Here is a 121,896-nt window from a genome sequence, read left to right on the forward strand (position 1 = left end):
TCCAAATTGAGCTCCTTTGACGTCACATGCAAGGGGTCTTTTTGGACCAGTTTACTTGATCACGTGATTTACGTGAAAGCAATGGGAATCGAGGAATCCTAAATATTTTTTTATCTCCCTGAAGGTTTGTTATTTTTCACATTATTTAAGCAGTTTTCGTATAACTGGGAAAAAACTCATCGTAGAAAAGGTGCCGTGTCCGAGCATTTTGATTGGATGGAGAGTATCCTCACGCGCTATGATTGGTTAAATCTATATCGTCAGTTCCGTTTCCATTTTCAATTTCCTGACATGGTAAAATGTTTTCCAGGTTGTGGTCAACTCCCTTCTATTCGCAATTCCTGGTATTGGTAACGTGTTACTGGTGTGCATGGTGTTCTGGCTGATATTCAGTATCATGGGTGTCCAGTTCTTTGGTGGTCGCTTCTACAGATGTGTAGGAATCAGTGGAAGCTTGATCTCTCATGACGTCGTCAACAACAAGAGTGATTGCATAGCCAAAGGGTTTCGATGGGTCAATTCCAAGATTAACTTCGATACGTCATTTAATGGATTTATGGCTTTGTTCCAAGTGGTAAGCGACTGCAAACATTATTATTATTTATTAGAAAATATCAATTGTAAATTCAATCGTAATAGCTGATATTTTTTCTGATATTTTTTAGTCCTGTCTTCCCCCGACTTTCGGCTTTCCTCCATCCGCAAAAGCAATAAGCTAAATTTTAATCCGTTCTTTGAGGAGGCTTGCCCTGGCTTTGAACACCCTAGAGGTGCGTGCCCTGACTTAGATCACCTCAGAGGTTGTTTCAGGGTTAAATCTATGAGTTAGCCAAGCCCTGACTTAGATCAGCCCAGAGGTTGTTTCAGGGTTATACAAAATTATTGTGTCGATTTTTCAGGCAACTTTTGAAGGGTGGATGGAAATCATGCGAGATGCTGTGGACGCCAGAGGGGTAAGCATGGCAAATTTACTATGTCCCTTGCAGTTGTTCACTTCCTCCCATTCATTTCATCACTAATATTTAATACATCATCAATTAATTTTTGTTGGTGGTGTTTTCATTTTCAGGTGGATCTTCAACCAGCAGAGGGACACAACTTCTCAGCTTACGCATACTTCGTCATCTTCATCATCTTCGGTTCATTCTTTACCCTCAATCTCTTCATCGGTGTCATCATCGACAACTTCAACCGCCTCAAGAAACAAGTAAGCTTGATCGATCAAAAAAAATTGTTGAGTGGCGCAAGCCAAGAGAAAATGAACTAAGAGAAGGAATCTCTGTTACTTATTTCATGTTTGTGACCATCATGGGTTTTTTCGAAAAAAGAAAAGCAAACATGAGCAAACAGAGTAGAGCGCGTGCAGAAAAACAATCCGCAATCAAATAAATGATTCTAAAAATAGCATCAAAGATTCTAATAATAGCGTCAAAGAGTGTTCATGATGGGGCGCGGGGATTCCTTCTCTTAGTTCATATTCTCTTGTACAACCCTATTAAGCTTGGATGTGCTCATAAGAGTGTGTCCATACTTAGTTCCTGAGGACGGTCCTTGAGAGTAAATTTACTGTTGGGCACAAATGTGAACACAGCTAATATTGAAACACTTCACCCACGACAAAGGAGGGGTACTGGGCACCAGTACAAGGTTGGGACAAGGTGTCCGAGAACTGTAAGTATGTACATGCTCTAAATATCTGGCGCCCATAATACAGATTGGGCTGCCTGTGGTTAGATGGCAGAAAAATAAAATCCCTTTGCTCTCGGGAATTTAATTCTTTCTCATGTAAAACGATCGTATTGTTCCTGCCATCTAACATGGCTGCCGTCACGTGGTGGTGCAAAATCTCTATAGCATGAAAAAATATTTTCTTCTTGTAGTACGAAGATTTTGGCGCCCTTGATGTCTTTCTTACTCCATCACAAAGAGCGTGGTTCTGCACGTTGAGAAAAGCAGCCAATAAAAAGCCAAAGAAAATGATCAGTCGACCAAAGGTAACAAAGCCATCTATACTTTTCCCCAGTCTCCCTCAATTTACTCTTCTCCTCCCCAGGCTTATTGCTTTTGTTTTTTTCTTGTCCCATCCTACTTCCTCAATTCTGAAGAACCTCAAGCCTCATCACCAAAACGAGGCTGTTAATGACAAGTGGGTTTTAGATTCTAAGGGTTTTAACATGTGAATAATGTTATTTCAGGGCAAGTTAATGGCCAAGTTGTTTGATGTTGTGCACGGTTCTCGTTTCGAGACGATCATTATGGTTCTTATTTGTCTTAACATCTTTGTCATGATGATACAACACTACGGACAGAACGACGACTTCAAGCTTGCTTTGAATATCCTTTGATACGATGTTTGTGACCGTCCTTGCATCCAATTATCCATCTATTAATCCCAACCTTTTTGTCAACCCATCCGTCAATCCTATAACTTCCATTTATTCATCCAATCCAGGTCGATAATAAATCCATTCATTCAATAATATTATCCATTCATCCATCCATCTATCCATCCATCCATCCATCCATCCATCCATCCATCCATCCATCCATCCATCCATCCATCCATCCATCCATCCAGTGCATATCCTATCATGTTGTTAACCTTAACAGATCTTACTGATCATCAACCTGTTTTTTACTGGTGTCTTTACACTAGAGGCCATCTTACGTATCATCGTGCTTAGACTCCATTACTTCAGGCAGCCATGGAACATCTTTGACTTCGTGATCGTCGTGTTATCTATCTTGGGTAAGTTCCCGATTGTTCACTTGAGTGTTTGTTGCTTCATCCTTTTCTTCCTTTCATCCTTTTATTCGTTTTCATTCTCTGTTGCGCTTTTTTTATTCCCAATCCTTCTTCCCTTCTTTTTTTCAAATTTCCTCCTTATCTTCTTTTCCTCTTTCTTTTTTCTTCCCTTCCTTCTTTTCTTCAATAAATCAGCTAATAACTTTGTTAAAGTGTTAAGCTAGTCTTCTAGCAAGCCACAATATTGTGAACAACAAGTAAAAAGAAGTCGTAGAAATATCTTCCCATTTTTCTTTTCTTCATCATTTACTTCTTACTTTTTCCCAGTTAGTTTTTACTACATCTATAATTAAGTATGCTAAACTTGTATTACCCTCACCTTGGATTCGATTCCTGAACTCGGCATCACATATGAGTAAAGATTGTTAGCTCTCTTCCTTGATTCGGAAGTTTTTTCTGGAGTTCTCCGCTTTTTCTCCCTCCGCAAAACCTATAACACGCTTAATTCCAGTTGAACCTGTGACTTAGCCATGCCATAACTTAGTTTAACCCCAAGGTTTTTTCAGGGTTTGATCTGTGAGTTAGCTGTGTCCTGACTTTGATCATGAGTGCAGTGGCTGTTTCAGAGTATCGATAAAAGTTGTTTGAAAGTTTGCACTTCCCTGGCCATTCTCATCACGCTGACACCAAACTAACCTCTTCACTTTTCCATTATTAACCAGGCATTATTCTCGAGTATCTCAAGTACGAGTTTTTCGTAACACCAAGCTTGTTCCGCGTCGCAAGAGTATTCAGAATCGGTCGTCTTCTTCGCTTCTACAAAGGAGCTCGAGGAATACGTCGTTTACTCTTCGCTCTCATCATCTCTCTTCCCGCGCTTTTCAACATTGGTGCGTTACTGTTCTTGATCATGTTCATCTACTCTATCATTGGCATGTCATCGTTTGGTTATGTCAAGCGGACCGGCGCACTCGACAGCGTCGTTAATTTTGAAACCTTCAGTAATAGCATGCTTTTGTTATTCCGACTATCGACGTCTGCTGGTTGGAACGACGTGCTGAAACCTCTGCTCATCCAACCACCTGATTGCGACCCGTACCTTAATGGAATGCCTAATGGAAACTGCGGGACTCCTTGGTTAGCAGTCTTGTTTTTCACTACCTTTATCCTCTTAACCTTCTTAATTATCATCAATATGTACATCGCTATCATCTTGGAGAACTTAAGTCAAGCGCACCAAGAGGAAGAAGTAGGCATCACTGATGATGACTTAGACATGTTTTATTTCCACTGGGAGCGATTTGATCCAGGTGCTACTCAATATATACCACATTCAGCTTTGTCCGACTTTGTGGATGGCTTAGAACCGCCTCTAAGGATACCCCAGCCAAATAAGTACGCCTGTATAAATCTGAATATTCCGATCAAACAAGGTGATCGCGTTCACTGCTTCGATGTCATGCAGTCTTTAGTTCGTCGAGTTTTAGGTGACATCGAAGAAGAGGGTCAAGGAGGTTCGTCCGTTGCGTACACTCTCATGAAATCTAAAATGGAACAACATTTCATCAATTCATTCCCAAAAAGATCCAAGACACGAACTGAGAGTACAACATTGCGCAGAATTCAAGAGGTTCGCGCAGCTTCTGTCATCCAGAAAGCCTTCAGACAGTACTTATTTAACAAGGAGCTACAGAGGTATCGCCTTGCAAGGAGCTTGGAATCTGTTGCTATGATTGAACGCAGAAGAAGCTCAACGGCTCGCGTATTGCCTCGTGTGATTGAGGTTAAAGTAGAGGCAGTCCCAAACGAAGAAACAGTTTGATTTACCTGCAACGATTCTATCACATTTTTCTTCACCGCACTTTATAAACAGAAAAAGCAACGCTCTTCCTCACTACTCCTGTAAATAAAAGGACAAATTATTTCTGTGGTAAACATTTCCCATTGACTTAAAAGACTCTCAGAAATAGCGCGCCATTCCTATGGATATACCATACGACTATGTCCTTGTCCTTGTTGCCATAGCAACGTAACCACAGATGTAAATACTACAAAATCTGTAAATACCATATACACACCAAAAACTGTTAAACTTGTCAAAGCAGAAAAAATCCAGAGAATTGTACGATTATTTTTTACTGTAGAGTGTCGAAACACACGAAAGGAAAGCAGATATTTTCTAATTTTGTAATAGCGTCAAGGCGCACATTAAAGAGCGGCTTTTTCTACTTTGGTGTCTGGTGGAATTAAATTTTAAGCCTTTGGACGATGCGAAAATGCGCGGGAAAACAGTGCAAGAAATCTCCTAAATCGATTTTTTTAATTGCTGGGTTACCTGTGGAGAGGTACAGGGGTGAATACCATTTACCCGAAAAAACCGAAAATCCCGGTTGAAAAACAAATGATGTGCCTCATTCCAATCGGAAAGTTCAGGAAAACTTTGTCTTCCGATTGTGGTATTTTATTTTTCCCACTCTTCTTGGGTCTTCCGGTAGACGCGTGTTCCATTCGTTGAAAGTCAAATTTTCCCGCGCTTTTCTTAACAATAGCAAACAAATTCCCTAACCATTGGTTAAATTGGTGAGCACCCCAGATTTACGAGATTGCCTTCTCCGCCATATTGCAAAATTTCGAGCATTTTCATTGGTTAAAGTTGTCACGCGACAGTTGAGAAAACTACTGGCTTTCTCCTAAATATATTTATCAAATATTCCCGGTACTCCTTTGCGCACTCGCGAAACTACTACAACAGGGAGCCCAACTACATCCTGTCAGTCATCAAATATTAAAATTTGCTATATATAGGCTAAAATTAAACAACTAGTTGTTCACGTACCAATGTTTACAAATAACAGTATATTGGCGCTTTCCCATATTATTGAAATTTTCAGCTGAAGACATTCCGATGACGTCCAAAGATTTGATGAGATAAACATTGAATTTTCAAGTGATTTCTTAGACTAGATTATGTTCGGCCAAGTTATTTATGTATGCAATAGCCATCTAAAATTGTCATATTAAAAATGCGCAGTAAGCAAAAAAGGGGAAATGGCGGTTAGTGGGGAAGTGCAACGAAACTGAAAAGGTCCAAGAAATGATCCTTGAGGAACGCCAAACCCTTAAGGCAAGGGTAATTGACTATTTTTATCTATAGCTAAGCGTCGCAAATAAGAAAGATCACCCAGGGGGTCAGTATTAAAAAATTCAAAGGTCCTAATACCAATCCTTGGGGAATGCCACATAAACATTATTGAACTATGGATGATCTGTTTTCCTTAAACTAAGGCGCTAAACACAACTTTCATCTAAAGTCGAGAGGACGAGCTGCTCCGAATGAAAAAACCGATACAATAGAATGGACAACACTGCAGAGTTAGTGAAAACTATATGAATCACTAAAGGCAAGGTCAGTTTAAATTTAATTAATTATAAAGTTAAATACATTGATTATTTCATCACAGAAGGGTTATCGGACACTCGATCACTGGAAGTCATTGAGCACCGGAAACGTATTTAAGCAATCATTAATTTTAGCGTTTTGAATGAATATTAAGTCTCGGAAACAATCTTTACATATTTAGCACATTTCAACAAAACGTTTCTTTATCAATCCAGCTTTCACCACTTCGGGTTAGTCTCGTGCTTTTTGACTCAACTGTACAAGCAAAAAGCTGTTATTCGAGTTTCGATTTGTATCTGCAGTCCATACTTGGGCTAAAGCTTCGGCTACGACCTCGGTTTTTGCGATACGTGACGGTAACCTGATTGTAATCTCGAGTATCGGAAGTCTTTGCTATCTTAACAGAGCAGACCAGATCAATTATCCTTCAGAAAATTCCTCACTCTTTAAGCCATTCTTGTCCTCTTTTTAAAAAAATCTGTTTTGCAACCTCTGTTTTCCTAACTCTTTTTGGTCGTTTGCATTGTTCTTGGCGTTCCAACCTGCGTTATGAGTTGAGTGTATCTCACTCCAAACTGCACAATATATACAAAGTACATGTCACGTCCAGCGCAAGAATTAGCCCATAGCAAGATTTCTCTCAGAGCACATGCTTACAATTAAGCCGTTCCTTCAGCCTTATCATATCTAGTCATTTCGTTAACACGCACTGGTATACTGACAAGACTTGAATAATTGTCTTGCGTATTTCTGCTGATGGGTGCCCGCCAAGTGCTTTGAATACCTATCAGCATGCATGGCTCAGCTCGTCTGCTTTGTTATCAGATAATATTCTATAAGAATGTAAGTCGGTAAAACAATAGTCGAAAAGAAGTAATAATTGGATAAACAGCCTAGTGTTACTGAAGCTGGATCGGTTCATTACTGCCTTCATCGTGCGCTGAGATATAGAGAGCAAAATCATAAATCATACTCGAGGTATGTTTGCTTTTTATTCTGTCTTCTTGCTGCTATCAGTCCTCCTTCCTTTCTTTCTTTCTATAGCCTTGCATACACCTTCACCTTCACCTGTCTAGGTATGCATGCATATTCATCCACATCGATCCGTCCGTCCTCACGTCCATCCATCCATCCATCCTTGCCTCCCTCCCTCCCTCTCTCTCTCCCTCCCTCTCTCCCTCCCTCCCTCCCTCCATCCATCCATCTACCCATCCATCCATCCATCCATCTATCCATCCATCCATCTACATCCATCCATCCCATCCCGTCCCAACCCATCCCATCCCATCCATCCATCCCATCCATCCATCCCAATCCATCCATCTATCTATCTATCCATCCATCCATCCATCCATCTACTTTTCTTCATCCATTTTCTTGTCCACCATTTTGTCCCTAATTGTCCCACTTCTCCACATCGCTGTATCACACACTCTTGCAGATATTTCAAATCCTTTGTGAGTGTGTATTGCATGCCACCTCAATAAAACCAGTCTCTAAAGATAACACCTGATAACCTTTTAAAGTAAAGACAAACAGGCAAGTTCCGTCCGTGGCGTGGGACGATGTTATTTAGCCTTAAGCTTCATTGTTAGTCAAGAACCATTACTTGATAAACAAATCAAAACAGCTCAATGCTAGGCTATTGCACGTAAATCGCAATTCCTCAAGGGACAATGGCCATTGTTTTTTCTAATCATTATCCTTATCCTTAGCTAGATTGCAATCGTTCTTTCTCTTTATTGGAGTATACTGGATCGAGAGAAAAAAATCCGAACAATGAGTAATGATATATCAATAAAGTTAGGTATTTCATTGTTATTAAGAACGTCCATTTCTATTGTTCTCGAAAAGGCCTTCAGAACATTCTTTACAACAAGCTGTCAACTTAGTGGCAAACAATCCATTACCTTCTAACGCGGGCGTGCTTAAAGTTTGATCAAGAAAAAATACTTTCAAAAATTGGTAAATATGGGGAAAAACTCTGCTAAAAAAAGGAATTCTTTAGATGATTGTCAGTATTTTTTAGTCCAAATTTCGCTTTGTAATTGTGTTATCTATGGAATATTCTACGCAGGTTTTTGTCGTCATGATTGATCTTCAAACATAGTTTATCGTCTGACTGGTTCCTGTGGCTGAAAGAAGATGCGTCGGAGAGCGGCTCATTCAGACACAGTGACTATTTTTGGCACATATGTCTAGTCTTGGGAATTCATTAAATCTCTGTGTTTTTCTGTTCTGACCTTCATATCTGATAAACAATTTCAGGTACGAGAGTAGTACAGTTCGAGAGAAGAGCTGATAGAGGTGTATAGCACGAAGCTTGAAGAACAGCCTTGGAAAGAGAGTAAAGTGTCTTCCTTAACAGTGAGGTATTGTATGTTTCTATTTATGTAAAACTATTCCGATTCAAACCTTTAAAATGGTGGAACGGTTCCTTTTTTGCTCAGTTTTAAAACAAGCTAGTGGCTTGGCCATTTTAAATCAAAAATTCCTTAGTTTCAAGCTGTTTTGGTTCTTTGGTTCTGCAATCACGAGACAAGAGCGTGACTCATTCAAAAGGTTTTTATCGGCTATTTTACGATGTGTAGTCAATTGCAACAAGTATCAATAGCTTCAAGGCCACGGGTTGGAACTCATACGAGTGATAGTAATGGTAGTCGTATTGATGATGGAGTAATTGTGTGTGTGTGTAGTGCGTGGGTGGCGGATGGGAATACTGAAAACGTCTCCTCAAAGGTACGCACAAACCTTGCGTAATATTGATCGCTTATGAACAGCACATAAGGTTAGAACATTGGTTTGATTCATAACGAAAAATGTACCTAAGACAACAATGGCTGCTCATTAAGAAAATAGCACGTCGTACTGAAGAAGTCAAGAAATAATTTCCACGTGACAATGATGACATGAAACGCATCCCCTTTCCTCCACACATCTTTCTCTCTCCTTTGTTCCAATTGCAAATAAGGTACATCCTATGCTGTAGTCAAAAAGCTGAAGTTATGACTCGAGGCCTTCATCAGGATCTTTTTACGAGTTGCAGCAAAACTGATGATGAAACTACCGAGACGGATCAACGCCCCTCCCTCCCCACCCCCCTTGCTCCAAATATGCTTAATATAAGTCTCACAGCTCATTCAGGACAATTGAGACTGTGCTATCTGTAGTCAAAACACCATTAGTGAATGTCTCCCAAGTAATATCAAGTGCTTACTTATACCCTTGTCGCATTCTCATATCTATATTGTTAATTGATGGCGGTTTATGGAACATTCTAGATTTGTTAAAAAGACAAAACAAAACCAGGTTACACCTAGTTAAAAAATGATGGTCTTTATTGAATACCACACATTTAAAAAGCGCTGGATAGAAGATTAACTCTATTTTTAACTCAAATATTAATTTAGTACCTTATAAACCCAAGGTGTTACGAAAGGCATTAACAGGACGACCTCAGGTTGTAAATTTTTTTAAAAGCTTTTACTTTTGATCTACATTAGACCTTGGAACATTGGTGTTTGACACTAAGCCCCAAGGACCCAACACGAACTTCATAGCTGTTAACTGCCGTGCAATGGGATCGAGTTCTAGTTCCAAGCTGTGAATAGTCTGAATATAATTCCGAAGTAAACAGTTAAGTCTAAAGAATCAAGGGAACATAGTTTGTACCCTAGTGCGCTTGATTCCTTGATAACTTTTTAAGTACTGAATATGGAACATGTTTTGATTTCTCACTACCCCCCTCCCACATACACACACACACACACACACACACACACACACACACACACACACACGCAACAACTCCATTAAATCGAAATAAAATAATAGAATCAATGAGCAATATTAAAGAAAGCCTGGTCCAAATTTAAGAGCAGAATATGCGAGACAAAGAAACAAATACAAGGGAGATAACAAGACACATCGTCTCGTGTCTTCATCACGGTCATTCTTCTAGTGTCATAGCCAAGGATGTGCTCTGGGTGTCTAGTTGTTCTTATAACTATGCGAGTCATAGTAAGCCTACAGTTCTACTGGAAGCTTATAGGATGATGAGTCTTCCCACTTATTTTGTTCGCTTAATAAAACATCCTAGAGTGCTATAATATAGAAAGTAGGCATGCTCTCCTGAACGTTTAGTAACTTGTCAACAGACAGCGAAACAGTCTAGTTAAACAAAAGGTGAAAAACGAATCCAAAATAAGTGTCGCTTTGCGCCTCTTGTGGGAGTTGGTAGAACTTTTCATGTTTACTAAGCAATCAAGTTAGTCTCGGGCTATAATTGAGCTACCACAAGCTTTTAAAAAAGCCTGTGTTTGTACTAATCAGCCGTCTGACACCACAACAATACGCATATTTGCATAGTCTAGACTTTTATTACCCAAGAAAAGCCCATACATGACACGGAAAGCAGAAATAACTAAGGGTTAGAAAGCCATGTAAGTGTTGGAATTTTTATCGCAAATATTTGGTCATCAGGCGGCTATTCTTGGCGCCTAGTACTACTTGTGCAGGTCTTGCTTAATTTAAGGTAAACTTATTAATCTGAACCTTGCGCCCGCCATGATCCCACGAAAACCTAATCCAATCGGACCAAATGCATGGGGCGGAAGTGGACTTGTGGCTCGAACGTAAACGCAACAACTCGATTATCAGCACATTATCTAGACAATACCACATTCCTTGCTCAAAGATAAATCTAATGACCTGAAACAAAAAGAGAGAGATAGAGAGATAGAGAGAAAAGAGGCTATTTTTGGAATGCAATTGTCAAACGACTGCCACTGTGGAATGCTCCAAATGACGTAAACCAGTTGCGATGACGTCAACAGACTACACAAATGACTTCATCCAGAGGGAGTTCTATCTATGCCACATTAAGAATAAATAGTGAAAATAGATCGATATTATTATTTTTAAATATCCAAAACGAATCTTTATTTTAGTGCAAGCATTTGGCTTCCTGTAAAATGAGTCTAATGCATTCTGTGAAGGAGCGGAGGTCGCACCGTTCGCTTGACAATCAAGTTCGTGTCTGTAGCGACGTCAGTGCTGAGCAGCGAGTGACCCTCTGTCATTCGCGTGTCTTAATTAACGGCCGTGAACACCAGTCCGCATTCAAAATTACGAGACATGCACAATGTTTTATGGTTTTCTTGTTATTTTACTCGTAAATTTAGCATATCATTTTAGATGCGTCAGGCCATGTCATGCATTTTCTGCACAGCATTACCGGTAACTCATAACAACTTGAACGCAAGTTCTAAAATAACTCATTTCAAAGCTATGCATTTACAGCGCTTCTCAATCACCAGAATAGAGTTTTGGTGGACGCCAATCACAGTGTTTTCCAGCATTGTCGGAAAACACAAAGCTTTTAAGGGCACGTGCCTATGGAATGCCATGGAAACGCATTGATTGACGTCCACCAAAACTTACTTCATCACAATGGCAAATTGTACGATTTCACGCGTGTGATTGCCAAGCGCTGTAAAAGCTTAACGGCGCTGGTGACGTAATGTGAATTCCAAAATGTTCCTTTTTTGAATATTTATTTTTTTCCTTTTCTAGTAGGTTCAGAAATGTTTTTTTCTTACATCGGCACCGTGTTTGGGATTACAGTCCTTCAACTGTTATCACAAAGCTCCGTCCATGGTAAGTATATTATCCAATAATCGATAATAGTCTTAAACAGCGGCCGCCGAGGCAAGGCTGGCTTTATTGGATTCGATTCCGGAAAGTGAAGCTTGCGACATTAGCCACACAAATATATTCTTCAAAAATTTAAAAACATATATTATGAGAAAGGAGAAATATGACTGCGCAAATGAAAAAGAAAGAACAACAAAAAAAGAAAAGAAAAAAAAAGGGGAAAAAAAAAAAAAAAAAAAAAGAAAGAAAGAAGGTAAATAAGAGAAAATAATGCAAAAGCTCTTCCAGTGTTTGCATGGGGTGTCTTGAGGGGAATCGTGCAGACCGGACCGATCCATTATCGGTGAAAACACGAACAAGTGTTATAATTCTCTTCCTCTAGAGGTTGTTTGTTCCTCTGTAAATGTTCTCATTGACTTCAACATTTCCTGCTCAACCGTCTGACCCTTTAAATACTCATAATCCTTACACAGGTTGGAGGGTATGGTCGGCGGGAGGCCTTGTCTTATTCTTCTACGCAACAAATTGAACTAGGAATGCTAAGATAATTGGGTTTAATAAACGATATCATTAGCAAATCACGCGCGGTAGATAGAGAACAAAGGTCTCTTTACTCGACAAACGTCGCGCAGAATCGACTGAGAGTGTATATCAGTATGTTTAGGAGAGGCCAGCGGTAGTCACGTGAGCGGTTCGTATGTTGCGAGCTGGTTCGATTACGTCTCCAGCTGTCCCCGACTGAATCGGTAAACAAGAGTCTCCAGTGTCCTAATAATCTATAAAAAGACTGTCTGCGCTATAATCGTCCTTGTTGACTCCGGTCCTTCGTGTCTTGGTTGGTAGTTTGAGAGTTGACCAAGCAGGGACACGGAAATACTCCCTTACAAGTGAATCAAGTTGCTGGGCTAAAGTAGTGAATAAATCCTCATTGCGCGCTTGATTTCCCGGGCTGGGCGGTCTTGGAAGCAATCAAGAAATTACTTTCCGTGTTGATTGAGCATTCGTTTGTCATCGCTTGTCAGCGCCTTGACGACATGCGTTCGTGAGCAAGTGCGACTTAGTTCTCATTCTTCCTGTATTACTATCCCACAACATTGCTTTGCTATTGAGGAAGTTCTGTCCTATGGCGTTATATTCCCGACAAAATTCAACATCAGGCTTTCAACATTCTTATAAAGAATTTAGTGTTTCACTTGCAATGCAATATTGTTAGTTGCTTTTCCGACATTGAAGATTTCGATTTCAACTTAGCCGTAATCTCGTCCAACATTCGAATTCAACGATTGAACATTCGTTAATAGCTTTCCGTGTCTGGACAAAATTCAACATTGCTCTTTTGACATACACCAATTTCAACATTCAACTTTGAGAACGTTATTTTCTAAACCGTATATTAAAATGAACCATTCGGAGTTTCTCGTTCAAGGACCAAGGTTTTAAAGTTTTTAGATACAAACGCATAGTCTTTCCGTCATTGATGGGTTACAATCCAACATTCAAGTTCTACCATTGAACTTCACGCACGAGTGCGTTTGACCTATGCCATAGTAAGCCGCTGTACAGTGATGACGTGGGCTCATCACAGGCAACCCATGCAGTGTGAAATATTGATTCCAATATGGCGAACTCTTATCTCGAAGCTCGTCGTATCATTCTACAGACAATTTCCGATTTAGATAACCGAGACAACACGCAAGAAAATGATGGAATTGTAATGAGACTCGATTATCTTTGCCGATCTCTCACAAACATCGATACAACCTCTGCATCTCAAACAGATGCCATCGTTCATTCGATCGAAGAAGCCAGGAGTTGTTTAAAATCTGGTTGTCATGAAGGCAGCGAATCCACTGTCAATCGCGCTCGTGGCCGGCCTGCGATTGATATCAAATGCGATCAGCTAAGTTTCATGGTGGAAAATGGATTCAAGGTACCAGAAATGGCCCAACTCTTTATGGTTTCAACTCGCACAATAGAGAGGAAAATGTCGAAGTATGGTCTTTCCATTTCAGGTAAAGCTTTCGTACAGTTTATTTATTTTTATTTAATTTTTTTTGTTCTCTTTTAATTCACAAAAAAAATAGAAGGGGTTCAGCTTAAACCTTTTTATTCTTTTAATTTATTCCTTTCCCACTGAACTACAAGAACATTTGTACAAATGTTATTGCTTTCGTTATGATGATTTGTTCTTGAAAGTAGGTGTAAGCTTACATAAGTTATCTTCAAGGGGGATCCAGGGGGGTGAACTGGGTGGCTAGCCATCCCCCTTGGATATAGAAAATAGCAGGATTGAAGGACAAAGACATTATGTAATACCTTTCTGGGTACCAGTCACCCCCCCATGTAATAGTCCAGGATCTGCCACTGATCTTACTGTTATTGTATTCTAACCGTAGTTTACTGAAGTTGGATACCTAAGCAAAGAGCTATTAAAACAAGAGAATTCTATTTTCTTGGCACTAATTTCTGAGATTATCCAAGAAATACTAGTACAGAAGCATAGATACAGGAAATTTGAATGCAATAATAAAATATTAAAATATCTAAGGAATCTTCATTTTGACCATATTACAAATAAGGAATTTGATCTGCAAATTTTTATCAGATTAAATATCTGCTCTTTGGCTTAATTGAGGTTAGAGTAGAACCATTGTAAAGAAGCATAATGTATGACATAAAGCTTATTATTATTATTATTTTTTATTTCATCTTCTATTACATTAATATTAATAAAATGATTACACATTTAAGGCAAGGAGGTCTCTTGAAGCCTAAGGCTTATGAGGGGAGAGATCCTCCTTTAGAACTAAATTAAAATAATAATCAATTTTGTTGTATATTTGGCGAAAAGCTTTGTTCTTACTAGTGATATGCAAGTTCAAGGTTGACTGAAAAAGGAGGTAAACTAGCTGTGAAGAGCTCTCTGCTCCGTGTATGTCCTATGGCTTATGCTTTTGCTTGCACCGCTAGTGAGAACCAGGCTGACGACTCTGGTGTACCTATGGGATCTTTGTCCATCACTACTTTTGTTTATAACCAGGTACATATACTAATATGAGTGACCAAGATTTAGATGATATTGTGAGAGAAGCACAAAGTAAGCACATTGGAATTGGATTAAGGATGCTGATGGGTTACATGCGAGGAAAAGGTTTCCGTATACAGTGGGAAAGACTGAGACAATCACTGCTGAGAACTGATCCCAGTGGTGTCCATCAACGTTGGAGAGATTCTATTCGCCATAGAAAATATTATGTTCCAGGTCCACTAGCACTCTGGCACATTGATGGAAACCACAAACTTATAAGGTATACTTTTGACCTAAAAGGCAGCAAATACAAAAATCTTTTCCAACTTTTATGATTAGTATGGCTGATTTTATGCCGACTTAATCTAGCCTGCATATAGACAGTTATTTTCCTGAAATAACTGTCTGCACACAGCCTGGCTAACTTAATTGGATTGACTTATAAATTTGGTCTGGCTATAAACCGATACCTCAGTTCTGAAAGCTCTAGGTCTTCTTTTTGAGGGTTCTATTCATGATTGACCAGCACACAGTGATATAACAGCCAAAACTAGTACATCTAGATTTAGGATGAAAAATTAAATCAAAATGCTCTCTGCTGGATTCGACAATAGTGGACTCTCATTATGGTAACTAGGTAACTGAACATTCACTTGTTTTCACTTTCAGATGGAGGATTGTTGTGCATGGTGGCATAGATGGCTACTCACGAATTCCAGTATATTTACATGCTTCAGCTGATAATAAAGCTGTAACAGTACTAAATCAATTCACTTCAGCAGTTGAAGAATATGGATTACCGTCACGTGTGCAGTGCGATAAAGGGGAGAAAACTATGAAGTTGGATGGTACATGCTAAACCAGAGAGGACCAGGGCGTGGAAGTATTATTGCAGGTATTATTACTAGATGTTGGCAGGGAGGGCCCAGAGATGAAATATTAATTTTTCAACTTTTTAATTTTAGGAAAAAGCACTCACAATCAAAGAATAGAGCGCCTTTGGAGGGATGTTTTCCAGGGTTGCCTCTCTTTGTTTTACCAGATATTCCAATTTCTTGAACATCAAGGCTTTCTTGATGTAGATGATGATATTCACATTTGGTGTTTGCACCATGTGTATCTTCCCATGCTAAATGGCCATTTACAAACCTGGAAAAATGCCTGGGTTTATCATCCACTTCGCACTGCTGGAAACAAAACACCAATGCAGCTCTGGATAAGTGGACTTCACAGGAGTCACTTTGGTCATGATGAGAGAAATGCCCATGTACCAAGTACAATGGTAACAACAAACTTCATAAAATTCATTTGTGCAATACTGAAAAAAAAAAAAAAAAAACGGAAAACATACCCATTCCTAAACTAAAATATCAATGCTTCTTTTGTGGTCACAGAATCAAACTTGCACTGTCCATTTGTTGGAGCACACAATTCATCTCAGTTTACATGTGGCAGAAACATAAAACCACTTTGAACTCTATCAACAAAACCACCCATTCTTTTCTTCCAGGCTTTATTTTTATGTTAGTTATACCTTGCCAGAATTGAATGAATTTGTCAATTGCTTTATATTTTAAATTTACCTTATTCCTGTTTACTTTTAGGATCAAATAAATCAATATGGAATTGATTGGGATAGGCCAGTGGCAGCCAGTGAAAATGTTGTGGAAGTCCCGGATACCCTATGCCCCCTCAGCCAAAATAACATTTCAGACCTCAATGAAATGATTGACGTAAACTCGGATGATGGCAACTATGGAATAACACTGTTTAATAACACTTTGGATGCAGTCACTAGAATGCTGCAACAAGACGTATGTCCTAGTTAACAACAATATTTTTTCATCTTTTATGTCTATACATGCATGTATATTTATCGCTGTGGCTAAATGCCCGCAGCCGGTCATGGTCTCAAATAGACTAAATGCCCGGCATTCCAGACTTTAGCAATGAATTGATAAAATGACCACCGATAATGAAATCAAATTAATCTAAGCTTATTGATAAAAATTTTCCAAGTGACAGGAACCAAGTGCTCTGTACACTATGCTGAGCAAAGACAGAAAGTCCTCCTTCAAAACAGTCCAGATTAAAAGTGTGCTTTATATTTCGTAAAAAACTTAGACTAGGTTGATATCCCTTAGCAAACTTAGATTAGTTTGATTTAATTATCGGTAGTCATTTTATCAGTTTATTGCTAAAGTGTGGACTGCCAGGCATGTAGTCTATGCGAGGCCACGACCCACGACCGGCTGCCGGACATTTAGCCACAGTGTATATTTCTTGCTTCACTTCCTTCAATATAGAAGCAAAACATGCAGATCCATATAACTTTGTAAAGTAACAAACAACTTTTTAGAGTTTATACCCTTCACCCAAGAACCCCTGGTAATTTATATTGAAAAAAAGCAATTATTAAGAACTTAAACTGGAGACAGTGGATGCCTTTTGTCTGAACAATTTGAATAAAACTTAATTCTGGTCTTTTTTCTGGGATTAGATAGAATCATAATAATTATATATCATAGATATTTTAAAATGAATCTAATCACACATTGGTAAATGATTTGGCAACAGTGTTAAGCACTGAATCCATTACTGTGCGAAAGGTAGCTTGATCTGGAAACTGCTTGGGGAAGGTCACGTGTTGCAAACATGTTGAAGCAAAGATTGATTCAGTACTCTCAAACTTTACTTCTATTGTTCCAAGCCCAAAGTTGGGTAAACATGGAGCTCCTGTTGCAAAAGTTAAGAAGTTACTCAGAGTTTCATTACTAGCCTTCTGAAGAAACTCCTTTAAGAAGTTATGTGTAGAAGTTTCATCTTCATCCATTAGAGAAGGGAAGCAGAGACATTGCACTAACTCATCATAAGTAATACTGGCATCATCTCGTACAAATAATTGCCTGAATATGTCTGGGTGTTTCTTTAGTTGATCGGAAAAACCCAGTGTATTAAGACCCTCTCGAAATTGATCTAGTAGTATCTTTGGCCTGCTAATGGCATCATGAACCATAACACTATGGATGACATTGATTTTGTTGTCATTCTGTAGAAACACAAAGACAGCAGTATAAGTCAAGTGTAGTATACAAAATAACATCAACATGTGAAATAAATATGAAAGAATTAAGACAGAGAAAAATATTCCATAAATGACTCAGCAGATTAAAACATTATGGAAATTGACCCTATACAAAAAAAAAAAGAGGGAGGGACTATGAACAAACCTCACATACAATCATTAGCGGTTCCAAAAAAAAAAATTTCTTGTGTAAATTATAAATTTGGGAGAGTTGTGTTGCCATAAATAAATTCATGCAGAGTTCTAAGCATTTGAAATGTGAAAAATAAAGCAACCAATGATTATGATTATGAAAATGAAGGTAAAAGGCCTTGACTCTTGATTTCCCTGATCGCCTGAACTCGAAAACTAGTGTACATGTATCCTTCAGTACTTACTGTCAAACACTTTGTAATTCCACATTCTGATAACATCTGAATTACTGAATCATTATCTACTGCAGCAACATCTCTGGCACTTGCAACCTTAAAAAGGAATGAGAAAAACAGATCTTTTTAGAATTCCTTCTAAAAAGAATAAGCTTACATAAAATACAAATACAAACATACACAATATATCCTATTTACTATTTACAAACACAGAGTGCTATTATTTTTTTGTACAGCATTTCTTGTATTTGATTGCAAAAAGAGTGCGTGCCTCGTCTGTGACTGTCTTCTAAATTCAGGTTGGCCATGCCATGCTTTGTTGTACGTAACTGCAGTCATGCTGCATGGCTTTTCACTTTTGTATACAATCTTCTCTAAAGCATTTCATAGACGTTATGAATAAAGCTATAGAAGTCATAAAGTCATTGTAGCAAGTATTTGAAAAAAATTGCTCCTAGTAGTAAATCTGCAAAAATTCAGAGCTCAAGCACAAATGCGTGAAAAGTTTCTGAATTTTGTAATTAGGGATTTGTATGAAAAAGAGAACCAAGGCCTGACCAGCCTCGTTTTTATGTTTTTGGACATTTCAAATGCAGTGATTTGACATATGTAAACTTAAGTCTAACAAATTACTAATCCAGTCATGTTCTTTATTGTAATGGAAAAGGTTTTCAAAAACAATGATTGTAAGCAGTGCTCATTCCCAGTCTCTTGCTGTTTTTGCATAGGGTCAATTGAACATAAGGTAGGAACATGGCTCAACACTTTCCACTTTCTCTGGGGACTGAAATCAATAAATGATAGATAAAGAAATCAGCTACTTACCATATTAACGAAAGACTTTACACCAAGAGAGCAGTCCTCAATGGTCACCTTCTCTACAGCTGCATCTATGTCACCAGTAGCCAGGTAATGATAGACTCCTGGACTAAAGATAGGAAATCCAGGGCCACCAAGGAGAATACTATGGACAACAATTGTTCCACAAAGCTTCATAATACCACATGCTACCATGTTAGCATTATAAACTGGTTGTTTGTACTCATCGCCTTGGAAGAACTCAGTTGAGATCATATTAAGTAGCTGGGTAAAAAACTGACGGGTAACACCACCTGTATCTGCAGCTGGCTGCTTATTAAAAATAACTCTCAATCTCTGTCGGGGGTTGAAATCAGGATCTTTATAAAAGGCCATTGCATCATTTATCAAATCTTCTTGGTCTACCTTTAGCTTCACTTTTTCATTACTTAGGTTGCCTCTTAGCTCACGAAGTAATGATTTAAGTGTTACAGGAGGATCAGCAAAGGCTGATTTCATCAATTCAGTATCATCTGGTTCAAGAATGTCAGATGGTTCTTGTGTTGCAGTTTCTTGTGGTTTGTTCAGAGTTGATATCAAAAGGGCCACTGCATCTGGAGTTCCATGAGTGCTTAATAATCTTTCCAAAGTTGCCTCCTCCCACTCTGGAAACAGTTCTTTAAAATTATTGACTTCCTGTCTTGCAGAGCATGTTTTTCTTTGTTTTCCTTCATCTCTTAGAAATTTGTAAAAGAAAGGGCTAATTAGTTTGCTATATTATTGTGTTTCACTCCTCACAGTCCTTACTTTGTTTCATTCAACCAGATCACTTTTCATACTTCCAGTTTCAAAAAATATTATATCACAATTTCTTTTTGCACCAAAAATTTAAGGAAATCACAAAAAAAGTTAATATTTCATCATAGGCGCCCTCTTCAATTTATAAAGTACTGTATTTTCAGTTGACCTTTTTCCCTTGAACTTCCAATATTTGATGACCCGACCCTCTCCCTGCCGACAATAAATGAACAGTCCAGAATGATAATGTTACTTGACTGTTTTGAAGAGAGTTTTTAGGGATTGAATATTCAAAGATTTTTTTAACTGCTATGTTGACTTACTGTGCATAATATTTAATAATATTTGGTATGTTAAGGCGAATTTTGTCACCTAAGACTGTTCTTCATCTTGATAACTTGATTTAAAGCCAAATTGTCAAGTTGAGAGCTGTGATTTGAACTCTGATTTTTCAGCAGGGATGGGATGCCATACATCTCAGAAGTAGGGGGAACTTTTAATGATAAACTGGAATTGCTGCATATGCATATAATTGGAACTTACCTCTCAATAAATTCATCAAGTATAACAAGGCTGCTTGATCTCTGTAACACACATTTGATAACAATTATTGGGACTTGTCATAAATTTATCAGGGGGAGGGGAGGTGAAGATCTTGAATTGAGCATTGAATATGTGACCTCCTGCAACAGGAATGAAAATTTGTGACCCTACCCTTTTAACTGTCTGTTTTTTTCACAGCCCACCCTTTTTAATGGCTCAAAAAGTCATGACCCTCCCCACTTTCCATCCCCATTTCCCACTGTTAATTCCTGAGTGATCCCTTAGTTTAAGTAGTTACTGCAAATATTATATGATCACCAATAGACCTTTTACAAACGGAGCTGGTAATGGGCACTGGAGGTTTGAGAGACGTTATTTCAGAAAAGAAAGCCTCTCTTATCTGTCTTTTTTTCCTTAAAAATGCTTCTAACCACTTAAAAGCTACTAAAAAGCATTTATCAAGGAAAAAAAGACAGATTTGAGAGGCTTTGTTCAATTTTTTTTATGTCATACCTTTCTAGCCTTGTGCATTTCTTCAGCATGGCTTCGGAATTCATGCATTGGAATGTCCTTCTCGCACTGCATGCACTTCACTACAGGTCCAGAAATCTGGTTTTTATTGAAAAGAATGTTAGCCATCTAGTCTGAAATTACATCTGTGAATAATGTATTTCCTATAAATAAATGCCAAAATAAGGTGAAGAAGTGATAGTACAGTAATCCTGTACCACAGAGCCATAATCATGATAATAATAGTAAAGACCATAATAAAGATAACAATAATAAAAATTAACAGTGGATTCCACAGAGTGGCTCTTCTTCCACTGTATTCCAATTTTAATAATTACGATTATCATCACTTATCCATTGGGAAAAACAAATGACACAAGGTCTAAACACTTGTTTCACAGTACCTGTTACTGTACTTTTATCACTTTATTCTTATTGAAACTAAGAAATCTCCAAATTAGGCCTATAAGAATAAATGATATACCTTTTCTGTTGTGCTGTAGTCTTGTATTCCCTGGTCTAAGTTGTCAAGGTCCCTCTGAAGAGGTCTAACATAGACCTGAGCTTGTCCAGCAAGTTCCTTGATCTTAGCAGGGGTATAAGGTGGTGGAATGCTGTGGAAGCCTTGTTCAAGACCACCCCTTTGATAGAGTAGCAACTCATATCCACCTCCTACTTCAAGGAGAGGATATCTTTCCACAAGGCTATCATGAATATTGGGACTATTGATGTCCAGGCAAATAGAACCTGGTCCCAACCCAAGGTTTGATAATGAAGTCTTCTCATAGATGGCACTTGGGGGCTTATCTGCATCTTTTTTAGCCAAGCACATCAATTTTATGGTGCAAGACTGCGTTTTGCCTTTCCCTTTTTTAGATTGTCGAACATTTGATGGCTGGAATGAAACCCTGGGTTGATAGTTAAACACTCTACGGTGTTCTTGTGGAATGCTAGTAGTTGCATTTGAAGGACTAGAGTCATTCTTTGCGTTATCTGAAAAGAAAGATGATGCTAAGCTAAATTCCATATTTCATCTTGATAGGAATTGCGAAACAAGGTTGTCCAAGTCCAACTGTAATGATCCGAATTACCTAAATATATTCCATTAGGGTTGAAAAGATAAATACACGAATAACTTTTATTTACACTCTTCTCGTTGATACTCATGGAAAAGTTAACAACTTCTCTGCAAGCTACAGTATGTGTAGTTCGTGCAGCACTAGAGCACGTGTGATGAGCCCACGTCATCACTGTACAGCGGCTTACTATGGCATAGGTCAAACGCACTCGTGCGTGAAGTTCAATGGTAGAACATGAATGTTGGATTGTAACCCATCAATGACGGAAAGACTATGCGTTTGTATCTAAAAACTTTAAAACCTTGGTCCTTGAACGAGAAACTCCGAATGGTTCATTTTAATATACGGTTTAGAAAATAACGTTCTCAAAGTTGAATGTTGAAATTGGTGTATGTCAAAAGAGCAATGTTGAATTTTGTCCAGGCACGGAAAGCTATTAACGAATGTTCAATCGTTGAACTCGAATGTTGGACGAGATTACGGCTAAGTTGAAATCGAAATCTTCAATGTCGGAAAAGCAACTAACAATATTGCATTGCAAGTGAAACACTAAATTCTTCATAAGAATGTTGAAAGCCTGATGTTGAATTTTGTCGGGAATATAACGCCATACTGTCCGACTTCCCCTGAAGGTGGTCAACATTTTCTCCATGTCCTGTTTCGGTTCAGTCCTTTGATTTTAACAAGGGGCAGAACTATTTTCAAAGGTTATGACAGCTCAGTGCTAGCCGGAAATGTATTCACCTACTCGATTTCCTGTTGCGTCTGTCAACGTCGTCTCGCACTTTAAACACAGAGCGTGATAGCAAATAAATTCGGCGCACCGATCTCAAGTAACCATTGAACAGAAAGATCTTGGACAGCACGGAAAGAGGTAGAGCCCCTCTTGTTGTGGACTTGGATAGCTTTACGCCCTCAACGTGTCATTTAATCGAAAAAAGTTAGGAGTTTGCAGTTCATAATCTTGAACAATGCTGCAAAGTATAGTTGTGATCTTGGCTTACATCTTGTTTTCATTGCATCGTGCAGAAGGTAAGAGAACCCTAAAGCAACGATAAGTGCTTATATTATCGCGTCACTACCGTGTTCCCATTTCATTCATCATTTATCTAGGCCTGATTCTCAAGTTAATATTCGAGTACTCTTGAACCGTGGCTTGTACGAGTCCAATCCTGAATAACAAAATTCCTTTATTTTCAGCCAATTTTTCAGCATCTTAAGGCACAATATCACGAAATAAAAGATTTGTAAAGGCTCTTCTAAACAACAAAAAGATCGTGTGTTTAATAGGTAGATTTGCGCAATTACACTCCAATGTCGGAAGGGGTGTAAAGCAGTAAGGCTTTCAATTTGATACAGTAATACTCAATACTGCGACATTGGAGAGCTAAAAAGTCTCGTACATCAAGCTAGCCTTTCGCGATGTGTCGACTAATAAATAACCCAATCATTGCTCTTTGACCAACATTTACCATGATTGTGTCACGTTCGAAACCTTCAGATTCATGCGTTCTTATCTAAGACCCTAGTTATGTGGATCTGGCGACATCACCGTACGTCATCCTTCATGTCCTTCATGATAGCATCAAAAATAATATCAGTTCTCATGATAAGTACTGTCTGGATTACTAAGATGCCTAACAAGAAAACCCTTGTGTCCATTACATTAAGCGAGCAAAAGTACGTTTATCATAGTGCATGTTTTTTCCTGTTTTGTTCAGGGACTTTGTCTTAGCCGAGCTTTACCCGAGTCTTACCCGAGCTTTACCCGAGTATTACGAGATCTGCACGATGCAAAACCTTACTACTAGGTTTACTAGGTTTAATAGGCGATGATGGAATAGATTGTCTGGGACATGGAAAATAAAAAAGGCCTCTCAACCTTTACCCTTAACATTGAGATCGTGTATGTTGTTCACAGCGCTGTATATCTAGCAGCACAGTAGCATGCAGCAGCAATCTCAAGTATGTTAATGGTTGGTAATAGTATTGGGAGTGGTGGTGGGAGTGTGGGAGTGGTGGTGGTGGTAGTGCTGGTAGTGCTGGTTTGGTAGTGCTGGTGATGATAGTAGCAGAGGCAGTAACATCAGCAACATCAGCAGCAGCAACAGTAGTTTTAGCAGTAGTAACAGTGCGTAGATATAGTAGTAATGGTGGTGGTGCGGTGGTGGTACTCAGAAGAAGTAGAAGTAGTTGTTGTTACTGCATAAATGATTCTATCTTAACATGCACCAGATCATCAGCATCATTATCAATTAACGCATACTACCTCCTTACTCATATTCTGTCAGACATCTCAAGAGTTCCACAAACATTCTTTGGCTAATGAGACTTACATTCCAAAAATAATCGTCAAGTCAACAAGCTTTTGACTGGCTGTGTGCCTGTTGACAGTGTGCCAAGAAACAAGACAAATGGCGGTGACATCTCTTTCTTGCAATAATTCTCTATTGTTTTCACCTAAAACAAAGATGTAAAGCAACCATGAAGGACTTGAGATTTTAGACTTGTTTTGCAAACTCGTATTTGTGTTGGTAAGAAGTATTTTGAACTGATTTACTTTTCTGTCACGCAACAGTATCCAGATTACAAGTCACGCCATTTCCTGTTAAAATGTAGTTGTGAATCGCAATGAATGAGGGCCGAAGGATGCGAGAGATTGCTTGAATAGCCAGTCTGCTGCTGTTGCTGCTGCTGCTGCTGCTGCTGCTGCTGGTGGTGGTGGTATTGATATTTTATAAGCAAATTTTATAGATCGAAACCTTTATAATCCATTGCTTTCCATTTCAGCTGGGATGTGTTTAGAATCGCAGCAACCAAACGGCAACTGTATCGGCCTGTATTACCCCAACAAGACGGCAGCCGAGTGCTGTAATCATTATGGCAACTATTACATCATCGAGAACTACTCTTTCGAGGAACGTTTTCGTATTCGCATTTCCGGAAGTGGTTTTCCAAACTGTATGTCGTGCGCTGTTTGGAAACAACGACTGACCCAAATTTCGAGCTCGTCGACTATTGAAGGTTAGTAATGAGTTCGGCTAAAAATAACTTTTCTGCACTGCACCCTCTACGAATGTAAAGGTAACAGAGCTCTCGGCAGTTGTCGATTCTGCTGCGCACTAAGCATTTGAAGATAACAAAATCTCCAATTTCATTTCTAGAGCCTGCGTTCCTCTTGGTCAGCACCGAGGAACGAGTTTTGGGTCATGCGCATATTGCTGCTATTTGGCGTCGCGCCTTTTTTTCAAGGAATAATATATACTTAGCATGGGTGAATAGTGTGCGTGCGTTCTGGTTATTGGCGTAAGACTTCTCTATTTACATATAAATAAAGTTTAACATGATGCATATGGCTATGTTGTTGGTGGACTCTTCTTTTCTTTCTTTTCTAAACTGTTTTTCTTTCATCCATTTTGCTTTGATTAACGCAGACAAGTGTAAAGACGTCAACTGTGGCCCTAACAAAGTATGCAGGCTTCGTCACAACACATTAACTTGTGTGTGCCAGCGTCCAAAGTGCAAAAAGCTCCCACCAAATCCCGTGTGCAGTAACTTTAACAAGACGTACCGTACCGAATGCTCACTAAACAGACATGCGTGTATTAACAATAAACAAGAACAGGTCGCGTATGATGGTCCCTGTAGAGGTATGTAACCAGCTATACTAGGCCTTTTATATGTTCATATATTTGATCAACGGGATGCATTCTGGTCTAGTTTGGGTACAAGGAGCACCTTATAACGCTTGATGAACAAAAGATGTTTGTACCCCAGCTAGACCAGAGTGCACCATGTTATCCCAAAATAGATCTATGTAGTCTTTCCGTTACGTTTATTAAACAGGCAGGACGTATTCGGGGGGTCTTCGAGTGTTGTGTAGCTCCTTATTGCTATGAGTGTTTGTGCTTTGTGGGGACCGAAGGGACAAGGGATGATTTGTTTGGTTTAGTATAGAGAGTCTCATCCCCATTGCAAATGAAGGAATGCCTCTGAAGTTATCAATTATCGTTTTAGATTCTTGTAAAGGTGTTCGCTGTCGAGACGGCATGCAGTGCATTGAATTCAAAGACAAAACCAAGATGCCGTATTGCGTCAAGTGTAACGGTAGACTGTGCACTCAATCGTCCACCAATAGTCCTGTGTGTGGGGCTAATAACGTTACTTACTCGAGTTATTGTAAATTAAGGATGGCCACTTGTAGACGAGGGAAAACTATTGGTATTGCATATATTGGACCATGTAAAGGTAAACATACCTCAGAGTGCAAACCATAGCTATACTAGAAACATCAGGGAAAAAAGCTTAAACGTCATATGATTTAAGTTTCTGCCAGTTCAATAGACATCTTTACCTTAGGAATTATGTCTTGCCATTTTTTGTGTTATTCTCATTTCTTTGTTTAACGGTCATGCACATGAGAAGACACATGAACATGGATATGACTCAAAGATTCTTATTCTCAAGGGATTGACACGTGGTCTGAAATGGGAAATCGTTAGACTAAAGACTATTGCCTGATGTTCAAACAGATAGTTTTTCGTCTCGCAGAAAATATAGCTTACTTTGCCACTCCTAAAGAGAGATAGTAAAAAGACAAAGCTCTTGTATCAGGGTAACGTGCTACTTAGTGCATAATTAGAACAGCTCGTAATTTCGAATTGCGCGCGAATATTTTTTACACGTCATTTTGGATCGCAACTTTTAAAAAAGTTGATCTAAAAAGTAAAACAGAAAAGGAAAATATGAAAGGGGTTTTGACACAACCCTTATAATTAGAAAAAAAATTGATGATCAAAGAGATGTCACAAACTAGAATGTTCTCACAGTTTTAAGCTGTCTCTATGAAGATAATCTCGATCCCCTGGAGAAGTACTGGAGTCAAAAAAACAATGATTTGATTTGCTTTAATGCTGCGCGGCAAATTGCGCAAAAAATCTGAAACAGCAGAAATTTAACGAGAAACATTTTGTAATCTTTTTTTTTTGTTCTTCATCAGCCAAAGCAAACTGTTCCAATGTTGTATGCCCAAAGGACATGATATGCTTAAAAGACAACAACGGTCCGCGATGTGTGCGATGCAGTAGAGATTGTACTGACATAGGCGATGATCTGTCAAGAAAACCCGCGCATTTACTCCGAGGACAGGTGTGCGGAACAGATCGCCAGACTTATCCTAACCTTTGCGCGATGAGGAAGAACTCTTGTAAAACTCGGAAGTTCATTGGTGTTCTACATCACGGAGTTTGTAAACGTAAGAAGGTTAAAACGTTATTTTTAACCGCTCATGGTTGTTTTGGGTTTCTATCAAAATCTATTAAGCTTTAGCTGTTGTATCACAGCGTGGGACAATCGCAACAGAGCTATGCTCCAAAGCCCAAATATCGAATTAGAATTTAGAATTTGAGTTTGAGGAGGGAGGAAAACCGGAGAACCCGGAGAAAAACCCTCAAAGCACAGGAGAGAACCAACAAACAACTCAACTTACATACGACACCGAGACCGGCATGGTACAGGACCCGAGTTGCATTGGTGAGAGGCGACGCATTAGCAGCGCACTCCACCCGTGCCTCAAATCAATCCTCACTATTGAATTTGTCCTAAGAAGAAAAATCGTCCCTGATCTACGAGGGTAACACTTAACAGAATTAGCCAGTGGCTAATAAACCTAATAAGTAAGAGGAAAACTGAAGAATTGTGAGAAAAATTGTCAGGATAAAACTAACAAGCAGCTTTACTCAGATATGACAGGGAGTGTTGGTATCAAACCAATGACATGCAGCAGTACAAAAGAGAGCATTAGAAGCACACACCACCTATGCTACCTACCATGAGGAAAACATCCTTTGGTTATATACAGTCAATGTCATTAACGTTGTCCACCGAAAAAAGACATTTAGATATTTACACATTTAGACATTTAGACTAAAAGAAATACCACGTGTTTCCTTAATAGTTCTGGCATAAGACAAACGCTGAAATACCATTCTCCTCTTAAATCCTCACAAAATATGGTCGGGGCATTCTGGATTTTCAATTCACTAGTTGAATTTTACATTTAAAGTTCAGGCTGACGCACACGAGGCAAAGAATACATAATGAAACACGTGATATTTCTGTTAGTCTAAATGTGTAAATATGTAAATGTCTTTTTTCGGTGGACAACGTTAATGACACTGACTGTATATTGAAAAGCGTTTTCTTTCTTTCTTCAGCGGGAAACTGTTCATCAATAGTGTGCAAAGTTGGTGAAACCTGCCTGATGGATAAGACCAAGCCCCGCTGTGCAGTATGCAGTATGGCGCACTGTATGACCACTGTAAAACTGGCACTTAAAAGGGATCCACAGCACTACTATGGCAAACAAATGTGTGGCACCGATGACAATACCTACCCCAATCTGTGTGCGTTGAGGAAACAAGCATGTAAATCTGGGAAGTATATCAATGTGCAACACATAGGGGCATGTCAAGGTAAGATCTCTTCTAAACCATACACTGTTCTCCACTAAGCCATGTCAATCAAATTCATCAAGCTTCGGATTGGAGAATCAACGTGGTGTGGCCATACTGTACTAACTTCTGGGGACTTGGGTTCAATAGAACCATTTAGCTTATATGCGTAATATTTTCCCATTTCAGACCACGTCATTCTTTGAGTTGTGTCAATATTCATGTGTCTTCTCATGTGAAACCACTAAAAAAAGAAATAATACTCTAGGGAATGACACATGGTTTGAAATGAGAAAACATTCCCAAGCTGAAAAAAGTCTATATCTGGACTAGCTGCATCACATGAAAAGAGTTTGTTAGGTCTCTCCCATGATACGAGTGTTTACGATCCTCCAAGGCACGTTTTCTGGTTCTACCTCAGCAAAACCCAACACTCAAAATTTCGAATCTATCTGTGAGTTTGGGAAAATAAAAATATTCTCTTTCGATTTAAACAGGATCAAGTGGTGCCATCTTCAATAAAACTGAAGGACCAAATGACCAGTCCTACAAACCAATGACAAACCAATACATTGAGTCACTCAAAAACAAGACAGTTTCTATGCAACAGTTGATGTCAGTGCTACAAACATTTGGACTCAAAGTTCACTTAGACAACTCTAGTAAACAACAGACCAAGACTGTAGATGCTTATCCGTTCTTCTGTCATATGTTGAGATCATTTACCAAAGCAAATATCTGGTGTTCATAGTGAGGTTTGCTGATGGTCTTGCAGTTAAAGGACATGAAGCGTACCCCCAAGACTGCATTATTCAAGTCATTATTAGATTTTTAGTTGTTTCAGTCTTCCATTTTTCCATAAATTTCAACAAGCTGTGACAAACATGTATGACTCCATGTTTATCAGTTGGACACGACATGCTAGAATGTAGTCGAACTTATTGTTGATTGGCTTATTTTGCTCTGGTTTGAAAGTTAATTATTTTTTATCGTCTCAAACATGCCATAGCATCAATAATGAACTGAATAATGTAGTCTAGGGAGGATCACTCTATTTCCTTTGACTGTAAGCAGAATGGTTGGTAAATCACATAAACTAAAGCTACCCTCAACTTAACTATATTTACAATCAAAGAGGATTTTTCTCATTTTCGTGAGTTTATGATGATTGATGCAGCCCTACATAACCATTTCTGAAATGTTTGCAATATTATTTCAGGCATTTTATGAAGCATTCTCATTCCGCAGCCATGCAGGTTGCAACAATAGATTTTCCTTCCCTTGCATTTTTTTATTCTCATGGGAATAGCCATTGCCATTTCATAATCCAATATTCACTTATTAATGTTTATTTAGTAACATGTAATATAAAGATTATATATAGCCAAACTTAAGAATAGATAATATTTATGCATATATGTCACTATTTCTTTATTTTATTATCTTATTACCGGTAAACGTTTTCAATTTTGATTCAATATTTTTCCAGATGGTTTCCATGTTTATCATTGTCTAAATGGATACATTTCTTTGCTTAATGTATATTCTTTAGAATAAGAGACTAAGTCATGCTCATTCATATACATTACATGCTCACTGTGCATGGTGCAGTAGACCTAATTAGTTTTCTATGCTTAAGCTCAGGGCCCTACACAGAATACGGCAGTCTTCGTTTATGCCACTAGGTTCAGCTCCTTTGAAGTTCAAAGTTTGTGTTCATCGTGACTGTAACCATGCTCTAGGTATTTCACTGATGTAAAATTTACTCTATAAGCGTAATGATCGATTAATATTTAGGTGTAGTTGCCAAAAGTTTTGTTGCACTAAGTATCATTATACAAACTAAATAATGGTGACTATATCTACTTGTATAATATTAAGATATAACTTAAGATTTCATTATTTCAGTATTTATGCAAGCTATAACCACATTTAAGATCCTCTATAAAGATATATTATGAACATATATACTTTATATATAAGTACCAGATACTATGTAATTGTGGTCCATTTTTAGTTGATATAAAAGATATAGTCATGAAACTGTTCATTGCTGGTTTTTTCCCCCCAAGGTTTAATACTGAGGTTAAGATAGGTTTTGGTTGGGAGTCCCTGGATTTTCATCCTCTGAAACCCAGGGGTAAGATTCCTTCACTCGTTTCTAACAACCAGGAGAAATATTTCTTCTGGTAGCGAGAAACAAGTGAAAGAATTTTACTCCTGGGTTCCGAGGGTGTTGGTTGTTATGAAATAGCAATTTATTTCACGGCATCATATACTTCTATCCACCTAACTCCTAAACTCCAAAACCAACCATCTATCCCATTTCATCCATCCATCCACTTACCAAGCCACCCAACAATCTATTCCACTGTATTCCATCCATCTATACATACACCTAACCACAAAATCAACCACGTTTACCGTCTCCATCCACCAACCGGTACTATCGTCGTGTATGGATTAACGAAGTACGTCATAGGTTTCTGAACACACGAGTGGGACTTAGAAATTTTGGTTCTCCTCACTTAGAAAAAAAATTAAGTGAAGACACCAAGAATTGAACTCGGTACCTTCAGCACCAAAGAACTACTAATGCCAACCCCAACCCTAACCCTAACCCTTAACCTAACCCCTAGACCACGAAGCGAATTCGGTTGGGTGGTCTCATTTTTTAGTCATATTTAAACGATGTATCATCAGCATGTGCACATAAATATTTATTATAGTTTAATTCATGCTATCGTAGGGTACGACTACTAGCCGATTACTTGAAATTTGAATTTGAAAAGAATTCCCCTGACAATTCCTGTACACGACGATACAACCCACCAACCCACCAAACACTCTATTCCACTGTATCCCATCCTTCCATCCATCCACCTAACCACCAAACCACCCACCCATCTATTCCATCCCATCCATCAATCCATTCACCCATATTCATCCATTCAATATGAAATGGACATTGTTTTACTACAGTTTTTAGTGCATTTTATTATTACATGTATTTACAAATTCTTACCAAAGGTATTTACAGAATTGATGGGGGTAAACTTTATGAATCTTCTACAACCATCATTGCAACAAAATCTTTATAAAACACGACTCCCTTTTCAGGATCAACTGCTGCCGACAACATTTCCTCCATCTCTTCTTGAGTAAAAGGTTCACCTATGATGAAACACTCAGTGATATTAAATTATGGACATTTCATGAATTACCTTATAAGGTTCATTGTGACCTCTGCTGTGGTAGAGGGATTGAAATTGAAAGAAAGGGAGACTCCTCTTTTCCCTCCTCTCTCTATTCCCAGTGGCGGTAAGTGAAGGTTGGGTGGGGTGTGTTGATTGTTGAGGCCCCTTTTCCTCCAACACACACACATCCCAACTTCCACATGTTGACATCAAAAGTGACAGTTTACCTTCTTCTGTCATGTACTTGGTGAGCTCCTCAGTCGTCAAATAGCTTTTCTTTTCTTGATCAAGAACTTCAAAAGCTTTGTTAAGTTGATCTTCTGGAGATGGCTTGTATCTAAACAACAATGTATAACATTATTCCAGCTGTAGTATTAAAGTACAAACACTAAATATGTGCAATAGTTATCACTATTTAGCAGTAAATAGCACTACTTAAACAAATGAAAACAATATAATTAGCAAAAAATAACACTATTTAGTGATATGTATGTTGCACACTTTTAGTGTTTGTACTCTACTGTTATTCTATTAATTAATAATATTGACAAACGAGAATATAAACGTACTTTCTTTCTAAAAGAACTTTCAACATTACTGGTTGAAACTTTTCAAATCGAATATATCCAGTAGGCTCTTCTTCTTCTACCTAAAGTTGTTCAAGAAAGACAAGCAAAATTTGAATTTTGAAACACTCGAGTTTGTAGATAAAAAAGCATCTGTGTTTTGCTATAAAACAGCTGATCTGAATCTACATTACATCTGCAAGAATATCATGAAGTTCTCCCTCTGTTGGACAGCACAGCAAAGACCTAACAATCGTTCCAACTTCCCTGTTAATAAAAAGAAGATAAACAGTTAAAATTTTAAAAGAATGTTAACCAAACAGCAAAACATTTCGGCCTATTTTCTCACCTCACATCGACAGTTTTGTTCGATTCATGGTCAAATATTTCAAATGCTTCAGCTATCTTCTTCTGAAGCTCTGCAGCAGACGAATCACCGCCATCAGTAGGGGTTTTTTCAGCATTATTTGTTGGCTCTGTGCTTTCAGCTCCGACTGCACTTGTGGTGTCCGCCATCTTGTTTAAGACTCAAGTTGCTATAGAAACGTACAGGAAGCCCAATATAACATCCTCTAACTTCCCATAAAAATATCAAGCTTATTACACATTATTATTACTTTCTTTACAGTAATATGAATTTCTTGCATGTTGAATAATTCTATAAATCTTCCCAATTTAGTTTTTTAGATATTTTTATCATTACTAGCAATTTAAATGCATAACTATTCAAAATGTAACCTAGGTAGACAAAACAAATTAAGAATATTATCCTTTGAGTTCCGTTTAAAACAATACGTTTATTAAAGATTTTTCTTCCGTGACGACAGCGTAAAAAAAAAATATTTTGAAAGTGAAAGAAAAATTAGAAATTTTCAGGGGTAATCCCACTAGTGCCCAGACCCTCATGGTATTGAGTGATAGGGGGAGTCTGGGTTAATACTTTACTGTACATTCGCCATGGCAAGTAATTCTGTGGTAAGCAAGCATCTTTTTTCTCCATTTTCTACCCTTTTTTTCAACCTCAATAACTAAAAATCTCTTCCTATACTTACAGAGGGAACTGCTGAAGGAGCTACCGTCGTTTAATCAATCAAATTTTTCCAGATATCACAGAGATTCAACGTGTAAATCCTCGGTGAGTCCAACACGATGTTTAAAATAGGTTGAAGTAATTATCAAAAGGTTTCGAGAAATATTCATTTTTTGTTTTCTTTTTTTCTTTAGAATCGTCGACCTGCAGTTTATTTACCGACAAAAGATGTTATATCAGAGGAACAAAGTAAGAAACGTAATATTTGACCTTAGATTTAATGCTGAAAGATACTTTTCTCTTTTTCACGAGATATTCTTGTATAAGTCAAGCTAATGGTTTTACTTTAAAATATTTCACTGTACAAGTATATATTATATACCTACATGCATTAGTTATTATCCTAATTATTTAGATAGCCAAATATTTTTCCTCAAGGAATGGAATTTTAAATTTATGATAAACATTCCAAAAATGTTAATTTATTATTTGTGCTTACTCACTATTGCAAGCTGTTTAGCTAAGAATCCAATCTAGGTTTCTCTTTTGTGGAAACATTTCTGGATTTATCCATAGTTTTAATAGCCACACAAAAGACCTCTGCCCTTAATTATACACTTAATTTACAGACAAAATTACATGTGAAGAACTTGATATTTTCACCTGCTTGAAAATCGTTTTTCTCAAACTGACTGAACCAAGCCAGACAAAACAATCAAAAAATGCTGCAATGGGGAAATTGGAATCCGTATTTTTATCATGAGCACTCGTTAAGATGCAAGGGATATAGCTGCCTAAGCCTATAGACCTAGAGCTCTATGTTCTTAGGTATAATGCTACCCCATTTCCGACCATGTGTCATACCCTAGAGTATCATTTCATTATTTAAAGGTTGCTCATGAGAATACACATGAATATATGTGATCAGTTAAATGACAATGATCTCTCTTGTGTCTTTGCTAAAAAAACAATCATGTCATGATACAATCATGTTATTTTCAAAACACACTAGCAAGCGCTCAACTATAGAATACGACAGAAAAATGTTTGCTCAAGTTCACTTGGCTATATGTAGATACAACTCAAATGAAGAATCCTATTCTCGAGAGAGTAGCATCTGGTCTGACCATGGGAGAATAGATTATTTCTGATGTTTTCTTGTTTCTTTTAACAGCAATAGTAACAGACAGACACTTCGCTATATATAGATACCACTCAAATGAAGAATCCTATTCTTGAGAGAGTAGCATGTGGTCTGACATGGGAGAATAGATTATTTCTGATGTTTTCTTGTTTCTTTTAACAGCAATAGTAACAGACAAAACAAATATTCTACTAAGATACTTGCATCATCAATGGGAAGCAAAGGTAATCCATCATTCACTCCCTATTTTATATGACATCACAGCTTGTTTACATAAGTTTGCAAGAAAAGTAGAAATTTAAGCTAAATCTTCTATCATTCTGGAGTTATTTATTGCAAGATTTAGCTGTTCTCATTTTTCACTGTCTCTTATAAGGTGGCTGCCTACTTTTGAACGTTCGATTTGAGCCCACGATGTGCGCGCGCTCAAAAACTGCTTAAAAATCTACAAGATTTTATTGAAGAACCATACGCGTTTTGAGCTTCAACAGGGCAAAACCCTCGAATTTTGCAGGGGACTCTATATTTTTTAATAGCTCATTCGAAAAAACTCCTAAAAATCTAGGTTATATCAACATTTTAGGAAAAGTTTAAATCAGGAACACGTGAAAAAATAGATTTTTGTAGGGATTTTTGTTCGACTTTATGAGATTTATTAAGAGCACCGAAACTACAAAATATGACAAATCAATGTATCTCTCTGTCTTTTTGTCGAAAATATTCATGTATTATTGTAGAAGGATTGACTAGCCTTCGTTCGTGCAATCATATAGTCTGCAAATAACTATTATCTTATTAATCTTAATTTTTTTCTAAACACTTCCGGTGGCGCAATTTTTACTCCAAAAGCTCGTGCGTAGGCTTCCATTAAATGCTGATTATCTCGAAAACGAGCTCGGGACACCCTATTTTTCTTTCCAGATTTGGAATCAGCATTAAATTTCTATTTGGAAAATCGAAGTTTTAAAAAAAGCTTAAATCAATTTCCAAAAGTAGGCAGTCACCTTAAACCAAATTTTACCATGATCTCAATAGTGTTGCTGCTATTTTGTCCCCTCTGGTGAACACAATCCTTAGCGTCAAACAATAGATTGTTTTAATGTAACATCATAGTGAAGTAGGGGAATTAAAAACACAATGACTTCTCCTACCTAAGGGGAACACAGGTGGGGTGTGCCACTAATGTGCTGCCTCTCACTAGTCTGATATCACACACTTATTTTACCCTGGTAAGGTACACGTACACTGATTAATATACAATATGATCATTTCCTGGGGGAGGGGAGGAGAGGGAAAGGGAGAAACTGGCTTGATTTCTATGTATTAAAATTTAAAGGTCTCCGAATCATGACATGATTTTTGGGACTATAGTGAAGGCACATTTTTTATCTGGGGGGGGGGGGGGGGGGGGAGGGTGGGGGAGGGCTAGGGTTTGAGGAAGGAGGGTAAAATCTCCCACCCCTCCCCTTTCCTATTAAAAAATGTACCTTCTCTAATGACTTTCTTTTATGCTTTACATTATGTCCACAAAGTTTACAATAATCTTGAGTATTGTATTTGTAGTAAGTTTTTTTCATTTATCTTTAGAATTCAACTAAGAAAAGAGACACAGTTACAGCAGATTTTCCAGAACAAGAAGAATGTGTGAGATCTAGAAAAATCCAACGTGTTGACCTTGACGATGATTCACCAGACTAATCACCCACATCAGGTTTTAGGATCAAAATTCTTTTATGTAGGATCATTTCAAAACTCTGTTGAGCTACATGCACACCGATTGCTGCTTAGTATATAAATATGATTATTCCCTGATTTCAGAATATATTTTACATATGTGTAAATATTCAGAGTTCTCGTCGCACTAAGAAGGAGACGCCAGAAAAAATGTACATGCTATTGATCAAAGATAGCATAAGCTTTCCTGTTTTACTAGGTTTATTCAAATAGGTTGTGGACTTAAGCAGTCTGTTCTGAGATAACAACAACCTTATCTAATGAGAACTCTATTTATTATAGAAATTGGTACATACACCAAGTATTTTAGCCTGCTATCAGTGAAAGTTGAAAACACTTAATGATAATGAAAAATTAAATGATGAGTAAGAGCTTTAAATTAAGAAATACTATTCTGATATTGCAATACTTTAAGAGTGATATGCAAAAGTATGACTGGCAATGATGTAATTGCATATTTTTAAGCATGCACTTTCGTACGTTAAAGATACACATTTTGATGCAAAGCTGCCTGGTTTTATCAAATAAGGTGTGTGAGAGCTCATTTGGCAGCAAAAAGCTTGTGCATAAAAGTATGCGAATACAAGTGGTCATACTTTCGTGCAGTAGTAATTACTTTTTTAGCTAAATAAAAACTTAGTTGCCTAAGCAATTATATCAGCCTGTAAAAAACACAATAGGATGGGAAAGAAATAGGATGAATTTGATAATAGGATGGGATTTGTGACACTGGTTTAATTTACGAACCTAGTGTATCCAGATTAATTATATATGCTCCAAATGGTCTATCTTTTTCTCCTCCAGTCAGCATAGAGCTTTTAAGTGTGATGAAAAAACCAAAAATAAAAAGCTATAAAGGTTTTTCTTAATTTTTCTTCACAAAAGGATTGGTTGTCCAAAGTTCTAACAGTTTCTATTGGAGTTTCAATCATTGAGAATATTTTTCCTTAGTTTTTGTGAGAAGTTGGACCCACAAATTATATCCCAACTTAACAGCTCTATAGATGATCTTTTTACATTCATGAACATGTGAGGAACTGGAAATATACCTTCATATTTAATTGATATGGAAGCAAGATACTCTTCAACCTCCCTGACTTGAAGTCCCTTATTAATAGCAGTTATTATGGATGCATGCAAATGATGAAATTAGACAACAAGCATTGTAATGGCCCAATAGCCTCATTTGTATGATTCTTAAAACAAAAAAAATTCTCAATGCAAGCTCAACTGTAATAACAGCTATCCCTCCCAGGGCCAGATATTCTAAACATCTTTCTATACTATGTCTAGAGAGGAACAGGACTGGTAAAAAACTGTTAATAACTGGATGGACTTCAAGGTGAAACCATGACTAGGACCATGATCTCTATCTACTTTAAATCAAAAAAATGTAAATGCTGTTATATTATGAACTGTTTTGACAAATCATTTCACTTGTTACCAAGCTAAAGCTAGACAATTATGCTTTGACTATTCTGCTTCTGTAAAACCCCATCCTTAGTTGGTTATAGCGTTTCTTAATAAACAGATGAAACTAGTTGAAGATGATGTTAAAAGTTCAGTTATGGGAAAAAGGATATAGCATTCAAATAGTGAGAGTACGAAATGGAGAAATTTGATGTAAAATTATCTAGTGTTGAAATAAGATCATTGGCTATGTCAATACTTTTTGGCCATTAATGAAATGATTAGAAATGTTTATTTATCATTCATGATCTTAAAAGGCGTGAAAATAGCCCATTTTTCATCAAAACCATGGACTATAGTCCATGCTTTTTAGCCAAAAATGCCCAAAAATGACTGATTTTTAATTCCTCATAAATAATTCATAGTTTTGCAAAAGGTGTGAAAATGACGCATTTTTCATCAAAACCATGGGCTATAGTCCATGCTTTTTGGCCAAAAATGCCCAAAAATGACTGATTTTTCATTCGTCATAAATAATTCATAGTTTTGCAAAAGGTGTGAAAATGGCCCATTTTTCATCAAAACCATGGGCTATAGTCCATGCTTTTTGGCCAAAAATGACTGATTTTTAATTCCTCATAAATAATTCATAGTTTTGCAAAAGGTTTGAAAATGGCATATTTTTGAACAAAACCATGGGCTATAGTCCATGCTTTTTGGCCGAAAATGCCCAAAAATGACTGATATTTAATTCCTCATAAATAATTCATAGTTTTGCAAAAGGTGTGAAAATGGCCCATTTTTCATCAAAACCATGGGCTATAGTCCATGCTTTTTGGCCAAAAATGCCCTAAAATGACTGATTTTTCATTCGTCATAAATAATTCATAGTTTTGCAAAAGGTGTGAAAATGGCCCATTTTTCATCAAAACCATGGGCTATAGTCCATGCTTTATGGCCGAAAATGCCCCAAAATGACTCATTTTTCATTTGTCATAAATAATATTCATAGTTTTGCAAAAAGTGTGAAAATGGGTCATTTTTATTTCATTTTTGATTAAAAATGAAGCTGATATAACAGTGATAAACTTAGGACTTAGTTATTTAGTAGTGCATTTTATTGAAGTTAAAAATTAGCTTTGTATCTTTAATAGAATAATATTGTAAATTAGTATAGTAAAGCACTGTGGGGAATACTTAGTAAAGTATTTAAGTATGTAAAACACTAAAGGCCGGTTTAGACGGTACGATTATCGCGCTATCCTACAACTCGAGTCGTAGCGTGTAAATCAAGCCTACAACTCACCTACGACACATGCGAGAGTGTTGTATACAATAGTTGTAGGCAAAAATTGACCTTCTAAACTGGCCTTAAAGGAGAACCATTTTATAGTGTAATTTTCTTATGTCAAGAATCAACATTCTCTTTCAATCCTGCTTGTCCAAGGTCTGTTAGGTCGTCAAGACAATCATGTTCATCCTCACTGTCATATTCGTCTTCATATGAGCCAAGACTTCCACCAATGGCTGTTAAATCTTGGGGTTCCCCTTTTTCTATGTGCCGGAAAAATGTTCCTTGAAGAAAAAAGAACTGTCAGTCTTAAAAACCTTCACCGTTAAGCAATAAAACACAGGATTTGTGGATGTGGAAATGACTAGAAACATTAAAACTGAGACCACCAAAGGCAGGAACACCTAAGGGGCTAAAGGGGAGGCCTCACCCAAAAAGTTTTAAACTTAGACCCTTGCAAGTGCGATTTCCAATGTTTTGAGATGCATTTAGGACATATCTCTTGCATTGGCTATTAATATTTTTAATAGCAAATGAGTAATTGAAAATATGGTGGCACAATTATTGGGGGAAGGGGTATCCAGATAGCCCCCCTACTACTAGGGAGTCCTCTGGCTTTTATATAAATGGGAAACCAATTGGAAGTAATGTGTAGCTTTACCACTTTTGATTCAGCAAATGATGATAAAAACATTAACACAAAAACAATGAGAAACCATTTGAATGTTGGGAAACCATTTGAATGTTGGGAAACCATTTGAATGTTGGGAAACCATTTCAATGTTGGGAAACCATTTCAATGTTGGAAAGCCATGTCAAGTTAGTAAGCCATTTCAATGTTGGGAAGCCACTTCAGCATTGGCTTCAATTTACCCCCTTGGAAGCCATTTTGATGTAATGGCATGTAGTACTAAGCATTGGCTGTAAGTAAGACAGTAATATAATGTTATTTACTTCTTTGTCTTTCAGTAAGCATCTTTAATTCTTGCTGTAATTGGCTATCTTGAGCTGCCCTTTCTTGCTGTGATGGCTCAGGTCTGGAAATAAATCAAACATAATCCAATTTAAAATATCAAAAAATCATTTCTAAAATGTGGCAAGGGTTTCCCCTTGTTTAGAAATATTCAACTAATGACAACTCGCATTCTTTCCCACGAGAATAAAAGACAAGACAAGCCTTCCATGTTGGATAACAAGACAATAAAGACAAGAATGTTAGTACCTTAAATATCAGGATTTATTTTAAATAGCTATGCTAAATTGGATGCTACCTGTATAAATATTGAATCAAATAAATGAATAACTAGACTCTGAAAATGACTTCTGCTCAGGTTGTCGAAACGTCAGTCACCACCAACAACAGTCTTTCTCAAGACTACAGTAACCTGGACGATCACATTTCACACCAAACTTCAGCTTCTGGTTTCAAAACATTTACTCATAATAAATGAATAAATAAAAACCAAAAATGGTAAGTATGGTGTTATTCATACCCCAAGAATAAAGATGTTTTTGTATGAGTAGAGAACAATATCATAGTTATACTGCAATAACATATCAAATTTTACCATATCCAAAAAAAAAATTAAAAAAATTAAAAAAAATCACCATATCCATAATTGATTACTATAAACTATAAACAATACATTAACCTCCAAATTGGTGTATGTAGGGTATCAGCTGATCTACCAACAACCTACCAACTTCCTACAAACACTGATTGGGGGATTTTATTGTTTACTTTTACCATTACATACATAGTGATTGGATAATTTACTCAAAAGCAATGCATGCATGCCGTAGTTAAGTACCATATTTCCCTCACAAAAAAAACTCTCTTTACTCACTGTGCTAGGATTTCTTTGACTTCTCCACATTTTTCACAAAATCCTCCTTGTTGGGCACATTTAGTACAATATATATGATAAGCTTGTTTTATTGTTTTCTGTTCACATTTTACACTGAAAAAAAACATGTCATTCTTAATTACAGGGGCTTCAACGCATGCCAAAAAAATGGAATGAGATAAGATTGGAAAATATATGAGACTACAGTAGTATGGAAAAAAGTGGAGGAGGTGATAATATTGGAGATTAGTATGCGAAAAGGAAAAGAAATGGGGGTTTTAGCCCCCCTACCCCACCCTCTCTGCCACTCCTGAATTAGTAGAACATACTGTACATGCTAGCTTATGGGGGGAGGGGTAGGGAAAAAGCCATGATATACTTTGGGGGTAGGGATGTGGAGAAAGGAATTCCGTCCCAAATCCATGCCTTTCTGCTATATTCTTTACTAGTATAACACTTAGTAAATGGATGTTGGTTTATGGGGGAGGGGTACGGGTGAGGAGAGAAACTAAGAATTATTCCATCCCAAATCCATCACTTTTTGTTACCATTGAACCATTTCCAGACATAAATAGTTTAAAATAAATACACTTACCATTTCTTTGGAGCTTTAAGAGGTTTATATTTTTTGAACTTTTTTCTCCATTCGATAGCATCTCTGCATCGTGTACAGACTCCCACTACTGGAGTACTGTTGATCAACTTCGTCGTTTTACTCGTATCGTGCAAGTCATTCTTAAATGCTATCGCGTTCTGGTACTTCTGAGGCTTCTTTTTACAGTCTCCTTTCCTCGAACTCATTCTTGTTAACCTAAGTGAGAAAATCAATGAGAAAAACTTGACATTTTTTGGTAAAAATCGAAAATTTTCTAAAAATTGTTGTACACAAGATCGCAGGCTCAGATCAATAATATGCGCATGAATATTTTTGCGCATTCATTACGAAACCATCAGCTGTTCATTTTGATTGCTCTCCCAAACATGGCGGATGATAAAAAGCGTAGCGCAAATGCTGTGAAGGTTCTTGTCTTTGTCCCACCAAAAATATGCCTTCGCCAAACAGAAAAGAAAACGAAACTAGATGCGCGAGGTAAGAGATTGTGTATTGTTGTTAACATTAGTTGTTTTTTTATTACTAACGCAAGATTTGGTTGTGTTTTTGTATCGAAGAGCTACCGGAAGTGAAATGTGACAAGACTTACTTAAAGTTTGATGGTCAGAAATTTGTCAATGATGATGAAGCTACGACCCAAAAAGACCTAAAAATTCAGAATTCTATTAGAACAGACTCTGAAGTTAGTACAAGTGGTGGAATCGTTCTTGATTATGAGCCAGAACTCGTTCAGGAATCAGTCAATTCATACTTGGACCAGGAATTTTTCCAAGCGAACCAGACCACTGCTTTCTGTAATAGTTTGACTCGCTTTGAGAGCGTTTTGACTCAGGATAAAGTAGGGAGTTTTGACAGACTTCAACGGGAATATGAAGCGGTGAACTTTGAGAGCCAGCTTCTCTTGAGAAATAGCATTTTAGACTGGCCTTTCAGCCGTGGTTCTTCTCGAGTGAGAGCCCAAAGTGACGAGTTGATGCTTAATGACAATACGCATCAGTTGACAGAAGATGATGTTTATACTCAAGTCTGTACTCGTGAAGGTCATGATGATAACAACGCTTCCTTCTTATCGACACACAAATCACCGCCATTATTTTCACCAGCTACGTCTGAAACGGTAGCAAAAGGTGTCGAAAAAGAAACTACGAATCTCGAAGACACTACAGTTGTTGGAGAACCTAATGAAGCTCCTCAAGAAACTGCAGGTCCTCTGCAACCAGATACGAGCAAAACCCAGACGATTGTTGTTTCCAGACATGGTTGCACATTGCCAAACATTTTTGATAAGCTAACTTATCTTGCGCAGTGTAATAAACTGAAGGATTTAGTGAACATATGCGTCATCGTTCTACAAGTGAATCCAGTCAGAGAAATCCAAATCAAATCAGGTAGAAACAAGGGAGAGTACATTCCGTTGTCTTCAATCATCGTAGCAGATGTATCTAAATCTCACTTCAAGTTGACTCTGTGGAGACAAGCTTCTCGTTGGACCGAGAGAATTGTTCCTTGCGACATCATCATTGCCACCTCAATCCGAATAGAAACGTGGAGAAACGAAAATATCGGCCAAACAACTTTCCATTCGTGCTTTTATAATCTTCATCAGCCAGTCAAACCTCTGTCACGCGACTGGCTTCACTTGGTGTCCCAGGAAAGACTTAATGAGCTGCTCAAGCAAGCAGGACAAGACTATGGCTATCTCTTTAGGAATACTCTTCCTGTAGACAGACAGCAAGTAAAGTTCGCTCGTATCTCAGAGATGAAAAATAATACCTTGGTTCACTTTAGAGGGTTTCTCCGTAAGGTTGAGGTTATGACAAATAAATCGACTGATGGTACTTACAAATTTGGACATCAAAGGCTTCCTAAGATAAGAATTAGTAAGTGTTGCCATTCACTGAGCTGAATAAGGGAAGAGGAAGGAAGGAAGGATAAAAGGGAAAGGATGGGATTCATTGCAAATAAAATTTGCTACCGGATAAACTGAATTCCTTCTAACTTCTTTCTTTTTCCGTAGTTTTTGCCGAATCTCCTGATGAAGAAATCATCGTAAGTTTATGGGGAAGACAAGCTGAGTGGTTAAACGATTTGCGCACAGCAGAGGGAACGGTATGGGAGCTGCAGTACCTGACAGCAAAGCACGACGCGTCCAGTGAATCGATGGTGCTACACACGACTCCAAAATCAACAAAATCAAAACTGACAGAGGAAAATCTGGAGGCAAAAAGGTTACTTTCCATCTTTGGTGACTTCTTCTTCAGCGAAGTCAAAACATTCAAAAGTATCAAAGAACTACTTGAAGCCAAGTTTTCAGGGTCTGCGGAAATCAGTGGATTTATTTCCACAATCGTTTTCTATTCTGATACTAACGAAGCTTTGAACATTAAGAGTCCTCAAGATGCGGAAGCCTTAAACGAATGGTTACCACGTCTGACATTCATAGGCTGTGCTCTGTGCTTCCGAACGTTAACGAAAGACAAGAACCAGATATATGGACAATGTAAACACTGCGTACATCATAAACCAGACTATACCTACAGAATTGAACGGTTTTATCGGAATTGTACTGTGAGGATAAAGGATTCAGGAGTAGACATTGAGGTGGACGTGAAGCATGACTCAGCCTGCAAGCTGTTCAAGGGAATTGAAGCGAAGCAACTGGTAAAGACCAAACAGCATCCAAATCCTTGCACATTTAACAATTTTGCAGAAAGAGTAAAAGAACTCGTTTCCATGAGAGAAAAATGCCGATTTATTTTGTCTTGTCACACTGTTTTAGATGAAAATAGTTTTGTAGTTAGTCGTACTTTTACCTTAATGGACATCAAATAATCATTATCAATAATCTATTGATATATAATTTATTTATAATTTATGCATGCTATATTATCACTAGATTAAAAAGTGTTCACAATAAAAGCCAAAGAATTTTGATCATGTAGGACCAATAGGCCCTTTGCAGCTAGTGGTCACGTGCTTGGATACCGCTTAGCAACACAAAACTGGAGAGCAAGCCTTCCAGTAAACAAAAGTTGTAATAGGTCAAGCACGCGTGGTTTTATACGATAGTTTCATCGTTCAAAACGCTTAATCCTTTTGCCCTATCTACAAACACAGTAAGATAATCTTAAATTCTCTCCTTTGGACTCGATTTTTGGTTCGAAGTAACGATATTCTTCGCGTTATCGCGAAAAAATTGTCACCGCCGGCCCGCTCGACGGCTGAAAAACATGGCGACTTCGCAAGGTATGTACTTCAAAACTCTCCTTTTTTTTGGTTTCTTTTCAATTATTGGACTTCTAAAATCTCTAAAATAACAGTTTAGATTGTGAATGGTGATCGATTGTAATTGGACGGCATTTTAATGGACGATTTGTTTATTTTTTGTGAGAGTGATTCCACGTCTAAAGTCAAGACTAACCCATGTTTACATATATTCGCTGTAGATGTTAGAACTCCCGACGAGCCATCACATACCAAGAAAAATTCTTCGTACTGATATTTTTATATTTATTTTTGTTTTAGATGAAGTAGAAACTCAAGACATCTCTATCTTTCCTTCCCTCACCTTCGATGATGTAGGGAGCTACGCTATAGAGAAGTCTGGCTGCACAAGCACTTCGAAAGCGTACAAATTTATGGCGGAACCAGGCTATTTACATGACGTTAAAGGTACTTGATAGCCAAAATGTTTTTTCTATTTCATTATGATATGAATGGCAGACAATTCACACTAATTTTTCCAATTTTTTAGTGATATATACCGACCAGTGCGTGAGAGTTAAATGCAAGTGTTACCGCTCAATGAGGAAGTCTGAACCACCGCACATTTTAGAGGTGTCAGTCCAGAACAACAATTTGACATTGCTGTCTGGGCTGTGCTCATGTGTAGCCGGGGCAGGTGGATACTGCCATCATGTGATCGGACTTCTTTACTATTTAGCCCTTCTTAAGCAACTGGGACATCGGACATTGCCTGATGAGCTAACATGTACCAGCATGAAGCAGCGTTGGAGCATACCTAGAGGATCCAAAATCGCACAAAAAGAAATACAAGACGTGCTAGTGAAAAAACCCCAACTTGGCGCTTCGTACAGTAGATATATCAAGAGTAATTTGTATTCCCCATCTACCCAGTATCCTACCCTCACAAAAGAGCACTTTAACGGCTTCCAACCACCTTATCCTCTCTTTACAACCATTCTGCCCAATCAAGATCAACTTGGCAATATCCCATTTGTACAGAGCAAGTTTGGAAATGTCCCAAAAGGCTGTGTCCTGTCATATCAACAAAAGATGTCAACTGACTACATCATAAATGATTTTACTTGCACTTCTTTCCCAGAGCTTCCCCTCTCAAGTGCAGAGGACAGATTTAATAACAATGTGTCAATCTGTCTTGACAGTCGTCAACAATCTATATTTGGAACATTGTCTGTGACAACAGAGTCATCACTGAGAGTGCAGCAGCAAACAGTCACTCAAAGTCAGAGTGATGTATGGCACCTGCTCAGAAAAAAAAGGGTAACAGCAAGCAAATTTGGCATTGTCGCTCGCCGGGTGTCACATTTTGACACCCTTGTCAATCAGCTAAACCCCACCAGATTTGTACAAACTGCAGCAATGAGAAGAGGCATTGAACTTGAACCACATGCTGCCATGGTCTATGCTAGCAATGCAAAGGGTGGAAGAGTAAACCTCTTCCCATCTGGGCTGATTGTCCACCCAAAGTGCCCATGGCTAGGTTGTAGCCCAGACAGGAAAGTTTATGACCTTGATGCCGTAAATAATGGTCAGAATCCCTTTGGCTTGTTAGAAATAAAGGTCGTTAAAGAGGGGGAATCATCATTTGACAATGTGAGGTATCTCACCAAGGACCAGAACACTAACCAGTACAAACTGAAAACAACAGACATTTATTATTACCAGATCCAGTGCCAGCTTGGACTCACAGGATTAGAATGGTGTGATTTTTTCAGTTACATTGACGAAAATTTGTTTGTTTGCTCTAGAATTAATTTTGATTCAGTGTTTTTCCAGCAAGCAAAGGACAAAGTTGATAGTTTTTTCTTCAATTACTATTTACATTAATACACTAAGATTTTTGTTGTTGTTCTCAAACCATGGCCAGATTTCTTATGATAACAAATATTATATTATTTTTATTAATGACAAATCAATTCATAATCTTAATTTATTTTTTATTATATTTATATCATATTAGTATTATATTTATTTGTGCTATTTAGATTTTGTGTTTGTTCATTAGTTTTTTTTTTTGAGTTTTCATTTACAAACAAATTGAAATAGTTACAAAAAGCAATCCAAGACACATGATAAACCAACCTGCATTAAAGATTATCTAATGGGTTATGTAAGCCACATTAATCATACATTCACCAACTTCTTACAGACACTATGCCTCATTATTACCATTGGATAAAATAAGTGGGCCTTGAAAATTTGTAAGGAGGCAGGCTACAGTATATAACTGATTGACTGAACCTAAAGTGGACAATGGCACATCTGAATCAAAAAAGTGGTACTCTTTGACTCTTCTTATTGCCCTCTCGACATGAATTCTAAGACTTGCTAGTGTCTTTGTTTTTTGAACATCTGCGGCAGAGAATTGTTCCTGACTTTCAAGAAACGGAGGAATATTTAACTCTACCCGCTTCTCCCTAAGTAAATCTTCAATGTCAAACCCTTTGTCTGCCATGACTGAATCACCAGGTTCTAACAAATCTAGAATGCCGCTGCACCTTGTGATTTCCTTATCACTAATCCCCCCTGTGTAAAGGCTAGAAACGAAGCTAATAGCTCCATTAGGGGTAATGCCTATCAAACCCTTGAGTGTAGTATTATTCTTATAACTAGAATAAAGCTGCGACTGAAGTAGTAGGGAGGTAGGTGTTTGAACAAAAATCTCTGTACAATCTAAAATGACACGTGTGCTTGCATAAAGCTTTTTAAAACCTTCTGGCATAAACCTATCAACATCTTGCCTTGAAGGCCAGATCACTTGACTACCAAGAAGAAAATACAAAAAATTAGTCCATGTGATCAATTTCCTGCAAACTGACGATTTATGTATTCGGAACCTATGAGCTAAATCCTGTCCGAATAGACCTAGTTTGAGGCGTACACAAAACATAAACAATTCATCCACAAGAAGCATATTTCTTGAGTCTGGTCTACTTTCTCTTTCTCCAGAGGCATAACAATATGTCATTTGTGCAGCACATGGCTGCAAAAACTTAAAAAAGAACTGAATATGTAAATAGGATGGGAAACCTGTATAAAATCTTATGATCTCATTGTCTGTGCCAAATCTCTCAAGCCCAAATTTATTAAGTGCTAATTGTTCTGCAGCTTGCCTCTTAATGTCCTCAATTTCTTTTGCAGCTTCAACTTTAACCCTTTTTATTTCAGTGAGGGCAGCTGCAGTTTCATTTCTACTTTGTTCAAGTTGCTTTTGTGCATCTTGGAACTGTGCTCTGAGTGACTGGACTTGTGCTTGTAGGTCATCCATGCTGAAGGTTGTAGAAGTGCTGGGACTATTATCTTCATTGTCATCACTTTCATCTGTCTGAGTGTCTCTGTAAAAAGGTTTTGAAATTATGATGACACTCAGTTCACACTCAGTTCACACTAAATAAAAAATTATAAAAGACTAAATTATTAAAATTATAAAATTATTTTGGTTTAAACCAAAATAAACATCAAGTACAATTCCATCAGTCAAGTCTAAATGAAATGTATTGAAGTAGAAATATGTGATATTCATTACCTATCTACTTGTCGAATTATCTTTCTTCTTGCTTTGGATTTGGTTGACCAGTCAAAGATTGATGGTACAGCTTCTCTTTTTAGCAACTGACGTCCAGAATCAGTGGGAGGATTGTAATCTTCCTCAGTGAAGTGTTTTGAGCACACTCTGGTACTTTTGTTAACCTATTATAAATCAAATGTCCTTTTAATAACAATGTAACTGTATTCAACTATTTTTATCTTCATTACAGTTTTTTAAAGATCCACAGGCAATTCGTATTGTGCATTGATATTGTTAGATTCCTATATACCTTGAAGTGTGGGCCCACATCTCTTCGTATCTTCACCAGCCATTCCTTTTTCAATTGCTCATCCCTTGCACGGCCTGGTAAGCGGTGAAACTTTAAATCAGGATGATATCGAGAATCTCCGTTACACAAGGGAACACAACAATGGTACGAAGAATTTTTCTTGGTATGTGATGGCTCGTCGGGAGTTCTAACATCTACAGCGAATATATGTAAACATGGGTTAGTCTTGACTTTAGACGTGGAATCACTCTCACAAAAAATAAACAAATCGTCCATTAAAATGCCGTCCAATTACAATCGATCACCATTCACAATCTAAACTGTTATTTTAGAGATTTTAGAAGTCCAATAATTGAAAAGAAACCAAAAAAAAGGAGAGTTTTGAAGTACATACCTTGCGAAGTCGCCATGTTTTTCAGCCGTCGAGCGGGCCGGCGGTGACAATTTTTTCGCGATAACGCGAAGAATATCGTTACTTCGAACCAAAAATCGAGTCCAAAGGAGAGAATTTAAGATTATCTTACTGTGTTTGTAGATAGGGCAAAAGGATTAAGCGTTTTGAACGATGAAACTATCGTATAAAACCACGCGTGCTTGACCTATTACAACTTTTGTTTACTGGAAGGCTTGCTCTCCAGTTTTGTGTTGCTAAGCGGTATCCAAGCACGTGACCACTAGCTGCAAAGGGCCTATTGTTTTTGATCAGAATGAATTGATTAATTTTTTTTCCAGCACAGCAAGCCAAATCCAAGAATCGAAAAATAAAGATAAAAAGTTGAGTTTTCTTGTTTTAAGTTATTTCTTGCATTATGGAATATTTTCAATAACGCAATAAAAAAAAAATAGCGGGAAATACAAAAAATACCCAGAAAACGGATACATCAAACTGGTTCACGTGTTAAAAGATTCCTTTTCGCAGTGCATTATGGGTGGGATCAGGAGGGTCACGTGTCTGTGCGTAACATTGGTGGGTGACACGTCTCACTAATACTAGCGATTACCCAGTTCATCACTTCCCGCATGAACCATGAAGGCCCATTACCAAAGTTTTTCACCGCTATCTCAATCCATAAGACGGAAACAAGACCGTTTATACATGTGGGATGCGATCAAAAACATTAAATCTACAAAAATTTCTTCGCATCTTTTACCAAACAGTACTTTAGATGCAATGAAATCAATTAGAAAGTCGTGCCTTAAATTAAAAGCCGATCGCGTTAGTGGTGCCAAAAACGCGATTTAACGCGTCTGCTTTGCGCATGCGCGGTGTCATTTTTCAAAAAGCATTTAAAAATTAAGTTCATGCTTTGACTAAAGACTAGGGAAATAATATTTTACCAACAACATCCTTTTAACCAAGCAATTTTATTTTCAGTTTCATTTCGGATGATTTTAAAAACAAGGCATCTGCAATAATAATCAATGATTTTTGTTGTAAAGTGTGCAGACCCTTTGCATCACCATTTACTCTTAATGATCAATCAGTCCTGATATCTTGGAGTATAAATCTTTATTACCCAATAAAATAATTGTATTGCATTGTTTTGGAATGAATAACAGCTGTTAAATCCCATGGTTTCACTTTTCTTACAATATAATAATTATTAGAGATCATACTGCTTACGTGTGACGCACAAAATTACAACCACATTTAATGTATCCTCATTCTTCTATGTCAAGGCTTTTTGCTGCCTTATGTGGAAAAACCAGCCAGCTTTGCATCAAAATGTGTTGGTTTATCCCAAGAAAGCATGTGCATAAAAGTATGTCACACTTTTACATTTTGCACTGTTATATTTATTAGGGCTCCTATTGATAACAGTGACATTTTGTAACTAAAATGGCTACCGTGTTAAAATAGAGGTGTCTGGTCATAAGTAAAATATTTATTACCCCTTCTCTTGACATTTTTGAAATGACCTACTGAAATTCAACTTGCTTATAACTACACTATATTTACATTTTCACTTTATAGAAGCTATACCCCATGGAAGTCACTACTCTACCTTGTGCAAAGGTTGAAATGCAGATAGTAATGATAGCATAGATTTTTTTGACCATACTCTATAAATATATATACTTCCTTTATTTTATATGTAATGTCCACCTAAGCAATTTTTTTCTTTCCAAATATCAGCTGTTTGATTAATCAACATCTTTCATAAAAGTGATTAACCTATTTCTGACATCGTAGCAGCTAATTTCCGCTATAATCCGTGCCTCTGGAGAAAATACTTTTAAAAAGAGTTCTTGCTAAGATTATATGATTATTATTCTACAGGACAACAGCCTTGTCCATAACTGATTCTATTTTTTCATTACATTTGGTTTTATATTGCCCTGCTAAATTCTTGGATGCCATTGTGAGTATTTGCTTTCTTGAACAACCTGAAGAAAAAAATTATATGTAATAAGGTTTTAATCTAATTTGTTCAAAATTTGGAACACAAAAAAATTGTCCTTGTTTATGAAGGGCGTCAATAGCCTTTGGGTGGGAGACCCCTTGTTCTATAGTCAGATTTGGAATTGTTTTTGCAAGGGGAGGAAAGCTGAAGTACAAAGAGAAAAAGCTACCAACATGACAGGGATTCAAGAATGAGAGATGATTGTAGGTACAGCGACTGAAATTAACCACATGAATACCACTTAACAGTCAGGCATTAATCATAGTAGCAAGGACCATCATTTTGTGCTTCATTTAGTTAACCCATGCTCAATAATGACGTATCGGACGCTAGTCCTTCGTCGGAGTAAAAGAGAAAGAGGTGGTAGAAAGGAGTGTTTATATGATAGAATAAGACAAAAGAAACCAATGAGAACAAGGCAGGCAAGGAAACAAAAACAAACAATCAAAAGACAAAAGAAAGGGTTAGTTAAAGGCAAAGTGTTCATTAATCCCGTTGGGACTAAGAGTGCCCAATAGGTGAATAAGCCGCATTTCTTTTGTCTTGCGACAGTCATTGTTGCTCATATAAATACCCACCTCCTACTTTTGTCTGCCAATCTCCTTGTGAGTTACCAGTCCCTAAAACGACCTCACCTAGAGTGTAAGAGAGTCCTGACCAGCGTAGATTGTAATTTGAAGGTGTGCTTTGTTCTGCTTTGGATATGTATTCCTTTGGGACTTCAAGAGCTTGTGAAAATGTCTGAAGATCAATCTTGAGGTTTGGGTCATTCAGATACAAACAAAACATGCTGAACCACCTGGAAAGGAAAAAAATATTTAAAATTGATCAATTTTCATAAGAAACGTTTTTAAATGACAATTATTGTGATGAGTGTTAATTGGCGAAAATAGTTTATTTATTCCACTCACTTTCCAGGTATCAATTCAGCAACAAGTTCTTCAACACCAATGACTATCTCATCTTCTTTTACTTTCTTGGTTCTCCGAAGATGAGATACTCTGTGCTGAGCTCCTTTGAGGCCAGCAGAGCAACCAGTTGGTAGAGGTGCAATGCTGGATGCTGAGGATAAGCCTTTGAAAAATGCCAACTCAAAAATCTGTCGAAATCCATCCTTAATTGCTTCAATGGTTGGCATGTGTTCTGTTGTTAGAACAAGATTGACTCCTTGACTTCTGTTATCTGTAAAAGTGAAAACAAATTTTTACCTGCTCTAATCAAGTTAATAAGTCTTATTATTGTTATCACTATTATTCTGATGTTGTGTGAAAAACTGGTAATGAGCAGCGTGCTGATTCATTGCCGAGCTGTTTTAGTAGACAGCCGTTTTCTCAACAAAGTGAAAGGCTTAGCAAACTCTCTCATAAGACAGACCAAAAACCAAAATAAATGGGATTTGATTCAAGAAACAAAACCAGTTAAATGAAAAAGGCAAATGGCATCTCTAAAACTGCCTCATGATTCAGCACACGTCCTACTCATTATCAGTTTTCTTCGCTCAGAAAGTATGAACTTAAATCTCCACTTACGTAAATAGTCTTCCATCGCTGGGTCTAATGTCGTTATCACTGTATCTACAGAGGACTGCAATGAAAGAAAATTTTACATCTGTTTTATTTTTTCTTTTTAATTTTCAATTCCTCTCTACGAATCATTTAGGTTCTACTTCCTGCATAGGCTGACAGAATAAAAAATGTATTTGATATGAATTTAGAAGTAAAAATAACCATCCAATTTGTAAAAACAATTCAATGAAATGGTGGTAGAATGTAATAAAGGTTTAACAATGTAAGACCAGTTTTTGGTGATTGAATTATTTCAATAAATATTCATGAATATTAGTAGTTATGCTGTTTCATCATTTGACTCAGCTAGTTACAGAGGGGATGTCACTTCATTGTTAAAAAAACAACTTCAATAAACTAAAATACCAAGCAAGGAGAGTTGCATGAATCGCAGTTTTTTCAAATACAAAAGTATAATGGTTTTTCGAGTAATTAAATTATTTTTTGGCATTTAATTAATCAGCTGACTGATAAAGAACGTAAGCATTCACACTCTTGAAGGTTTTACAAATACATTCTTTACCAACCTTCGTTTTCTCTACGATATTTCTGCCAATATTCTGTGTAGTTTGTAAGCCAGCAGTGACAGCACTTGACATCCATCCCCACATCCCTCCGCCATCGTCACTAGACTGTGTTGTGGACTGCCACGTTGTAGAACTGTTCTCTGTACCAACACCACTTGCTGCAGTACTTGGTGTTTTTTGAGCTGGTGTTGGCTCCGATCTTATTCTTTCTTGAGGAGGACTTGCTAGAATCTTTGAGCTTGAGCTCGGCGTTGGTTGACTTGGGCTAGAGCCTTTGGATATCGTCACAGGAGAGCTTGTAGTAGGTTGTTTTTGCTCGGCAGTCGTGGCACTTGTTGTCGTAGATGGAAGTCTACTAACAGGTTTAGGCTCATCTTTTCTCACGTCTTCGTCTTCTAAAGCACTAGCAACTTCTTTTACAATGTCTACTTTAGAGTCAGGTTCATTGGATTCCATGTTAAGGCTTTTTTCTCCGTGTGGCTGCATCATTTTGAAGCCGAAAAACTGGCCAAAATGAAGAAAATGGCAGCAGAAAAGAATAAAAACTTCTTTGAAAAGAACCTCGTTCTCACGTGAGATGAGGTGTCCAACGGAAGTGACGTCACGATAATCGCTAAAATACATATTGGTATCCCTGTGGAAAATATTTGTATCTTTCTTATTTTCTCTCTCTCTCTCTCTCTCTCTCTCTCTCTCTCTCTCTCTCTCTCTCTCTCTCTTTCTTTCTTTCTCTCTCTCTCCCTATCTTTCTTTCTCTTCCTTTTTTCCTTTCTTTCTTCCTTCCTTCCTTCCTCCCTTCATCACTCCTTCATCTAGTCTCTTCACTGATATAGCATTTTTTCCACCATTAAATACAAGAAAAATTTCTGTAACTCTTAAGATAATTCAACAAGTTTTTAAAAAAAATTACCAAACCTTTGTTTATTTTTTAAAAGATTTATTCTTACAAAATATAGGTAAATAATTGCACTACCTAGAAATCAACTAATCTAAGAATTTCTCATGAAGCAATAATCATTTAGTTCCACAAATACGTCTGAATTGAAGATGCTGCAATAACAGCTGATATTTTACCCTGTTTAGGGTCAATAATTTCAATAGACATTGGCTTATCTTCTTTGTTGAGGATGACGATAACTTTTGTTGATTCTGGTGTTACAAATCCGATGAATTCCAGTGATGTTTTCTCAGCTGACACGACTGATATCCTCTTTGATCCTCTCGGGATAAACTTGGTGAAATGACCAAGATGATAGAACATAGGCTAGAAATGTGGAGAAAATGAAAAAACCTTGATACCTGCTACAAAACATATTTACAGCTATAGCCATTTAGAGGATGAGATAAAAATTGGATTGAGTTGGCATTGCAGAGCATTGTGGGATTGTTATATGGGGAAAAAAAGATGATGTCTTGGAAGTATGTGCCCTAAAACAGCCTCACAATGCACTTCGATGACTCAGCCTAGCCAGCTCCACAGACATCTCCTTGGCTCTTTTTGCTCCTTGGGCTTCCTGAGGTGAGGACAAAAAAGATGAAGGGGAAGGGGAGGGAGAAGGACAGTTTTCAAAATTTAAGTGATCAATATTTGAGGCTATACACAATTTGATTTCAATCTTTTTTCTTTTATGAAGTCACAACACAAAATCCTTTGGTACACAAATACCTGTTTATAGAAGACTTTGTTTTGAGAATCAACAACAATCGGAGCATCAACAAAGTTCTTGACCCAGTTTGGACCTCCATTCATGTTAAGAGCCAGATTCCAATCTACCCAACCAACAACCCAATTAGAAAGATCCTGGGGAAAAAATTAATGAATATTTAATGTATTTAGGATAATCAATGTTACCTCAAGGCATGGGAACATGCAAGGGTGCCGAACAAAAACATACCTCAATGATATTGCTGCTGTATCTCTCTCCTCTGTGCCAATCTCCCAACACCACCCCTCTGGGGGATGTCACTGGACCAGTCCCAGATCCAGTACATGCTTCTGTTGCAAACATAAAATAGTTTGGAAATCTGAAAATATATTGAAACCAAAAAAATTTCAAATTTTATTGAACCGCAAAACTATATTACCTCTGCATGACATGATTTAATTAAGTCATTGCATAGCAATGTTAGTAGCTCAGAGATCAAATTGCAGCTTGTTGGGTTTTTCAGTGGGAGAAAAACCAGCCAACCTAGAGAAGTACCCTTGAATCAGGGGGGAGGCCTAACAAACTTTACTCACAAACGATAGAGCTCTTAGGCTTTGATGTAATGTTTTCCCATTTCAGACCACGTGTCATTCCCTAGAGTATCATTTCTTTGTTTGAGGTTTGCACTCGGTTGCACATAAGAAGACACATGAATTGGATACAGCTCAAACAAAGAATCTTATTCTCAAGGGAATGACACGTGGTCTGAAATGGGAAAACATTACCCCAAGCCGAAGAAGTCTATTCCTAGTCCAGAAATCCAACCTGATTTTCCAGAGGTGAATAGTGAGTTTACCACAATTGATTGCTATCAAAACATAAGTCAATATAAGGTTAACAGTGCTCTCATGATTATCAAAAATCTACTCATATTTACAAGCTTCATTTACTTGTTATGTGCTTTAGTAAGGTAAGATGCAGGTGTCAACCAATCCCAGTACCAATGCACTGCTATCCCAGACACATATTTAGCAGCATCGGGATCTGATAATATAGTCTTTGCCCAGTTGTCCACAAACAGCCTTTGATCATCCAGTATTATTATCTTAACATCTTTGTACCCTTCCTGTGTTAGGGTAGGGCCTAAGTCAAGCTTAATGAAGTCCCGCTCAGCTTCTGGGGAAAATCCCATGCACTGAAATGAAAACCTGTGATAATAAAGGTGAAGGTATTAGACTATTGTGTGTTTCTTTGGTGAATATGTGGCTGCTATTGCATCACCAATGCATAATATCAGGGTGTTGCAAGGTGAGGGTTGACTGTACCTCCATTTATAGGTGAAGCTCTACCTAGCAGCCAGTAAACATCAGAGTCCAAACAGGGGTTTTCCCTCTATTTAATGGCCACTTAATGCACAATAAAGGTTCTAATGAATAGTTAATATTAATTAATGATTATTACTAACCCTGGTAAAAACCCATCAGATGGTTCATTTTGTACTGTTACACCCCAGATTTTAATGCCACTGTCTTTATATGCTTTTATAAATTTAGCAAAATACATTGCCCATGTTTTGTGGTACTTGTCACCTGCCTTGCCTTTGAGCTGACCAAAACCTACAAAAAAATGAATAGCATTTCATCATCACCACCACCATCACTACCACCATCATCACAACCATCATAAACATTACTATGCATCTTTATCACTTTACATCATCAGAACCATCGTCACCATGCATCATCATCATCACAACCATCATCATCATCATCAGAATCATCATCACCATGCATCATCATCATAATCCCCATCATTGTCATCACCTTACATCATCATCATCATCAGAACCATCATCATCACCATGCACCATCGTCATCTATCGTTTTGTGGAATGCAATCATCCATTGAATGCAATGATAAGGGCTGATGACATATTTATTATGAATAATTTGCTAAAAAAATTCACTCTCCCTTCTCACCTTCCCAAAATATATACCTTCCCTAAATTAGAAAACTTTCATCTTACCTGTCATTTTCCCATTTGTTTTCATCCAAGCAGGAGCCGACCATGGACTCCCAAAGAATAGAATCTCTCGTTTACCACTCATTTTAATGGCTAACTTCATCAAGGGAATCTTGAAGTCTAGATCTTCCTTAGCAAGGGAAAAATTACTCAGCCCAAAATCGCCAGGAAAATCATCATAAGAATATTCTCTTGTGGAAAAATCACAGCTTGCTATTGGGATACGGCCAACATTGTACTCAATACCATGAACAGAATAATAAGAGCTGAGAAGCATTTCTTGAAGTGTTGAGCTGAGGCTTTTGATGTTTATTGTGGCTGCATCTATAAAACAAGATGACATGAAATATAATTATTTAGTTTGAGCATAATTAAAAATTAAGTGAGAGACCAAGCTCCAGAAGTAAGAAGCATGTGCACTGCTACATTAACCTTGATTCCCCAATAATCTTTTAGGGGTTTGGGCATAGGTAGAGGTTGGCACCCTGTGGAGTGGGGGAGGGGACTCTGGGGTAAGAGTACTGAGTATGCTTGTCAGAAAATTTTTTAAATACCCCTAAAAGATACCGGAATTCCTTTTGGAAGTGTGTGGTTGGACGATTTCTTACCCCTAAGAGATATGAGAGTCACCCCCAGGGTACGCACATTTCGTAATAGCCCTAGCAGTCCAAACGCTTGTCGTCCCTTCATGTAATACAATCCTATTCCTTTCAAACCATCTATGATATCATTTTTACATGCATGAGATTACCTGTGAATGCGCCTCCAAATCCAAGTATACTCTGATATACAACAGACTCATTCAACGTCAAGGTTGTTACCCCATCTTCAGCATCAAGTAGCTTATCATTAAACACTCCAAGCGTTAGGTTAAACCTCGCACCAGCCTTGGAGCTCGTATAGACAGCATACTGACCAGCTTTGAGTGGAGAACTAGTTCCACCATCGTCAAAATGGTCGCAATGTTGTTCTGAACAAACACACACAATGCCATGACCAAAGTCTTTCGTATCACAGGATGTGTAATTTGCTGGGGAAAATGCACTGGATATTTCGAAAATACTGACAAACACAAAGAGTACACCGTATATTTTATACATTGTGGTGATTTCTAAGGAGGACAACTTGAGTTTTTCTTTATCTTCATTCACGTGACACTTCCAACAGGCGTTCCTCACGAACCACAAGTAGCCCATAGCGAGAAGCTCAAAGCATTTGTTTGTTAGATTTTTAACATAAAAATTCTCTTAAAAAACGTTATTTTTTGAGACTTTCTTAAAAATTCGATATCATTCTTTACTTCTGTATCAATATTAATGTTTTAAGGATTTTCTTTCTGTAGTGACGTCTTCTGTAGTATTATTTTCTGGCTTTTCGTGGGTTTCCTGTGTAAGCGCGGCGAGGTTACCTCGAACAACCCCGCGAATTTCCAAATAAAAATTCGAATGTTTTGATTCCGAAAGCATGTTTTTATCCATTTTATCTCCCTTCTTATACCCCTCATTTTTAGTAGTTTTATGCTTTTAACTTTAGATGAATGTCAGGGAACCTTGAACAAAGGCTTTTGGAGGCGATCGAGGATAAAGATTATAGGTAAGCTAAATATATTGAGCGAACAACAAACAGCATATCAGTTTATGATATCGATCGACATACATGTGCTTTGATCAAAAAATGTCCTCACTACTACTATTTATCTCTTTTTTTCTAATTTTATGCTCCTATTCTTTTCACTTAGAAAAGCAAGGTCCTTGCTTAGGACTGGAGCTCAAATAGATAAACTATTAGAAGATGGCATAGCTGTTATTCACTTCTTAAGCGGGATTTCTGGAGACGAAGCAAATCAGCTGCTGATAGACTGTTTAGAAAATGGGGCCTCCCCTAACGTATTATCTTGTGATGGCATCACACCTGTCCATGTTGCAGCAATTTGGGGTATTGTTGATAATTTGAGTACCTTGGTTGAATATGGTGGTAACGTTGAAGTTAGAGATGCCGATGGGAAGAGTCCTTTGGACTATGCGAATGAATGTACTGAATGTCAAGCAAAACATTGTGTAAAGCTGTTAACTGATCTTGCACGTGATAAAAAGTGTGCTTATACTAAAATTAAATCTAAACCAGATTCAATCAGGTGCACTCTAAATAATAGACAAGATTTAAAAGAATCTGAAAACCAGAACAAAGCCAGATTTGTCTTAAATCCAAGTGGATATTATTATATGAATGAAAGAGATCTGTTGAGTGAAGAAGAAACAAGCGCAGTGTCTTTAGATCAGACTGACAAGAGTAATGACTCCTTGTTTTTTGATGACTTTACACATGATGTTATGAAAAATCCCAGACAAGCTGCAAGGGGCTCAAAAGATATTCCTTCACTAACAAATCCATACAGAAGACATTACGTTGATGTAAGAGATCTTATGACTGAGGATGAATCAAGTTTTGACAGCTTGATGTCAGCCAGAAGTTCAAGTAGTTTTCATACTGCTAACGAAAGTGACATTAGCATGGCATTTGCGACTGCATTAGACGATACAGTTATCACTTTTCCAAAACTTCATCCATGGACTGCGGCACAAAATCAAATGGCCCTTGATGACACCATCATTGATGGCATCAATAGCTTGGACATCAAAAGTACCAGGTAAAAAGTTTCCTCATTGTTTATTTGTTTCAGTATATGAGATTCTCCTTGGAGAGAACAAGTTAGTGAACATTTGACTAATTACTAAGCTATTAATGGTAGTTTAAGCTGGAGAATTTTGCTCAGTTACTAAAGCTTTCTTCAATCCCCAACCCTTCATGAAAGCCCCATTAGCTCATTCAGTGTTATTTTCTCCAACAAGTGAAAATCTTGACAGCACCTCAAGTAACATCATCATTAACAATAGCATGAATAGCACATTATCAGATGGCACAGTTCTGTATGACTGGAAAGAGTACAGTATTCTAGAGATACCACCATCCTCTGATGAATCAGATGTATCTTTTATCATTCCTGAGTCATTGCTTAAAATGGAATGTCATCAGCTGAAGGAAGAGTTGTTGAAACTTGGTGACAATCCAGGTCCTATCAGAACTGACACTAGGATGTTGTATGTAAGAAGACTAGCAAGAATTCAGAGTGGTTTGACAGATGGAAAGGTTTGTTTAGTTTTAATGATTCAAAAAATAAATTGGTATGACACAAGATTTGAGGAGTATGTCTGTGAATAGTCCCTTTCACAGTTCCCTGCGCCATCTTGAAAGGTAGCCCACCCTTTGCATTGAAGCGAGACAACCGGTGAGCTTGCAATGATAGAGACCTTTTTTTAACACCTTGGACAATCATTCACAGGTCCCTATCATTGCAACCTCATTGTTTGTCTCTCTGCAATGCAAAGCCTGGCTACCTTTCAAGATGGCGCAGGGAACTGTGAAGGGGACAATTGGGATTTAGCAGTTGTTTCAAAGATAGTAATTTTTTCACTGAATTCAACTGTTGATTGGTGGGCTTCAAAGTGGTTTAAAAATGGAAAGGTTATTTTGGTTCTCATGCTTGCAGAAACAAGGTATGACACAAAACTTGGAGTATGCTTGTGAATGGGAATTTAGCTATATGGTTTCAAATGTTTATAGTGTCACTAAATTCAACTATTGATGCATGGTGTCCCTCAAAATTCAATTCATCATTGTTCCAAAATTTGCTAACAATTGTTTTAATCTGATAAGTCCCTTAACCTCATGCAGGAAGTTTGCTTAATAATCATGACAAGGATTAAATCTTGTGGTTTCTGTCTACAGCAGCCCTCTGACAGGTTGAAGGAATATCTCCCTGAAGTAAGGGCAGTTATCGAGGGTAGGTTACTCTCCCTTGAAATGGATCGAGTTGAAGACTCAATGTGTGTTGACTTCACTAAGAATGATTTGAGAAGCAAGTGGAGAGAAGGGTAAGAAAGACAATGAGACACCAAAAATAGAATACATTCACTGTGTCGTCATACTTACTTACTTAATTAGGTCCTTGGCCCCCTACAGAGCATAGACCATCAATGGTCCTTCACTCTCCACTGTGTCTGCTTAAGACCCATATTTGCCAAATCAATGTTCAATGCAGATTTCCTTGGACAAAGCACGGTAACAGTACTTTATTGGGAGCATTTGTTGGGCCAATCACAGCATGTGATAGATTAATTAAGTGCTCATCCTATCATGTTGTTAGCGTGCGGCACCTCCATGGTCGTGACATGGCACGGAACTTACCAGTTCATCGAATACCTGCTATCTGTCAAACTAAAACATCCGAAAAGCACGCAAATCGTTATTTCTCACCATTTCTTTGCTACAGAACCGAGAAATCCTCGTTCAACTATCTGCTGCTCGATCCTCGTGTTACTCAGAACCTCCCTGTCAGAAGCAAAAAGATGGCATACGAGGACATCTTTCATACGTTTGTGGCAGCGATTTTTTATGTTGGGAAAGGAAAACGCTCCAGGCCTTACGCACACTTGCACGAAGCTGTCAACTTGAACAAGGTTAGTTTGAAAAGCACGCTGCGCCTAGCAAATGACATGGTTATCCTCAGTTCTGCCCTCATATGTGAATAGAGTTGCTTGTTGGTTCTCTGCTGTGCGTCAAGGATTTTTCTCCTGGTTCTTTAGCTTTGGACTTCCGCAAAATCAATTTTTCAAATTCAATTCCGTCCGGCGTCGAACGCTTTAGTCATGAGTCTCTGACTCGGTAAAGTGAGCTATCCGTTTAAAATAAACATTAAGTTCATCGCTAGTCACCACCTCGAGTACGGAAGTGATGTGAAGGTGTCTCTTGCAGACGCTAATACAGTACATTGCCAGTTTGAATTAGCTAGATTAGGTTTGAGAGAAGGGGTGAAAAACCCTCGGAGTCAGAAAGAGAACCAACTAACTCAGGTCATGATAGATGAGGCGGTAAGCCGTGTGGGATGGGCTCGGAAATCATATAAGAACATGCTCACGTGGGGCGACTGGGAATTGAACCCTGGACAATTGAACCCTCGTACCATGCATGACTACAAAATGCTATTTGCTTTATTGCTTCATTGTATATCTCACTGTATCACCCATGCTTTAATTCCATCAGGCAAATCGTAAGCTGCAGCAGATCCGTGACATTTGGTCAGCAGGGCTCGGTGTCGTGTCTCTTCATTGTTTTCAAGGTGTAATCCCGGTGGAGGCTTATACAAGAGAGGCCTGTCTCGTGGAGGCTTTGGGTAAGTATGGCTGGAGCATGTAACGTTACAGCCGCCATGTTGGTTGACTTGAACAAAAGATTTGGTCTTGATTTGCTTTGTTATATCATCCATCATGGCGACCACTTTGTGTTTTTAGTTCTCACGGAAAGAGGTCAGTGCAAATTGTATCCTTTGGTGCTCACATTCATCCAAGCAAAGAACTTGTGATTGTCTTCAATAACAAAACTTTGACTAGTCTCTTTAACTGATGGTGATCGATGTGTTTCACTCTGTACGCAGGTCTTGCCCGTCTAACAAATCAAAAGAGATGTGATTACTATGGGCGAGCAAAGGCGTGGAGCCTCCAAAAGAAACGTCAAATGGGTGTCTCCCTACTTAAAAGAGCACTCCAGATATTCTTGAACGAGGGGGAGAGACAAATGCGGCGTGAGGATCTACGAAGGTCTTAGCAGAGCAGATCCTGCTAGTGTATGTATGGCGTAGTTACGGTACGGTTATCAAAAACACTTAGCTTGGACCAATTTAGATAACGCGTATATGACACATCTTGGCAACTGTAAGTGTATCACATGCATCCATACAATTCTGCTCCATGTCTGCCTTCTTACTTCCTCTTCTTGTATTCAGTATGTAGTCGGAACCATGCTTTGGTTTTTACTTTTACAGCCTTAAAGTAAATTTCGTTAAAGGAATAGAATAAAATATGTTAAAGTAAATTTAGGATTTTAATTTTTATTAAGTTTCTTAAACCATTTCATATTAAAATAGGATAGCATTTATAGGCTTAAACTTGCGCAAACTTTTAGTGAGAAAGAGAATTCATTTTTTTGAAGGATTCTTATGTAAATACTCGTACATCTTAAATGAAGAATTTAAAAACAAGGCTAGAGAGAAAATAATATGCTCAAGATTTTGTAGTAATATGTCAGTTTTTAGAATTTTTAGCTTGCATTTTGTCGCGCTGTCACATTTGTTTTGTTTCCTCAGAAAGCAAAGCAGTTTTCGCACGAATGGCCAACATCGCTACCTCGTACAGGCCTTAGTGCATTATGGTCTATTTGGGGTACAATCAACACCGTATAAGGCATAATGAACAAAAGATACCCAAGCTAGACCACAATGCACCATGTACGCTATCTCAAAACAAGCAGATGACACTTCTGAATGGCTTCTGCAACTCAACCAATCGATAACCATCAACTGGAAATATACCTATCCAATCCTGTTGCTTGATTACGTAAGCCGTTTGAAAACCGTCCAATCAGAATGAGTTGGGAAGCCATTCAAGTGTTGGTGGTGCTTTACCCTTCCATTCATACTATAGTTTAAAGGTTGTTATTGATAATATTAACCTTTCATTGATACTCCTTATGAGTCCCCATGGTTACGCCTTTGGCAACAAAACATTTGTCAAAATTTGAATAATTGTTTTAGGATATTTAAACAAATGCACAGTTCTACGTATTCTGCCAAGTTTTCTGATTGTAGTATTTTTAACCGAGTTCAGTATTTAGTTATCATTTTGATACTTTGGATATCTATGAATATTAAGTTATAATTTAATTCGTAAGTTTTTACTGATTTATAAAATGATAAAACCCAGAAAAAGCTAGTTTTTTGTACTTCATTCCACTTGTCTTTTTGTTTTGATTTATTAAATTCAGAATCAAATTTAGAAAATGAAATACAAAAGTGTTGATGTGTTTAGAAGCAGACAAATCAATCACTTCTTTTTCCCGATAATTATAATATTTTGAAAACAAAATGGCAGGAAATGAGATCAATTTTTCACTTATATTGAATTATTTCTTTTGTCTGTGACTTTAATTCATCCTTTATACTATTATCCCTTCACGCAAGTCCTCATATAGTTCTCGTTCATCTTGTTGACTTGTCGTTTCTCGTTTCACATGTAAACTTGCGTTGATTCTAACCTTCATGTCTTGTAGTACAGCTTCTCTGACAACCCAATAGCTGGGGCAACAACGATCAAAACTACAAACCCTCAAATGTGAACCAGAAACGCTCAATCCCAGCACAAAAAAACGTTGAATTATATTACTACACTCGAGATAATATGACATGATCTTGTTCTTTGATATTGACTCGCTGACAAGGAAAAAATAAAATATTACCAGACGATTATCTCTCGAGTAAAATGGTCGAGCCTTAAAATACTCCCCTACGTTAATAGTATATTCTATTCCCTTCACTTCAATTGTAATCACTTCTCTGATAAATGAGTCAAGATCCAGAGAGGCCAAAAACTCTTCACCCCATTGTGAAGCAAGCTTTATTATCGCTTGTACGATTTCTTCTACCTGAGAGTACTTCTTTTCTGTCGCCAGGGCAGTCATTTCGCGAGTTGCAGTTTCGAATAACTGTCGTATTAAATCCTTTAACTCTCCTATATGTTTAGAATCAAACTTTTCTGGCCAACAAACAGCATTTCTGATTTGTAACAAAATGTTTTGTTCTCTTTCTCGAGTGTGGTCCTGACACTCCTCGATCATATTAGGAACAACCTCTGAATTCTGTTGGGAAAGGTCGTGAAATTGTAAACCATCTTTCATCGTGGGCTTCGAATGCTTAGTCACTCCATGGCCCATGGCTTTCCAAACCATTCATGAAAACTATATATTAGTTTCACAATCTTAAATAAGGAATTCTCCAATCACAAAGGCAGTAAATCAAAGCCCAGTACACGAATTTTTCCCGCTAATTTTCTTTGGTCCAGTCAGAGCTTTGAACGTCAGACTCTGATTAGATGGTGGCTTAATTTTTTCAGCTAATGAAAAGCGTCTAGTAAACAACGGCTGATTATCTTCGTCAGTTACTGTAGGTGACAATATTCTGTCAATAAAGTATGGCCGTCATTTCCTGTCGATTGGCCTTTCCACGTCGTCGTTGGGCCTTAAAGTTATTGAATTAGAAACGCCTTTTTCAATCATGTCTAGTAAGATCTTCTGGCGGATCCGACGCGAAAGTTTGCCGTTTGTCTGCAAAGACGATTTTTCAAAAATCATTAACGATAAAAAAAATTGCGGCTCTCTTCCTCTGCGTACGCAGCTTGGCTTCCAATATATTTATTTGCTACAATTAACTACAAAAAAAAAAAACGTCCAACCTAACAAAAGAAAATGTACGCCTGCAAAGAACATTTTTAGAGAACTACTGTAGTTGCAAAACCTTATTTTTGGTTTACTTTCTAATGATTGTAAGATCAACAACGTCTTAGAATTTAGGAGAAAACTTTGATTGCTCTTTATTTGAGATGACAGGCTTTTAGCAATTATAATAACAGCGGCTACTGATTATTCAAAGATAAGAGGTTTTGTTCAAATATATAACGTAAAATGGTTCCTGCATTGATTTAAATTAGAAACGACTGGTGTTGTTTTAAAATGATAGATGCCCATGGATTAATTTCCTTTATTATTTCATACAGGACTCTATTTAAATTAGCCTGTGTTAAATCAGATGTTCCTGTTAAATAGTGAATAAAATAAAATAAAATAAAGATTATATGAATATTGATGAATATTGATCGTGTTGTGATAACGGCGCGTAATAATGGTCAATGATAATGTTGGTGTGTGGAGATGATGATAAGAATAGTGGTGGCAATAGGTTGCTATCAATAGACGTCACTTCCGGTAATAGCCCTTTTTTGATGGCTTGTAGAATCCTGGAGGTTGTTTTGATCTCTTGTTTTCTGGTTTGATGTCGTGAAAATAGTCAAATACAATAGATTGAGGACTTATTTTGATATGTTTTGACTTAGCATCCGCTAGTTGCCCCCCAGTCAACCGCTTGTTTGCCCCCCAGTCAACTCCAAAAAGTCATGTGATTAATAGCAAGCAATAATAACGTATGATGGTGATGATGATGATGATAATAATAATAATAATATTATTATAATGATGAATATAATAATTAAATATAATAACAATAATCATGGATAATAGTAATAATTTTTTGAAAGTAATAATCCATTAAAAAAACTTATAAATATTCTTATTAAATTAATGATAATGATAACAATAATAATGATAATAATAATAATAATAATATTAAACTTAATTACTGAAGGTAGGCAATTTATCGGAAATAATTTTCAATTGGCCTTCGAAATCTAATCTAAAATGAAATTACAATGGTATATAATTAGGGGGGGGGGGGGGAGGCTATAACACTAGTGCCTGATAACTGGTAATGATGATTATTATATAACTAAACAGTACTAAACAGTAGTGTTAATCAATACACATTGCACTATTTTATACTTCTATTTGGGGCAAAATTAATTTTGATTGTGGGCACTCTAGATACCATTTGTATAGAAAATCGCACGATCTAGAAGATCGTGCGATTTTTCGTTTATAATTCACTCAACAAAATTTCAGTAAAAAATTCGAAGCGACGCCGTTCATCTTTGTCTATTCAGTCCATCGCGCAACTGAAATGCATAAAAAAGATTAGTACTTACGGCTTTAAAATTTTATTTATGTTTTTTAAGTACAAAATGATAGAAAATAATTGTTTTGACATTGTTTTGGCCGTGTTGCCATAGCGACTTAATTCGGTGCTCCTACGGAGTACAATTAACGCTATAATTGTACTCCTCTCGACCAATCAGAGTCGAGTAATTTTGTTGAGTGTACTATAAAGGGGTAAAGACGAGTATGAGATATGAATACAATGACTATTCTAAAGGCTAACACCATTTGCTCTGCTACGAAAGGGAATAGAAGCTATTAAACTGCTGCTTACACGCGTTAGGGAAGCCAATAAACTGCAAGAACACTTTCGCCAGTTTCTAAAAATCCATTTAACTGTCTTGAATAACACATCTCACTTTGTAATTCCTGAGTCAATCGAAGAAATCACTCAATATATTTATTTTGTGCTTGGGTGTTTTTGTTGATCCCGTCTATCTAGGGTTTACTGCCACCTTACCCTAAGAGAACACTGACAATAATTTACGTGTCAGTAAACGAGAGGTATCAAATTATAAAACACAAAGAAAACTGTTAACTCGAAATGTCACGCATTCATTCTTATGCGCACTCTCACCTATGAATGATTTTCACACACTGCATGATCGAACTGTCAAATACTGTCATGCTTTAGTGAACCGCAAGCTGGCTTTAAATGAACTGTCAAGTTCCGCAAAAAGAAACTCCAAATCGGGCTTAGATGAACAGGTAACTAAAGAAAGTCATGGGTTGTTTTAAATCGAAAATGGAGGACACGGATGTGTGCTTGGATTCCGAAGCGTACGCTCCATTGTTGGATGAAAGCAGCTCGGCCCGAGGACGAGATGATTTTAATGACAATCGGGTCACAACGACAGAGAACCGTGAGAAAAATGCTGATTATGGGCTTGAAAAGTTACTGTTAAGATTACAGCACGCTCTAACATGGAGAAATATTTATGTCGATGTGCAAGATATGAGCAGTCTCGCTGAATTACGAACAAAAATACACGAACTATTAAACTTTGCCACAGTCGAAATGGGTTATCTCGTAAGAGATAAACGTTACTCTGAAGCGGAAGATATCGTGAACGCAATTTTGAGGCTAAAATCATCACTTGGAAACGAGTTAGTGGATGCCGTTCAGATTACTGCGTTTGTTCGCGAGGTGACGACGTTTAGTCGTTTTGTTTTATCCGGAGGTCAGTACTTCGAGCCTATGATGGTAAATGAAGACGACGAAAATGTACTCAAACTTTTCTTTTTCCTCGTTTCTGATACCGAAACACGACAAACTATGTTTAGATATTACGTGGAGTATACGAGTTTGATCGAAGAATTTTTCGCGCTTGTTTTAGTTACTTCTTCTGGACATGTTCGCCTTGAGATGTATGGGAGTTCTTGTCCATCGTACTGGGAAATACGCCAAGATGTCATAAAAAACGCGAGAGAAAAGATCAAGTCGTTTGACTTTGAAGAAGATGATGAATATTAAAGTCAACTTCAGCAGAAGAGCTAGGGAAGTCGAATATATATAATTTTTGATCTAATCATTAAAAAATGTCAAAATCATCGAGCTTTATCGAGATGAATTATTTAGCACTACACAATTGTCTGTGTTGCACTAAATGAATGTCTGTATCTATAAAATATAAGTAAATAACTCCAATTTTGTTTATACGGTTTAATTCTCGTAGATTCCGTTTTGTGATATCGTGAAAGATAACTTAATCGAAAACGAAACAGAATTGCAATATTTTATTGTACATCTCTAGTTTTTTTGTACTAATCATAGCGGGCATTCCTGTGTTAACGGAGTGGAAACGAAAACAATCAACAGGATATCGCTATAGTTTTTTGATCGCGTCGTCTTCTTTTGATATATATATATATTTCTCAGTCGAAGGAATACGGAACAAATTTTCGCAGGTTAAAATACACTGAGTTTGTTAATTGCTTTAGCAAATGAGAGCTATAAATAAAATGTGCTAAGACATCTGGAAGTATTGCGCGACGAGCGATGTCACGTTCAATTTACAAGAGTATTCAAAACAAATATATTGTGATTCGAAATAGTCTCCCTCGCATCCGTTTTTAGTGACGACCGACACGAAAAACGGATGCGAGGGAGACTAGGTTCGAAATTACCAGTGGAGATGGTAAGCATTTTTATTAAATTCCTAGATAATGATAAACAAAATACCCTTAATTAATGGGTTTATTAATCTGAGTGATTTGACCCTGGATTATCTTATCAGTTGGAGATTTTACCATGCATGACGTATTTAAGATTGCGTGACATAAACCAAGATTCCTGTCACTCCACCCCTTTTCTTGGAGCAGTCCAACCAGAGAGGTGGAGGTGCCTTTCTTCAATCCCTAAGGCGTACAGGGCCTATACTAGACAAGGGTTTTTTAATGATATAACAAAACCTATGATCACAAAGATAAGACCCTTTGGAGTCCAAGGTAGAGAGAAGGCTAATGATAGACTTGGGGAGAAGAGATGAGATGCAGGGCTGTCAACTCTCCCGGATAAACCGGGAGTCTCCAGATTTTGGACCGTGTCTCCCGGTCTCCAGATTAGAGTATCAAATCTCCCGGATAATCCCCGAAGCTGACCATTTCTTGTCTTGTGAGTCTAGACTTTCACAACCATAAAATTCCAATTATTTCATGTTGTTTGTGTTATTTTATATCGCTAACAAAATCAAAACGTTCCTCATGAACTGTTCTTGCAAGCAGGCCATTGTAATATAAGCGATAATCTGATTGGTCAGAAATAAACCAATCACATCAAATGTTACAAAGCGAAAGACGTCTTTTCGCGCGCTTTTTGACGCGCTGTGACGTCATGTCCCTTCCCTATCAATTCTCCAGATTTGAATATCTTGGGGGTTGACAGCCCTGGAGATGGGGGGAAACATCATCCATTCCTCCACTAAGTCATATAGAATGACCACACCCACCTGGACTGACCAACATCAACATGTAATAAATTTAATATTGAATTCCAAAATTCAAATTATACCAGATTGTAGTTTTATAGAGTCTTGTATATTATGGCCCCAGAAGCCTCATCTTCATAATTCAAAAAAAGAAAAAATGTTATTTCTGGAGCAAATGCTTTGAATCAAATGCTTTCAGGGCATCCTCTAACTATCGAGACTAAACAATCCTCATGGAGATTGATTCAAAAGTAAATGATATTTTATCAAATCAAATTTAAATGTTTTTAGACTTTATTTATTCAAATGCTAAATTCAAATCTAACAATGAGACTCGATACTAAATAGTTGTCTCTTTTTTAGTTAATGCTAAGATAATAGCCTCCAATGCCTTTACTATAGTTACCAAACACAGATGAAGCTGTCAATCACATTACATCTATCCAATCACAACTCTTATGTACTATACTGCATTTTCTGCAAGTACAAATCTAAGTTTTTAGGATCAATTTCATTTTACTTAAGCAATTTTTCTTTTTAGCTCAAATTTTCCCTTCCATTGTAATGTCTAGCAAATTAAAACAATGCTTACAGTAAGTTTAGTAAAAATACTAATCAGAGATTCAGTGTTCTTGTCATTTATGTTGTATTTAGTGAGTGAGTTACATAAAAATAAATCAAGATTTATGCAATTGCTTTGGCTTCAGGTAGAAATCCTTCCCAGTGCTTGATAAGCTGGGTAAAAAAAAAAAAGAACAAAAATATAATTAATTTTTTCAATTCACTTTCTGTTTCATTCATTGTTTCTACTTGAATCTTTTCCTACAACTAGTCTGCGTTCATTTAATTTTTATTCTCCAGGGTTAAAAATAATGGCTGGTCATCAGACAATGTCCGGACAGAATTGAAACTTGTCTGATATTTTTATTGCCATTGGCGTTCCAAGATTATGATGGATTTCAGAGGTTCTTTCGCTCCAGTGCTTCTAGGCTGTAAGTTTGGTGCAGCGAAGAAACCTATGACCAGGAAGCACTGGAGCAAGAGAGTTTCTGGAACCCAGGGTACATAATGATGAACATGCACAGAAAATTACACTCTGTCTGAAATTGGTTTTAGTGTCTGAAAAAATGTTTAGTATGTAAGCTGTTATGTGTTGATGTGAGTTGACCCTCTTCTTGAGCCCATTCACAAATATATTCAAATAATAAGCTAAATTCCCAAGCATTCTAAGGTATATATACAGTATTTATATTTTCCTACCTGTTGCTGTGTTTCCATCATGGCTTCAAGGTATGTAATGATGGCTTGACGGAAGTCCTTTACACGATTTGTCTGCACAATAATGTGAATATAAATTTTAATCATTATTTTGAAATGACAAGATAAACAAATGGGAATTGGGATGGGAATTGGGATGGAGTGGATGGAAGTGGGTGAGAGCATACCAGTTAGTAGTAGTGGGGGAAAGGAAAGGCAATAAATGGGAATTGGATAGGAAAGGTCAACAAAAGTGGAGTAAAAGCAATGAGGGTTTAGTAAATGGTAATAGCAGGGGATAAGAATGGAATGAATATGTTAAACTATGAGAATTAATGGGAATAGCGGGAAGGTGATTAAAAAAAATCATTCGTTATACAGTACCTCAAAGCGTGACATTTCCTTGCGAATGGTTTTTGAGATTTCTTCGAAGTCCTCTTGTCCTTTCTCTACCTTCTGCTCCCACTATACCAGACGAATTAGAAACAAAATTTAGTTATAAGCTTAGATAAGTCAATAACTGTAGTATACCATGAAATACCAGTCATATGCCTACTAGTCTGCTAATATAAGCATTCTTCCAGTTAAGCCCCCTTGTTATAATCCCAACTCTGGTATATAGCATCATCTTTCTAGTTATAAACACTCCAATTTATAACCCCACTAGTCTATTAATACAAACATTCTTCCAGTTATAAGCCCCCCTCTGGTTAATAGCATTATTGGTCCAGTTATGAGCCTCTACTGGTTATAAGCCCACCAAAAAAAAGGGTATAAGCCCAAGGATTTTAACCAGGATTTTAGTGAAGGCCCTTTTTCCATGGCTGCACACTTATCTTAGTTCAAGAATATTTTTCTCACCTCTTTGACCTCCTCTTGTGCTTGAGGTAACTTCTCATTCTTCCCAGCCAACTCTATCTTGACTAAAGCTTCTCTTTTCTTCGTCAAAGTCTGCTGAGCACTCTGCCAGTTACTGTAGGATCTTACACGTTCATGAAAACAAGCCTAAAATACCATGATAGATAAGTACTATAATTCATAGAGGCAGGGCTCAAAATAATGGGAAGCACAGGTGGCGTAGCAGTGAGAGCGCTAGCCTCTCACCAATACAACCGGGTTCGAGTCCCACTGAGCTCGGTGTCGTATGTGAGTAGAGTTGCTTGTTGGTTCTCTCCTGTGCTTCGAGGGTTTTCCGGGTTCTCCAGTTTTCCTCCCTCCATAAAAATCAACTTCTAAATTCCAATTGGAATCCAGTAGAAGAAGAGCCACTCTGTGGGATCCACTTTATAATCCCATTATTATTTATTTATTTATTTTATTATCATTATAATAGTTGTTCAACAGACAATGTCTGCCCAAAATGATCATCATGTCCGTCCATTATTTTCAAGCCTGAGAGGAATTCCATTTAAATCAAGAAATAAAATCTACATGTAATAGTTTAATAATAACAAATAATAATAAAATACCTTCACTGACTGTATAAGACCAATGTAATCCTTTAACAGCTCAGACAACACAAAAAAGTCAGTTTCTGCCTGTAATTAAAAAAATAACGAACAATAAGTCCTATATTTTAATAGTTCAAAAAGTAAGGAAATCGGAAAAGATTCTTAAGGAGTGACAACTAGCATGTACATGGGTTTCCTGTGTGGCTAATTTAAGCTTGATTAAAGTGTTATTAGATCTACTGACATCACTTTATGCAGCACTCTCCTTTCTTCTCAAACTCGATAATAAATTCGCTATAAAAGCAGTGTAAAATTAATTTGAATAACCTTTCTTTGAGGCTCATAACCCTTTATATATATATGATGATGAGGAACTAATAACTTGAATGTGATACCTGTTGGGATTGTAGCTGTTCAATTTTCTCCTCCACTTCAGCTAATTGTGTCAGTGCACGAGAAAGTGATGTATGCTCCTCGGAATTACCTAGTAAATGATAATATCCAAATATTCATTAATAAAATCCATAGACTTTAAGATCCATAAATCTGTCTGTAAGTACGACACTTTTTACCTCAGTAAAGAACGAGAAACATAGGTTGCACCGTCAAAATTAAAATGCTGTTGGGCGTAACAGCATGTGATTATTTAACTGACAAAGTCTAAGAGTGAAGAGTCTGGCATAATAACTATGTACCATTGCATCTAACAACATTGTACTGTACTTTTGATGGCAAAACTTATGTCTCTAAACTTTCTCGTTTCTTACTCAAGAGATAAGCATAGTATCTGGATAATAATAATGTGTTAACAGATCTGATCTATTAAGAAAATTCAAGTCAATACTTACTTAACATGGCAGCACTTTTAGCAAAGCTACCAGTGGTGGTGCTTAGCTCTGGAAATTTAACAGAGAAATACATCATTTTACTACCTTTTATAAGCACAAGAACAAATAATATGCATAACACAATAATATTGATTGGAGGGCATTGGAGGCATAGCAGTTTACTACTTACCTCTCACCGCTGAAGTCCAGGTTCAAGCCCTGACTCAGACTGGATTATAATTATGCGAGTTGAGTTCGTTTATTCACCCTTCATACAACCGGGCCCTGGCATGTTGTTCTCTCTCTTGCCATGAGGGTTTTTCTCTGGGTTCTCCGGTTTTCACCGTAAAAATCAACATGTGAGTTGAGTGTTGTATATTGTGAATATAGGTAGTGGTAGTGCATGTGGAGGGAAATTCATGGTAGAACCCCATACAAGGAATGATGACTGTAAAAAATATAATAAAAAATATACTATAAATACAAATCCTTACCTTTTCTGTTCATTACAAGTAGTTCTACATTGTGATGTAGTTTCTTGAGCTGTTGGTCCAGGGTCTCAATTTGTGCTTGTTTTTCTTCAAACCACTGTTAACAAATAAGCATGTTTCATATACATTACTATTACAGTAATAAACTTAATCTAAGTGTTTATATATGACTTTTTGACTGACCAGCTGACTGACTGAATACTGGTAGACAGATGGACAGATGTCACTGACTGACAAGCTGACCAAACTCACTTGATTGACTTTCTGATTAACTGTCTGACTGACTGATGATTGACTAATGAACTGACTGACAGACAAACAGACTGACAGACAGATTGACAGACTGATTGATAGACTGACTGACTGACTGACTGAATGACTGATGGGCTGACTGATGAACTGACTGATGACTGACTAATGAACTGACTAACAGATTGACTGAATGACTGAATGGCCAACTGACTGATGGACATACTAAGTGAAAACTGATAAAGAGTCAATGCAGTACCTGATCAGACTCAGACATCTTTGTAGTAAGATTAAACATAGTATCCCCAACAGACTTTACAAAGCGCTTTATTCCTCCACCACTCAGAGCAGCCGTATCTTTTGCTCTTGGAAGCTAATAAATAATATTGATAATTAAAACTGAACAGTAACATAACGCTGATTTCATGTGGGGGAAAATATTGCATATTTGTACCACATTTTCGAGTGAATTTTTTAAAATAAACTTTAACTGTATTACCTGTGCATAAATAATATAGAACAGTATCTTGTACTGTTAACATCATTAACAGTGCAAGTGGGTGCTGTTTGTTTACCTCTAATTCAATAACAGAGGGCCAAAAATAATGGCTACTCAATGGCCAGACATGATGACTGGTAACATCAGACTGTAACCAGTTATTTAGGGCAGTCAATGTGACCAGTCAATGTGACCAGTCAAGAGGGTGAGCCTAAGAATCATTTGGACGGACAAGTTAGTGACAACTTTGACTAAATATTATCCATTTACCGGCCATTATTTTTTGCCCTGATTAGCTCTCTAGTCATAATAATAGGAAGATGTCAAACTTTATACCATTTCAGCTTCCAGAAACTGTCTAAAGTCTGGATCTGCTCTAAGAGACGGATGAGCTGCAATGCGGTTCATAAACCTAGAGAGAATTTTGTAAAACATTCATGATTTTGCAGGTGAAGAGTAAATTATGACATTTGATAGAGAAATGTCTTGTTTGAGCAGGTTTCCTACTAACTGATTATTCCAAGGGTTTTCAAGAAAAGCTACAAATGTTTGAATCAGTGATTTGATATTTTGGTACCTCCTAGTTACAGTACCTCTTCATACTTGTGGCTAATTTAATTGAATAATCTCTCTCTAGACTAATAACTTACAACTGCATCTGCAATCTTCAAGGATTAAACATTGCATTCTTTTTCAAAGGCTTTTAAATGAACAGCACAAATCCTATTCATATTATCCTAACCTTTCAAGAAGAGCTTTCCTCCTGTCTACAAATTCTTTAGATTTTTCTTCCTCCTTGCCAAACTTGACTTTACCCATGCCTTATGACCAAAAAACAGAACAAAAGAAATGAGAGACAAGAATAACTAAAAGACTGCTTACAACCATTGGAGGTTGGCAGTCTTAGATTTCAAATTAAAGTTGACTAGTAGGAACAAGACTAAAAGTGGGGGACCGATAATAAAGACATCTTGGTTGATCTAGCAAGAGAAGCTTGATGAAAAATGCTTTGTATAGTCAACCAACATGGCGGCTAGGACGTAACATGCTCCCCAAGAATTGAAAATTTCATGGAATGTATGTGTATGCGTGTTGAGGGGGCTTGAGACTTATTTTGCCAGCCCCTTCCTCTCTGCCGTTTATGAACTAATGAAAAATTTAAAATTAACATCCAGGTTTATTTTCTCACCAAGAACAGATTTTTCTGGAGCTGGAGGGACAACTCGGCCAAGATGAAGGTACTTGCTTGACAATCTCTCATGCAGACCAAGAAAATCACTGAACCTTCTCTTTACAGTTGTAGTCGGACTCTTGAATTCTGGCATACTTGTCTGGAAATAAATGGTGATTACTTTTAAATACTCATTTAAACTGTCATCGAGAGCCTATGCTTATCATGAAGGGGAAAAATGCACATGTGCATATTATGTGCAGTTATAAAGAAAACACACAAAATTGGCAGAAATGGAGAGAATCATTAGGAAAAGCACAATATGCACAACGTCATCTTGGTTGGTTACAAAAGCAAAACAGAAAGTGTGCATACATGCAGTATACTGTCACAAAGCATGTGAACCCAACCAATCAGAATGCAAGAATCACAACAGTTATCTTATAATATCAAATAGCAGTGTTTACTCACATTAGTTATTACACTGTAGACCATGTATGCATTCATACCATCACCTAGAAAGATCAAACACAGTTAAAACATGCTTGGCACTAAATTTTGAAAATTTATTACAAAGACTATTAACTTTGCTAAAAATAAAAACACCTAGATACTTACCAACTTTCTCTGGATCCATGACTTTGATTTCCAAGTCAAATGTATCTGTTTCCTCTTCAACATCTTCTTCTTCTTCCTTATTTTTGAGACATGGCAATAAAATAAAATAAATAATGAGATGAATATATATAGTGGGATACACGATACAGCCTCTCAGATTTCAAGACCTTTTTGATTGATCTAGTTTTCTTTGTTAACAAAAAAATGTCGCTTGGACTTATAAGAATATTATTTTACATCTAAAAAGATTTATATTTATAGACTTAGCTGTCAAATGGTTGGAAAAAACACACACCCTACAACGGGGTACTACTCTTCCCAGTAGACCATTACACCCCACGTTTTTTCAACCCATCCAGAGGAGCTTTTAAACCCGCCTGTGGCTGAGAAAAATTGATTGTGTGATCGCATTTCGTGTACCACGTGATGAGCTTTTTGATGTACCACATGATCAAAATTTGACAACGCCAACAAATTTTGATCACGTGGTAAGCTCATCACGTGGTACACAAAATGCAATCACGCAATCAATTTTTCTCAGCCGTGGGCGGGTTCAAAAGCTCCTCTGGATGGGTTGAAAAAACGTGGGGTGTAACGGTCTACTGGGAAGAGTAGTACCCCTCCCCTAGTTTTTGATCTTGCATTCTTTCAAGAGATAGACATTTATAAACTTTAAATCTACAGAATCTCTAAATACTAGGTTTTCACTTTCTACAAAAGTATAGAAACAGAAACCAATTTTCTAAAAGCAATATAGAGATACTCTTTGGAGTTTCGCTTGCGATTAATGACTGAAATCTAAGCTCAATAGAGTAACGTTATAGCACAACTACAACGCCAGAACGGAGAAGTATTCAAAGCTTAAGAGCAAAAAATTAAGTATTTTTTCAGAGCCTATTTTACCTCTGGCTTAGGCTTTGGTTTATCTTCTTTCTTAGGAGCTTCTTCAGGTTCGGATAAGTTTGTGACATCGACCGAGGCAGCTCCTTGAGGTTCGTCTTTTGACTTCTCATCCGGAGTCTCTTCTTCACTTTGCTTTTCCTCCGTTTTCTCTACGTCCACCTTTGCAGGCTCACTCTCTTCCTTGTCATCAGAGTCTAAAGATATCTCGGTAGTATCTCCAAAGGGATTAGGTGACGGTTCTTGAGTTTCCTCTTGTGGAGAAGGTTCATCGTCAAAGAGAGCTGGAGCCTCACTATCCGCCATCTTGACTCCTGGTACCGCGAAGTCACGTGCACAAGCTGTTCTGTTATATGATTCATGGAAAGCAGCTTTTCAACTTACTGGGGTGGGGTAAGGGACGAAACAAAATGAGCTTTTATCGATTTTATTAAGAAAAGGGGTGGGAGTTTGTGAAAAGAAAGTTCAATGGAGATGAAGCATCTTAGATAAATTAATAATTATTTCCATTTTGCCATATCAGCTTTATATCAACAATATTTATACAGGGATGTTTCATTTAGCAGAGCTAGTTTAAAGAGAGTCCTGTGAAAATACAATAAAAACAACAACAATATACAAATAAAACAAAAACAAAGTACAATAAAAGAAATATTGTACAAACGATCTGCAAAAAATATATAACTAACTTTATTTGGATACATAGCTTGTTGTGTCAATTTTTTTAAATTACAGATCATAAAGAAAAAAAGATAACATAACAGTTTGGAAGACCTACAAAAGACAAGCCACTTTTTAGAGAAGAGTGCAGTTGTCAGATGGATAAGGAAAAACTGTAAATATTTGGGGAAATAGTAAATGAGGAGTGGATAGTTCAGTGGGGGTGGGGGTGGTTGTGGAGGGGGGGGGGGGGGAAAGGAAAATGGGACATAGGGCCCTCTACTCCAAGTGCCGACTGATATTTCAACTGAAAGAAAGCATACTAAAGAGTACAAAATAAATATATGGTATAAGACCTATTTTATTTCAAATATGCTAAATTCACAGTATCTATAGAGATAAATAATTCAATGATTACAGTAATGATCCTAGTAAATCTAATTTATATATAGTAATTCTTCCATAGAAGTCTGTACTTTTTGAAAATGTGATCTTCAAGACTTGAAAAGAATTTTTAGAATTAACTGGAAATATCTGGTACAAAGTGTTAAGTGAAAATTTGGCATTTTGTATCTTAAAATTTATTCCATATTAAAATCATTAATTATATAATAATATCAAATAATAAAGGAACAATGAAAAAATGGAAAAGAAAATAAAGGAAAAGAAAAATGAGAGTATGAATGTAAGTGAAAGAATGAGAGGAGAAATGAATGTGAAAGAATGAGCATGAGGTGAGAGAAAGAAGAAAAGAGCAGAAAAGATGGGGTAAAGGTGAATAAATAGCACACTACCGTTTTACAAATACATTTACTCAAGGATACTTGTAATGTATTGACATCGTCTGGATAAAATTGATGAAACATAGATAAACTTTTAGTAGAATCTCCTCCCTCTATTTGACAATCACAACCAACGAATCCTCCTTGGAACTGAATTTGGATTTCCTTCAGTTGAACATTTCTTGAGAAATCAAAAACTATGAATTGAGGACTTCCCTATAAAATAGATGACATTTTTATTTGATAAAAAATGTGATTTGGATAGTTTTTTGTGTGATTAGATAGATTAATTAAGTTTGGGATGGACTGTCACGTTAAACAGCATTATTTTCCCCCCTCCCCCCCACAGCCATTTTTGGGGAGCAATGAATTGTAAAGACCCTGAAACATGTGGGGATACTATACCACCATTAAGTGGCTCATTTTAAAATGCCATCAAATGCAGTGAGACGCTTTGGGTAGGATGCATCCATGCAATTTTTGCATCCTGAGGTTGAGGAAAAACTGGTTTGAGCTGGCATTGCAGTGCATTTTGGGGCTGTTTAGGTATCATTTTCCAAGATGGCACCAATTGATGGGCTCCCTGTGTAATTCAGAACCTCACCTGATCAGAATTCCAGCAAGTTTCTTCTTTGCCATCAAACATAAATTTCTTTCCATATTCTTTAACGTCTCTATTAAGAACTGAACTCACTCTGGATAAAAGAATATCGTAGCATAATTTTCTCATTTCCAACTAAATTATTCTTGGTAGATATTTTACAAGACTTTTGGGCGCGACTACTTCTCAAACGAGCCCTAGTATTAAAATATCTATCTGCTTCCCAAATTTATGTAAAAGAAGGTCAAAAACTTACTTTATTTTTGTGTTTTCTTGTATCAATGATACTACTGGTCCGTCCGCCATCTTGGATTACAGGGACATTATATTTGAGGAGGTCAATCATATGTGCTTATACTGTACCTATACCCAGTTTCCTCTCGTCCTTTCAAACAACAATGCAGCGTCAACAAAAATGTCGGTCAACTACGCTTCAGGTTTATCAGACTATCCAAATAAAGGAAAATGCGGCCTTCCCGAGGTAAAAGGAACTTAAAAATTGAATAGGATAACATTAAGTACTTATACTAACAAATGGTATTTGTTTTTTTCTGTAGCGTTTTGATTCTAGCGACGATTTGGACTCCAAAGTTTCCCTTCTCGTCGACTTGCTTCGAACTTCCAAACATGCTATCGTTCATACAGGAGCCGGCATTAGTACTTCTTCTGGTATTCCAGACTTTCGAGGGCCTAACGGAGTGTGGACATTGGAAGAAAAAGGGTTAGCTCCCAATTTCGATGTTTCTTTTGATAGCGCAGCGCCTTCATTAACTCACATGGCTTTAATAAAGTTGGAAGAAGTCGGTCTCGTAAAGTACATTGTGAGTCAAAATGTTGATGGCCTTCACTTGAAGTCTGGATTCCCTAGGTAAAATTTTTATTCTTTTGAAATAAGTTTTTAAATAATTTTATATGTATAAAACAGATAAAAGAATTGAGCATCATATCTTTTCTCAAGAATCATTCCTTCCCACTAATCCTCTTTTTTCATTTTACTTTTTTTCTCATGGCAGATCTAAACTTTCTGAGCTGCATGGTAACATGTTTGTCGATAAATGCGATAAATGTGGTAAAGAATACATTAGAAAGACAGCTACGACATCAGTTGGACAGAAGAGGACAGGAAAATCATGTGTGCAACAACGAAGACGTGGAACATGCAGGTATTACACACACACACACAAGTGCTTCAATTTTGAAGTTTCTTGTTCAAATTTCCTTTCCTTGAGTCCATCCAGTTGTTGTTGCTGCTGTTGTTCTTGCTGTTGATGATATCGTTGTTGTTCCTGCTGCTGCTGTTGTTGTTGCTGCTGTTGTTGCTGCTGCTTTTATTGCTGTTGTTTTTGTTGTTGCTGATGCTGTTGCTGCTGTTCAGTTATAAATGCTGCTGCTGCTCTCATTGTTGTGTTGTTGCAGCCGCTGCTGTCTTTGCTTAGTTGTCACCATTGCTAATGTAGTTGTTGTGGTTTTTTTTGCTAAATGCTGTCATTGTTGTTTTTGCTGCTGCTGCTGCTGCTGTTGTAATTCCTTAAAAGCCTATCATTTCATATGGCATTCAAACTAGCCTACTCTATCTATCAACAGGGGGAAGCTGTGTGATACAATATTGGACTGGGAAGCTAATCTACCATACGATGACCTCTTAGCAGCTGAACAGCGATCAAGGTACATTACTTATGGAAGTCTTCCTTAGAATACTAGAACAGTTTGTTACCTTTACATTGGAGAATGTTAGAATAGAGGCAGAAGTTGTGGATGTGATGTTAACAGTAATGTAACAAAACATGTCTTTGTCTTCACAGACAGTCAGACCTCTCCTTATGTCTCGGCACATCACTCCAGATTCTTCCAAGTGGAAATCTTCCATTGATAACTAAAAAGAATGGTGGCAAAATAGTAATTGTCAATTTGCAAAAAACCAAACATGTAAGTTTTGAAAACCCTTGATATTCTCTGATAATTTTGGCATATTTTTTTAGTTACTATGGTAATCAGTCTCATTGGTAACCAGTTCATTTGCCTAGTCTAGTTTAGGGTAGGCTAGTCAGTTGGTTACTATAGAAACTAAATCAGCTGACCATTTCGAATGTTCCTTTCAAGTCTGTTATTTTTAGTGGAAACCATGGCAACCTTGTATTTGGTTACTATGGAAACCAAATAATTTTCCAATTCATTGTAATAGGGCATTCTATATACCATGGTATATAATATGCAGCCCGTAAAGTCCTTCACTGCAATGCACTATATAAGAACCCCATTATTGTTATTATTATGATATCTTTATAGGTCTTTTCTGAGTTCAATAAACAGGATGCATTCTGGTCTAGCTACAGCAAAAACAACAAAAGATGTTAGTACCCAAGCTATACCACAATGCACCATGTTCAGCATCTCAAATTAATTTAGCATCTTAACACCACATTCATGATCTCCAACTACAGTACTATATTACTTTTTCACTAGGATAAGAAAGCAGATTTGAAAATCAACTATTATGTTGACGAAGTCATGAAAAGAGTGATGAAAATGCTAGGTTTAGAAATACCAGCGTACAAAGGATTCCACCCAGAAAACGATCCAAGACTGTGCAATAGTGTCTTGAAAACAGAGGATAGTGATGAGGAGAGTTCTGAGGATGAAATTGAAGACAAGAGTACAGTAAAACTAGAAGATAGAGGTACCAGTAAATTAGAGAAAACTAAAAATTCTCAAAGCAATGGTGAACATATTACAGAATTTATGGAAGGTTCGACACAAAAACTTGAAAATTTAAAACGGGAACCTCTGAATGATGCTGAAAAATTTAGTTTAGATATAGACAAAGGTGGTCAAAATGATAAAGAAGATAGCATCTCTGACGTCAAGAGGCAAAAACTTGACGTGAATATGTGAATAGGTGGGGCAGTTCTTACTATATTTAAACTAATATGGAATTGAACTGAAAATGGGAAAATTAGCTGGGAAATGGGTGTTTTTTATGAGATATATTCGTGACTGTTCGAGCATCTATTCTTATTCATACTTCATTCATTCATTCATTCATTCATTTTGACTTGGAAACAATCTGTGGTACCATAGGGCAATTTCGATACAGCTGATGTTTGATATGAATATATTTTTCAAGTTCTCATTCATATTTCTTTCATTCATTTCTCATTTCAAAGCTAAAAAATATATGTAACACAGGCCTTGTTACTGCTGATGTTCCAGTCTCAATAGAGATACGCTTTTCTAACTTTCATTCGTTTTTCATTTTTATACAATTTCAAAACAATTGTGGTTAAACAATGACCACCTGTCGAAGGGAAGCTTTATTTATTTATTTGCAAGAGTAAGGAACAAAAATATGTAATTTCAGAATTTTTCCAATGAATAAGCTTGTCAAATCCCAGAGCACTTAGCCATTGAGCCGTTGACATGAAATTGACATGTTTGTTTCCTAAGAATTGCAAATTTCTAACAATGTATTTAAGATGTCATAAAATATGATTCTACTTTCGCTAATTTTTCATTAATTGCTTTTATCGTGACTCCCAAGATCACAGCATCAATGGATGTAATTAGAGCTATTTAACCAAATATTTAATCATCTTGACATGTGCATTTGACATGGTTTTCAAATAGTCATATCATTGTCACTCCTTATCCAAGAGCTGCTGTCATAGAAAATAGATTTTTACCAAAAATTTTCGTGTTTCGACCCGATAAACCTGTTAAGGCTACAAAAGCAAGGTATTTTTTTTCGTTTGTTTGTTTGTGTTTGTCAGTTTTGTGTCTGAAAAATTTCACCTTTCAAAATATACCCCATATTTCTAGGTATGAATAATAACACGATGATTGCAATATACTACGTTATAGGTGATACTCAACCACGCAATTCGTCATTTACTGAGTTATTTTTGTGGACGCCTACAGAAGATCTACAAATATGGTTACGCCATAGCGCTGTGACCATCAACATACCTCAAAAGGCGCTTGCGTAGTCCACACCATGAAAAATAACTGCGTCATTAGACAGTTTTGGAAATATGTGTTACGCCATTCTTGAGACATGTTGCTTAGCGGTTGCGTGAGGGGGTGTAATCATGTTTACATCATATTAATCTTAACCTCTCAAATCACAAGTACAACCCTTAGTAACAAGTACAAATATTGAGGTGTATGTTGAGCATCGGTATTGTAAACCAGAGTTCTGTTTTGAAAGTTTTTGTCCATTGTTTGATTCCTTGAAGCATTCCTAAAGCCCCATTTACACTGGCGATTTTTGCTGCATTTTGTGTGGCAATTTTCGGAAATATGAAATCTTTTGTCTCACCCTTCAAAAGAGACATTCGTCTAGGAAAATCCTGGTATCCTGAAAAAACTTTACAAGTAAATTCTTTACCCTTATTTATTATGGACAAAATCGCAACAAAAACAAAAAAACAAAAATCGCCGCAAAAATCGCTAGTGTAAACGGAGTTTTAAAGAGCCATAGGCGCGATTGCATGGAGCATTGGAGCGTGTAACCTACAGCGCAATTCAAAAGTAGAATTCGTTCCTACTTTTGGCAAAGATCGCGTCTCTGTTGCACCGTGTAGATACTTTTGCAACTTGTGTCGCAACATTATTGGGGAAACTACTATGTGTAATCGCGCCTTTAAAGATGTTGGTCGCGTACGAGCCAGGCGGCGATGACGTAATGTGCAAACGCGGAATTTTGTTAAAGAAGTTCCCAAGATAGCAAAAACAAAACAACTCCTTTTCTCTACTTTAATATTTTTATTTTAACTTTATTTTTTTTATCATTAAGTTTATTTTAGCAGATAAATGTAAACTGTGGGCTGCATTTGGAGTATAAATTTCCCAGTAAGTATCGATATTTACAGCTTTTTTTCTACAGCAGATTTCGTTTGAGTAGAAAATTGACGACAATTTGACAATCAAATGGCTTTCTCTCTTGTATGGTCCAATCAAAATGTGAGAAAAAGCCTAGCAACCAGTCACAGCGCTCGCACCATGATTTTAAAATGGCTTCGTCTCTGGACCAATAAGAGAGCGGAAAGAATTACACACCGACCAATCACAGTGTTCGAAATATGACTTTCGATAATTCTCGCTTTGAATCAATCAGAAAGCCTTTCAATCAGAGTAACGCTCGTTTTCGACTCAAACGAAATTGCTTAATCTATTTGTTTTTGTGGTATTTGTTAGAATTTTCCCAAAGTTCTTTAAAAACGATAAAAATTATTTATCACTGGCCGATAAACCCGTTAGCTGATAGAAAAAGCTTGTCATAGAATAATATAACAAGGTATAAAACTATTCACAAATATCAGCATAAGAAAAGTAAGCCGCTTCTTGCAGTAACTTGTTTAATCTTTTTTCTAATTTTTTCAGTATTCTTATTTTTGTTTATAAAGTATCGTTAATAAAGTGTTTTCTTTTGGTTAGAAAGATGACTTGGTCGATCGGAACTCGCCTCAGTGGTTCTCGACCAAGGCACAGTAATTTTCGGGATTTTGTTTTGTTTTGCGTTGCTTTGAGCAGGATTAACAAGGCTTCCCTATGTGCTATGCGCAGATTCTAATTACATATGTAGGACCTGGAATTTTAAGCAGTTATGATTCTGCCCAGGGTCTCATGCCTTAGTAGTATCGTACATGTCACGTGACTATGCGTTATGTCACGTGACCATGCTATAAGTCACGTGACTATTAGATATAGATATCTCTTGCTAACCCACTTTGCAGCCCAGTGAATATTTCGATTCTAAAATCGTCAAATAAACTGACTTCCAAGCTAGAGATTGAATACCAGCTTCTATCTCTCATTCTATTCAGTTTAAACAGCAATCTAACCTATATCACACCTTAGATCTAACCCTTGTACATATACGGTTACGCCTCTCTAGCATAAATACATACACTGTACTGATTACCATGTATGGAATCTCATTTGGTCAGTACTTTATGTAAGAACAACTAAAATGGATTGGTACAGAAAACTAAAGAAAATGACGACAAAAAAACAATCATCCATTATATGTAATCTTACGTGGAGTAGTAACCTTTTACTTTACTCAGACCTATAGCAGGATCAAGACCGTCGGAGGGGGGGGGGGGGGGGGGGGGGAGGATTGGTATAGCATGGATGAACTGGTAGGAATCTATTTTTTTCCTAAATGAAGGTTGTGGAAGATGGGGGTGGGGGGTGGGGGGAGTTGGTTTCTTCTGCTACAGCTTCTAGATACAAGTAAGGTTACACTCAATACTCAGATAGAACTTTCCAATAGACTTTTAAAATAATTAAAAAATTACTTACTAATAACTGAAACTTCGTCTCCCCTTTCAAATATACACAAAATAATATTCTAATAAATGATAAATATCAAAACACGTTACAATAAATAATGATCCTAATTAATACTAATTATAAATGGTATAACAAAATTTCCATTCTAATTTCATGGACAATCAAATACATATCATCTAGTTTTAAGCCTGTTTTTATGCTTGCGGCTAAAGATACGTTGTGGGGTTCCTGTGGTGGCTGGCCAAGATTCTCAAACTACGCTTTTTATATTCGTTTTCTGATTGGCTAATGCAGCATGTAAAAGCAAGCGGATTCAGTCGCACCCGATTTGCTAAGGTTCCTTCGTCTCTGGCGACGACGAAAGCAAACGCTCAATAGGCAATGACGTCAACAGAGCCTGCGCTTCTTATGGTCAGCGCATCTCATTCCCCAATACTATATGCCGCAAGCACATTTCCGTCCGGCTTTAACAATGTTATTTTAAACGTCAGTCTCTTCCGCCCTTAAAAACCCAAGTAGAATTAAAACGAGGTCAAAAGAGATTTAATAAACGACATAAAAGTCGCGGACGAGATACGAAAGGGTCAACAACTGACAAAAATCTAATCAAATCGATGACTAAAAATAATGATACTCTCTTTAACACATAAATTTTTGCTATCAATAACGAATTTTTTGCCTTAAATGGCTCAAAAATCTTTCGTAAAAGATTCGCGAGAATTTGAAATAATCTTCTGGTTTGGATGATATTTCTACTAATTGCTCCTAAATAAGAATTTGCCTTCTTTGATGGAGCCATTATTTTTGCCATTGATTGCGTAAACAGAGCTGAGCTTAAGCGCTCTGTTTCAAATAACATATTGACTAAAGCGTAATGGGCTGTTGCTGTGACTACGGCGTTAGCACAAACAAACTGCGGTAGCGTTAGTAGATCAGACTGCGAAAGAACGAAAAACTGCGCTCCCTAGTGGCGAGTAGAGTAGATACTAAAGATAGTGAAGCGAGCGTTAGTAGATCAGACTGCGAAAGAACGAAAAACTGCGCTCCCTAGTGGCGAGTAGAGTAGATACTAAAGATAGTGAAGCGAAGACCTTTGACACCTTGGCCCACTCTTGAAGCGTTATATACCTTAGGCGAGTAGCTGTGATCCATCGCTGTGCGTACGAGAACCAAGCTTTTGATAGCGTAGAGGCAGCAAGAGGCTTTGTGGCGAAGCGTAGAAGTAGCTAGCAGAGGTAGCATTCCTCTATCTGATTGACAGCCTGCCAGATGTCCTGCCTACCAGGTGCATTTTCTCGGGCTCCGAGTAGCTGCCGTTGATTCTTTTATGTGTTGATTCTGGTGGAAACTGTTGAGAGAGTAAAAACAGTTTATTTTAGATAAAAAACTAAATAGTCCCCTTCACAGTTCCCTGCGCCATCTTGAAAGGTAGCCGTGCCTTTGCATCGACGCGAGACGAATGGTGAGCTTTCACTGATAGGAGACCTTTTTTAAGACCTTGAACAATTATTCACTGGTCTCTATCATTGCAAGGTTACCGTTCGTCTCGATGCAAAGTCAAGGCTACCGTTCATGCAAGTTGGCGTAGGGAACTGTGATTGGACTATTGCGCATACTTGCTCTCATTAGATGTTCGCGTGGGAAGTAGTTATTTATTGAATGATATTGCGCCGGCTTTTATGACAATCCGGGAGAGTTTTTCCTGTTTATCATTACCATTAAAGGCGGAATACCTACATTACATACGTTTTGCTCTTGAAAGAACTGCACGATCTTGGAAAATTCTGGTCTGTCTTCTTTCTCGAAACTCCAACATTCTCGCAATAAAGTCTGCATTTTAGAAAATGTGTCGTTAGAACAATATCGACAGCCACGATGATATCATGAACTATAGTTAATAACTATCCAACAATATCAATAGTACAGCATGTGTGGTGTTCCACAGGGATCGATGAAGAAGACGAGAATTGTTAATAACGACCAAAAGTAAAAGCAACAAGAGTAACGATAAAAGATAAAGATAAGCATTTACAGTGGTTTCACTGAGGAAAATTCTGTACAACTTGTCTTGCAATCTTGTTGCGCAATGTTACGCAATAGATAGTGCTTTGCGCACAGTGGCACCAGAAGAGGAGGGAACCAAAAGAAAGAAAGAAAAGGGAAGGAGGGAGGGAGGAAAGAATAATAAGCCTTCTGTGTTTATTTTTCATACCTTGATGTTTTCTGGGCATTTCGTATGCCGCAAGCACTGTTTTGTGCCTTTACCAACCAACCAGATGACAGAGTCGACAGGATGTGTCGAGAACGGCCATCGTCCGGTCATGATCTCGTACAGAAGCGTACTAAAAATGGAAAAAAATTACTATTTTTAAAAACAGGAGCCATAATCATTCGTAAAATATTTCCAGAAAAAAGATGATTTAAAATGCTTCTTGTGTTAGATTTATGATATTTTCCTTAAGACTTTCTCTTAAAATATTAACAAAAGTTCATGAAAAGTAATTTGGCTTTTCAGGCCAGCCAATGATGCAAAATAAGGCACTATTTTTGGCTTTGGTCGAACATTAATGGCGATAAACAACAAAGAAAAGATTGAAATAGGGTACAGGTAAGGTACAGCTCATACAATAGACCTCAAGCATGAGCACGTGGTAAAACAAAGCGCTCAAGCGAGGCGCCCCCAAGGTACTTTCAAAGGATTATTCAAATTTGAACCGTGCAACCTCGACTGAATGCTTTGTGTTTGACTAGTGAGCCAATGTACGGAAAATGGTGAATACCTACATATTCCAGAATCCCTTTCGTTAACTTTTTTGTTATGCTAATTTTCATTATTGTCTTTGTATTCTCAAATTTTTGACATGTGAATTTAGTCTAAATGAACTTACAGAATGTTTCGACATAAAAAGAGATTTCGAAAAAAATTGTGGTAGTCTAGGTATGAAATGTTATTTGGGCTTGATATCTATGAGGGCTGCCATGCGAAAGGCCCTTTGAGTTAAATATCAGTTATCATATATTTACCCATAAGCATAGAGATTGCTTTGTACGGAGTGTTTCGTGAATGGCAGGATCTCATCATCACACCAAACTAGCGTACGCATCATTTCCGGTGGGATATACGTCATGTGACCACGTGGTATGCTGACGTAACCATTTCTAAACGTATAAGAAATAAGTTATCAGTTAGACAATCGTTACGTTTTCCCCAAGACCTTGGTGGATTGTGCGCATGCTTGAAGGATCGAGACCAAATAGTCGTTTACAATGTCTACATATCCTTTGGTAACCGCTAGCCAAGGGGAATGAGTCAAACCCTACATCGTCACTAAGGATTTCTGAAAATGAAAAATTTACTTGAAACTTTTTTTTAACCAATGCTAAAAACGTTTAGCTTTGGAAGCGCACTTTATTCAGTTGGTCCAGCGTGCGCAATGAGAACAACAGGGACTGGAATCTAGTTGGAGCGCGCGTTCGCAATTTCCCGCCAATTTTGTGAGCATGCGCTCTTCTCTTAATAAATCAGAACCCTCACCTTTCTACAACCGTTCGTCCCGAATACGCTGTTACGCATAGCTTTACTTTAGACTCGAGAAAAACGTTCATGGAGTTGAAGTGAGGTAGAACGATTCCTTTAGCATGAAGGTAGCTCATTCCTTGTGCGATTTGGCGCGCGATGCTGATTCTTGTCGACAGTGGAAAGAAATCGTGTCTGACGTGAAGATGAGTGTGTAGAGATAGACCTTTACGAACACTGAAATAAAACACGAGAGAGTTCGTATTACAATGGCACAAACTTTTGTCCAATCAGAAAACGATCACACGGGTACGGCATTACCCCAAGCACCAGGCTCCTTCTCACCTCTATATAAAATGCTAGGGGAGGGGAAGGAAGGTCAGAATCACAAGATCTCCCTCCTTTTAGCCTTAAAACACCAAAAGATTTTGCCGCAATATAATTGATGTGTCTAAATAGATATATTTACTAACTGATGCGTCCTTTGTCTCTAATTTTAAGGGCAATAGATACACTAATAGGTCTGAGCAAAAATTAATCCGATTTCTAAAGTACTCTTTTGAATTGCTCGAAAGAGACCGGCGTCTTATAATGTCACAAGTCTCCTGCCAGACGCTCGGCTTTTAACAAGGCTAATCGAGCACGTGGGATCATCTTCAATGAAGATATTGGAAAACGTGGCTTTTAAGCAATAATTTAAGTTTTTTGTCCCCCATTGAGCATACGGTCACTTCTCATGGTCTTAAGTGAGTTAAATGTGCCATAAAATTGAGTGATTATTCATCATAGGCGTGCTGACGGTCAGGAATAGGTCACGTGACGAAACCTGGTTGCTAACCTAAGGCATCATTAAAATAGGGTCACGTGATATCAGGTGTGGTGTCACGGTGGGGTCACGTGATGATTCAGACTTGTTTGGAGATCATGGGACATCCCTTGAGGCTAATCCAAGACGTCATTAAACTAAGATAACGTGTTGTCACGTGATTAATTTATTTAAGGCGTGGTTACCTTGTAATGAAGGCCAGGTTGGGTGGCTCTAGGCAAGCTCCCATAAAGAGGACAACGTTTTCATGTCTGATCATGCTCAGTAGCGAAACCTAAAATCAGAATCGCAATAAAAAGTTAATGTTTTTCTGCGCATGTGTAACGCGCATGTCAAATGATAACCCAAGTGTCCGTGACTTACTTCTTTCAAAAATTCCTCCAAATCTTGCTTGGCAGTTTTCTTGACAGTATGGATCATAATATCTCCATGCCAACGACCCCTAAACAAACAGGAACAAGCGAAGGAAATGAGTTTTTTTTACACAAAACTATTCTCGACTCATTGTTGACAGTTCTGCTCTAGAGAACTTAATAGTATACACGATTAGCTATCTATATACTCATTTATGGCTATTTTAGGAGTCTCCAAAGCTTATCTTGCTACCAAATATTATGAATTATTCATGAGCATTTTAATTAACCCGTTCAATAATCTCGTAAATCAAGACTGTTTCTCAGATCTATAGCTAAACATTCAATATCACTCCCAACATGCACTAAAATATTATATTTTTAATTTATCACCCTGAAAATTAACCCCTGATGATTTACGAGTTTCTGTGAATAGCCTAAGGGTATATTTACACGGTTATTATCTCGTATCACTTGATGACAGGCAATTCAAAACCTTTTTCTTTCATGATGCTGATTATTAATCGACTGACCCCCTAGGACGGTATTTCATGGTCTTCTGCACGTACATCGATCCTTGTTTACGGCCTAAAGACCTTATCTTTTTGCACGGAAAACTAAAGGCCTTAAGCTGTTTTTACCTTTTCACCTGTCCTAACTTATGAATATAAAATTCTTGATAAACAATGACCGCTTATTTTGTTCTATCTTTAGCAATTTACTGCACGAAGTACCTAAATCATCTGGCCAATACTGTTTATCTAACTCAAAAGGTTCTGAAGAATTATTTCTGAAAAACTACTAAAATCGTTTGCGTGCTGATACTTGCGTGATCGTGATCACTTTTGCGTGTTTGTTTTCGTTTCTAACATACAAGGAAAACTTCCATATAAGGATATATCGTGACGTCATAATATTAAGTTTTTCGTTGTTGTCTTTTTGAAAAATTGTACTTAAAAGGAAAGAATTGAAATTAAGTCAAAGTTGCAACAAATTATATCTTCTTTCTTCCTTTCTTTCTTTCTTTCTTTCTTTTTTTTTTCTTTCTTTTCTTTTCTTTTTTTGCATTTTGTCCTCATTTTGTCCTCAGTTTCCTAACTACTTTGTCGTATTTCGTTTCGGCTAATTTTGATCTGCCTATAAGTGAATTTAACATATATTTTTTTACGTTTACGTACTTAAAAACATGCCCTTTTGGACTGGCCCCAACTTCATCTCCAAACTGCAAGTCTTTGAAGGGAATTTTCCATTCTTTGAGTGATTTCTGCACACAAAAAAACAGCAAAGAAAAATATAAGTTTTGAGAGTCAGTCGGACTCAAGCTGTTAGCGAGAGTCATGAAGATATCAAATTATCTCATAGTTTTAGTTTTTCTTTTAAGACTGTTATTATATCTGTTAGTAAAAGAATATATATGTAAATTCCTTTTTCATTCCAACTCAAACACCACACTTAATATTCTGAGACAAGGTGAGATAGCCGGATGTTTTTATCGGTTATTGTTCAGTTATTGACATAACCCTCTTCTAACTTTATAATAAGATTTTGAACTATCCACTTTTTTTACTGCAGAGGAAAAATGAGTAACTCCTCCAGGGTTTGTTTGTTCATTTGTGCCCTGACTTAGATCAGCCCAGAGGCTGTTTCAGGGTTGGATCTGTGATTTAGCCGCGCCCTGACTTAGATCAGCCCAGAGGTTGTTTCAGGGTTAGATCTGTGAGTTAGCCATGCCCTGACTTAGATCAGCCCAGAGGTTGTTTCAGGGTTAGATCTGTGAGTTAGCCATGCCCTGACTTAGATCAGCCCAGAGGTTGTTTCAGGGTTCGATCTGTGAGTTAGCCATGCCCTGACTTAGATCAGCCCAGAGGTAGTTTCAGGGTTTGATCTGTGAGTTAGGTGTGCCCTGTCTTATAGATCATACCAGAGGTAGTTTCAGGGTTTGATCTGTGAGTTAGGTGTGCCCTGTCTTATAGATCATACCAGAGGTTGTTTCAGGGTTTGATCTGTGAATTAGCCGTGCCCTGACATAGATCAGCCCAGAGGTTGTTCCAGGGTTTAATCTGTGAGTTAGCCACGCCCCGACTTAGATCAGCCCAGAGGTTGTTTCAGGGTTTGATCTGTGAGTTAGCCAAGCCCTGACCTAGATCAGCCCAGAGGTTGTTTAAGGGTTCGATCTGTGAGTTAGCCAAGCCCTGACCTAGATCAGCCCAGAGGTTGTTTCAGGGTTCGATAGGGGTTCTTATATAAGACATTAACATCACTTGTTACGTAATCAAGGTTATCATTCCGGAATACTTACCTTTATATCATCCTCGCTGTCCTGGTCGGACTGTGAACACCTACAAAACAATTAAAGAAAAATTATATTTGAGCTAAATATTTGGCTTCCTTTTATATACTCTTAAACTGACAAAATAAGATTAAGAAAGAAAAAAGAGAAGGGTGGGAAAAAGAAGGAAAAAGTTGCCGTGGAAATAACATGGAATATCTTTTAAAAAGATTTTTAAAGTTACATACTGGTTATATCATAATTCTCGGGGTTAAGTTATTTCATAGTTTTGCATGTAATGCTGGAAACTATTCCATGATAAATTACTATGGCGAATAATAAGAATTTTAAAAAAACATACTTCAATTTTTTTGTTATTTTATAGCTAAATCCTCGAGCGTCTGATATATAGCGAGTACAAACATTCTATGAATAGAATCGATTTGAGTTTATTAATAGTATTTCCAATGAACACCATTTTATGTGAAACTCCTGGCGGAACACACAGAAAAGCCGGAAATTTGTCTGGCTGCTTTGCAGCACGATAATGACCTAAGCAGGTTAAAAACATATAGCATTTATAGCTTGTGTATGCATTATAGTAGTGTTAAGTAAAAATTAAAAAACGAAACGAAACGAAAAAACAAAACAAATAGAAAAAGAAAGGGAAAAATGAAACTGGAAGAGAAAAAAATCAGTATCAAAAATGAAAAACGAAAAACAAAACAAAACAAAAAACAAAACAAAAACGAAACAAAAACAAAGAAATAAGTAGAAAGAAAAAAAGAGGAAAATAGTAGAGGAAAAAAAGACAAAAAAGAAAAGATTAGCCATTCTACTGCGTATTCTACTACGCATGCGTATTCCATCAATATATTTTGTCAAAATACTAAATATATTATGTACGAAGATGTCACGTGTATTTGGCGACATTTCGCTGAGATTTGCTCAAATAGTGCGCCCGAGAGATTCAAGGTGAGTCTACCGGTTCTAAAAACCTTCCTTTTTGCATGGATATTCTTCTCGTGCGAACAAACTTCGCCTCCACTCTATTGCACGTACTGTAACTACCCCAAACACAACACGATGTGTTAAATACAAGAAGAGCAAACGTCTCAAGCACCCAGATAACATATCGATAAAATCTTTGAAATTCAAAATGCTTTGCCATTTTCAGACAAGCTTACATAGGGAATTTTGAACCTTTGCTACGGAATGACTGCATCTTAGTCAATTTTGTAACTATGGTGTATGTGTAGCATACGCATTTAGTTTTACAGCGCATGAGACTAAGGTAGGAATCTTACCTTGTACTTGATTTTACAGAATCCTCTCGCTCGCTTGTCGTTTGACAATCATCAACTGTAGGAGAAATGCAGAAGATATATTTAGCTATCTTCTTGCGAGCTCTTTCCAAGCGCTGCATGATTTCTGGTAAGTTAACCTTCGAAATACGAGAGCGGGGTATTTAGAGGTAAAGCGCCTCGCTTCTCTAGCTTTATAAGAAAACTAGCTGTTAAAGTTCTATTATTCCAGATGATAATTAAGTTCTGGTTATTCTTAGCTCCTAATTTGTATTCTTAAATCCGCCCTGAAGAAAACTGAGTGCAAATTAAGTGAATGAATAAATCTTCACATTAGGAGAAAGAAGTTCTATTGGTTGAAAGTGTAACGATTACCGATATTAAGAATGCTCCAACTTCATTAGACATTTCTGGTAGGTTGTTGAAATTTTGTCTGAAATTTTCTCTTTCTAGTTGGATCTTTTTTTCCTCTTCCTTAACATCTCTTCATTTTTTCATTCCTTCATTAATTCATTTATTCCCCTCTTCATTTGCATCCATTGCCTGTTTCTTTCTTTCTCTTTGCCTTTGCATCAGTTTTTATTTTTCCTAGTTTTCGTCTTTCTTTTTTCCTTCAACTCCACCTTTCTATTCATTCACACTGCAAACAAAAAAGGCCTAAAACGGTTTTGATTGACTGTTTATTTAGCTATTTCTAACAAATTTACAAATGATAACCCACCCCTCCCCTCTCAGGTTTATAAGCACTGAGGGAACTTCAGTAACACTCCGGATGGCGGATGTCTCAGATGACAATTAAAATAAACGTTCTGGAAAAATAATCAAAAAAACAACCATGAAGTAAATTTAGCCGAACTACTATTAATAAATACTTCGTACGCTTAATGATTTCCGAAGTCAGATCGGGTGATTGTCGGCGGATTTTCGGTAAATTCTCGGCATGTTTTTTTAAGGAGTCTTAATGGCGAAAATTTGCATTTGGTTTTTGTCGTATGTGGTTAAAAATAAATCATATGACGTCATGTGGGGTGCTATCGTTTTCATTGTCGTCACGTATTGATATCTGTCAGTAAATAAGCAAGTTTTAGTGTCTTGCAGAACGTAAATGATAAGATAAGACACCAAGTACTTTTTAAGAGAATATTAGAAAAAACGAACTGCGCATGCTTGGAACATGATCGCGACCTACAAATGAATTTGTCGTTCTCAGACTCGAAAGAAAATTTCTTTGGCATAATTTGTTCAGTGGAAGAAAACTATGATAGAACCGCACCTAATACAAGAATAATAGCTTCAACTTATAGAGTATTAACGCTAAATTTTACACGTTTAAAAGCATCGGAGTTTTTGAGATGCGTTCAGCGCTGATTTCCCGGACATGCGCACTATGTATCTCGTCAGTGTCGTTTCTGGGAGGGCCTAGAGAGCATGCGCAAGTTTGCATTCGTGTTCTAAGACAGATCAATATCGCTTCAAGAGCCATTATTGGAGATGATTCCTTTCAACAAGATGAAGAATCCAGGTGACTCGACCACTTATCACTTGAACCACAAACTCGTAGTTATTTATACAGCTAACCATGAATAAGCTTGAATAAATCAGAATGATTGAAACACATGTGGTAAGGGTCAGTATTTTGTGGTTTTAAGGGCGATATTATCGTGTTCATGGTGAAAGAAACTTGTTCAAAAATCAGCAAAATCCAACAGATGGTAGGGCGAGTTAATGTTGGATTGATAAGAAACACAAAAGGAAATACGACCACACTTTTGGGCAAAATGCATCAAAAAACCTATCACTTTAAACTCGGCCTAGTGCAGTTATTATCAAGCAAACACACAGCGCGATTTATCGACGCCTTGTCGATGTAAAATAAACCATAAACTGATTAAATCTACTGTCAGGTTTGAGAGTAATTGGCACAAACACAGTCTGAGAGGTTGTTTTCATTCAAGGCCGGCTAGTGGCAGAAATTAGACCCTTATTCTTCAAAAAAATATTACCAAACATGATTTAATTAGACAGTAGATATAAGAAAGACAAGTGATGCCGGATAATCACAGGTTACTTTGCAGTAGAAATAAGAGTTTAATTATGAATGAAGCTTTTTCCCTCTTAAACGAAATCTTGCTACGTACAACTCGTCGATTTGGCTAAGTGAACAGTTGTCTTGATATTGAAGTAGCCATTTCAAACACTTTAAATTTGAAAGATCGACGCAAATACTTTTTTTTACTTTCAAATGAACTAACGGGTAGTCAAGTGTAAGGTTTTGGTATTGAGGACTTTTTTCGTTACCCTGCGAGCAGAGTCTCCTTTTAACTCCTCATAAAACTGAGTATAACGAATTAAAAAGCGCCAAAAATTCTTATGCAAAATACGTCAATCGTTGGTTACAGACTGTAATAAACCCGGCGTTCAACAGATAATATTGAAAAGCGAGGAAAATGAATAAAAATGATTATTATTGAAATTTTGAATATTGTTCCTAAATTAATCTTATAGAAAGTTTGGTCAATAACGATTTCTCACCCCTTTGGGATGGGTAGGATTGGTATCAATCCTTGAATCACCCTTGGGGGAGGGTTTAGTCTGATCTCTGTCCTCTGATCTCTGTAGGTTTGTTTCTAAATTGATCTTATAGAAAGTTGATCAATAACAATTTCTCACCCCTGTGGGGTGGGTAGGATTGGTATCAATCCTTGAATCACCCTTGGGGGAGGGTTCTGAGTGTGATCTCTGTCCTCTGATCTCTGTAGGTTTGTTTTTACTGATGCTTTCAACACTGAACAAATACCATCTTAAAAACCAGACATCTTTGCTTAATAAAACTTTGAACTTTTAATATCTAACTTTACGTTACAGTTCGGTTCTTGACAGGAATATATTATCGTTTAAGTTGTATTTATCTAGTGCAGAGAAACACTTGGGGATGTTGGGAGAATTGGATATAGAATGGAATAAATGGAACAAATCCTGGACAATTACACCTACATCTACTTTATTTTTTCACGACACCTTGCTTTATAACTTGCATGAAGGATCAATGGTCAATATATAAATAACTATTAATATAATATATAAGATATATATGAAAATAAATAAAAATGCCATTAAAAAATATAAGATTAACATCTAAAATAATCGATGGAAATCTATTTTAGAAATCATATCAATTAAGTTGTATCTTATTACATCTCACACTTAAAAAATAAGCACTCTCTGCATAAGAAAAATTCACCTTTAACTCGTTTTTTTCACTTTGCGGAGTCTATTATGTCTGTTAACATGTATTACTCGATATTTTAAACGGAAAAATCGTGTATGAACATGTTGAGTATTGGCTCTCATCTTTAAAATTAACTTTGATTTTTTCATTCATAATCCGTTAGATTTGAGCTTAATTTTTAAACTGTTTATTTTCCTAAAGTTTTCGGCCCGGACAGCGTGGGCGGACGAGAGTCTGTCTGTGAATAATATTATTGCTAGTGTTAATAGCCCCTTTTGCAGCTAGTGTTGTCGGTGCAAGTTGCTTTCTTTCTTTCATTCTTCAGTTTTTCTTACTTTCTTTTTTCTTCTATTCTTTATTAAATTTAATTATTATTTTCTGCGACAATTATTTATTTTTACTCATCATCTTGTATTTCTTTCTTTCTTTCTTACTTTCTTAACTTAATACTTCTCAATCTGTTAAATAATTAACTTTTTGCTCGTTCTTTTCGCTCTTTTCTTCCTTCCTTCATTGATTAAGCTGTTCATTACCTACAGATTTCAAGTCTAAAATGTCAAGCATTTGACAGCCGATTGCTTCGTCGCCCATCATGTTGCTTCTATCTTAGTTATAATAGCTCAGTTCTTCGCAGCGAGCTGCCACCCACACATAAACTCATTGTGATCTTTATACACTATTCATCTAATTGCACATAGAACCCGGCTAAATCAAACAATGACTGAAAGCCAATCAATGGGGTTAATAACCCTAAAGTCCACCACCAAGTATCATATCATATCACATCTGCACTATAATATTAAAACCTCGTACTCAAAGCCTTTCTAATTGAATAATAATTATTTAGAAAGTCTAGAAAAACGGTTTCATTTCATCTGCTGAATGAAACAAGCTTTTAAGAGCCAAGCTACAATTTTATGAAAGATTTTATCGTACAAGCGTTTATTTCTTGGGGATACTCGCACGTAAAGAGGGCAGATCGTCGGTATGAATAACTTCAACCGCTAAAAAAGAGTTTTGAGGCGTGGTCCTGTTTTTTTTTAAATCCTTTTTTTATACTTTGAAACACAAGATAAATCATATAAAACAAATATCAATGAGTTTATTGCAACTTCATGACACGAATTACTCCTAAAAGATACTGCAAGTGCTAAAAACCAACAGCCTTTTTCACCGCAAAGAGAGGGAGTGACTTACGATTTCATCAGCCAAAACATACGTAAGGTATATGGGAGTACCTTCCACCTTCTCTCTGACGGGTTTAGGTTTTCAATAATTAATGTGCTGGGCCAATATCATCTCAGTACCCAGCTGCCTAAGGGGAAATAGCGGGTTAAGTGGCCAGCGTCTTGGAGACCGCCGTATGCGTGTGCATCCAGAAATACACCATCAATATATAGTTCAATGCATAATATTAACAGCTGTCTTTCGTTATGCCTTTTCTTGCAACTATACTGTGATTTCCGTCGTTAGTATTAGTTATTTATACAAGCATCACCTTTGAATCAAAGCCCGAAGAAAAGAAAAACACTTAAAAGTCAAACAATACGCTAATAAAATCACTAAGTAAATATTAGCTGGAACCCAAATTACAAATCTGATCTTTGATGTCTAAGGAATTAATCTATTCCTGCTCAAAAATCTTAGATAATTGAAAATATTTCTTCTCGTTTTCACGTAATCAGAGCTATATATCGTGGATGGTGAATAATGAGCTAAAGAAGAAAGGTTAGGTTTCGTTTCTTTCACATTTGTAGCATTAATTATTTGTACTTAATAACAATAATAATAATAATAATAATAATAATAAATTCTTTATTTAACGAGGGTGACACGTAATAGTATACTGAAGATACTAACAAACCTGTGGCCCTCAAAAACTATGCATTAATTACAATATATATAAATCGATAAAATCCCTTATGTAGAAAATTACTTAAAATATCAAAAAAGTAAAAATATGATACAAAAATCATAGGTACAGTAAATAAAGTTTGACTATACGAAAAATAAATATTGAAAAATTAATATTATTATTATATACTGAAAGAAAAATTAATCATTCACTAAAAATATAAGAATAAGAATAATGATTAGCATATTTGTAGTAAAACTTGTTAAAAAATATGATATCTTTATAATATTTATTTTTGGATTAGAGATGTCGATGTTTTGATTTATGATCGAATGAAGAGGTCATAAATTACGAGTAACTGTTTTGGCCTGGGAAAATTTCATGGCCTACTTCCTTGACTTGCTTGAATCCAAATCTCTCCACATTCAATCTTACTACGGTAAAGCCTTCATATTTTATAGTTTAAAATCAACTCTTCCGCTGGCAAATTATTTATCGTTTTATTTGTGGTGTGGACTTCCAGCTTTCACTCTCAATATTTTAGCTATTTCAGCTTTGCATTTATTTGCATTCTGGAAACCTAAGTATCGATCGATGATTTTTTACCTTTTTACCTTTATTTAATTCGATTTTAAAGGTGGTTTTTTGAGCAAACAAAGAAGTATCCTTTTCAGGTGTTAATCTATTATTTATTTATCAACTGACTTTAATTTGAAACAAATTTGAAAATAAATTTTTCTGAAAGGGTGCGTTCATCACCACAGTGAATTATTGCACCTAGTAACATTGGCATATCTATATTGATATTGTGCAGGCTTAGAAAAAGTACAAAAGTATACACGCTGAGAGCTCTCAACACAGCTCTCAACGATGAGAATTGAGTAAAAGAATCGCTTTAATTTATCACAGTTCTTAGTAAAGAAACCAGATATTTTAGAATCATTGAATGTCATTTTGCACCAGCAACTCTTACGCAATTGGGAAATTCAATTCTACATGGACCTCACATAATCTAAAAATAGATTTCTAATAGATATTGGTATAGATGGTCACCTAGAAGATCCATCCCTAAGTATGTGAGATGTCATGAACGCACGAATTTCGCAAACTGAATTTATCAACGAAAAAAGCTTGTATTGATACAGTTTGTTGTTTCGATTCTTCAACTATTATACTTTGAAAAGTAGAGTTTAGTTTTGCAAGTCTTGATTCAAGCTTTTCAAATGAGCAGTTTAAAAGATCTATTAACAGCGTAATGAATATTAATTTCTAATTACTCAACATTCAAATTAAAGATGTTAAAAATGACAATGGAGTTTAAGTTGTTGGATTTTTTCAACTCCGTGCATGCGCGATTGACAACTCAAATATCGAGTCTTTTTTATTCAAATGTTAATATTTTTGTAAAAAAAAAAAAAAAAAAAAAAAAAACCAAAAAAAAAAAGTAGTAAAAATAATTGATATGTTAATATAATTTGGAAATCAAATGTTCTCGTAATGATGTCTTATGAATAAAAATACTAAGCACAAAATTTGCGATAAGCAAAGCATTTCACACAGAGAAAATAGCATTTATAAGTAAGAGTTAACAGTATTGATAATTTCATGCGGGATAGACGAAGAAAAATACACTGTACTGAAGGATATCACGATCTAGTCCTTTGATTAAAAACTAGATAATTTTGAAATACAATTTGGTGTGAGTGGCATTACCAGCGCTCTTTGCATGCTCATTAAATGAAAAACTTACACACTTCGAAGTAAAATAACAGTCGACAGTCGACAAATTAGAAGGACTATGACGCCCTTTTATTACCAAAATATTGGATTCTATATCCACCTAAAAACGGGGCGTCTCCAGCAAAATTAATAAAAAACCCAAAATAATCATTGGAATAATCATTGTTCATCCTTCCTGAACGGCATTTCATGTCTAGATTTAGATTTTTTTTTACGTCAAGTGTCGAGAATTCTGACGCGCTGTACGTTTTTCTCGAGATGTCAGCCAAAGATAGATCAAGCATGAGTCACTTACTACCCACACATTAACGATATTGCTTCAACATAAACCTATTTATACGAAATAGCCCCCGAAATACCTACAAGCAAAAACAAATTCTCACAGAGCATTTGAAATATAAAAATAAGAGCCTTTGGAAATGGCAGTTGCATTGCCAAATAAGGGTGCAAACGAGGAATAAAGAAACAAAAAAATATAATAAATAGGTGGTGCAAATTCATTCAGTGTTGTAATTTGACTTGTGATGAAACCTGCCGGATCCCTGCCGGAACAATAAAACGTAGCTTTGAGTAAGAGCTAACAGAGCAGAATGCTCTCTATAGTGTAACCACACCGTATGCAAATTAGCTCCCGATCAAGAGGATAAGCCGAATTCTCTAGACAAAGCAGGAACAACTTAGATCAAACCAAATCGACCATTATTTCAAAAGATTCGAAATTATACTGGATAACCATATTTAGAATGTGGTTTGAAGCCGGTTCGACGTCATTCGTAGCCAAACAAGCCGAAATTGGTAGCCGAAGGAATAGACCGTCAGCTGGTTTAGTTTAACAACTAGACTGTGCAGTTTTTCATGCTTTGCTTGTTAGATTCAAGTTTACTTTTTTTTATTCCTCTGTCCTAGTTTTCTTAATCAAAATTAATCGAATTTGCGCAATTATTCAGGAAGCTCTAGAAAATATCATCAAATCCCTGTTTAAACCTCACTTTTGACTTTCAGTGAAATTTTGTGAAATGAAATAAATGGAAAGTAGATTCCATTGATGAAGGGAAATCAGAGTAAACTTACTGCGTGGAAGAACTGATCAAATATTGTAAAGCAAATAAACAGACCATTCGCAAGGCAAAACAATACTACAATACAACTGCGCATTAATTAGTTTCTCCGTACAGGAACTTCAGCAAAAGCACAAGTAAAAAATATTCAAAAGTTAAGAGTTTCTTACCTGAAAAAATCCTCCGTGTATCGTTTTGATTTGGACGAGTTTTCCTTGCCATCGGCCACGTAAGTACATACATAGGTAAAGATCTTTCCGCGAAACTTTCACGAAATTCTTCCCTATCTTGCAACTGATCCATGTCTTCTTCAAGACTGCATCGCTCTAACGTAGCAGTCAAGGATCTAATGTTCGAAAAATCCGGAGTTGGAGAGGAACTCCGGTGTGAATTTGCTGATGAAGGACAAGACGCTGGCATTGATGAATATCCAGAAGAAGAAGTAAAGGAGGTCATTGCAGAATGCCTACTTGACCAAGAATAAGTTCTTTTCCACGTCTGCGGACATGGTAGATATTGTTCTTGCGAGGTTCGCCGAGTATTTTCTGAAGCGTTCACTAAGTCAACATCACCAAACTCAAGCCGTTCGCCTCGGAAAGAGGACTTGATGTCTCGTAGTATTTGTTCTCGGTGTATTGTTACGTTTGTTGTTTGCTGCGGCGTCGAGGAAGCTTTAGAGGAACTCGATGGCTGCGGATCAATATCGTGCCTAGGACTATAGCAGAATGAGTCATACAAGCCATTGATTAATTTTTGGCGAATTTTCCCTTTAGCGTCAATGTATTTTCGAGGTTGTAAACTTCTTTGCAAATCCTCAGGGACATTTGGACGTCGAGAGGGAAGAGAATCGAAATTCGAAGTTAATGGCCATTTTCTTCTTTTGGATGGTTTTTGCCAAAATTTCCCAACACATGTCACTGTCAAAACGATAAAGCAAAAAATAAATTAGGAAATTTCACGGGATGTTTAACCAACAAACTGGTCGCCGAAGTGATCAACCTAAGTACAAACATTAAAAAGCAGAAAGAATATTTTTAAAACCAAAAAAAGCTAACTTTTACTTACTGTGGTTTGGTCGAAAATCCCGAGTCTGGCGACATTTTGTAGTTATGCAGTTGGAACATTTTCTATGGCATTTAAACCTAAAATACAAATCGCTTAGTACTTAACATAATAATTTGTGATAACCCATCCAGTAGAGATGGAAAGTTGTTATCAGTAAATGTAACTTTGAAGGAAACCATTTTGAAAATGTAACTGAGATATTCTACGATTGTATGTAGACGACTTTGACTTGTTTAAATTACATAAATGTGCTTGATTGAACTAAGAAAGCATATGATAAAAGTTGCATTACTAACCTGCAGTCCTTGCAACGAAAACCGAAAAAGCGGATAACTTTGTTGCATCTATCGCAAACACGTCTACAGAGAATACTTCTAGAGAAGCTAGAAGGAGAAAAAGACGAAGAAAAAGGCTTATTTTTATGTCAATTCAATTTCTATGATTCGTCGAAAACAGGTGTTCGATGACAATACGCGTTTTTCTTTTTCTCTGTAACTGGACTACACCGTCTCCACACAACGTCGTTCGCTTCACGTTATCAAACATTTCCCGTTTTCTCCGAAAACCTTCACTTCCAAACAAATACGACATCCAATTTCAAAGTTGGCTATCACTGAAGAACCTTTGAGTCTCAAGTTGGATTGTTTTTGACCGATGTTTCACAGTGTGCTCTTTCACGCAGAACATTGCATGCACGAAATACTCGTTCTTTGCTTACTGAACGACAATTTTCGCGAGAATTAGAAAATTTCCCCATGAAACAGATATTCAATCGTCTTACCTATGCAGGTCTTGCTGCATCATCTAGTCCATGAATAAAGCGCTATTAAGCGTTAGAACTGCGTTGCTTGCTTGTATCTTGACTCAACAATGTAAACCTAGCATCTTTGCTTGGGGGAATGGAGCATCGATAATGTTTTCAATTCAGACTAGAATAACATACGAACTTATGTTGATGGTCATTGGTCAGGGTGGTGGTCACCTACCATCCAGCTGCCAATCTCAACCAATCACAGCCCGAGTTCGTCAGTCAATAATTACTTATGATCTCTAGGAGAATAATTCTCCTCGTGTTCATAAAATTATTTGCAAATCCCCGGAGAATAGCGACAAGAACCCCAAAGAGTGGATCCTACGGTGTTAAAAACAAATTAATTTAAAAACGAGAATTTGTTAGAAGTCTGGATATTAATGCGGTCGGCGAAACAGCTAAGATATATCCAAGATTTAATTTCGAAGCAGACTCTCTTTTAACAGCAAATATCACTTTGATTACAAACTTAATATTCGACATTTCTATTCAAACATCAGTTTCCTATTTCGATTTTTTGAGGAAATTAATTCTCAGTTTCACTTTTCATAGCGGATAAATATTATTGCTTTGGGCTTCGAAAAAAACCATGCAAGCGATACATACACTGGCTGCTCACCACTATATTAAACGTAACTAAAAATCTAACAATAATTATTTTGAGTAATGATTATTTAGTTTTTGACTTCCCTTAACACTCTAAACTGACATTACTCATCGCTTCGAGGTGATATCGAGACTTTTTTCTGCAAACAAGTTTAAAGGATTCTTTTGTTTCGAGCGAGAATTATTAGCTGGTGGTTTTATTTTTTCGCTTCGTCACCAGTTGATCTACTCAGCTAGAACTCTTATTCAACCAGTAGAGAGCCTGGTTCTCTCAGTTAGTTTTTCAGTACAAGTTCAGATTTAACTCGAACCTTCTCCTAAACTTGCTTCCCCCATAACTCATTTGACTAATTTTGAGCTGCATTTACTTGCTAGAGCATAATCCATAGCAAACGTACTGTTTCAGACCTCCGTTTAGGACCTATAAATTGTCTGAATCAAAAGTCAAAATATTTGAACTATATACCTTTTTTTAGATCAAAAATCAGGTATAGATCGTCAAATATTATTGCTTTTTTTTAATAAACGTTTGCATCGTGTGTGCGGCTCTTTTCGTAAGGCCGTCAACTCATTCAGCTGCAAAATTTTACTAACAAACAATTGAGTAAACTTTAGCAAAATTAATTTTTTCTTCGTAAAATTCTAGGAAACGATTAAGTTTGCAAAGGACAAAGATTATGTATTTACTAATGTAGGGTATTCTTTCATTCTCATGCAAATTCTGTATTGAAGTTCATCAGATCTGATAAAGGCAACCCTGAAATGCCTGGCAACCAAATGAACCAATCAGCGCTCTTGGTTAAAGACTCGCCATATGTTTGGTAAAAAAACACGTGGGGAAAAGCCTCAAGATTTAAAGCTAAGAATCACCTACCGAAACCCCCACATTTGACTTAAAATCAATCAACTAATTGAACGGTTTTAAGTGTTGATTTATTCTAATTAGTATGCAGGAGTAGTTAGTAAATTTGAGATTTTGTTTTTGCTACTTTTTAGGCTTAGTTTTGAAGGGTTTCAATAACGTTTTATTGACAGCTATCTTATTACGAATAAAAGCATTGAAATTCTATCCCCGATAAGATAATGTTGAATGCGAACCGCCATCAGGTCAAAAGAATCACGATATACTGAGCTTTAGAGAGGCGATAAGCATTGCTCGACTTAGCATTGCGAAACGGCCAAAAAAAAAAAAAAAAAAAAAAAAAAAAAAAATCACGCCTTGGCGACTCTGATCTATTTTTGTACCAATGCGCAAAATATCCAAGAGTTTTATTTAAATAATTCATGAATTAGCGCATCATTATCATGGATATATTGATATTGCCTGTCTTGTATCGTTTCAAACCGAGTTTCGGTTCCTGTACACGGTTGCGTGGCTTCGGCGCGGCTGCCTTGATCACGGTCTGCAAGTGAAATCTGAGCAATCAGAATCGAGAAGGGAAATATGAGTAAATTTAAAAAGTGGGACGAAAAGTTTGAGAATGAAAAGAAGAGAAAATGAAGTAATAGCAAGGAGATAGTGGTGGGATGGAATTAGGAAGACGTCAAGAGCGAAAAGAGGTTAAGTGTGGTGAAAAATGAGGAAAGTCAAGTAGAAATAAGAAAAGCTATAAAAGTGGATAAATACATGAAAAAGATGGCGGGGGAAGTGTAGAATGTGAAGAGTGGACGATAATCAGCAATAGAGGCGTCGGCTTGGCGGTAAAGTAAAGTGTCTCAATATTCTAAAGATAGCATTATACCACACTGATACAAAATACACAACGACAGTTATTCGGCAACTTGTATTGCTATAAATGTTTTGTCAAACCCCCAGGGACTTGAAGCTTAAGTTTAGAAAGTTTAGCTAATTCGTTATTATCTCTTCGCAAGAGAAAATGGGGCTCTTGACGAATGAAAACCCGAGAAAGAAGTCGTGAAGTACAAAAGGATGTTTTGAGGGGAGGGGAGGGGGGGTAGGGGGGTATTGGAGAGTTGAGAGAATACTGCATGCATTTGCTAGCCAAGGTTAATTCTTGGGAATTCCTCCAGCCTCGCCATCCATTTATAGCAATCGTCTTGACGTTTATTTATTTACTGCTATAAACCTAGAGTTTTTCTTCTGCTGAGTGAGGTTGTATCCGCAATAGTACTCGAATGACTATCACATATTCCAAAATTCTGGTAACGCATCTTTGAAGCACTCAGCAAAAACGTTAACGTCTCACAACAGCGAAAACTTACCACGAAATCTTTTGTCTGGTTTATAACTGATGTCATCCCCCCTACGGCCTTTTAGGATGGAAATGCAATTCTTCAAACACCAGCAGTTTCATTTTTGTTATAAATGGGCTCTTATCAAAGGAGATAAAAGACTCAGTCTAGGGGACTGACTCAATGTAACCAATTAAACACAAAACATGTACAGTTTTTTTAGATGGAGAGCACCAGGATAGTTAAATCAATCGTTCATCACTCGAGTTATTTAGTTTATAGGCTAAAAGATTGAGTTATGAAATATTGGCTCAAGGATTCCTTAATCGAGGCTGTAGGAATGGTAAAGCTAAAATGTTTTTTTCTTCTCGAAAAAAGAAAAAATGGTCGAGAAATTAAGGCGTTAAGGACTACGAATGCTAACTATAGTCAAGAGAATATGAATATTCTCTTGCTATAGTGTAGTCACAGACTTGAACGTTTTATCTTAAGCTCGATGGAAAGGTTTTGGAAGAAAAATGAAAGCAAATGCTAACTATGGTGTAGTCACGAACTTTGGAGTTTCAGATTTTACTTTTTAGTGACTAAAATGAAGAATTATAGAAAAATGAATTCCTAGCTTCCTCATTCCCTTACCAAGATGAAGACTTACAATAACGTACACTTAATGCGAAAGGTTTTTTGGAAGAAACAACACTAGAATTTTAAGTCATTCATGGGTGGCATTAGAAGCGTACAAATGCATACTAGTGTGTAGTCAGAGGACACCGCGTTTTATTTTAGGCTACAATAAAGAATTTTAAAACTAAAAGCCTTCTAACTAAGCCACCACATTTCCAGTGTAGCAATGACTTTGTAGACTATTGTTGTAAAAAGATTTTTGAGGAACAAAAGAAGCAAAAGCGTTCACTAGCTTGGACTAATGGAGCTACAAATACATTTGATCGATATGCTACTAAAGTAATGGAAAATATTGGAGAACGGCTTAGTTTTTTTCCAATTTTTTTTCAAATGTTCTTATTTGTCCTAATCCTGAGATTAAATATTTTAAGTTTTAAGGATTTGGTGATTCGAGGGATCAAGATAAGTCTTTGTGCTGAGCCCTAGATACACAAAACCCTGGGCCACGCTTCCCAAATGATCACGTACAACGAACGGTTATCAAACGACGCAACGTTATATTCAGATCACCGAGAAATATCTCACCATATAATCATTCACTTTATATAGAATTAACACTAGCTGAAAGTACTAATATAGGCTTTATATGCACATTAACTTTTGTTGAACGCAAATGTCAGTGAACCATAGAAAACAATCCTTTAGATTTGATCGATGTTCCTTTGGGCAGATGGGCAGATCGAAGTCGAAAAGAACTCACAGACCGAACCCTGTCTAACACTTGAATCTTTTAAAGTCAAATAAAATTTAAACCAGAGGGAGCCCTAAAGGAAGGCAAAAACATGTCCCCATAGAAACTGTTTCGTTTCTGTGCTTTTCGTAATTTCGTAATTTTATTGAAGTTTTTGCCCATATTGAAAAAAGCGTTCTTTGCATTCTGCCATCCAGGCGAGTAATGCAGGCAAAATAGATCGACAGGGGAAAAAAAGACGCTCTAACGAAGGTATACACCTATTTAATAAATTCAAAAAAACCTTGTCATCGCCAAAGGCGATAGGCGATAGGTCATTCCTACATGGAAATGGCTTCCTCGACTACAAACAACATTGAATCAGTCTCAACACTAAGGCCCTCCTTCTTGACGAGAATAAGCATTAGAAACAAGTCATTCCAGCTCAGTATTCTTGCAATGACCTATCTCCTATCGCTTTTCGCCTATCTCCTATTGCCGCCTAACGTCTTTGGCGATGACAACTTTTATTGAAATAGGTCGTATTAAATCTGCTACATGTAAGTTTAACGCGTGCACTAAATCTATACATCGGAGCAATAACAAACGTTTTCTACCAAACAGTGCGCATGCAATAATTTACAACATGTTCTTAACAAACCAGGACCCTTGGAATAAACTTCAATATATTTTTAACCAATCATGGTGCTTAGAATAAACTTCAATATATTTTAAACCAATCATGGTGCTTAGAATGAACTTCCATTTATATTTTTGACCAATCAGGACGCTTAGAATAAACTTCAATATATTTTTGACCAATCAGGTCGCTTAGAATAAACTTCCATATATTTTTGACCAATCAGGACGCTTAGAATAATGATCACTCCAATATTTCAATTGCTTCAAGATAAGTAAGACTCGGAAAGACGGATTGGTAATCAACTCATGCCGCGGAGAATTGTGGGGCTGGGTTAGGAATGCTGCTGTATATTCGCAAAGAATAAACGACTTTGACAGAACTATTTACCTTTATTAGTACAATTGTACGGTCTACATGCATAGAATACTGGAATGATAACTACATATACAGTGTTCAGTGAAAATGTAATAGACTTTCAAGGAATGTTTACAAACAGTTCACTAAAATACTGCGCTTCTAATCGAGGTCCTTTTCTCGCCCAAACTTACCCATCAAGTTCTCTTTCGCTGCTTTTAGAGTTACGATTCTGAAATACCTTTCCTGGTAGTTCTTGTAAAAGATGCCCATAGATAATTGAATTAGCTACGAGTAGGATGCAAACTAGTTTATCTTCTAACCAAACATTTACAAATAAAAACGATTTTGTACAAGAAGGAAGACAAGAGACTTGATGCTCAAAAGGCTTCCCCTCTTAAGTAATCAGAATGCATGAATACTATTAACCAATGAATATAAAGGAATACTATCATCATCCAATCGAAAAGCACAAATAATATTCTCAATTTCGACCGATTAAAATGCACGAATATCACCAACCAATCAAATTACGCGATTATAATACATTATCAACCAATTACAATACACAAATATAATACTAATGACAAATCAAGATAAAGTTTACCATCAACCAATCAAAATTTACGAATGCTATCAACCAATCAAGATACTCGAATACTATCAATCAACCAATCAAATGCTCAATACTATCAGCCAATCAATTTAAACGAATTTTACCAACCTATTTTGTCAACCAATCAAAAACAATGAACGTGGAAGCCATTTTGAGAGTCCGAATTCCTTTTGGTACAAAATCTGCTTAAGTTACAATTTCCAAATTTGGGATACTTCGTCTTGACAAACTTGAATAATTATGAGAAATATCTTGAAAATATTTAATAAAAATTATATTTTAGCGTCGCTCTACGAGGAATACAGAATAAGAAATATATTATACGCCTAAGCACCAAACAAATAAAAATATCATTTCTTTTAACGTATATCCTAAGCAAGAGTTCATTCATCGAAATTTTTAAATACACCTCATAGAAAGGTTAATAGTTTCGAATATCGAAGTACAAGCGAGCTTATTATGATTCTAACTGAAAGAATGCTTATGAACGAATTATCAACACAATTACAATTTCTGATATACTCTTATTTGTTTTATTATGAGTAAAGCAACCTCGGATTTTTTATATATATATTCTTAGATATTAGATAGTTAATTTAACGTTTACAAAGCCTTGGAACAGGTATAAAAATCATTGGATCAGTACTGAATACGAAGGTCATAAAAACACACAGGCAACCCATCAACCTCTTGAAATAAAGTTCATTCATTCACTCACTCTCAGTCGATCTTTGTTTAGTCAAAAAGAAAAAGGGGAAAGAGAAGAAAAAAATAAAATAAAATAAAAAGATAAGGGAAAAAAGAAAGATAACTCGACCAAAAGACTAGAGGTTGGGTTGCCTGTGCTTAGACTCGATCGTGGCCTTTGCTACAACACGTTGGAAAATGTTTCACAAAAAGTTACGATTTTGGTGTAATAAATGACCAAACTCCATCAAATCATTTACACTTTGTATAACTTCATCTCCAATGTGTTATTTTGTCTATAGTAACATCAGTACTGACCTAATGAAAGAAATGTTATTCACACTGAAACACTACGCACCTAAGACAACAAGATCCTTGGAAAATCGGTATTCACTCCTCAAAAGATGAAAAATAAACAAGAACACTGATAACATTGAACGAAACTCAAGGAATAACTAGTCTCTCTTCAATGACGTCTTTGTAGCTTTATCTTTAATAATTTTGAATACAAAGTTCTTTATGAGAAAATATAATTTCAAAATTCCGAATATAGCTATTGCTTACTATCAATCACGTGACTTTTTGGAGTTGACTGGGGGGCAAACAAGCGTTTGACTGGGGGGCAACTAGCGGATGCTAAGTCAAAACATATTAAAAAAAGTCCTCAAACTATTGTATTTGACTATTTTCACGACATCAAACCAGAAAACAAGAGATCAAAACAACCTCCAGGATTCTACAAGCCATCAAAAGAGCTATTACCGGAAGTGACGTCTATTGATAGCAACCTATTAGAAAGTACTACGAAGGTAATGACTCGGTTATGAATAGTTTTCTACTAATTTAAGTTTAAAAAGCAAAAAAGCAAACAAAAAAGACCGTAATTTTAGAAGAGCTTTTTACTTTGGACACCGTTTTCCCTTAGTATATTTTTCGATCCAGAATAAGTTTAACTTATTTTACTTTGAGACGACGTTACTCTATTAAAACATGCTTACGAATGCTAAGAAAGAAATATTACTCAAGGCAAACGCATGCGTCTGAAATATAAAACATAAAAGAAAAAAATATTTCTAAGAATTTATAGAAGTGGAAATCAAAACTTTACTTCTTTTTATTAAATATCTCTCAGATTTTCCAAGGATTCAAGGACATTAAGTTACGAGAAACCTTAACAGCAGTTAGCACTGAGACTGCGTGTTATCCCCTCGAAAATATTATTTTCAATTTGACTCTGATCCAAGTTATGCATCTCCTCAAATGTTACTGGTAAATGAAAAAAATAATACTCAAGGGAATAACACGTGGTGTGGAAAAACGGAAGTCTATTCCTAATGAAAGTAGAATGCATTTTTGATCAAAGTGCACTAGATATAACGATAGAAATAAGATCCTTATTCCAGATATTAATATTTCATACGCTGACTTCTATATTATTTTTGTTATTGCAGTAACGATACACTACTTATGGGCATTCAAAAATAAGTTAACACATTGGATTAAAAAGTTTTTTTTCTTGTTATTTGGCATTTTCGCATGTGAAATGTCTCTGTTAAAGAAAGTGGTCATGGTATACCTGTATGTTGATCACCAGAGTAGGGCCTGGGGAAAGCAGTTTGGGTCCTTTCCGATAGAGAAACCAGTTCTCTTGTTTTATGTCTTTGACAAACTTTCCTCTGCTAAGCAGTTTTTGCTTTTTTTAAAATCTTTTCTTCTCCTTACAGTAAAGAAATGAATTTCCTTATGTAGATGTAACCTTATCCCAGTCTCCTAGCTTTCCATTAAGGCACAGGAATCCCAGAGCTACCATATATTTTACATATCACATGCTTGGCTTTTTACTGTACAATCTGTACAAACGCTTCATTTGATATGATGGGATGTAGAGTTAATTGTTCGTTCGTACTCTTGGAGTACTAAAATGTTAATTCTTCTATTCTTGGATTCCCTGGTTTTATTGGAAACCATACGACCTAAAATAAGAATAAATGAAAGTAAAGAAGTGGGAAGTGCAAGAGAATGAACTTTGTTCTCCTTTTATTACTGCTGAAGGCTGAAGTGTCAGTCAAAACGTCTGTAAAAAAACGCCAAGTCAAAGAAAAAACATCGTAATTTACGGAACCTGACTGTGATACAAAGATTAAAAAAAGAGTACCATGTTTTTGAGTTTTGCCATGTTCCCTGTTTCAGACCATGTTTCATTCTCTAGAGAATAAGATTCTTTGTTTGAGTGATACTTATATTCATGTCTTCTCATGTGCAACCGTTAAACAATGAGATGATACTCTAGGGAATGATACATGTTATGAAATGGGAATACATTATGCTCAAGTTAAAGAGATCTATTCTTGTGTTGTTGGAACACTTACCCTGCCAATCTATCCATGCGAAATTGATCTTCCGTAGCCTGATCTGCTACTTCTGAATCCCCATGACCTGATAGCATCTGTAAACTTTCCATATCCAACTGCCCTAGCTCTTCACTATAAAGATCACTGGGATTGCCACCTCCAACATTAGCCATTGCAGAACTAAGCTCCCGCGCAAAGTCAAGTCTTTGAGATTCCTCATCTTCGCTTGTTATAATTAAATCTGGCAGTCTGTTGCCAGGCTGGCCAAAGTTGTTGGGAGATTGCATGCCCTGTTGCGGCATGGACTGGAACTGCATTCTCTGTTGCAGTCCACCACCAATGTAAGCAAGATTCATTCCAAATGGATCCTGTTGCATCTGCTGTTGCAGTGAGTTGTTTATTTGCTGTTGTTTAAAGGAAAAGTCACTTGCCAATGGCGATAAGGGCGGGTTAGGAAGATTCTTCAAAAGTGGTGACATTGACGTTGATGCAGTAGGCGACATAATTGGCGATGAAACCGTCGTATTGTGTGACACAAACTGATTTGATGCATCTGAGGTACTAGTAGGGGACTGTTGATATGGTTGGAACTGTTGTAGCCGCAGTTCTAATGGTGACATATTTGGGTCCATATAAGGCATCTGAGGGGGGAATGGCTGCTTATCCACGACAGGTGAGTGTGTATGTCTTCTGACATGTCTTGGTGACGTTTGGTAATGAGGCGGAGAAGCAGCCTGGTTCATCTGGTTATCGTCGACATCAATTGGGGTCGGTAATGGTGATGGAATATGAAGGTTGGTCAAATCTGGCAAGGAGCCAGTGTTCGCCATTTGTGGAGTGCTGACTGGAGAAACTTGTTCTGTTTGATACATTCTAGAAGAACTAGAATACAATTACAAAAAGATTTTTTTTTAAATTGGGGGGCGAAAAACAAAACAAAAAGAGTATTTCCAAATATACAGAATCTCTCCCATGGAGGAGGATTATTCCCTTGTAAAATATATTTCTCCTTCATGGAGATGATATGCATATTTTTTCAAACTATACAATGATAGCAGTGTTAAACAATGGTTGACAACACATCAAAATTATAGATCAACAGAATACTGCACCATTAGAACTCGGAACAAAGTCCTATAAACAGTTATTTTATAAATGTCATATAGAAATGATATATAGCAATACTTACTTAATTCCAGGTACTTCACAAGACCGAGGTCTACTCTGAGGACTCCCAGCCTGTAAAAGAGCAACAAAGCTCTAGACGACATATAACTAAATTAACAACTAGCTGGAACCATCAAGATGTGCCCTGGGTGCTTCGTTCTTATTAAAGCCTTGATATATGCAAAAAATAAGGCTATTGAGAACTCAATAGGTCATAAACAAACTAGAAGAATGTATTGATCAAGCTAGTTTTCAGAGTTTATGCTTTTCATACTGAAAACATCTCGGGCATTTCGCATTCATTTTACTTTAGAATAATTATTATTGGTATGCACCTTTCGTTGATGAATATCCAGGGATAGAGAATGAGCAGATGCAACAGAATTTGCAGTAATAAAGTACTATTATCAATATTATGTATTTAATATTTGACATTTTAAGAGAGGAGACACAGTCAAATCCAGAGCCTCTGGAATCTGATGACAACAAATTCCAAGCTAGAGGAGTGTTTTTGTGATTTCTAGATTTTCTTTGTCTTTTAAGATGACAGGTATATTACCTTTCCTACCCCCTGGTAGGTGCACAGGAGACATTGCTACTAATTAAGTACAATGTAATTATGTTATAATCTATATGCACAGGAAAGAAAACCAGATTCCCAAATTGGGAATTTGTTGGGAATTTCCTTGAATTCCCAACGAATTCCCATCCAATTCCCAGAGAGAACGAAATTGGGAACATGGCACTGATTCCCAATGTTAGTTTGTTGGGAATTTTGTTTTTCTATTGGGTATTAGAAGGAAATTCCCTACAATAAATCCCAACGTTGGTGTTTGGATTTGGAATTCAAGGAAATTCCCAACAATTCCCAATTTGGGAATCTGGTTTTTTTTTCTGTGATGTTCTGGGTAACTGTCCTCAAACCTATGACTTTTATAATTCACTTATTCACAAGATGTGAGCTATAAAGCACTGATTTGCATCTGATCTGGGATCTAGACTTGTTCCTTGTTTAGACTAGAAACAGCTAATATTTCAGTGTAAGCTCATAATATGATAACCACTTCCTGAATACGAAGATAAGTGTCTGTAGAACAGTTTATGTAGCATAAACAATATTCCAAATGGAAAAATATCTCTACATGAGATATAGCATAATATGGATATTCATAAAATTCATTTCAAGAATGCAACTAAGATGTATATATTTCTTTATACATCTTGTGTAAAAAACTCAACAAAAGAACATTAAGAGTAGACTGTTTGATCAAAAGCCACAAAGAATTGGATGTAGACAGGACAAAGATGCAAAATAATTGTTGCATGCATAAAAAATAAATGTCTCAACAATGGCAGACAGGCATGTTTTTTTTTGGTAATATAAGGTAGACTAAATTTTGAATATAAAAAATTTCTCTTGGTAAGATATCCAAAATAATAATTATAGCATAATATTTAGAAACAAAACTTTCCAAACTACAGGAAGAAAATTGCTAAGACAAAATAATCTTATTATATATAGTGATAATATGTATGTTACGGAAATGAACTGGAAGCTGTATGGCTGGGAGAACAAATGTGAATGGAAATCCCATTTCATTTTCATTACTTACCAAGATATTATTTATTGAAGTCATCTTTGTTTATATGAAAACAAATTTCAAGCAATGAAATGTTAAAAACTTACCCTTTTAAAATCATTTATTTTGTTCATATCCATATCTGTGAAAGCAAAAGTATTGATTATTATAGCAAAACATAAAACGGGAGAGAGGGAAATCTTTAAAAAATAATGCTGTCATCATATATACCTTTAATTTGGCCTCCCATTACAGTCTGGTGGAGAGAAGAATCAGAAATCGCCCTGCAAAAGAAAGAACAAATCCATTGTCCTACAGTTTTTAACTAATTTTTTGGCAAATAAATATTAAACACTTCCTCAAAATATGTCATGAATATTGTAGTTACAATTACTTTGTAAAAAAATTTTTATTATTTAAAAGTGTAAACAAAAGATTAGTTATCTTTGTTTTGATACAAGGAAATGAAAACTATAAAGAAAACACATGATAAGCAAGAATATTATAACATCTCAGGGTTAATATTATTAAGAAAGGGTTACTAAAACTGAATATATTCCTCGAAACCCCAATGGAAGGTTCAAGGTTCGAGTTTGCTGTTGGTCAGACTTAGCCTAATTTTATGAAAAGTATTCATGTATTCCAGTAAAGTTCCGTGAAATTTTGAAGTGTTTGTATTGTTGAAGTTGTGCATTTTTTACCATTTGTATTTGTGAATTAAAAGTTTTAAGCAATTTGTGAATATTGTGACACTGATGAGGCTAACCCTGAGTAAGTCTGTAATTAAGGAACACTGCAGTATTATACAAATTGGAAAATGGTCTATTAAGAGTGACTTTTACAAAGGCTACTCAGAGAAAATTTGACAAGACTCAATTCTTGCTGCCAGTCATGGAACTTGTTTTATTTCTGTCAAACCTAAACAACCACCAATTGATATCTCCAAGCATAATATTCAATTGACATCTGCATTGACAAATGAAACCTTAGTCAAAATTACATCCAATCAGCTAAGCTTAAGTCAGGGCTTTAAATAACTGCCAGGCATAGGCCAATATCCGCCCAGAATTGGAACCTTTCTGGTTAAATCTTTGCCTTGCCGGTCATTTTGACCAGTAATGTTTTGCCAGAAATTAGGTATGACTGAGCTAAAACTAATTTCGCCATGACTGGCTGCAGCTTACTGGCTGTTATAATAATAATAATAATAATAATAATATTTATTTATAAAGCGCAAATACAAATCTGTTCTAAGCGCTAGTAAACAAACGACAAAGACAACGACAAAATAAAATAATTTACAAAGAATATGCTAATTTGAAGAGATAAGTTTTAAGTTCAGTTTTGAATGAGGCAAGACTTGATGCATTTCGGAGAGATATTGGAAGTGAGTTCCAGAGTTCAGGAGCAGCCACAGAGAAGGAGCGATGACCATAAGATTTAAGATTATAAGAATGTGCTGATAGAAGAACTTGTGATGCAGAACGAAGATTACGGTTCGGTTTATACACTGAAATGAGTTCCCGGATATAGATAGGAGATTGGCCATGAAGAGCTTTAAAAGTAAGTAATAGGATTTTATATTTGATTCTAGATTCAATTGGTAGCCAATGCAGATTAACGAGGATAGGTGTAATGTGGTCATGTTTATGGGAAAGAGTGATTATTCTGGCAGCAGCATTCTGTACAGATTGTAGTTTATCTAAGAGTTTGTTTGGTAAGCCAAAGAGCAGAGAGTTACAGTTGTCGAGTTTGGAGGATATGAACGCGTGGACGAGAGTTTCAGTTGTTTTCAAAGAGATGTATTTTCTTATTTTAGCAATGTTTCTGAGATGATAAAAAGAAGACTTGCAAATATTATTCACATGACGAACCAAAGTAAGATGCGTATCAAATATGACACCAATGTTCCGAGCATGCATTGAGGGCATTATCACATCAGAACCAAATTGAAGAGAAGGAAGAGTTAACTGTGGGCTGTGCTTTGAAGAAAATAACAGGAATTCAGTTTTGCCTTTATTTAGTTTCAATTTATTTGTAGTCATCCAAGCATCAATATCAGATAGACAGTTTTCAATCAGATTCATGGAATCATTAAGGGACAAATCATCATTACAGGAGAAAGGAATATATAATTGAGTGTCATCAGCATAAAGGTGGAAAGACATTCTGTGTATTCGGAGGATATCAGCTACTGGAGAAGTATAAAGGAGATACAACAAAGGACCAAGTACAGAACCTTGAGGTACGCCACAATCAAGTTGAAGGGCTTCAGAAGAAAAATCATCAATGGAAACAAATTGAAAGCGATCAGTGAGGTAGGACTTAAACCATTGAAGAGCTATGCCAGAAATGCCAAATTTTGTATGGAGACGATCTAGAAGAATTTGATGATCAACTGTGTCAAATGCAGCAGATAGGTCCAAGAGTAGCATGGCAACACAAGAACGATTGTCAATGGAGTGGAGGATATCATTTTGTACTCGAAGAAGAGCAGTTTCACAGTTATAGCCCTGTAAGTGATACCAAAACTTAATCCAATGATTCATTGTTTCAGTGTTGGATATGTAAGTTAGTCGTGCCCTGACTTAGATCAGCCCATTAAAGGCTGTGTTAGGGTATCAATAAAATTTGAAGGCTTTTTGAAATGATGCTAGCCTAATTACCAAAGTACTTTCAGCTCAGTAATACCTTGTTTAATGCTACTGATCAAAATAATTGGCAAGGCAAAGATTTAATTCACCTTTTCGGCGCTAGCCCTCGCGTGGTATAAATTGTGTTGGATTGTGTTACAGTCACCAAGAAGTTCAGACATCGTTCTTGGATTTCGGTACAAATGTACTGACTTTAAATGAACTATTTACTTGGTTTGTTTAGTTAGTTCTCTAAATACAAGTAAAATATCATTTTTCTAGCTTGATTGAAACTTTTCTTACTGCTGTTAAGGGAGCTAACTAAAGAAATCTATCTAAATTTTCTCTCTAAACTCAGTGAATTTGTATGGGAATCCGAGAACGATGACCATAACACAATCCTACAAAGTGTTTATGACGTGATGGCTATTGCCGAAAAGGTAAAGTGGACAAGTTCAAATTCTGTCCAGGCATCGTCTGATGACTTGCCATTATTTTAAGCCCTGTAACTGTTTTTCCTTCCACGTTGTTGTGTGATTGCTATAATCTATTGAGTACTATACTTGCTACTGCTATAATCCATTGAGTATTATACTTGTTATATAGAAATAGCATTTATCTAAAGTTTTATACAGCGTAGCTTATAGATGATAGCAACTAAGAATTCAGATACATTTTCTAAAAGTTCACAAGATATTTTTCTGTTTTTGGAGAACAAACACAAACTAAATCCCAAGCCCAGAGAAGGAAGTTCTTTCATTGAGACTGATATGAAGCTGAAAAGCTCTGCATGAGCAGTTTACAGTGTTTAAACAAACAAATATCCCACAATCAAGCATTATCAGGTACCCATTATCTGATAAGCATCTGAAATTGATCTCAATTTAATCTTGACAATAAGCTGTTATCAACAATAAGAATAGTGAAAACAAATATCTTGAGCTTCTCTTGTGAACATCTAATACATATAATTGAAATCTAAACTAGAGCTGGACAACTTCCTTGATGGAGGCAAGATCAGGAAGTGAGCTATTTTAGATTTTACAAGATTTTTTAAAAATCAAGTTTCATGCTATATATGGTACAATTCTTTTCGCTGTTTTTTTTAGGAGCATATATATTGTACTTGTCATACAGCAAGATGCAATGGTTTTGGAAATATCGAACCGACATTAATGACATATAACACAACATTCAGGCTGAAGAAAAACTGAAATGAGAATGAATGAAATAGAAAAGGACCTTTGGAAGAAAGAAACAAAAAATGCAAAAATTGGGTCTCCGAACCTGAAAATGAACTCAAATTTCTCAAATATTAATCACTTCAAAAGATGACTAAAACTGGTGGAAATCAATTTGCAAAGAAAAGTGAAAAAAAAAAAGAAATATTATATTTGCATCATTAAGTGGAAAAGCGAAGAAAAATGGGAAGAAAACTTGGAATATATATAAAATATATGAATGAATTGAATATAAATGAAACTTACATTAGGACAAAAAAGCGAAATGAGAAGCGAAATGAAGGAGTTCAAAAAAAAAAAACTTACCAGCCTAATCCAGGAGTTAGAAGTAGAAAAAAAGTAGACAAATGAGAGAAAAAGTGGAAACTATTTTCACTGTCATTTTAGTAAAAAAAAAAAGGTTAACAAAAGATGTAAACAAGAAGAATATTGTCAGAAAATGTTTCATTTAAAAATATGACTTGGATAACTTAGTAATATATGCAGGTGCCTGATAGATATCTGAAGATTTTAATCTCATTCCCAACAAACAGCTGCTAGATACTCCAGGCAAATACAGTGGAGTTGGAAATATCACCTATATTTAGTTCCAATGCTTTACTTAAAACTCCAATCTGGAGTTATTTTGCAAATACAAAAATAATGTGGAATACTGCTTTTAGAAAACACCAAGGAATTAGTCATTTGGACTTAATTTTCAACGATTATGACAGCTATATTGTTTTAAACTTGGATGATCAGATAGTATCGAGTATTACTCTCTTTAAACTAAAGTAATGTATTTATAACTTAATGCCTTTTAGCCTGGTAATAAATCTCCCCAATTTTTTTTTGGTTCTAAAATAAGAACATCTTTGTAAAGAATTTCTATTGGAATTTTGCAGTTAATGAGTTTTCTGACAGAATATGACATGAGTTTCAAAAATCAGCAGACGTTGTTTCACTTTTATTGTAATATCCAATCTTCCAAAATTCCATTTGAAAAGTATATTGTCCTTAAAAACCTAATACACACACACACAAAAAAAAACCCAAATGTCTTCTATTTTTGACAATAAAAATTAAAAAGATACGATCCTAATTTCATGCACACAGACTGAAGAAGTTATTATTCTTATTGTTGAACGATTCCCTTATTTTACAGATGATTACAACCAAGGTTTAAAATGCAGTAGACAATTAGATGATGTAGATATAAATAGACTACATATTTTCCTACATCTTGGATGTCAAAATTAAAAATACATACCCCTTCACTCTTTTATAAAAGATCGATCACACAACAAGTTTGAATAAGATACATAAAGAAACACGAACGATATTTGTACACCGAGACATTTCGTGGTTCTTGAGTATTATATTTATTAAAATTGCAGTTTGGGATTAAATTGTTTTGACAATATGAAATACAGTTATCTTCGGTGAATAAATTTTTTTGCTGACATTTCTAGGGTAACTGAAGATACACACGTGAAATCGTTGATCAAAGGGAGTAGCATTGATCGATGTAAACATAATAAACAAAGATGGAAAATCTGAAAATAAAAGCTTTTAAAACGCGTCTTATTTTCAACCATATAAGAGAAATAGCTTAGATAAAAGCAATAGAAATAAAATCCTTGACAATTTCCTGTGGACGCTTGTGGACGATTGCAAAGGAATCGAGCGTATTTTATCGCCAAAATATATATAACTCCTATTCCATGACTGACCTTGATCGTAAACAAGAATTTTTAAGAGGGGATATTTAAGAGTTTGAAATGCATAGTTTCGCTCTCCAAGGAATCGAAAGCTGAAGATTAGAAAACGGATAAAATCCGCGAGCCAGGATTAAATGTCGCTGGTTTAAACGAGAGTAAACAATGAAATCTTGGCCTGAAAATGCAACGAGTTTATTCTGTGTTGTGATAACGGACTTAAAGAGTGATGGTCTCGAAGGAATCGTTCATCGCTCTTTCTAGTACCGTATTTCTACTATTTTTCTACTACGGCTCTAGGATTTCAGTTAAGAGGAATCGTAGAGCAATATCATACCTTCTCCAGTTCTGTCCTTGATCCATTTGTGGCGGAGAGAGGTATGGAGGTGCAGCATGGTAGGGAGAAGTATCGATGTATTATCTGTCAAGGAATAAAACTATTCTCCACAAACTTAAAACATTCATAGTACAGTATAATTCTAAAATACGGACATCAAACGTCATTTAGATTGAATCATTCGAGCGCAGAATGAAGGTTGACCATGTGTTTATCAATATGAAATCCGGAGTAAAACTGCTCCAAAATGACAAGCCCTTTCGTTTTGAACGAGCTGTAGGACCTAGTGTTGTTAGAAATCTAGCTTCACTGATGTGCAAAAGAGCTGTGAGTCAAAAGAGTAATGAGTAGAGAGCACAATAACAACACAGCCAAAAGCAGTTGTCAATCTTTAGTTAAATATACACAAGATAAACGTAACACAAGTTAGTGGTACTGAAAGGATATTCCAAAGTTTCGTTTTGGGAAAGGTGTCGTTCTGTTGGCTGTATATCGTCGTTCTCGCATTGGCAGCCTATCAACGAGTCCTGGTCTCTGCATATTGTCCAGATTCATCAAGGCCTTCTGATACAATCAAAAAACAGCGTAAAAAACACTAAGTCTCTCAAGCTGACTCGAGGGAACACGTAACACCAGTTTCACACGTTCGCTTCAAAACAACCAGCAGAGCTCAGCTGAGACCTCCAAAAACCCACCTGAAGATCAATGTGGTTCTGTCCAAAGCCTATGTTCACATTGGGAAGTGATCTATATTGCTGGTGTTGACTGGGAGGAGCTTTCATGGAATTCTAACGAAATAACAGCAAAAATAAGTCAAGACGAAAGCGCCAACCATCATCTCCACTTCTACACCAAACTCAACTTTCTAAACCAACATACAACAAACTCACCCCTAAATCAGACACTTCCTTCATGATTTCCTCAAAGGCTCGAGTCTCCTCGGCCATTTTTGCGTTGTGTATCGCAATCTTTTCCACAAATTTCCTCGGGTGCGCCATCTTGGAAGATTTGGGTCGAGCGTGTTGTCGTCTAGCGGCGTTCCATTTCGGTCGAAGAGGGTCAGCTCTCCGCCAATCACAACACTCCAAATACAATCAAATGTCATCATATATGCAAATTATACCCCAAGATTACTACTTTCTTATTGGCCAAGGCGAATCACGTGAGGGCAGAATTGTGAAAAACGCGGGATATATTTGGATTGAGATTTTTGCTGAACATTTGGATAAAAAGTTTACATAGAAATTATTATGAAATTTTGCTTCGTTAGGGTAAAACAATATGTGGTAATTATGCCCCAAGATTATTAAGATTATTAGCTTCCTATTGGTCGAGAGCAGAAAAGTAAAAAAAAACGTGGGATACGGAGTGAGGTTTTAATGATTTTTTTTAGAAAAAAAAGAAATATGTGAAAAACTTTCAATTTCCCCCTC

At 36.7% G+C, this 121,896-nt stretch overlaps 20 protein-coding genes across 34 annotated transcripts in view; 9 read left to right on the top strand and 11 right to left on the bottom strand.

The window, feature by feature from the left end:
• LOC116301158 (sodium channel protein 1 brain) overlaps window positions 1-4,974 on the top strand; it is a 44,538-nt gene extending 39,564 nt beyond the window's left edge. For both annotated transcript variants that reach the window (XM_089037343.1, XM_089037347.1), the window contains exons 18-24: window positions 311-574; window positions 900-953; window positions 1,070-1,207; window positions 1,881-1,994; window positions 2,196-2,334; window positions 2,618-2,749; window positions 3,469-4,974. In XM_089037343.1, the coding sequence (XP_088893469.1) occupies window positions 311-574; window positions 900-953; window positions 1,070-1,207; window positions 1,881-1,994; window positions 2,196-2,334; window positions 2,618-2,749; window positions 3,469-4,568 (1,941 nt within the window). In that variant the 3' untranslated portion in view covers window positions 4,569-4,974. The remainder of the gene's footprint in view (window positions 1-310; window positions 575-899; window positions 954-1,069; window positions 1,208-1,880; window positions 1,995-2,195; window positions 2,335-2,617; window positions 2,750-3,468) is intronic.
• Window positions 4,975-7,987: 3,013 nt separating this feature from the next.
• On the top strand, window positions 7,988-30,484 carry LOC116291085 (follistatin-A-like). Of its 8 annotated transcripts, none has more exons than XM_089037386.1 (9): window positions 7,988-8,111; window positions 8,415-8,518; window positions 11,721-11,804; window positions 24,801-25,034; window positions 25,445-25,660; window positions 26,028-26,258; window positions 27,010-27,264; window positions 28,226-28,483; window positions 28,960-30,484. In XM_089037386.1, exons 3-9 carry the CDS (start codon window positions 11,732-11,734, stop codon window positions 29,211-29,213), a joined length of 1,521 nt encoding a protein of 506 aa, XP_088893512.1. In that variant the 5' UTR covers window positions 7,988-8,111; window positions 8,415-8,518; window positions 11,721-11,731; the 3' UTR covers window positions 29,214-30,484. The 8 variants fall into 8 exon arrangements, with proteins under 8 accessions (XP_088893512.1, XP_088893521.1, XP_088893517.1 ...); XM_089037395.1 differs by having other exon boundaries at window positions 11,724-11,804; XM_089037391.1 differs by lacking the exon at window positions 7,988-8,111 and adding an exon at window positions 8,208-8,321.
• On the top strand, window positions 11,812-15,934 carry LOC148913931 (uncharacterized). 2 transcript variants are annotated; one of them, XM_089037411.1, is made up of 4 exons: window positions 11,812-13,813; window positions 14,842-15,109; window positions 15,499-15,724; window positions 15,795-15,934. In XM_089037411.1, the coding sequence occupies exons 1-3, from the start codon at window positions 13,420-13,422 to the stop codon at window positions 15,686-15,688; spliced, it is 852 nt and encodes a 283-aa protein (XP_088893537.1). In that variant the 5' UTR covers window positions 11,812-13,419; the 3' UTR covers window positions 15,689-15,724; window positions 15,795-15,934. The 2 variants fall into 2 exon arrangements, with proteins under 2 accessions (XP_088893537.1, XP_088893541.1); XM_089037415.1 differs by lacking the exon at window positions 15,795-15,934 and having other exon boundaries at window positions 15,499-15,725.
• LOC116297443 (uncharacterized) lies at window positions 16,621-22,529 on the bottom strand. Its single transcript, XM_089025945.1, has 6 exons — window positions 21,416-22,529; window positions 20,935-21,030; window positions 20,422-20,462; window positions 19,108-19,816; window positions 18,288-18,378; window positions 16,621-17,988 (listed from the first exon to the last, which is right to left on the bottom strand). The coding sequence occupies exons 1-6, from the start codon at window positions 21,956-21,958 to the stop codon at window positions 17,378-17,380; spliced, it is 2,091 nt and encodes a 696-aa protein (XP_088882071.1). The 5' UTR covers window positions 21,959-22,529; the 3' UTR covers window positions 16,621-17,377.
• Window positions 30,485-31,430: 946 nt separating the features above from the next.
• LOC116297447 (dynein regulatory complex protein 8) lies at window positions 31,431-32,767 on the bottom strand. The gene is made up of 5 exons (XM_031705669.1): window positions 32,575-32,767; window positions 32,420-32,492; window positions 32,229-32,308; window positions 31,887-31,996; window positions 31,431-31,636 (listed from the first exon to the last, which is right to left on the bottom strand). Exons 1-5 carry the CDS (start codon window positions 32,739-32,741, stop codon window positions 31,521-31,523), a joined length of 546 nt encoding a protein of 181 aa, XP_031561529.1. The 5' UTR covers window positions 32,742-32,767; the 3' UTR covers window positions 31,431-31,520.
• A 353-nt stretch (window positions 32,768-33,120) lies between these two features.
• Window positions 33,121-37,679, top strand: LOC116297459 (DET1- and DDB1-associated protein 1). The gene is made up of 5 exons (XM_031705681.2): window positions 33,121-33,200; window positions 33,280-33,360; window positions 33,450-33,504; window positions 34,562-34,623; window positions 35,987-37,679. Exons 1-5 carry the CDS (start codon window positions 33,183-33,185, stop codon window positions 36,095-36,097), a joined length of 327 nt encoding a protein of 108 aa, XP_031561541.1. The 5' UTR covers window positions 33,121-33,182; the 3' UTR covers window positions 36,098-37,679.
• Window positions 37,522-41,681, bottom strand: LOC116297458 (uncharacterized). The gene is made up of 4 exons (XM_031705680.2): window positions 41,277-41,681; window positions 40,682-40,795; window positions 39,789-39,871; window positions 37,522-39,118 (listed from the first exon to the last, which is right to left on the bottom strand). Exons 1-4 carry the CDS (start codon window positions 41,615-41,617, stop codon window positions 38,952-38,954), a joined length of 705 nt encoding a protein of 234 aa, XP_031561540.1. The 5' UTR covers window positions 41,618-41,681; the 3' UTR covers window positions 37,522-38,951.
• LOC116297457 (shieldin complex subunit 2) lies at window positions 41,662-44,196 on the top strand. The gene is made up of 3 exons (XM_031705679.2): window positions 41,662-41,771; window positions 41,852-43,174; window positions 43,312-44,196. Exons 1-3 carry the CDS (start codon window positions 41,663-41,665, stop codon window positions 44,124-44,126), a joined length of 2,247 nt encoding a protein of 748 aa, XP_031561539.1. The 5' UTR covers window position 41,662; the 3' UTR covers window positions 44,127-44,196.
• A 41-nt stretch (window positions 44,197-44,237) lies between these two features.
• LOC148913932 (uncharacterized) lies at window positions 44,238-46,385 on the top strand. Of its 2 annotated transcripts, none has more exons than XM_089037377.1 (3): window positions 44,238-44,540; window positions 44,741-44,966; window positions 45,049-46,385. In XM_089037377.1, the coding sequence occupies exons 2-3, from the start codon at window positions 44,741-44,743 to the stop codon at window positions 46,383-46,385; spliced, it is 1,563 nt and encodes a 520-aa protein (XP_088893503.1). In that variant the 5' UTR covers window positions 44,238-44,540. The 2 variants fall into 2 exon arrangements, with proteins under 2 accessions (XP_088893503.1, XP_088893506.1); XM_089037380.1 differs by having other exon boundaries at window positions 44,820-44,966.
• Window positions 46,386-46,478: 93 nt separating this feature from the next.
• Window positions 46,479-49,067, bottom strand: LOC148913933 (uncharacterized). 2 transcript variants are annotated; one of them, XM_089037366.1, is made up of 4 exons: window positions 48,771-49,067; window positions 48,377-48,570; window positions 48,085-48,248; window positions 46,479-47,893 (listed from the first exon to the last, which is right to left on the bottom strand). In XM_089037366.1, the coding sequence occupies exons 1-4, from the start codon at window positions 48,784-48,786 to the stop codon at window positions 46,711-46,713; spliced, it is 1,557 nt and encodes a 518-aa protein (XP_088893492.1). In that variant the 5' UTR covers window positions 48,787-49,067; the 3' UTR covers window positions 46,479-46,710. The 2 variants fall into 2 exon arrangements, with proteins under 2 accessions (XP_088893492.1, XP_088893487.1); XM_089037361.1 differs by lacking the exon at window positions 48,771-49,067 and having other exon boundaries at window positions 48,377-48,760.
• Window positions 49,068-49,871: 804 nt separating this feature from the next.
• LOC116297465 (protein PRRC1-like) lies at window positions 49,872-53,444 on the bottom strand. Its single transcript, XM_031705689.2, has 5 exons — window positions 52,874-53,444; window positions 52,311-52,365; window positions 51,693-51,963; window positions 51,360-51,580; window positions 49,872-50,764 (listed from the first exon to the last, which is right to left on the bottom strand). The coding sequence occupies exons 1-5, from the start codon at window positions 53,360-53,362 to the stop codon at window positions 50,652-50,654; spliced, it is 1,149 nt and encodes a 382-aa protein (XP_031561549.1). The 5' UTR covers window positions 53,363-53,444; the 3' UTR covers window positions 49,872-50,651.
• A 367-nt stretch (window positions 53,445-53,811) lies between these two features.
• Window positions 53,812-57,714, bottom strand: LOC116297471 (lysosomal acid glucosylceramidase). Its single transcript, XM_031705693.2, has 7 exons — window positions 57,294-57,714; window positions 56,546-56,866; window positions 55,985-56,135; window positions 55,470-55,727; window positions 54,769-54,898; window positions 54,540-54,674; window positions 53,812-54,137 (listed from the first exon to the last, which is right to left on the bottom strand). Exons 1-7 carry the CDS (start codon window positions 57,640-57,642, stop codon window positions 53,892-53,894), a joined length of 1,590 nt encoding a protein of 529 aa, XP_031561553.2. The 5' UTR covers window positions 57,643-57,714; the 3' UTR covers window positions 53,812-53,891.
• Window positions 57,715-58,000: 286 nt separating this feature from the next.
• On the top strand, window positions 58,001-62,501 carry LOC116297472 (uncharacterized). Its single transcript, XM_031705694.2, has 7 exons — window positions 58,001-58,135; window positions 58,281-59,189; window positions 59,392-59,689; window positions 60,329-60,474; window positions 60,873-61,059; window positions 61,643-61,772; window positions 62,034-62,501. The coding sequence occupies exons 1-7, from the start codon at window positions 58,080-58,082 to the stop codon at window positions 62,201-62,203; spliced, it is 1,896 nt and encodes a 631-aa protein (XP_031561554.2). The 5' UTR covers window positions 58,001-58,079; the 3' UTR covers window positions 62,204-62,501.
• An 856-nt stretch (window positions 62,502-63,357) lies between these two features.
• Window positions 63,358-64,805, bottom strand: LOC116297473 (uncharacterized). The gene has a single exon (XM_031705695.2). The coding sequence runs from the start codon at window positions 64,376-64,378 to the stop codon at window positions 63,590-63,592; it is 789 nt and encodes a 262-aa protein (XP_031561555.1). The 5' UTR covers window positions 64,379-64,805; the 3' UTR covers window positions 63,358-63,589.
• A 2,024-nt stretch (window positions 64,806-66,829) lies between these two features.
• Window positions 66,830-68,235, top strand: LOC116297469 (uncharacterized). The gene has a single exon (XM_031705691.1). It carries the CDS (start codon window positions 66,978-66,980, stop codon window positions 67,725-67,727), a length of 750 nt encoding a protein of 249 aa, XP_031561551.1. The 5' UTR covers window positions 66,830-66,977; the 3' UTR covers window positions 67,728-68,235.
• Window positions 68,236-69,464: 1,229 nt separating this feature from the next.
• LOC116297462 (sorting nexin-2) lies at window positions 69,465-76,982 on the bottom strand. The gene is made up of 15 exons (XM_031705685.2): window positions 76,647-76,982; window positions 75,744-75,819; window positions 75,597-75,640; window positions 75,144-75,285; window positions 74,697-74,775; window positions 74,291-74,366; window positions 73,715-73,828; window positions 73,210-73,303; window positions 72,737-72,784; window positions 72,284-72,372; window positions 71,907-71,975; window positions 71,299-71,442; window positions 70,822-70,902; window positions 70,441-70,512; window positions 69,465-69,915 (listed from the first exon to the last, which is right to left on the bottom strand). The coding sequence occupies exons 1-15, from the start codon at window positions 76,947-76,949 to the stop codon at window positions 69,865-69,867; spliced, it is 1,482 nt and encodes a 493-aa protein (XP_031561545.1). The 5' UTR covers window positions 76,950-76,982; the 3' UTR covers window positions 69,465-69,864.
• Window positions 76,983-77,646: 664 nt separating this feature from the next.
• LOC116297463 (nuclear receptor 2C2-associated protein-like) lies at window positions 77,647-79,008 on the bottom strand. The gene is made up of 4 exons (XM_031705686.2): window positions 78,943-79,008; window positions 78,690-78,780; window positions 78,128-78,301; window positions 77,647-77,837 (listed from the first exon to the last, which is right to left on the bottom strand). The coding sequence occupies exons 1-4, from the start codon at window positions 78,990-78,992 to the stop codon at window positions 77,718-77,720; spliced, it is 435 nt and encodes a 144-aa protein (XP_031561546.1). The 5' UTR covers window positions 78,993-79,008; the 3' UTR covers window positions 77,647-77,717.
• An 83-nt stretch (window positions 79,009-79,091) lies between these two features.
• LOC116297460 (NAD-dependent protein deacylase sirtuin-6) lies at window positions 79,092-84,479 on the top strand. Of its 2 annotated transcripts, none has more exons than XM_031705683.2 (6): window positions 79,092-79,167; window positions 79,244-79,554; window positions 79,700-79,849; window positions 80,271-80,351; window positions 80,489-80,612; window positions 81,150-84,479. In XM_031705683.2, the coding sequence occupies exons 1-6, from the start codon at window positions 79,102-79,104 to the stop codon at window positions 81,576-81,578; spliced, it is 1,161 nt and encodes a 386-aa protein (XP_031561543.2). In that variant the 5' UTR covers window positions 79,092-79,101; the 3' UTR covers window positions 81,579-84,479. The 2 variants fall into 2 exon arrangements, with proteins under 2 accessions (XP_031561543.2, XP_088893613.1); XM_089037487.1 differs by lacking the exon at window positions 81,150-84,479 and adding an exon at window positions 80,973-81,123.
• Window positions 84,480-86,186: 1,707 nt separating this feature from the next.
• Window positions 86,187-103,119, bottom strand: LOC116297441 (uncharacterized). 2 transcript variants are annotated; one of them, XM_089037477.1, is made up of 14 exons: window positions 102,978-103,119; window positions 102,493-102,579; window positions 102,197-102,273; window positions 101,302-102,048; window positions 93,253-93,307; window positions 91,976-92,015; window positions 90,855-90,940; window positions 89,687-89,765; window positions 89,509-89,597; window positions 88,516-88,734; window positions 88,005-88,139; window positions 87,193-87,322; window positions 86,727-86,810; window positions 86,187-86,328 (listed from the first exon to the last, which is right to left on the bottom strand). In XM_089037477.1, the coding sequence occupies exons 1-14, from the start codon at window positions 102,998-103,000 to the stop codon at window positions 86,227-86,229; spliced, it is 1,953 nt and encodes a 650-aa protein (XP_088893603.1). In that variant the 5' UTR covers window positions 103,001-103,119; the 3' UTR covers window positions 86,187-86,226. The 2 variants fall into 2 exon arrangements, with proteins under 2 accessions (XP_088893603.1, XP_088893601.1); XM_089037475.1 differs by having other exon boundaries at window positions 86,190-86,328; window positions 86,718-86,810.
• Window positions 103,120-108,169: 5,050 nt separating this feature from the next.
• LOC148913934 (uncharacterized) lies at window positions 108,170-121,510 on the bottom strand. Of its 2 annotated transcripts, none has more exons than XM_089037502.1 (9): window positions 121,354-121,510; window positions 121,159-121,251; window positions 120,909-121,024; window positions 120,464-120,538; window positions 114,787-114,839; window positions 114,663-114,697; window positions 112,998-113,047; window positions 111,827-112,690; window positions 108,170-111,430 (listed from the first exon to the last, which is right to left on the bottom strand). In XM_089037502.1, the coding sequence occupies exons 1-9, from the start codon at window positions 121,459-121,461 to the stop codon at window positions 111,412-111,414; spliced, it is 1,413 nt and encodes a 470-aa protein (XP_088893628.1). In that variant the 5' UTR covers window positions 121,462-121,510; the 3' UTR covers window positions 108,170-111,411. The 2 variants fall into 2 exon arrangements, with proteins under 2 accessions (XP_088893628.1, XP_088893624.1); XM_089037498.1 differs by having other exon boundaries at window positions 120,909-121,027.
• Window positions 121,511-121,896: the final 386 nt, after the last annotated feature.

Source organism: Actinia tenebrosa, unplaced genomic scaffold, assembly GCF_029948245.1.
Source record: "Actinia tenebrosa isolate PJP-AT-01 unplaced genomic scaffold, QUT_ActTen_1.0 PGA_scaffold0__85_contigs__length_37466705, whole genome shotgun sequence".
Taxonomy (NCBI): domain Eukaryota; kingdom Metazoa; phylum Cnidaria; class Anthozoa; order Actiniaria; family Actiniidae; genus Actinia; species Actinia tenebrosa.

Excerpts from the sequence above, each read along its gene's own strand:
- LOC116291085 (XM_089037381.1), top strand. The coding sequence starts at position 11,360 with ATGCATTTTCTGCACAGCATTACCG. Across the intron at positions 26,259-27,009 it reads ATATATTGGACCATGTAAAG|CCAAAGCAAACTGTTCCAAT; the intron begins GTAAACATACCT and ends GTTCTTCATCAG. Across the intron at positions 28,484-28,959 it reads ACACATAGGGGCATGTCAAG|GATCAAGTGGTGCCATCTTC; the intron begins GTAAGATCTCTT and ends CGATTTAAACAG.
- LOC148913931 (XM_089037411.1), top strand. The coding sequence starts at position 13,420 with ATGGCGAACTCTTATCTCGAAGCTCGTCGTATCATTCTACAGACAATT. Across the intron at positions 13,814-14,841 it reads GTATGGTCTTTCCATTTCAG|GTACATATACTAATATGAGT; the intron begins GTAAAGCTTTCG and ends GTTTATAACCAG. Across the intron at positions 15,110-15,498 it reads GGAAACCACAAACTTATAAG|ATGGAGGATTGTTGTGCATG; the intron begins GTATACTTTTGA and ends TTTCACTTTCAG.
- LOC116297443 (XM_089025945.1), bottom strand. The coding sequence starts at position 21,958 with ATGGAATTTAGCTTAGCATCATCTTTCTTTTCAGATAACGCAAAGAAT. Across the intron at positions 21,031-21,415 it reads ACTACAGCACAACAGAAAAG|ATTTCTGGACCTGTAGTGAA; the intron begins GTATATCATTTA and ends AATAAAAACCAG. Across the intron at positions 17,989-18,287 it reads TACAAAGTGTTTGACAGTAA|TCATTTATGGAATATTTTTC; the intron begins GTACTGAAGGAT and ends TAATCTGCTGAG.
- LOC116297447 (XM_031705669.1), bottom strand. The coding sequence starts at position 32,741 with ATGGCGGACACCACAAGTGCAGTCGGAGCTGAAAGCACAGAGCCAACA. Across the intron at positions 32,309-32,419 it reads TTCATGATATTCTTGCAGAT|GTAGAAGAAGAAGAGCCTAC; the intron begins GTAATGTAGATT and ends GAACAACTTTAG. Across the intron at positions 31,637-31,886 it reads CAAGTACATGACAGAAGAAG|GTGAACCTTTTACTCAAGAA; the intron begins GTAAACTGTCAC and ends GTTTCATCATAG.
- LOC116297459 (XM_031705681.2), top strand. Across the intron at positions 33,361-33,449 it reads ATTCAACGTGTAAATCCTCG|AATCGTCGACCTGCAGTTTA; the intron begins GTGAGTCCAACA and ends TTTTTTCTTTAG. Across the intron at positions 34,624-35,986 it reads ATCATCAATGGGAAGCAAAG|AATTCAACTAAGAAAAGAGA; the intron begins GTAATCCATCAT and ends ATTTATCTTTAG.
- LOC116297458 (XM_031705680.2), bottom strand. The coding sequence starts at position 41,617 with ATGCGCAAAAATATTCATGCGCATATTATTGATCTGAGCCTGCGATCT. Across the intron at positions 40,796-41,276 it reads CTTAAAGCTCCAAAGAAATG|TGTAAAATGTGAACAGAAAA; the intron begins GTAAGTGTATTT and ends GTTTTTTTTCAG. Across the intron at positions 39,119-39,788 it reads GCTTACTGAAAGACAAAGAA|GAACATTTTTCCGGCACATA; the intron begins GTAAATAACATT and ends TTTTTCTTCAAG.
- LOC116297457 (XM_031705679.2), top strand. The coding sequence starts at position 41,663 with ATGGCGGATGATAAAAAGCGTAGCGCAAATGCTGTGAAGGTTCTTGTC. Across the intron at positions 41,772-41,851 it reads AACGAAACTAGATGCGCGAG|AGCTACCGGAAGTGAAATGT; the intron begins GTAAGAGATTGT and ends TTTGTATCGAAG. Across the intron at positions 43,175-43,311 it reads GCTTCCTAAGATAAGAATTA|TTTTTGCCGAATCTCCTGAT; the intron begins GTAAGTGTTGCC and ends CTTTTTCCGTAG.
- LOC148913932 (XM_089037377.1), top strand. The coding sequence starts at position 44,741 with ATGTTAGAACTCCCGACGAGCCATCACATACCAAGAAAAATTCTTCGT. Across the intron at positions 44,967-45,048 it reads CTATTTACATGACGTTAAAG|TGATATATACCGACCAGTGC; the intron begins GTACTTGATAGC and ends CCAATTTTTTAG.
- LOC148913933 (XM_089037361.1), bottom strand. The coding sequence starts at position 48,652 with ATGGACGATTTGTTTATTTTTTGTGAGAGTGATTCCACGTCTAAAGTC. Across the intron at positions 48,249-48,376 it reads ATGTGGGCCCACACTTCAAG|GTTAACAAAAGTACCAGAGT; the intron begins GTATATAGGAAT and ends GATTTATAATAG. Across the intron at positions 47,894-48,084 it reads ATAATTCGACAAGTAGATAG|AGACACTCAGACAGATGAAA; the intron begins GTAATGAATATC and ends ACCTTTTTACAG.
- LOC116297465 (XM_031705689.2), bottom strand. The coding sequence starts at position 53,362 with ATGATGCAGCCACACGGAGAAAAAAGCCTTAACATGGAATCCAATGAA. Across the intron at positions 51,964-52,310 it reads AGCGATGGAAGACTATTTAC|ATAACAGAAGTCAAGGAGTC; the intron begins GTAAGTGGAGAT and ends TCACTTTTACAG. Across the intron at positions 51,581-51,692 it reads GCTGAATTGATACCTGGAAA|GTGGTTCAGCATGTTTTGTT; the intron begins GTGAGTGGAATA and ends TTTCCTTTCCAG.
- LOC116297471 (XM_031705693.2), bottom strand. The coding sequence starts at position 57,642 with ATGTATAAAATATACGGTGTACTCTTTGTGTTTGTCAGTATTTTCGAA. Across the intron at positions 54,675-54,768 it reads ACAGCAGCAATATCATTGAG|GATCTTTCTAATTGGGTTGT; the intron begins GTATGTTTTTGT and ends TTTTTTCCCCAG. Across the intron at positions 54,138-54,539 it reads ACAAAGTCTTCTATAAACAG|CCTATGTTCTATCATCTTGG; the intron begins GTATTTGTGTAC and ends CCACATTTCTAG.
- LOC116297472 (XM_031705694.2), top strand. The coding sequence starts at position 58,080 with ATGTCAGGGAACCTTGAACAAAGGCTTTTGGAGGCGATCGAGGATAAA. Across the intron at positions 58,136-58,280 it reads ATCGAGGATAAAGATTATAG|AAAAGCAAGGTCCTTGCTTA; the intron begins GTAAGCTAAATA and ends CTTTTCACTTAG. Across the intron at positions 59,190-59,391 it reads TTGGACATCAAAAGTACCAG|TGAAAATCTTGACAGCACCT; the intron begins GTAAAAAGTTTC and ends TTCTCCAACAAG.
- LOC116297473 (XM_031705695.2), bottom strand. The coding sequence starts at position 64,378 with ATGGTTTGGAAAGCCATGGGCCATGGAGTGACTAAGCATTCGAAGCCC.
- LOC116297469 (XM_031705691.1), top strand. The coding sequence starts at position 66,978 with ATGGGTTGTTTTAAATCGAAAATGGAGGACACGGATGTGTGCTTGGAT.
- LOC116297462 (XM_031705685.2), bottom strand. The coding sequence starts at position 76,949 with ATGGCGGATAGTGAGGCTCCAGCTCTCTTTGACGATGAACCTTCTCCA. Across the intron at positions 75,820-76,646 it reads AACCAAAGCCTAAGCCAGAG|GAAGAAGAAGAAGATGTTGA; the intron begins GTAAAATAGGCT and ends CTCAAAAATAAG. Across the intron at positions 70,903-71,298 it reads CACAAGAGGAGGTCAAAGAG|TGGGAGCAGAAGGTAGAGAA; the intron begins GTGAGAAAAATA and ends CGTCTGGTATAG.
- LOC116297463 (XM_031705686.2), bottom strand. The coding sequence starts at position 78,992 with ATGGCGGACGGACCAGTAGTATCATTGATACAAGAAAACACAAAAATA. Across the intron at positions 78,781-78,942 it reads CAAGAAAACACAAAAATAAA|AGTGAGTTCAGTTCTTAATA; the intron begins GTAAGTTTTTGA and ends TCTTTTATCCAG. Across the intron at positions 78,302-78,689 it reads CTTGCTGGAATTCTGATCAG|GGAAGTCCTCAATTCATAGT; the intron begins GTGAGGTTCTGA and ends TCTATTTTATAG.
- LOC116297460 (XM_031705683.2), top strand. The coding sequence starts at position 79,102 with ATGTCGGTCAACTACGCTTCAGGTTTATCAGACTATCCAAATAAAGGA. Across the intron at positions 79,168-79,243 it reads GAAAATGCGGCCTTCCCGAG|CGTTTTGATTCTAGCGACGA; the intron begins GTAAAAGGAACT and ends TTTTTTCTGTAG. Across the intron at positions 79,555-79,699 it reads TTGAAGTCTGGATTCCCTAG|ATCTAAACTTTCTGAGCTGC; the intron begins GTAAAATTTTTA and ends TTCTCATGGCAG.
- LOC116297441 (XM_089037475.1), bottom strand. The coding sequence starts at position 103,000 with ATGATGCAGCAAGACCTGCATAG. Across the intron at positions 102,580-102,977 it reads ATGCAGCAAGACCTGCATAG|CTTCTCTAGAAGTATTCTCT; the intron begins GTAAGACGATTG and ends TTCTCCTTCTAG. Across the intron at positions 89,766-90,854 it reads CCAAAAGGGCATGTTTTTAA|GGGTCGTTGGCATGGAGATA; the intron begins GTACGTAAACGT and ends CTGTTTGTTTAG.
- LOC148913934 (XM_089037498.1), bottom strand. The coding sequence starts at position 121,461 with ATGGCGCACCCGAGGAAATTTGTGGAAAAGATTGCGATACACAACGCA. Across the intron at positions 114,840-120,463 it reads CAAGGACAGAACTGGAGAAG|GGCGATTTCTGATTCTTCTC; the intron begins GTATGATATTGC and ends TTTCTTTTGCAG. Across the intron at positions 114,698-114,786 it reads AATGGGAGGCCAAATTAAAG|ATATGGATATGAACAAAATA; the intron begins GTATATATGATG and ends TTGCTTTCACAG.